We start from the raw sequence: 144,179 nt of genomic DNA, 5'->3' as shown, positions 1-144,179 counted from the left end.
CTGATAAAAATCCATTATTATCTCCTTAGAACAGACCTAACCATGGTGCAAACTACTCTGCATATCATGAGCAGATGTAACTTGAAAAGGCAGGAAGAAAGATGTTGCAGGAAATATTTTTTTTTTACAAAGAGTGAATAAAAAGTAGGTGAGGCAGCAGAGATTCCTGTTCATAGTTTTTCTCTCTTTGTGGGGTGACTTGTTCCATTGCCTCCTGTTATGTTTACTAATGTGCAGCTTAAATAGTCAGTTAAGCTACCTCTCAATTTAGCCAAAGGTTTTAATGTAGGAACATAAGGAGATTACAGGAACAAATTGTCAGGAGAAAAGAAAGCTAAAGACAACGGTTCTGATCCCTAAGCAAATAAGGAAACAAGACTTTCTTTACACAGAGTATCCCATTCTTACCAAATCCAACATAAAAAATTCTGCTAGACTGCCAGTGTTATTTCCTTCTGTGCTATTAATTTTAAAAATGCTGCAAGGCATGAATGTTTTGCAGATACTTGCTTTAAGATACAAATAGTTGTCCAAATGCAAATAGGAAAATACAATATTTTTTTTTCTTGGGAGATGGAAAATCACTTGGAAAATTCTTCTGCACTGTGTCCAAAATATCAGCAAAGCATTTGTGCACTTCAGTGTCCCAAGGCAATGTTCTGAGAATGATGCCAACCAGCATTGATTTCCATTTCGGAAAGATTCCTTTAAAAAAGTGTTTGGGTTTGAACGGCCAAAAGCAGGCATAAATTATTTATTTTCACAACGTTCTCATGCTCATTCTCTGACAACTATCAACATAAAAGCTTTCTCTTTGGTGGGTGGGTATGGGAATGCAGAAAATCACATGTTAGTACAAAAAGGGCGGGGTGTTTATTCTGCCTGTGTGTATTTGCTGACAGTGTCTAGCACTCCCCTGCCCACCCAGGCTGGCACTCCAGCATCCCTTCAGCCCTACACCTGAGAAGGGTGGGCTTCAAGACCATGGCAAGTTCAGCTGGCTCAGAGTTAGACCTGGGATTACCCCTTTGTGACATTAAAATGTCAATAATGTATGCACCAACCTTGCCAAATCTCTCTCTGTCCTCTGCTTAGAAAGCGTTGACTCCACAAAACCTCCTTTTAGGTGCCAAATTCATTTATTTCAATTCCTGTGCTGGAGTCAGCTTCCAAACAGGCTCCACAGCACTTTGCTACAGCTCCAGCTTCCAGCTGGCCAAGATTCGAAGTGCACTAGAAAGGCTCACATGTTCCTGGAGATGAAAAGTTTCTCTTTACTCCATTCACCTGAAAAAATGGCTTTCAAAGCTGTGCTAGGGCTATTTCCAGGAAGGTTCATGTTGATGTGTTTCTGTTATTACTGTGGCAGAGCACATAACATGGCCATAACTGCAGATGGGTAGGGAACTTTAATAAAAAGTATTACTTCCAATGTGGTAGAGATATTATTATGTTTCCAAGACTGCAAGAAACTAAGGTCATGCATCTTTAGAAGTTACCTCTTGTCAGCCAAGACAGAGTAATACACTGCCTATGAGCTCTAGACCATCTCAGAAAACCAAATAAATTTAAATCACTAAATCAGAGTTCATAAAAAAACCTCAGCCTAGGTTGGTTGCTCCTGTGGCTCCCTTACACTCCCTTTCAGTGTTAAACTATAACTCCTGTGAATTTTAACTGAGAAGAATTCAACGTGGCCCTCTGCTGCCAAACTGCCCAGCGAAATTGCTGGAGCACATAGAAATGGCTTTGAAGGCAGCAGGTTTACAAACACATTAAAACTTGGAATATATGGTGCCAAGTTGCTCTGACAGCAATGGTAACTGCAGGATAAAGGGTCAGGCTGATCCCTGTGTCTGCAATGAGTAGGCTGAGAAGTTTCACCCACCACACATGCAGCATGTCCAGGCATTGGAAACCCAGGCAAGCATCACAGAAGAATTTGTTCCACAATCAGTAGAAGGACACTTGAATGCCAACCACAATGGAAAAAAAGCCTAGCAGTCAGCTGAGTGTTTTCTTATGGATGGTGACTGATTAAATATCACCTGAAGGCTTAACATGACTTTTATGACATGACCCCAGAGGCAGGGGAGCCAGAAATCTGTTCTGTAGAGTCAGGCAGCACATTTAGCTCCATCTCTGCTGTGTTTAATCTGTGCCCACGGGCAGGGCAGCAAGCAGTGCCTCTAAGGTGCTATTCCTTCAGGTCTACAGGCTCAGGGAAAGAAACTCAGAGTGTTAAAAATGAAAAAGAGGCATAGAAAAGCTCTGAGCTTCTTTTTTTCATGAGCAACTTTGTATGTTGTCTTCATAACGTAGACAAATGCTACAAAAACCTTGTGTCATTTGTGGGCTCCAGTGGCTCCCAAGTCCTTTTTAGTGAGCAGCTGGTGGAAATCCCAAAATGAGCCCTGAGATTTGCACACTGTGTGTGTGTACTTGTGCACAACCATAAATTAAATCCCCTCTCTGTATTTTCCCCCTACTCAACCCCTTCCTCTTACAGACAGTGATGGTTTCTGTGCAGACTGTGCTTCCCAACAGCTCGATAGTGTCCTTTTAAGTCAGTCCCAGTGTCACAGGGTAGTTTGGGAGACAAACACTGATGTCAGCAACCCTGACAGGTTGCTGTACAAGTCTGTCCAGTGAGCTTGAAATGAAGCAGCACATGAACATAGCCCTTCCTTGGCTGCTTGCTGAAACGTTCAGCTGCTTCGTCAAGAGAGACAGGTGTATCCAGCTGGGACCTGCTGCTTTTGCTCTCACATTAAACAGAAAATGCCTCAGCACTAGATATTGCTTAAGGAAACTTACTGTGGAATATATGCTACTTGCATTTTCTTTCCAGATCTTAATTTACTTGGGGTTTTTTGGGTTTTGCTTCTTTCAGAGAATCTGCTTCGTTTGTATGCACTTATTATTGCTCACCAAAATCTCGGTTTTACAAGGATTATGCGAAGGAAATGCTTTAAATATAAAAAAAGGAGACACATTCCCTTGCTGGTTTTCTCTACATTTTGAGATCTAAGTGTGTCCAAAAGGCTTTTTAAATCAAATCCCAAGCTATGGAGTATTAAGCAGAACACCCTCCCCAGGTACAGTATTTCTTCATAAGAAAAGTTACTCCATCTACCTTCATTCTGTCCGTAACCAAATTTTATTTGTGGCTGTATTATGATTTCATTCCTCTTCTAAAATATTACTTCCTTTGTTCTGCACATAATTAAAATCAAGACAATATTAGAAAACAAGAGGAAGGAACAAAACTTCATTCTCTGTAATAGCTCAGCTATGAGTGTTTGATGTGTGTGAGACTCGGGCAGATAAAGACCCTGAGGGGAGCTGGGTGTTTGCCCAGGAGGGGCTGCTCACCATAGCCAGGGTTTGCAAGGTCACCAGCTCCTGCACTTCTTTTTTTCTGCATCATAAACATCACCAAAAATACTCCCAAAGTTCCTCCCATGGAATTCTTTTGGGCTCTGCTGCAGAGTCAGTGGGAGTCTCCTCACTGCCTTCCACGGATATGGGATCAACACCCAGAGCAGAAGGCAGCTGGGGAAAACCTCCTTCACAGATGCAATTCTGAGTTTGTTTTGGTTTTTTCTTTTCTTGCTATTACCAACCTGTTCCCATTCTCCAGGCAACTCCTTAAAGAGCTCATTACTAGGATGTGGCAGAAGGGAAATGATATGAAGGGAAAGCAGGTGTTTCCAAACAGGAGAATCTGCTTCTTCCCAGAAAATACCCAGAGTGAGCACGGAGATGAGAACTGCCAGTGCTGTAATGGTGTGACAGGGTCTGAATGGCAGAGAATATAATGCAAGTCAACTTCAGTGTGCTGACCAAATACAGCACATGAAAAGAGTAAGGAGAGATACTTCTGAATACTTTTGCAGCTGAACAAGAATTGGATCAGCTTTATTTGAGTATTTCCTTTCTGGCTGCCTTTTGCTTGCAACTTGCAAAGCTGCAGTGATGATACAGTGAACTCAGAGGCAAAATATAATCTAGAAAACATCATTTTCTGGTGGTTTGCTGATGCAGATGGTAGAAAATCTCTCAATTTCTTTTCCTGGGAAACATTTCTGCTGGCTGTAAGACACAAAGATGGTCATGTAATGTTGTAAATAAAAACAAACCAGAAGCAAGTAATCTTTTGTAAAGTTGTAGCTCTCAATATAGGGATTACCTAAATTTTAACCTTGTGTGATTTTCATATGTGGTGATGCTTTTGAAGCTCTGCTGAGGTTACTGTGCAAGAACATAAAAGTATTTATTCTAAATGCTCTCATATGCTTGAAGATGAAAGCTTTGAAGCATAAATCCTTAAGAATACCCCAAAATGAAAGACAAAATGAGTGCAATGTTTATTTTTTCAGAGTTCAGTCTTTTTTTGTTTGGTTACTTTGAGTTTCTTGACTCTGAGCAATTATGACTTATCATTATTTGGACTTCTAACAATGAGAGACGCTTTCCTGACAAGATCTTGCTGACAAAAATTGGCAGCTCTGTGTTGGTAGCTGAGGTTTCCTCTTCTTTTCCTTCTCACTATTTTTCATTATATCTGATGTGGCTTTTGGCTCATGGCTCTCACCAGGCTTTTTAAAAATCACTTCCCTGGAAGTGTTCTAGAAGAGGTTGGATGGATCTCTGAGCATGCTGGTGTGGTGAAGATTCCTTGCCCATGGCAGGGAGTTGGAATGGGATGAGCCTTAAGGCCAACCCAAAGCACTCTGTGATTCTATAATTGATCTCCTCCCAGCTGAATTATGCTCAGACTGAGGGCTGAATTCTAAACTAAACTGGTGAAAACCCAAACCAATTCTGCAGCACATGGTGTGATATGGCTATTTGGTAAGAAGTCATAGATATATTGGTGATGCTGACAGAGAAAATGGGAGCTTGAATGTGAATATGGAAACAAAATTGGGTGGGTGACATCAGCTGCCTTGGACTGGTTTATAAGACAGTCCTAACTAAATGTGTGAAGCAGCAAATTCTCCAGTAATCATGAAATCAATCAGATGGGGCAGGGAGAGAAATGGAAGGCTTTTCCACCAGGTAGTTTAGATTTGCTTGGGCATGGGATTCTTTACAGCCATCAGCACCGACTGGAAGTGTAAAGCAAAGCCTTGAAAGAAAACCTGTGATTTATGATAAAAAGAAATAAATCACTCCCTGTTTCTAGCAGCAGAAATGTGAGCATCTGTGTTTTCAGCAGCCTTCTGTCTCATTTCTTCATCTTTCCCTCTGAACAAAGTCCTGACTGACACTGGGGGATACAATGCTCCTCCTGTCTAGGAATCTCTCTGGCTGACTGCTATGAATTCTGAGTATCATGAATAGGATCCCCAGAGGCTTGGTCTCCCCAGGGCTGGATGAAATAGATTTGAAACTCCAATGCTAAAATAATGCTGAGAAGAGGTGTGTGTCTCTGCAACCATCGTTCAAGCAAACCCTTCTTTAGCTCACAGGCTGTTTCCTCTGTATTTCTGTCCAAAAGGAAAGAAAAGATCATTAAAGGTTCCATGAACTCATGAAGGTTCAGAGCTGAGCACGTGGCATTTGGAGTTTCTTCCAGATGTTTCAGTGAAAATCAGATGCTGATTCGCAGTCTGTTGCTCGTGGCTGAGTTTGTTAGGATGCAGACTTCCACAGCCTCCTTTTAAAGTTCTATGTCCTGAATTATCCTCCAAAAAGCCAGATGCCAGAATTCTTGCCTAAAGCTTTAAGGAATAGATGCAGAAGGTGACAGAATTGTGGGCCAGCTCTCCTGCACTTTCTGAAGGTCACCCTGCCTTGCCAGGTGCACTTTGAAGATACTTTGCCAAACATAGCGTGTGATCTTTCTAATTCTGCATGGGTTTTGTGTGCATATCTACACTTTTTGGATAGCACTTGGGAAAGGCAGGAACATCACTTTTGCTCCTGTTTTAAATGACAGCTCAGGCTGCAGGCTTTAGGAAGTACTCAATCTTAGTCCTTTAATCCTCCTTGAATGCTGCTGCACTGCTGCTTTACTCACAGTAGGTTCTGGGGTTTGTGTGGGTGTGGGAAGTGAGGAGAGTCACTGTGGCAAATGAAGTATCCTAAATTGTAGCTATTACAGAGTATTAAGTAATTGCCCTTGGAAAGAAGTGATAGTAGAAAATAATAGCATATTCATTTTGTTGTTGAAAATGGGCTGTCTAAGCAGATATCTGAAAATCCCAGTTAAATTCAATCTTGATGCTCGCAGCAGATAAGTATAATGAAGATTCTAAGAGATTTTCTTTCATACATATGAATAAAATAATTACTATGCAGCATATCTAAGTAGTTGACACCATCAGAAAGTCTACCCTTGAAAAACAAGAAAGGAAGAAAATGTCCTTTCTTTTGTAATGACAAAGAAAGTATTGACTATGTATGTGGCACATCTTGGACGTCACTAGCTGTAAGATGTATTTCTTTATAAACATGACAGCTCTACTGAGCATGGTACAGAACCTCCCCACTCCTGCACAAACACAGCTAACTTCTCTCTTTGAGAACATGCTGAATGCCGTGTCTTTTAACGTGACACTGCGCCATTGCTCCCTCCTGCAACAACCACACACACTTCCACTGGGCTTTGAAATGATGCAGCATGTGTACCCACCCACTGCATATTCTTTTATCCAGTTTTGTACTGGAAGTTTTGCCTCTGGTGCTTCAGTGACAGTGGTATTTCTCACTGTCAGGGAAATCTGTCCGTGCCCCCCGACACGTCAAAAGCTGGTAGAAATACAGTGATGCAAATTAGAGTAGTTCAGGTGACTACAAATGTTGAGCAGCTACTCTTCATTAATTAAATTGACTTGCAGCTCATTACTGGAGATGTAGGACAAAATTAGTAAACTTCCCTTTGCGTGTTTCTCTCTCAGGTTGCAAGGCAATAAAGTGAACTTGACTTCTGAGGCAAGGCTCCTGCCAGGGTTACTTACAGACAAGATGAGGTGAAAACATAATGTTTACTAATATGCTTATTCTAGGCTGAGAAATTAGATTTTATACCTAATGCTCTCCATTTTACATTTGACATGAACAATAATATTTGGCAAATAATTCTGAGGTTCCAGTTGAGGAAACACATTTTGATTAAAGACTCAGAAATGCATGAAAGCATAAAACCAGACATAATCTTCTTTTTTGTCTTGTGATTCTCATTATGAATCCAGTGGCTTTCCAACATCCAACTCCTTCTTTGCATTCCTTTCCCTCCCCTGTTTTGTACCTCAGAGGAAATAATTTGAAAACAATATCTTGTTAAATTACTGGAATTAGTTTACCTGAAAATATCTGATGATAATGTCATCAAAACTGTGTGTTCTGAGCACGTTTTAGTTACAGGTAAACTCCCTGCTCTTTCCTCATGACAGATGTACCAACACCAGCTTTGTAATGCTCAGTCAGAGATATTTTCTAATAAATTCTCTTATCTTCCAAGTTTGCTACTGGCTTTGCTGGAAATCTAGATGGAGAAAACAGGGACAGATGAGGCACACACAGATTGTGAACCTGTGACTGGAAAAATTGCACTGATCTTAGGTTCAGGTCCTTAAATGAGAGCAACTATAGCACCTATCAAAGGCTCATAAAGAGAGGGGGGAAAGTCGGGGTTGGAGAAAAAGGGAGGAGGAGAGCAGATCAGATTTAGATGTGATCCACTCTCCTTGTAGATTTGTCCATCTTCAAAGTTGTACAGCCAATGAAGAATAATTATCACTTATTAATTTTGCATTATCTTAGCAATTGCAACTCATTAACAGCATATGTCACAAGGCTTCTCTGAGATGAAAAGGAAAAAAATTCTCTTGACTGCAGTGCCAGAGGAAATATCTCTTTTCAGCACCTGAGCATTGATCTCAAGGAAAAAACTCCAAGACACGCATGTTGCACGGGAGTGAAAAGGTGCCAGAACTTCCAGGGTATTTTTTGGTCTCATCAGCTGTGCCTGGGACTAAACATTACACACATCTTCAGCAGCATCTCTGCAAAAACTCTTTTAGAAGAAGCTGAACTTTATTTGCCTAATTTTTGAGAATTATCCCTTCAAATTAGTGATGCTACAAATTTTGTTCAAAACTAAAATGACAGCTATATCAGAGGAATATCTCTTTCTTCTTTATATGAATATTTTACAAGAACTAAATAGACCCCAACTTACAAACAAATACTGAGTGGGAAAACCAAGGAAGGGTTTCAGTAGTGCTCCTTTACAGGAGAACCAATGGCTATTTATTATTGACATTTGACTGAGCTGCAAAAAGAGAACCCCTAACTTTTGGCAGTTGCTCTCTTAAAAAAATTTTGCAAATATTGCCTCTAAGAGTTAAACATGCCTGAAGCCCAAAATGGCAGTGGGGCTGAAGGCAGGCAGTTATCCTAAAGCCAGAGCTCATAAGTCACTGAGGAAGCTGTACCAAGAAACCAGAGGAATGAAGCTTGGTATTAGTTTCTAAGTAACAGAACAAAAACTGTATAGTTAAATTTGCTTTAAATGCTCTACAGATCTTTCCAAAGGTCTGCAATTAATGCCCAAATGATAATTTTGCAAACACTTTCAAACTGTGTAAAAATCCTTCATCATATAAAGCAAACTTTAACTCATGCTTTCCCTCTCCTACTCAGTCCAAACAGAAAGCTGCTACTGCAGAGTACAGTAACAGAACATCAGAATCTGAAGAAAGCCACAGCTCTGCTATGATAAAGAACTGCTTACAAACATTTATCTACCAAAAAAGCATCTGCAATTCCAGACCACAGTGAAGAATTTACCACAAACCAGGAATTAGCCATATCTGCTGAAGTGAAATAAAAGTATTACCCACCATCAGGGCACTCATTCACACAGTTTCCATCTACAATTCATCATTACCCAAAGGCACAGCCCCTGTAAATCCAGCCCCAGACTACCTAGTACTAGTACAGAAAATAGTTTGCACCCAAGCACAGGAAACATGCTGCATGACGAAGGAGAACAAAACGCCTGCTGACATGAAGTTATTAAGCACATCTCTGTCCAACACGGGCACAGAAATCCCCCCAAAGCCAGCAGCCCTAGTTCAGCACAGGACATAGAGCCAGCACTCCCCTGCAACACCCGAACACAAAGCAAACAAACCCCACGGCCCCGGGCACTGCAAACCCACCCCATCCCTCCACTTCGCTCCGAAACAAGCACAAAAACCAGCCTGCAGCCCTGCCGCTGCCCCCGGGCTGGAGGCTGTGTCTGGCAGCAGGAGCTGCAAAGCCCCGGCGAGCCCGGGGAGCGGAGCCTGCTGCAATCTGCCGGCACTTACTGCATTGCTTTTCGCGGAGCCGCTCTCCCCGGGCACACAGGGCTCGGCCGGCCCCAGCCCGGGGCTCTCTGCTCAGCGCAATTCAGCTCCGAAGTCTCTGCATGTGCGGGGAATTGCCCGCGCTCGGTGCTGGGGGGTTCTGGCCGCAGTGGCTGCTCACCCTATCCATTGCCTCTGGTGTATGCTAAGTAAGCAATCCCCCGGGTCTTCATGAGGAAGGGATGAAGAGTCACGGCTTTGGAGAGCAGATAAGGTGTTCTGCCCAGAGCCTCTGTGCTTCCTCGGCATTTTAAAGGCAAAGGGGCTGGGGATGCTTCATCTCGCTTTACAGGTCTGGATCGCGCAAGTTGTCGTATTCTGCAACTTACAGCGGAATTCTCAGCCGAACACTAATTTATATGTTTCAGAGAGAGCTCAAGTTAACAATAGAAAGCCAATGCATTTTTAAACGTTGAGGAATGCACTCTGTCAATTGAACTAAATCTTCTGCTTTTCAGAAGTACAAGTGAAGGGGAGGGGTTTCCTGGCTCTGAAATGCGCTCTACCAGCCCTGCTGGATACCGTCAAAAAGTAGAAGCCTAAAACTTCAGGGATTAACATCTCGGATTTAACAGGCTCCATAGTCCTGAAGGAGGGACTGTCACCCTTTGTCTGCAGAGTGTCTGTCACTTATGGGGGCTCCTGCATGCAGATGGGGCAGAATTAATGAGCAGTAATTATAAAAAGGCAGAATGACCCAGAGCCACAGTGCCACTAATTTCTCGTTAGGGACCCTCATTTTTTCTGCGCTGTACTGAGATGTTTGGCTCAGTGCCTTTGGGAAGCCATGGGGGAATGGCACTGGCTCTCCCCATAACCAGCTGGAGTGAGCGGATTTGTGAAGCTGAACCAACGCCTGCTCCAAGCCTGACCTTCAAGGGGTTCTCAGGAGAAAAGCCCCATTTTGGGGCGTGCTTACCTGTTACCCAGGCCTCCTGCAAATGCTAATTGTGCCTAACCATGTGTGGCAAACCTGTGAAAACAAATGCATTGCAGTCCTGCAGGCAAAAATGGGGATGTTTTTTCCACATAGGCACCCCCAACAGATAACCCAGCAATCATTAATAAACATTTCCCAAGACCAGGTGCTCTGTAAGGTGTGGATTCACTCATCCCCCAGGGCTCTTGGGAAGGGGAGATTTTCTCTGCCACTGACGGGGGCATTAAGATATCAGGGGAAGAGCAGCAGCTTTTTGTCGGTGAGGGAAGGTTTTGACCCCCTTAGCAAAGGCTTTGAGCATCCCCAGGGGCTGATTATCCTTTCAGATAACTCAGGGAAATCCCAGCAACCAAAACAGTGTGGCTAATAAATTTTTCAGGATTATTAATTGGATTCTTTAGAAAAAGGGCAGCCAAGGACAGGCATCTAGAAAGAGCCCATTTCCCCTTTGAAAAGTGCTTTATTAACTGGACTTCAGTTTCTTCTGGAATTCCTATATAAATGTAGCTTTCTATGATACCTGTCAGCATCATTGGTCCTGTACCTATTGTTTTCTGTGCTATAATTTCTGCCTGTGAAAATGCCAAAAATACTCAGTCTTCCTGGCTGACAGATGTTGCTGGAAAGGTGCTGCTTTGCACTTTCACAAAAATAACACCTAGGAGGAGAGAGGAAACCAGCACATAACAGTGTCAGCTCCAGTGGATTCCTACGAAATGAGGAGACAATTCTATAGTAGCAAAACTGACTTTTTTTTCTCACTCTTGTTATCACAACCGTGTTTAGCACCTCAAGGTAACAAATTTGTTGAGTCATAGAAAGGAAAACCCAACAAAGCTGCCTTGAATGTTAAGTTTGTTTTGTATAGTAATTATGCATGATGTGAGCATCTTTACTTTTAAAATGCAGACAAGGCACAGTCCCTGTCCCTGGGAGTGTCAAGTCAGACAAAATGATGCAGATGTAACAACCAGGATTGCCAGGTGACAGCCTTGTAAGCAAGGCAGGAAAACCTGGATGGATCTGGGAGCTGCAGTATTGGTAGCACAAACAATTACCTCACACTGAAGGTTCTCAGCCTTTACAGGACCCTGTAGAAATGTGCTCCAATTTTCCTCTTTATTCCTGCCTCACCCTTTTGGAGTATATTGATCCTTCCAGTAAGTTCATTTACTTTCCTTGGTTGGGGACAAGCTATGATGGATTTCTTTAAAGTATGAGTTGGACAAAAATAATCAAGTCAGCCCTGTAATTAGGTGTGGACCTTCTCAACATTCCAGGAAACACCAGCCCTGGCCACGGGCAGATAAGGAGTTATTCTAACAAGCATAATAATCTCATGTTCTGGAGCTGTGGTGAGGGAAGGAATAGAGATTCCAGTGGATCATTTTCCTTTGGTTTTCTGGGCTCCTTGCCTCAGTTCAGTAATGCAGGAACTCTGCTGTGCTAACACATCACTTCACTTTCTGTTGGTAACAGTATTTTAAACCCTGAAAACAAAGAACCAGGCAGCTGATTTATTGGAGAGAGGCACAAAGCATGACAGCAAGGACTCAAAGCCTCCAGGAGACATTGAAAACCTAAAACAACCATTGTGCCCTCACCCAGAAACCCCCAAAACAAAAAGAAACACAAAACTCTCTTTGCAGTCATTTCAGTAAAAAGCAAATATGGTGTAAAATAACTCTCCCATTTAAGGACAGACCAATAAATAGCCTGGAAGTGTGGGGCTGTCAGGTTGTTGATGTGTAGGGAGGTACCAGTGACTAAGAAGCAGTGTTGCACAAGATGATTTAACTGAGGAGCTTCTGCAAGCCAGCTGGAGAGTATATTGTATTTGCAAACTGCAATAAAGGAGAATTGAATTTTAACCTTCCTGCTAGAGAAATATAAAGGTCTATAATTGACTCTGGGTGTGTAATATTGAAGAGAGCCATATAGTGCAGAGTGCTCGTCCCTGAGAAAAACAAACCAGTTCAGGTACAAATTTATGTTTGTTGTAAATTTATTTATTTATTTGTCACAAACATAGAAACATTTATATAGTAACAGTATAGCTGTGTCAAGAACAGGCTCTGTACACTTAAAAAGATTGAGAGCAGTCTGAATTAGTGCTACAGGTTAATTGTGGCTGCATGGAATAGCCCTGGGAATATCCTGGGATAACTTGGTGTGGTTCCTGTACAGGAGAGGGAAGAGCATGGCCTGCAGAGAGTGTCTGCAGGAAGATCAGCTTGCCTCTCTTCTTTCAGCTGGGCAAGAGAAAAATGGGGGGAAAGACACTGAGCAAAGGCTGCTCAAGTCTCTTGAGCCTTCAGAGGACTCCGAGAGCACAACTTCAGGTTACAAAAAGCCAAGGGTGTTCTGTGCCTCCTTCCAAAGTTAGGCAAAAGATCACCCTTTTTCCTCAGATATTTAAATGAACTGCAATTCAAATTTGAGTTATTCTCTTGCTGCCTCATCTTTCAGCTGGCTCCATGGTCAGCTGCTCACTGCAACCTATAGAAATCAAGGACTAGAATAAGGAGTTCTTACTGCACATCTCATGACAGTAATTAGAGGGAAATCTGCCTGATATTGTGTCCTAGAAGAAAAATAGTAATGAAAAATAGACATTTGCACATTAAGGGTTAGGACAATATTAATTTCTTTCATGTGTGGAACCAGATTTGGATCCACACTGAATTAACTTGTCCCAGTTAAATTGTGTTTAATGTGTGAGAAGGACACCATTTCCTACCTTTAGTGCTGATGATCTGTATTTTATTAATGCAGAATAATTTAACCTAAGATGAAGGATAAACACCATAATTTTCAACATAAGCATTTAGCTACAAATGAATAATTTAGGAATCTACTTATTTCAGATGAATTGTCCTGAATATGTCTACATAGTCAGACCCTGTAAAAGAGAAAGAATGGGAGTTGTGCTTGCCTCCTCTAGCAGGACATTCCCAAATCTTTCTTAAACTGATTTCATTGTATTCCACTTGAGATATTACAGTTCTTGAAGACAAGGAGAAAAAGGAACTGAGTATTTAGCCAGCAAAGCATCTCATTTGAATTAGAGACATGCTTTCTAATTTAATGGGACACTTAAGTGTGGGCATCAATATCTTAATTAGCTTATACTTTTCTCTTAAATTAGCACATTCCACACTCTTCTATCGTCTGTTTCAGCTTTTCTTCTTTAGTTTCTCTGGGTGCTCTTACTCTTACTGTACAAATAAAATGCATTATTTGATCCACAACTTTTCATCCCTCATTTTTTTCAGTTAAACCCATGAATTCACCTTTACTCTCCTTACTCTTTCTATACAGTTGTTCTCCTTGAGGTCAAGAATTAGGAGAAATCTCCTGTCACACAAATCCAGTTATGTCCCCAGTAAAACTATAAGTGGGATCATGGAATTTGAGCCTGATCTAATGGAATATTTAAGATCTATTTACAGAAATTGTAGTCTCTGTGCCCAAAATTGCATTTGATCCTTCACAGTTGATGAGAGGGCTGGCCCAGCCCTAAAAAATCCTTCAGTTTGGTGAAGGTATGTGCTGGAGAGGATGTGCTCTGGAGCCATGAGAAGCTGTGGGTTTGTATTTCAGGATGAGAGGCAAAAGAGCAGAATGTTACTGAGGACAGCAGATGATGTGAACAGAGAGGTATGCAGACAGCCCTGACTGTCCATGAGATCAGAGAGTGTCTTCTCTCCAAACACATTCTGCATTTGCCACTGGAATTCTTGAGGAGCTGCCTCTGGAGGCTCAAGTGTTCATTCTGGAGGTGGTTTTCACTTGGAAAGAGGCGCTGGCAGGCTGAAGGGTGGGCAGGTTGGATTCTGCCCGCACCACATGGGGAGGAGAGCTTGGGGCAGTTGGAGCTATGAGAGCCCTGAACAGCAGCTGAGGAGAGGGCTGGGGTGGGGAGAGGGTGGTTTAGCCCTTGGATATGCTGAAATAAAAAGGGAAGTCAGACCTGGAGTGTGTGAACAAACCCCAGCTACCCCAGACTATGTCAGGACAGAGGTTGGAAATTCACAGTTCTGATTCAGGTCATGGGATGAAACCAGGACAGGCCACTGGTCCCTTCTTGCTCCTCTGTAATATTCACTGCACAGCAGGCAGAGAAAATGAAGATTCTTTCCCATTTGAACAGTATTAATTCTACCTATCAAGCTTCCTTTGGTAATGAAAATTCTGAATAATAAAATTATTTTATGTACCCAGTCCCCAAAAGCCTCCAAGAGAATAAAAATTGAATGGGATCATGGGGGAAATATTTTTTTTCCTCTTTCTCCTGTGTCTTTAGGGAAATGTATGATCTGATGAGCTCCTTATCTGTGCATCTTTATTCTTATTCTCCCCAGAGCTGAAGTCAAACATTCAAAAGCCTGGGTCAAAAGAATTGCAATAGCAGAGAAAGCAATCTGGCTGAAAATGAAGGATTTAGGAAAATGGGGTTTTTATGCAGCCAGCTTCTACAAAGAGAAAGGCAAGTGCAGTGCCTGTGCTGTCCCATTAATGTTCTCCTGACTTAATTTAGTCAGGAGCTGGGATGAGAGAGGAGTTCAGCTCTGTGGGTCCATAAAGCTCTCTGAAGCTGTCTGACATGGCTGATGCTTGTCTTGTGCCAGTAATGCTTTGAAGAACCTACTAAGAAATATTTATATGTGTGTATATCATATATACATATGTAATATAAGTACAGTATTATATAATTATAATATTATATTTTTTAATACATGTATAATATGTGAGTTACATTAATGGCCATGTTGATCCAGGGCAGAACTGGGCTGCCCCTGCCTTTTCAGTCTGTGTGGTGGGGCTGGGAGCACTGAGCAGGGAGTTAATGAGCCCTCCTGAAAGCAGAGAGCTCCTGCTGCTTTGCAAAAACTGTGCTCAGTCTCTCAGTGGAACAGCCCAAATGAGTGTGGCTCCTGCTCTGGGAGGTTGGTGACCTGGGACTTGATGTTACAGTGATGGGAAGGACTCATCTCTCATCTCAGATGGTGTCTGTGGGCAGACACTGACTATTAGAGTTTGTTTCTACACGTGAATTTTAGCTTATTAGCTAATGCCTGAATGCATCAAGTAGTTAATACTTGGGTGTGAATCTGTTTTTAATGCTTTGCATTAAGCAACAACTTAAAACCTGTGACTTAGGATGTCTAGGGAGCAAAACTAAATCAAAAAATAATTACAGCAAGTTAGACCTTCTTAGGAGATGGGAAGAATCTCACACCAAAACCAGGTTATTAAAGGATGCATGATAAGACTGTGGGTAATGGGCTCATACATTATGTGAGGCTCCCTTCAAGTGTTTGCCATTGTCCAGGGCACATATCCCTCAGAACAGCATGCAGGTAAAAAATGCATCATATCTGGAATGTGTAAGTCATAGATGAGGAATAACAGCTATGAACAACCTCATTCAGCTGGGCATAATTTTCAGATTATGTTGCTGTTACTCAGCATCACAAGACATTTATGACCAGGAGAATCAAAATGAAAATATGGACTTGGAACACAAACCAGTTCATCATGCCAAATGCAAGCTGTTTGTTTTTTGGATTTTTTTCTAGAGAGCAAATTCCTGCCATGGATGCTTTGGGGTTTCTGTGCAGGAAGCAGGCATCTTGATGCAGTTCAGAGAACTGCAAGGAAAATGCCATCAAACAGAAACCTTCCAGTATTTCCCTTTGGGAAATATCTAAATATCTAAAAACCTAGGATCCAAATGGAGAAAAACCATAAACCCCAAACTGACTGGCTGTTCTGGAATGCCCTTCAGTGGATGGGATGCTCCTCTGGAAGTGGAATGAGGCCAGGAACTGCCCTTGAGTTAGTGAGCTGAGAGGTGATGAGCTTTGGGTGGGACGTGGCTCTGCTTTGCTGTCATAGTCCTGTTTCTTCTGCAGAGCATTTTTTTTTTGTCCTCTAAAAGGCTGCACTTAATGCTCCCAGCTTTTTTTCATTAGACAAAATAATTTTCCAGGCTCATCCTCTGTGATTTCCAAGGGGTGCAGTAAAACAGAATGCCAAGCCCAATTTAGATAAGAACTATTATCTCTGAGGTTTTCTAGCTGATGTGCTTGGTGAGATACCTAAATTACACCTGTGGGCTTATTATCCAGCCACAGCACAAACCCCACTGTGGGCCTGAGATGAAGCTGCATGAATAGGATTTATATTTCACTCTTGTACCCATTATGTGTTAGTCTGTTCTGTAAGTCAGTGCTTGATTTTGCACAAATGATCAGCTCTGATTAGAGCTGCAGAGGAAGAGCAAAGTTACCTCTGTGTCTTGATTTACCTACTACCTGTGTCTCCTTATAAAACATCACAGCCTTAAAAATTACCAGGCAGTGCAGGGGAAAGCTGCATGAAGGTAATGAGGAGTTTTCTGAGAAATGCAGCTCATTCATTAGGACTTCCTTCATTGCACTGTCACAGGAAAAGATGCAAGGAAAGTTTCAGTTATTAGTTCAAATAAAATCAGCTCAGCTTGGGAACAAAATAAATCAACCTCAGGCCTCAGGCATATGACAAACAGCAATTCCAGTTGAGACCTCCATTTCTTTCTGACAAGACCGTCAAACATTATTAAAAAATCATGAACACAATTTTTTTCTGTAAACAAAGAACACTTCATTATAATATCTGCCAGCTGATCTTCTATGCCAGCATATATCAGCAATGAAAATTAAATGCCTTCTCTTGAAAAATGAAAAAGAAAATAAAATTACTGAATGTAGGGGTTTTTATATACTTAGAAAGTCCTGGTTATATTGACTGTATATTTATTCTGTTGTAACCATCTTTTTTAATCAAAATACTTCTCCATCTCTCTTTTTTGCTTTAGCAAAAAGCTCCACTCCAGTAAAATTGAGCTCAATTATAACAGTTCATTACAGCAAACAAAAAACTCAGCTCCCCAGAGAAAAATAACATTAAGAATGACGAGTTGTTTGCTGTTTTATGACCAAGTGTCTGTGAATGGCTCAGTACTGAACAAATTTCTTCTAATTTTTGCTTATATTGGAATTATCTGTCCTTTACTAAAATAGCTTTTAGATCTCTGCCACAAGTTGAAAGAGCAGAAAACAAACCTAGGTCTCAGCCTTGTTATTGTAACACAATTTTTTTTAGGCTTTTGAACTTTCAGTTTTTCAGTGACTGGCAACTTTTTTCCACATTTGAAAATATAAGCGATGTTTGTTCCCTAATTAGTGCTGCTAAATATTTCAGTATAATGAGAAGACAGAGTCCAGAAAATCTGAGTCCTATCTCAGTTGGTGTGAGCCTGTCTGCACCACGGTAGCCATTCCAATGTGACTGATGGAAATCTTCATGGGAATCCCTTCATGGACTTTCCCATTCACTATTCAGCTAAAAGGGAATCAGAGCTTGTTCTGACCTTTCTGGAGGAGCCTACTTCAGGATGAGTAGCACCCACACTGATGGATTTTTTTCATCATCTGCCAAGGAAAAGAGAATTAATTTCTCTCAATGAGTCCTATTGTCTAGGATAATCTGAAGACATAGGACTGACTTAAAGGCATCCCAAAATCTGTTTCCACATCTATCCCAAATGTTTTTCAAGAGAAAGCCTTTGAAGGCTGGAGGAGGACTTTCCCCTGCCATAGCATCAGCGCACAGGAATGGTCTGAAGCTCTGTAAGTGCCGCAGTTCTCATCCATCTCTTTTGTACCAAGACAGCCCAGTTCATCAAACACCTGAGGCTTCCTGCTCTACCAGAGCCAGGGCCCAGTGCTGGACCTCCTGGGGGCCAGAGGATGAGCAAGCCCTGGCTGTGTGGGAGCCAAACTCCATCCCTTCTGCCCCAGGAGAGTCGGGCTGCATCCCTCCAAAGCTGCCGTGCTCACACATCCACACCATGTCTCACACTCACCCACTCGCTCCCAGGGGATTAACACTGACATTCCTCTTGGAAACAACGTGTTCTCCAGAAGTTCATGACTGGGATGTGTGGCTGGTTACAAATACCAGCGTGCTGAATGCTTTTCCTGCCTTGCAAAGGAACATTTCCTCACCCTGCAATGGGATACTGCATTTGGTCTAGCTGTTGGATGCTTTGTCTGGGTGGATTTTGTAGTGGCTCCAAAAGTTTCTTACAAAGTGCCAAAAACTCCTGCTGTTGCAATTGCACCTCAGTGCTAAATTTGGAGAAAAGTGCTACCCTTGCACTAAGCATGAAGAGAGCCCCAGGCATTAGTGGAAGCTGACTCCAGATGGATCCAGGCTGCTCAAGGAAGGCTTTCTCCAGGTGTCACCCTGTTAGCAGAGTCAGGGCTTCCAAAGACACACAAGGTTTTAATTCAGTGTTGTGTGGACCTGGGCAGCTGGAATCAAAGACAGTTGGTGCAGCCTTTTCTCCTCTTTCATTCACACTGCAGCTTCCTGTGGCATCATATCAGAGATGTTCACCATACAAGCTGGCTGGCAAATGACAGCTGATAAATATGACATACACACTGATTGAAGCTAAACTTTTTCCAGGAAAATGGAAATAGATTTGTAAGTTGTTTTTCTTCTTCCAGGAATTTATGCTCATTTCCTTAGGTTTTAGGTCTTAATTGTAACTAAAAGAAGTGGGGAATTAGGCAAACAAATAAGATGCAGTGTTTTCTGTTTTCAGTGCATTGCTCTACCCACAAACAGTTATTTTAGGAAGTCTTGAAAAATATTTTCCATTTTCTCTCAGGAGTTCCCACAGTTTTTAAAAGGAATGCAAACAAATTAACAAACCTCAGGCTATATTGCAAAAAACATTCTTTGTATAAAATGGTTTATAAAAAGAAGTGGTATGAAAATATGAGTTAGAGGGGAGGAGAAAAGAAAGATAAGGAAACAGATGTGTTGGAAAACTAGAAAATATTAAACAAAGGGACAATTTTAGCAAGTGAATGTACAAAGCATGAAAGATGTGGTTGCTAGGAATTTTTGGAAGGAAGATACTTGTTCATACAATACCTCAGGTGGCAACTCACCTACTCCCTCACCTCCCTATTCATGTGAATAGCTGAGAAAACCCACAAAGGAGAGCAAATTCAGCAGTCAGAGACTGCAGCACAGAAACCTTTCCCACTGCTGACCTAACCTGTAAATCTGAGAATTGTTAGGATAACATCCTAGATAGCTAATCCTAACTCCTGTGGTTTGGAGAACCAGGGGAATTAAGTGTACTGCTTTCATGAAGAGTTTATGTGCTTCAGCCTGTGCATGTGGAGATTATTTATAGAGTTAAGTCCAAGAAAGCTGTTTAGTCTGGGAGAAGATGGAAACCAATGGGCAACAAAACAGCGATCGAGACATGATACCTGGGGTAAACAACTTCAAGGGAGTTAAAATAACAATAATTCAACAATCAGCTGGGAAAATGCTGTTTTCCAGGCCCCAGGCAGTTCCACAGCTGGCTTGCCAAGTCTGAGAGCCTGGAGATCAAAAAGAATATGAATCTTAAAAGGATTGTGTTGGAACAGGAAAGGCAGGAGCGAGCAGCTGCCTGGGGATGAGAGGAAGAGTCTGAAAAAGGAAGAGAATGCAGCTGAACCCAAAGGTGCAGGTAACTGAACAGACAGAGAAAATGTGGGCTGAAACCTCACTCCTGCAGAGAACTTATCTCAGCAGCAGGAGGAAGTGAGTCCTTGCACACCTGGTCACACAGTAACCAGAAATTCCTGATTACCACAGGGACTTGCACTGATTACCTGGGGTTTGATGGAGTTTGGTTTTCAGTGCAAGTTTAGTCCAAACTAAAACTGGACTTTGCAGCTGAAATTCCCTTGTAGTTTGGAATTCACCTTTTTGTGCCAATACTTCACTGAGCAAGCAAGACTGTTCTTTCCAAATGGTGGGGAAATTTCTTGTCTGCTGAAAAGGATCTGTAGAGTGCCAATATCTTTGTTCATCAAGGAATGTTCATCAGCCACCACGTGTTGGCTGAGGTGCAGTAATAACTGGTGCTTCTATCCATTATTGGAAATACAAAAGTCTTCAAGATCCACTTTAATTAAGTAAGTAAAGTAATATATTTCATTGAAACTGTCTAGGAAGTGAGTGCCTTTAAGTTGAACTTCTCTGGATAACACATTTGGTTTGAACACGATTGTGACACACTTTGTTTTCTCCTCCCTTTTCCTCTTTTTCTTTCTTTCCTTCCTCTAACACTGCTCCTGGGCCATACAGGCCAGCACAGGGCACACTCAGCCCTTTGGTAAATTGTGATCATCCACATGCAGCACTTCCCTGAAGTCAGTGTCACATCTCCAAATTAATCTCCTGGCAATTATATTCAGAAACAATAAGGTTTTCTACCGAAAACAAAAGCCTGTTGAGACAACAGCATGTAAGTACAAGCACTGTCTGTGTGGGATGAGAGTTTATGCTTGGAATGACTCTTTCATCTTTGAAGCCTTGAAAACCTTAATAAATATTTTGGAAGCTGTTTCCCTGACTGGGGTTTGTTTGGGAATTTTTTGAAATCCCATTGTGCCTGCCTCCCACCCCATCCCACAGATTTGTGTTGTCTGTCTGCTATGGCTCGTCAGCCAAGCTTCAGGCTCCATGGATTGTCATTATCTTTGTGTTTCAATGAGCTGCCCACCACATGCTACAAAAATATTTGCTGTAAAACAATAATAACAGCTCATCCGAGTGGTATTCACTTAAGTATTGGGTTATTGCTTTTGAATTTGGAATTTCTCGTTCAGATCTTCAGAAATTTTCTCAGAGGAAATTCCTCTGAAGTAAACAGCCATAGCCCACAGCAGAACTGGAGCTACCAGACAGTAACTTCCATGTTATGCTGCTAAACTGTGTCAAATGATCAGCATGTTCTATTGAATAGTAAATGAATATTGAAATGAAATTTTGACAAAAGGAACAATATATAGTCCAGGAGACAGCCAGGACAGTCTACTTCTATGGGTTTTTTTCCCTCACTAAACACAGTACCTTGATAAGTACGAAACAAAAATTTCATTTTGACCTCTAATTTTGCTGCAGGACAGAGGGAAGGCTGTCCTGTGGAAGGATCTCCCATGAAATTCTGAAATATCTTTTCACACAGTTATCTAATAATACACACAGTCACTGAATATCAAGGTAAAACTCTATTTGCTCTGTCTCCTACAGTCATTCTCAAAGAAGGTACTCACAGAAAGCAATTGCTTTCATCCACTTACACTATTTTGACAATCTGGCTCCTTGTTTTATCCCCAATTTGTTCTAACATGATCCACAGGATAGAAACACAGTGTCTCTGTATCTGCCCCTGCCTTGTCCTCTCCAGGCACATATTTCAGTAATCTTGTGTGATAAGTAAATAAATCCAACAATGTATATTATTACTTCTTGCTGTTCTGTGTCCACTAGCCAACATTACTTCATAACCCACTGAGTTTATTAGGGGATTTTTAGAAGGCATTTCTGGAAATGCTGGTCAGATGTAATTCCACTGGAATGAAAAAAAATATTTTTTGTCTTTGTGCAGCTGTGTATCAAAGCCAAATTCTCTTCTGGGTAGACATTATTTCTTTCTTCTTCCAGATAAGACAGTGATAAAACAGTACCACTATCTGTGCATTCCTCATATTTAGGGATCACTGGTTCAGCAAGCTCTTACTAACAGCCTGATATTTGTCTCCAAGAAGCATATGAGAGGTGACATAACCAGTGCCAGAATTTACTTTTGTGGATCCAAAACTCTTTCATTACAAATTTGAATTAGTGATCAGTGACAAATCTTGGCACTGGGACTGTATTTCCCTTTGCATCTTAGTTCTTTTATTTGCCTTGTATTCATCCTTTGCACCAAGGCTACAAAAATGGATGTAACATTATCTTTGGGCAATTTGGTTTTCTCAGAACTCCTGGAGCTCCAAAGGAGCTGATCCTGCAGGCCTCCTTGTTCACACAGTGAGGGACCTGGAGTCTGTCCAGTGCTTCCATGAACTCCAATTCAATCCTGCTGCTGTCCACAGGTGAGTGTGAACTTTGGGAGAGCCACACCCCAGCCTCTCATGGTCCAGTTTGGCTTTTCATCCTTACATTTTATTTTAATGCAAGCATTTTATGGCATGGATCCTGCAGGCACTCGTGCTAACCTGCTTTAAAACTGGTCTATGAAATCTTCTTAGTTAGCCCTTTAAAATGACAAATCCATGCAATTTTCTGGGACCTGATTCTTTACTTAAGCATTTACACCTCGTGTTCAGAGTAACCCCCATTCCAGTGCTCATGGACTAACAAACAGTCCAGCCTGCACAATGAAATCTGGGCATTCATTTACATCTGTATGGCACTTGTGTAATGTAAATAACCTCCCATGACCCTTGGGTGAATGCTGGAGTTTATGTAATTACCAACAAAAATTATCCTGCCCATAAAACGAGTGAACTGTCTATAAATCCTTGATGTCAGGGCTAGCATTCTGAAATGTAAGTTATATATAGAAGGAATATAACATGCAGAAGAAATTACTCTTGCCAGAAAAAAGATTGATTCGTTGAGTTCTATTTAGCTTTTAATTTATAACAAACTAGCCTAATCTCAGTTTCCTTAGCTTCTGTTAAAATATTAAATAACATTATTATATCAAATACATCCCCTGTGACATTAAAGGAAATGGAAAGCTTATGCACACATTAATTGCATTCCAAAATGTGGCATAAACCTTAATAAACCTAATTTAAAGAACCTGAGAACAATGACATTTATGCTTTAATTAGAGCAAAGGAAAGCTGTGCTGCACAATTTTACAAAAACAATTTTTCTTGTGGGACTTGGCCTTTCTGGCAAGGTGCACATTTCCTGCCACGTGTCAGACTTCTTCCAGAGGCAAGCCTTGCTTGCTGGAGATGGACACTGCCCCACTAAACACAGCAAGAACAAGCACTGTGAGAGCCAAGCAGACACTATAGGCAACCTTGAAGCAAGGGTTTCTCCAAACCAGGTTGGTCTGTCCCAGGAAAATGAATTTATTTCCCTTTAAGGAGGACACATTAAATGGCCAGATATGCACCAAACCCAACAATAACAGTTTAAGATGATGAATGGTTTTTTAATGATCCCTATCACTCTGGTATTCTAATTACAGCACATATGTTTAAAATGGAAAACATCCAAATCTGCAAAAAAAACCCATTTGACATGAGATTAAAAAAAAAAATCCAAAATCAGATAGATAAATAGATCTGATTTACTTTAGAGGTATTCAGAAACTGTTACAAAAACCAGATTGGTCATAAGACTCTAAGTTGTTACCATATGCATCTCACAGGCTCTGTGTTATGTTCCTTATGCTGGCAAACTGACTAATGAGTTCAAGGCTGCTCCCCAGACAAGAACATGACAATTTGTGTGCTGTGCATTACAGCACTTTGTGCTCTGCAGCAGAATGAAACATAAATTTTGTGGAAGAATTTAGATGTTCTTTCACAATCTGCTCTGGTAAAAAGGAAATTGTGCAGTAGCTTAATATATATTTAAAACTGAGAATCTCACTGAATGCAGATGAATGATGTAATACATATACTGCACTTGTATTTAATTTTATTTTACTTTTTTTAATCTTTTACTGCCATTGCCACAATCTCAGCATCTCATTATTGTTCAGGTCTTCATGATTTAATTTCTGTGGACCCTTTGTCTGTTATCTCAGGAATGTCTGCTGTCTCTCTGCAGAGGTTGGAGGCACTTGGGACAAGCAGAGCAGCCAGGTAAACCTGTTGAAAATAACAGCAATTTAATTGTTTACTCTGAAACCTAAAGGCACTAATTAAAAATGCCAATACTGTCAACAATTCAATAACACTATCAATTCCAAATACAGGCATTTGGGAAGTATTCTTTTCAAAAAGCTGATCATAAAATAAAATTGCAGTTCCTTAGGGCATTGTAGCATCTCCAGGACTTTCCTTGGTATCAGTTTAAAACCCCTAACTTTTAGATGAGGGGCTAGTGTGGCAACAATGCATTCAAGTCCAGAAAGCTGTCATGACTTGCTTCGTTTAACAGGACAGAAGTATTTGATGTTGACTTTTGAAATTAATGATTTTGATAGGACTGAAGTCAAATTTGTGAAGTAGAATTTGTGAGTCAAAAATGCTTCCACCTTTTTGCAAAAAGCTATTTTTTGGGGAGGAAAAAAGAAAAAAAAAGGCAGAGTGTTCCAAAGGAATACTTTGATGAAACTGCAGATTCTGGAAAAAGCTGCTGCATTGAAGAAATGTCATCAACCTCTATCTTGGGGCTCATTCAGGTAATTTAATGGATACAAAAGCTAACACTTGTAATCAAGAACGACTAGTGATACATTTTTTAAAGGGAAATTAATTTTGGAAAACACTAGAACTCTAACACTGCAGGACGTCTGTGGCATCACGCCAAGTACTTGATATTAGCTGCTAATTGGCACTCAAATTCTCATTCTTTATGTGGGCATGGAAGCCTAAAAAGTGATGAACCCAGAGTAGCTCTATGCAGGACTGGATGCTAAAGGAGTCTCTTAAAACCATGCCTATAAATGGTCACACCTGGCTAGCAAGAGGCACATGTCTAACATCCAAATCCTGGTAGAACAGAAGCTCAGAGTTCATTAATCTTAGACTGTACCAGCCCCAGGCATTAGCAGAAAGCCCAGGTGGGCAGGGAACATGTTCCTGTGCTCCTTGGGATGAAAATGATGATGCTGATGAGCTTGGCAATGGATGTCAGGTGATTTGGGAGCAAAGCTCCAACCCCATGTGATCCCGTGGTGGGGGAAAGACAGGAATTTTCTGAGTGTTATTGCTGCTGCCTGGCAGTGAAGGCAGGAATAAATGAGCAGTTACTAATGAGTTCTCCTCTATTTAAATCCTGTGACATGACCCACAGCATCCCGCTGAAGAATTAAAAAACACTGAATCATGCCTTTGAATTGTGGATACCTAAAATTTCATTTGACTGTGGCAGAGTTTTGTTTCTGAAGATACAATATAAAAAACCAGAAAATTTAAAGTTAATCTATAGATAAAAATGAGGGGTACATATAGTGTGAGTGCCAGAAAAATCATGGGTATTTAAAGAAGTTCTTTTTCTTCTGTGTGACCTCTGTGGTGTTGCAGCACAACTCAGCAGAGCTGGCTTTGCATGTGCAACAAGTGATGCTCAGATGATTAGTAACACAACCTGACCTTGAATTCCATCACCCACAGACTGGTAATCATACAGCTTATTTCTATTTTGCCATTGCTTTGGGCAGGAGAAAATTAAAGGATTTAATTTGTGAATACCTTAACAGCAGGGCTAATCTGATTCCATATGGTAGTAATAGAAGTTCATTTCTTTTTTTTTAAATATTTGAAAAATGTCTGAGAACAGCACTTGATATTAGTCATGGCAGTAGGAAAACATTGTGTCAATATTTTTTCCATGGGAAATTCTGCAAGAAAAGAGGCATTTTGCAGATTCTGGTCTTTAGGACACATTCCTGCAATTCACTCACCTGTGCTCAGGGGTAAGGCAGTGAGAGGTACAGCTAATACCCCAAACACATACTGAAGAATGTTTTCATTGGGAATGAGACACAGAGTATTCAGTGCAGTTTTTAATGGCTGTCTTCCATCTCAGGAGGAGATTCTCAAAGACCTGATTTGCTCAGGCCTTTTGAAGATCATAAATTCAGTAAGGTGTCTGAGGATCAATGGGGGGAGGGGGCAGAACTTACCCAGTCCACATATTGGCCTTGGAAAATGTCTAAACCCACTTTCTCATTCCCAGACCTTGCCCATTCCAGAGGTGACTCTAGCCACGTGCCTCTGCACATTCAGCAGCTTTCAGGCACTCAGATAATGACTGGGAAGTCTCACTGTTCTCTGTGGAAATATTCTGTTTCAGGCAACAGGAGCAACAGAAGGAAACATCAGACTGATGCTGAGCATGATTAAATGTGAATTTAGACCAGGACCAGAACCATCCCAGCTGGAAGCACGTTCCTGTGATCCCACATTATTGTTTATGCCCTGACTAACCCCATTTCACAGCTCCCCCTGCACCTGCTGCTCAGTGCTCTGCTCTGTCTCCATCCTGCACAGTCACTGCCATGGACTCTGCCCATGGAATTGGAACAAGGGGGGAAACCTGTAGTCCTGTCCAGACAGACAGAGCTGCAGAGCCTCAACATCCTCCCTCCTGGGGCTTGGGAATTAGCATAATCTCTGTGCTCCTCTGTAGCTCCGATGCACCAAGGGCATTTCTGGGAAATCCTGCTCTCTGATTTTGCCTCTCACCACCGTTCAATACTCTAATTGATAGATGGGAACTTTGAGGTGAAGCACAACGTGCTTAGAATGGGAAATCCCTGACAAAACCTGTAAACCTCACATTACAAAAGGGTAGCTCAGGCTCTGAGGAATCAGGCCCCAGCCCACCATTCTTCTGATCTTTTTGGCTTTGTCTTTCTGCCTCACACCAATGGGCAGAATAAAACACACCATGAAAGAGGCAGTATGAAAAAACAGTGTCCTGCTTACCCCTTACCAACACAGCTTTAAAGCCATGTGCTTTCCAACCTAGCTGTGAGCATGCAGCCCTGCAGTGAAATCCATGTGCACTCAGGGAAAAATGTTGCTCTGGAGCGACAGTAAGCGGCTCTTCCAGAAGTGTGAATTGTCCCACGAGACAAACAGGAGAAGCCCAACATACCCTCATCACATTCCATTCTGAAATATGGAGACGACTGAGAAACAGCTTACTGCTTTTTATTCTTGTTTTCTACTTTTTATTCTTGTTTTCTTAGACTAGGATGAGTGGGAAAAGAAGGTGCTGATTTTCCAGCTTCCAAACGCCCAAAATTAATTTGCCTAATATTGTCTGAGAGCCTTATCCTCAAAAGAAGGCTTGTGATATTGTGGCTGTGAACACTGACATTGTGAATTCAGATGAGATGAACAGTGTAAAAATGTATTTCAGGCTCTGGATACCCAGGATATTTAGTGACAAGTTTTTTCACTATTTTGTCCAGTTCAATGCACGCACCCCAGGCACTTCTATTCCAGAGTCTTTTCTTCATAAGCATTCATCTCAGTTGCCTTGCAGTGCTATTTGCACTGTACTATTACTTCCTACCCCAAAAGATGCAGCTCCCAAACAGGAATCTGTGTGCCAACTCTGTCACTCCACTGTTTAAAATCCTGACACTCAGCCTCCTGTTTGAGGGGAATCAATACATGATCTGGCCTGGATGGATAGAAATTAATCGATGTGACATTTTACAATAAATTCAGAGCACTGGGCTAATGCTCAGAGTGCATTTATTTTGCAAATGCAACCCCCTACTGCATGAATTCTTGTAGTTGCAGTTTGCTGGAAGCTGCAAGAGTACAGCAGAGGGAAGTATAGCTCAGTATTTGCTTTGTCTCTGCCTTCTCAATTGTTGCAGAGTTAGTGGACATTGTCAGAAACAAAATGCTGCATCTTTGGTCTGATCAGTTTTTATATGCTGGCAGCTGTTTATAATGTAAGTATGTACTGACACAATCTTATTTCTATATATTAGCAGATACGGTAGAAGACTTTTATTATTTCATGGTGATCTGGAAGAATAGATAGGAAAGAAAAATGATTTATGGCTATATATCCAGCTATTCAAGATAGTTGTTCCTCCTTAATGCAACTGCAAGAACTATAAAGCATATGGTAAGGGATGCTCCATCACTTTTAAAGAACACTTTAGCTAATGCAGAAATTAATTATGCTGCATTCCATAACTCAGGGATTAGATTTTTGAACATAATTAAGCGTGTACTACCTGGTCTTTGAGACACAGGTACACGTGTTCATTTTGTCTGTTTCAGAAATAAAATAGCAAGTAGCAAGCTACCAAAAGTATTTTGTGCAAGCTCTTTAAATAAAAGGGTCTGCTGAAAATTTGCATAATATCTTACTTGTGAAATGTAAAAGCTGTAATAAATCGTAATTCAATTTATAAGACAATTAAATGCATGTGTTTCTGTTGTTTTTTATGGTTCTTGGAAATCATTATCTTGTGTGGCTGGAGAAAAAGGGGCTAAAGAAAACAGAGAAGAATTAGAATAGAATTAGCATTAGGACAGAGGGAAAATATCAGACAGTCACTTCCTTCACATATTTGTTTTTTCTAGCTGTCCTGAGCTCAACTGAAATAGCACAGCATGCTCCACATTCCTCAGAATTTCTTATTTTCGTTAGGACAGAGGTTCCTTTCTGTGTCTCATGGGACTCAGATGGTTTTGCTGCAATTAACTGTGAGAGATTTTCTGCCATTGTAGTCTCTTTGCAGCTTATGATACTCATTAAATCTCTCTGATGACACAAAGAAAACCCTGTAAAGATGATAGAATGTTGTTGGTAAAACTTACTGAAACACTCATCATAAATTATCATTTCAAACAAGGCAAGGTGTCCCATAAGTTAGCAGCAGTATTTTTCTAATGTACCATGTTCTTAAAGTATGTTTTTCAAACAGCCTTCATAAATGTAAATGTGTCCTAGTCCTACCAGTGGTTTTATTGTATGTCAGAGCATATCAATCTTTTGTTGGTTACAATTAGGTCAAGTCTAGAAATATTAAAAAACTAGAAATCACAAACCAAGAAATGAAAAAATGCAAAAACTTTTTCAAGACGTGTAGTGTGGATGTTGCATTACTTGAACCTTTAGACTTTACTACATTTGCAGACTTTGCAATAGAGCAGATGGGGCAGCAGGAATCTGGGAAAATGGGAGTTTGGTCCCACACTGAGCACTGAGAGAAAAAGGCCCTTTTCCCTGCAAAAGCACAGATCTGGTTTTATCTCTCATTTTTACTAAATTGACTGATCTTTTACTCCAGCTGGGATTACAGCACTAGTGACTAAGGTGATGTCACACAAAACTGTTGAAGAAAAAGCCTTCACCTCATTGAAGCTACTAGTGACGTTCATGTTTTTGTTTCTGCAGAATTTAGTTTCTTATTTCTGAAGGTCAGAAGAGACAAAGATGTTCAAGACTCTCTACTGATGTGAACTCCATTTCTGTGTCTCCAATCCAACAGGTCTCCATGCTTTAAATCATTATATCCTGATTAAAGTATACCAGCAACACATCCCTTCAGAAGAAAAAGATTTTAGTTCAACATAAGATATATGGCATTTGGGGGAAAAAGGCTTGACTTGCATAGTTCTGATCTCAGTTGCTGATTCAGTGCTGTTTCTGGGATCTATCTTTTTGCTCGTGTCCTGGGCTAGGTAAGTAGACCAGTATTCTCTATGCCATTTTGGTTTTTCACTAATTTGCTTTACAGAATGGTTTCAGGGATATAATTAGGTAAGCAGTGTGAAAAGTGTATTCCCAGCTGCTTTTTGGTCAGTTCTGCCTGAGGTAACCACCAACAGCCTCTCTCAGCTTAATGATGCCTACTGTTGGCAGTGCTTCTGCCAGAGAGTGGGGTTAATGTCAGGAAATAAAATAAAATCTGCTTAGTAAACACTGCAAAGAAAACAGGTTATGTGTTAATGTGCTTGCACCAGCTATTACTCTCTGAGGCTTCATTTTCAAGTTTTGTTGTTTAAATTTTCGTTGTTCATACATGGGTAAATTTCTACAAATTTGAAGAATCTCAAAATGATAGAGATGAATTTAAGAGATAAAAGATGTCTGTCAGGTGTTTGGCTCCTAGTCCATACTTCCACTAGCATTGGAACACTTGTCTGATCACAGCTGAATTTCTTAGGTAAGAGACACCTGCCACACACATTTCACTTTTAGAAGGGTTTCTCTAATACTCAATGTCATTTTCCCTAAAGGAAAAACCACTGCAGAATTTAACAGCAATAGCTGTAGAGAACATCATAGAAATTACATTTCTATACCTGCAGGACTGAATAGAGATTAATATAACTTACACATTCCTATTGAGGTATTTTACTGCATTTTATAGGAAGAATACAATTTTCTCTTAAATTATATGGGATAGTTTAAAGAACAAGGTTGTAATTTCCTTAACAAATGCTTTTAAGACCTTCCTATGATAGTTCATGTTTTAAATTTCATCATTGTCTCTATAGCTTATTTAGGCAAGTGTGGTCACCCATACGTGACGAAACAAATTAAAAAGGGCACATAATGTTCCAGTTTCACGTACTTGGGTGGATGGGGTTGCTTTAATATACATATATCATACTCTTCCAAGCTATCAAAGACCTTTGGATGAATTGGGTGCAATATATTAACTCAATTACAATGGAAACACAGATCAAAGAATGTAGCTGGGAGGTCTTATTAAAGTATGAGACTTCATTAAAATGTCACTGGTTTTGATTATACTGGATTAAAGTGTCTGAAATTTCACTTAACTTCTTCATGTCCCCAGAAAAGAAAATTCTGCTGGGTAACCGTGGGTTCACAGTTTCAGAACCTGTTTGGCAGTGTTGTTATTAAAGTGGGCTTTTCATAAATTGGTAAAAAACACCAAAGATCTTTTTATTCATTTCTGACCCTGAATATAAAATCTCATTTGCTTCAATTTATTTCCTTTTTCATTTCTGATTTTTGTTTCTGACTTTTACTCCATCTTGGAAAGACTTCAGTTTTTCAAAGGAAATAATAATAAAACCCTCCTGTTTTCCTCTGTTTAAAAGAAATAAAGCCATTTAGAAATTACTAGTTTATATCATAGGATGACCACATAGAAAGACACAAACTGGCAGAGCAGTGCCGAGCCTTCCAAGGAAAGGAGTTAATGGGGAGCAGTTTCTGTGTGCTGCAGTGCTCAGCTGATCTATTTCTGCCTCTCCAGCCAAGAAACAGAATACACATGAATGCTGAGCACTGCTATCAGTGGTAATAGCCCTTTAAATTGGAAACAATCATTGTAAAGACACCTAACCGACATTCTCTGGTACATAATAACAAGATTGAGATAAAAAACACTTTTCTTAATTCTTTTATTTTCCTGTTGCCACACATGATGTCAACTCTTGGTTGTAATTTTATTAAAATGGTGATGCACCCCTGTTGTGACGCAGGAACGGTGAAAAGTTGCATATTGCTATCTTGCACATCCATCATATTTTGTGTTTGATATTGATACAGCCCTGCTTAATCTCTCTGCAAGTGCCAGGGTAGCGTCCAGCTCTGTCTTTGCTTTTGTTGTGAGGAGCCCCATTCCAAGGGATTTAGGCTTTCAAGGTACATAGCTCAGCATGGACTTCACAAAACATGAATTCATTCTGTAACTAAATTGATTTCTTGCTTTGCTGTGTACATGTTCCTTAAATTACAGTGCAAGTAAAACCCAGAGCGTGCAATTCCAGCACAAGTAGAACACAATTTTACGAGCAGCAGTTGCCGGTGTTATGGATCTCCCCACAGATCTGGAAAGGCTCGGGCAGCAAGGAAGTAGTGTATTACAGATAAACAGAGACTAATTCCATTCATTTATGGATTGTTTCAGGGATTCTGAAAGGCTCTGCTAATACTGGCTATTAAGATAGAGAAGATGGGGAGGAGAGAAAATCAATTCATTTCTCAATCTAAGTGAACAAAGAATTGCGTGTGAAACTGAACAGAGCGTGTCAACAAAGCTCACACCAAACAAAATAAGAAAAGCAGCTTTATTTTGCATAATTGTGTCTGAATCACTGAAGATTTGACAGAACCTGTTCCATCTTAAGCCCCAAAGTCTTATTTAGGCAGAGCACAATATCAAATACCCAGTAATGTGTTTTTTCTGGGCTAATCTGACATCTCACAGGATATCAGGCAAGGGGACAGCACAGGCAGCTGAGTGGTTTCCTTGGTTTATATTCAGTCTTTGTAGGACTTATTCCATCTGTCTGCTGAAAGCTATGACAGTGCTCTGTCAGATCTCTCCAGTTTTTTAGGGTGGCTTCCTTATCTCTAAAATAGGAACGAAATAAGAAATATTAGTGAGAGAGAGATAAGGTTTAACCTCTGAACACTTGTAAAGGTCTTCAGAGGACACTTCAGAAGTGCCTAATGCTATAAATTCTGGCTTTATAAGGTTTTTTACTATCATTAGAGTTTTAGGAACTTGACCTTTAACCTTTGTGCACATATGAAACCTGACATAATGGAGGCTCATGGAAAAGCTTTCATGACCAGCATTACCTGTGCAATCTGAACCCCAGACTTTGCAGAAACCTGAAGGAATTGAGCTGTGACTCTGCAGCAGGGTAAGTCACTCCAAATTTTGCCTTCCTCCTAAAAGGTAAGGGTCTAAAAAAACTGTGACCAAGATTTCCTCAAATCACAATGTTTTATCTGAACAGAAATAAGTTGCATTTACAAAATTGCTGATATTAAGAGTCTAGTATTAGCAGGGTAAATGCCTTGAGATAAGAATTAAGATTGCCTGCTGAGCATCCAAAACTCTACAGCATCAGCAGGCACTAAAGCAGCGAGATGCTTGGAAAAAACGCTCCACATCTGATAGGGAAAAGCACAATAAATCAAAGATAGAGCAAACTTTCTAGATAACCAGGGAGCATTTAGTGCCATTCTGATTGAACTCCTCCACAGGAAATGAGTCAACACAGCCTCCATGCTTTCCCTGCCTTTCTGCCAATTTACATCTTAATGGATAAACTGGTTCAGGTTACTCATTTGGCAAAGCAAGGGATTGATTTGCAACTTTTCATCTTGACTGCTCCCATCAACTTCTGCAGGGCTGTTCAGGGCAACTGAGCATAGCCATGGGCAGGCATTTAAAGATTAACAGGCTTTTGCAGCATTCCAGGGGGATGACAAAGCCATCAAAATTCATTATTTTTTCCCCCAGTATTTCACATACATTACACGTGACTGCTGCAGCGGTTTTTCAGAAATCTTGCAGTTTAATTCTGGGATAGAAGGGGTTTTTCCCCTTGAAGACCCAAGTTATGGGATTATGAGAAGAATCTCCAATTCCACTGAAAGTGCATTTTTTGTCCTTGTGTTTGCAATGCAAAGCCTTGAAATGTGAGCTGAGTTACAAAGGACCAGTTGTTCAGTTATCACTACTTAGAGTGAAAGCAAGTGCAGCGTGAGCCAAAGCAAGGTTTTTAGAGGAATATGGTACCATTCATACACTCCACCTAGAGGGGCACAGAATGTCTGAATTCCTGGATACTTTTGCAAACTTCTTGAGCGTGAACTCATGGGGCTCTGTCGCCCTTCCATCTTCAAGGTGACCTTGTCATCTCAGGGGAAAAGGGATGTCATTATCTGGGGACAACACGGATGGTGGGAACATCGTTCTGCTGCATCCGCTCAGTTTTGGGTGGTGGTGACCTGCACCTCGATCTTCCCCTTAAGTTTAGGAGGGCATGGACAGCACCCCAACCTCCTCCAGCAATTTAAGGGTGACACAGCGCACCCCGACCTTCCCACTTGGTGCTGTAGGTCATGGACAGCACCCCAACCTCCTCCCTCAATTTAAGGGTGACACGGAGCACCCCAACGTTCCCGCTCAGTGCCAGAGGACATGGACAGTGCCCCAGTCTCCTCTCTCAATTTAAGGGTGACACAGAGCACCCCAACCTTCCAGGAGTGCCGGAGGTCATGGACAGCGCCCCAACCTCCTCCCTCAATTTAAGGGTGACACAGAGCACCCCAGTTTCCCCCTCAGTGCCGGAGGTCAGCGCCCGTTCCCCGCTGGTTTTGGGGCCCTTGGGCCGCACCCACGCCCGGCCCCGCGCCCCCCGCCCGCGGGCTGCGCTGGCTGCCCCCCGCTCCGGGAAGTTCGCGCCCCGGGGCCACGGGTTCGAGCCCCGAGGGGGGCGGCCGGTCCGGGGCCGTGTCGGGGGCGGTTCCCGCGGGTTCTTGCGGGGGGTCCCGGCCGGGCAGCGGCGACCGCGGGCCCAGCGCACATGTGCGGCCGCCCGGCACATGCTCACTGAGCGCGGCGCATGAGCAGAGGCGGCGCGGGGCCATCGGACATCTTGGGCCGCCCCGCACGGAGCGGGCAGCGCCGCCGGTCCCGGGGCGGGAGCAGCCGCCGCCCCCGCGCCGCCCGGCCCGCCCGCCCTGGCGCCGGCTGCCTGCCCCTCCCGCGCTTCCCCCGGGCTGCTCTGAGCATCCCTCCGCCCCTCTTGCATTTGTCTTAATTCTTCTCAGAGACAAGATGGCAACGCCGGCGGCGGTAAACCCTCCCGGTGAGTAGCTGCCGTCTCGCCCCAAGTGGCCCCGCCGCACAACACGCCCCCGCCGCCCGCTCCCCCCGCCCGGCCCGGCGCGGTCCCCGCAGCCCCGGGGCGGTCCCGCCGCTCCTCCCGCCGCCCCCGCGGGGCTCCGGGCCGGGCAGAGCCGGGCCAGCGGAGCCGGGAGCCCGTGGGGGTTCCTCGGGACACGCCGCCCCTGTGGCCCCGGCTGCGGGCGCGGTGCAGCCCTGCAGACGTGAACAGTGGTGCATAAGCATTCGCGGGAATCAGAGCAGCGGGGACGGGCAGCGCCGCGCCGTGCGGAGCCGTGCCTGCCCTGCATCAGTAGGAACATTGGCTTTCCCTGCCTCCAGCTTGTCAGCTTCCTTGTCGGCTCGTGAAGCCGAAACGGTGCTGAAACTGACCAAGGGCACCTCGGCATGTGCCCCGTGTTTGTTTTCTTTCCAAAGGATGCAGTAAATATTTGCTGTTAGTACTAGGGTTATTGACAAAAGAAATTTACAAACATTTTCCCATTCAGTTTCTTCGTGAGGGAATTCCCCGACGTTTTGTTGTGTGTCTGTGAGATGTTACATATATTATGTTCAGTGCCCGATGGAATAAAGTGAGTTTGGATGAAAGGCCAGAGTTGCGTTTTCGAGATGGACTTGGGTTTGCTTAGTGTGGATCAACAAGTATCCGACACTAAAAATAATTGGGATGATGGATCTTGCACTGGGCTCAGTACTAAGGAAGAATATTGCTATTAAAGATCAATTTCAGTTTTACTTGTTTTAATATGTGCTTGCATAGTGTCATGTTTTGTAGAGTCAGGTTGAGTTCTGACAATTAAAGGCTTGCTTGAGTAAATGCCAACTAATATTTAAAGCTTGTTCATTAGATTAAACCCTGCTGTAGTTGGTAGTGTAGTTGTCATGCTGAAAGTAAATATTATGATATAAACAATGAATTTGGTTCAATAAGTGCCAGTACAGTAAGCAGAAACTGATATTTGTCAGTCAGAGTAGGTTTTAATATCAGAATTCCGCATATTAAATGAAAATTAGTATTTAAGGGAAGGTTATGAAATTAATACTGTTTAGCTTTCAGGGTACTATGTTGTGCATTATAACAGAGAGTTTCACTGAGTGCACTCACTGAAGTCAATTTTGCAGACAGAGGAGGATACAAACAGCATCTTTTGACTTGGGTTTGGTTTGATTTGCCATCCTCCTGTCTGCTTTCCAAGCTACTCACTGAAGGAGCAGCCCTGTCCGCTTAGAGGCCAGTGCTGAAACTGCTGAGTTACAGCAGAGCCCGGTGCCCCTTTGGCACCAACCCTTCCCACTTTGTGTACCCCACCTGCCTGAGGCTGAACCCACTAAAAGATGTGGTTGCAGGAGGTACAGCATGCATGGACTGCTCCTGAGTGGGTTTTCACCATTGTTCTCCCGTGGCCACTTGGTGAATTGAGGGATTGCAATGGGATTGTTGAGGAAACATAAAGAAAAGAGGAAGGAAGGGCCAAGTGTGTTGCCTGTGTGCATCTCTGTGCGTGTGACACGGTGAAAGTTGACCTGCAGCGTGGTCCTCAAGCTCTCTGAAGCACAGATTGCTGGTCCATGGGAAGGATGAGGAAAGGTGTTTCCTGAAGGGAACCAAGATCCCCTTCTGCAAGGCTGAGGTTACAGAGCATCGTTCTGCTCCTGTCTGGGCAGCTGGAGTGGGTCTGAGCTGAAATCCAAACTCGCTGCCTGCGAATGATCCTCCCACGTTTTCTGAGCATGAGAGGTGTTGTTATCAGACACCGGGGCGAAGCCAAAGTGGGGAGCTGTGAGGAAAGGGGACCCTCAATCTGTAGCATAGTGCTGCCTTTGCTCCACCACGGACAGCAGAAGATCGAGCTGTGTGAAATACCTGCACTTGTTTGTCGCTGTTCTTTTTTTTTTAGAAATAAGTAACTGCAAAGGAATGCAGAGAATCAGTCAAAATCTGTAGTGAAATGATTTTAATCCTGTTGTTTTCTCTTGGGGACAGATCCTCAGCTGGAGTAAGATGAAAGTAGCCCTATTAGTATTAGAGGAGCTGTGCCACCTTGTGCCAGTTAACTTTCTAATCTGCAATGTTAGGGGAGCACAATAGAGGATTAACTTGTTAAGCATCTTTAATGATGATTAGAAATTACAATATGATTAAATTTTTATTAAGCAATTGTCTGGGGTTCTAATAACAGTTGGTAATTTAGGCAGGACATTAACTTGCAGCTACCACAATACAAATACATGTGGTTTTAGTCATATTCTAGATAGTGCAGTGGGGATTAGCAGAGAGAGAAAAGCTGGGTGTTCTCCAACCATGTGAAAGTCTTTCAGTTTGGGATCATCTGCTGCAGACCCATGCAATCCTCTGTGGCAGCATCTTCTCTCTTGTGTTAGATGCAGATTTATCCTTTTTCCTACTGATCTCTTTTTCATGGAGAGTTTCAGTTAGGGCAGTCCATAGAAGTGGGAGCAGTTTGCATCCTTCCCCTCCTGAGGCTCAGAGGAACTGCAGTGTCAGGGACCAAATTTGTGGTGGCAGTAAGGCCACCTCTGTGGGCTCCCTGGGCTGTGTTAGGTGTACACTGATGGTTCTTTTTGGTGAAGGTGCACAGCTGCAGCTGGGCATCACCCTGGCACGGCTGAGGGGCTGTGTGGGAGAAGCTGCTTCCTCTTGCTGCAGGCTCAGCCTTGGAACGGGTCTGGCTGGGAGTGCTGGGCTGGGTTCTCGTACTCCGGGTGACAAACTGAAGTGTGAAACAATACAGGTGTGTGGGAAGCTCATCTGCATTGGCACAAAGCATCACAGTTAATTTATTTCCTCCTGAAATAAGATTGGCATATTAAATGGGATTTAAGAACAAAAAAACTGTGGAGGTGTTACAAGCATTTTGTATATTACTGCTTGCAGCAAAGTAACTTAGTGCCTTGTCTGTTTTAAATGTGTTATTTTTGGAATGCAAACTTTGTCCGTAACTGTTGCCACTTTGGGTTCAGATTTTACTTGAGTGCAACACATGAAGTGGTGATTCTTGTATTAGCCAGGGTGGGATGAAAACATAAAACTCTTCATGAGTTTAGGCATTTTTTTCCTGAGACATCAGCTGGTTTTGGGGTGATGAGTTCCAGTCTGCCTCAGTCTGATGGGTGAGCAGCAGCTTTTTGCTGGGGTCAGGTGATGAGAAATGAACTGAAAGGCATCCTTTCATTTCTTCCCACTGAGGTACCCCTGAATGGAAGGTAGTACACACAGATGTAGTGCCAAAATGCCATGAATTCAAAAGTCAAGTCAGGAGAAATCATGAGATTTTGCAGTTTATCTAGAGTTACTTTAGAGGGAAGATCCCACAGGATGCATTTTTGGTGATGTTTTAGAATTTTATAAATCCTTAGGGTTGTATTTTTATATTTAATTGGAAAAAAAAAAGTAACTGAGTTGTTAATGTAATCCGTAAAGCTCCTTTTGGTGATTTCTTTTTAAGCAGAGAGCCCCAAATATAAAGGCATAGAGAACATGTCCTCCAAAGGGCATCTACTAGAAATGTGTAGAGAGAGATGTTGTGATATGAGAGAAAGGAATTGCTGGGGCTTAGGACATTGCTGCAAACACAGCAGCTCGTGAGGGGTACTTTCAGCCCATAGCTAATCCAAAATATAAAAAATTGGCATTTTAGCCTAGAGAAATGTTATTAAATAAGCTCACTTTACTTTCAGTTTGTAATGAGTTAACAGCAGATTTTATGCCTTATTCTTGAAAACTTGTAAGCCCTGCATTTAGGCTCTTGGTGTAGGTAAGTGCATTGGGTTCTGGGAGGTGGTTTTGGGGTTTATGTGTTTGTTTGACTTGGGAGTTGGGTGGACAGAAATCATTCTTCTATTTGAACTAGATATTCTGAGAATCAAATAATTTGTTACCCAGTCCTGCATTTGGGCTGAAGTTACTAAGACATTAAGTGCCGTGGAAGAATTTTTTTGATGCTGCCCAGTTGATATTCCCCAAAGGAACTGGCTGTCTGACAGTCTGGCTGTTCTGTTCTTTAGATTTCAAACAGCTTTGAAATTGATGATGAAAAAAAAGAATCTACTTCAGTGTTTTAGATTTCAAAATCCTTCAACTCAAAGCCCAAAAGTGTTTTATTGCTGCTGCTCTGCCCTTCACTACAACACAGACTATCCAGCAAACTAAAAATTTAACAGCATCCTGGGGAGTAAATGGAGTGTTGTAGTGATGGAGGTTATAATGAGCTCTGATGTTTCTGGTATGCAAAAAAATAGTCATCATTCTAGGATAAAGTTAAAAAAAAGTGTTTCAAAATTAGAATACTTGTTAGCTAATGGGAGGTTTACATTGCAGATCTTTTTCTTCTTGTGTTTTCATAGCTCTGGTACTGCAGAATTGGTCCTTAATTCAGTCAAACTGTGGTATGAGATGCCAGTGCCTCTTGAATTGTTCTGTGATAATGTTTTGTCCTTCAGGACTGTGTACTGAACAGTAACTGGCATTGAAGAAATGCCATTATTTTTATATTTCTAATATATAGGTATAGGGCATACAAAAGATTTCATCTCTTCTATCACAAAATAGTTATTTAAAATTTGCATATGTAGCTTGTGGTTAGTTCCAAATATTCTTTTCAATAGAATAATGTTTTCCTATTCCTCTAATAAAAATGCAAAACAAAAGAGATATTGCTGATTTCTGTAATACCATATGGGGTTGCTGATATTTCTTAGCAGTAAGGAAAATTGCAGTAGAGATTAGGTAGAAAAGAAAAAAAAATAGCCTTTTCAAAATAGTCAAGGCAAAATAACCCTGTTGATGTAGTGATTATTGTTATTAAGAGGACAGAAATTGGGCTGTCATTATGAAGATGTATTCAGAGATTATGCTTAAATGGTTGTGAAGATCAGATATGTGTGTCGCTCAGAGTAATTTTGGGGGGCTTACTGCTTCAGAACTGACAAGCAGGAATGGAAAATGTGTTAATTCAGTGCTACCTGCAGAAATTACAATGTTATTAAAATTTGCAGCAGGAAAGAGAAAGAAAAAGAGGGGTCTTGAGTTTAAGAGATGGGAATTTAGATCGCTGCTCTTGGTGTAGATCTCTGGCAGATTTTCCAGTCTGTCAATAGCAAAGTGTCTTTGGCTGGCCAGCAGTGTTTAGAGATGGATGAATCAGCTCAGGATGAGCTGTTCTGTCTGGCCAGCTCTGGGGAGAGCAGAGATGTGTGCAGATACCAACCCCAGCTGCCTCTGGCTGGAGGGCTGTGCTCAATAAAGGTTATGTGGGAAAGAAATCAAAGTCACAGGTGCTCCTTCACCATTCTGCGACTTATTTCATGCAAAACATTGCATTTGCTGGAGGACACGGGCAAAAATGTGACATTCCAGAGATCGTGGGTGGGTGCTTGCTCTAGAAACCATTGGTACAGTTTACTTCTTGCTAACAGTGTTTTCTTTGTTCAGCTCTACAGCATTTCCTGTCACCCCATCTGTATCAATCATTCTGTCAAGGAGGAAAAGAAAAATTTTATGAGGCTGCATTTGTACATTTTATTTGCCTTCTGATTATAACTCAAGTAAGATAGATGCAAAGAAAGAACTTGAGAAAAATAATCCTTCATCATCTTCCATTGTTTCAAATAAAAATCCACATGAAAATGAATAGATGGAATAAACCCCCATGGACCGTGCACTTTCTGTCTGTTCTGGGAAGAACTACTTTGTCACAAAATGTTACAGGATTTTGGCAAGATCTGGCCTTTAATGTGCAGAAATTACGTGGTTTGAAAATGCAGGATGAAACGGAGAATGACAATTTTTTAGCAAGAGCTGATTCAGAGTTTATTTTGGATAGTCAAAATTTCAAATGGATCTCAGTTTTATTGTTGGCATGGATTAGTGGCCGTAGTCATGCAATGTGTGATGAATTAGAAGCTGTTTTCAAGATAGATGTAATTTCCTTTTTTTTGTACCCAGAGCACGCTGGTCTTCCTTGAGCAGAGCCATCTGCACAGGGAGAAAGAGAAATCCTTTCTCTTTGGATACTCAACGTATTGATGAATGTTTCTAAACTTTCTGCTTCCTTTTTTGTGAGCGTTTGTTTCCATTTTGCTTATCTTTGGTATTTCTCTCCTGTGGTCTCCATCCTGCTTTTCACACTTAGGTGTCTCTACCTTTCTCACAACTCCTGTATTTTCTCTGTGCTGAGCTTTGTATTGACTTCTCAGCGTTGTTGAAATGTAAATGAATCCTGGCATTGTGCTGGTGCTACTCCCAAGTCTTTCAACAGCTTATGAATTCAGATTTGTTCTGTGGGGAGCATCTGAAGTCCCCCTTAGAGAAAAGTGGTACTTTTTCTGTGCTGCCTCCCTGCAGCCCAGCAGGTACTGGGAGGTGTAATCAGCTGTGTCAAATTAGGAGCCTCTATTAGCTTGCATCTGCCCTGGATGGATGTTGTTGTTTTGTTCAAGGACAGCTCATAGTATTAATTTCAAATGCTTAGATGTGGGCTGCTGCAGGTTTTTCTCATCTAAATGTCAACTGCATGTGACAAGTAGAATAATATAAAATAATTGTAATTTTTTCTCTAATCAAGCAAAAGGGGTGTTGAATTGTTTAATTACTGGCTTTGCCAGCATGCAGATGGAAAGGCTTTTCAGGTAAGTCGCTCATACAAAATGCCTAAAATGGATAGTAATTAACAACTGGCTCTTCATTGGTATGTTAATTATGCTGCCATTTGTCCTGGTGCCTGTCGTTCTTTAAATGTTCAGTTACACTGAAGTGAAGCGTTCACTTCCTGGCAAACACAGAATGTATCAGAACAGTTTGACTCTCAGATATATGCAAATATTTTATGGGAAGAGGCATGCCAGTAAATCACTGAGCTGCAAAGAACAAAAACACTGCATATTTGTATTCCTCAGAGGTAAAAGCAAAGGAACCTGCGTGTCTGAGGAACCTGCAGGCCTGATTTTGAAAAATTATCTCTAATGCTTAGCCAGTACTAACCCAGAGCATAATTCCATGCAAGCAGGTAGTTTTAGGAACTTGTTACTGCTGGCTGTTTCTATTAGTGAAGCTAGGTTGGCATCTGGGTGCTGTTAAATGTCCTTGAAATGCATATATTTTAAAACTGTATTGCTTGTAATATCTGGATGGAAAATTTGAACTGAACTGGAAGTGCTTTTAGAACTTGGGATAGAGCTAATTATTTTGAATGCAAGAAGAGTTAAAATAACTTGTGCAGTTGTCTCAGATTTTATTCAGTTTACTGTTAAATTCTTTTGAGAACAGAGATTGCCTCCTGCTTTCTGGGCTGTGCTTTGCAGAGTGCATCCCCAATGTCCACATCCTATTGCAATAAGTAAAAACAGGCTGTGTCTGGTATGTCTGCAAGTCATCAGTGGAGTCCTGAAGAGGGCCAGGCTGCTGAAGTTACATGGCAAGTTTGCTGTGCCCAGCCACTGAGTATGAGGCTGGTATTTTAATTTGCTGAGCTTCTGCCACATGGAGAATGGTTAATCAGCCCAGCACCCAGTGACCCTCACACATGGCAGAAGTCAGCCCCTGAAATGAGGTGCTGATTGTAACAGTAGCTGTGGGAAGTGGATTATAGCCATAAAATCAGCTATTAAAAGGTACTAGCTACTGTGTGTCCTCTGCATCATGTTCCATCCCTTCATGGACAAAAAACTGTCTTGCTGTTAGTACTGCCAGGCCATGGCTGAGCTGCATTTCCACTGTGGTGTGTCCAGTGAAGTTGCCAGCAAAGTTCTAGCTCAGTTTTGAGCCCAGCTTTAAATACTTAAAGTAGTGATAGCTAGAAAAGCTGAGTTTGCAGTGATAAATTCTTGTGTTCCTCGTCACTGAGAGGTGGCTCATTTAGCATCAGTCCATGGAGGTTGCTCTCTGCTTGGTCTGTTGACTACTCCTGTGAGTCACATTTATGTCACAGTATATGGGTACCAGTATTTTCCTTGGATTTAATTAATTTTTTTTTAAGCATCTTAAAGAGATACCCTGGCCCCCTGCATCTAGATGTCTCACCCTGAAAATGTTTTGCACTTTCTGTAATAAGTAGTGGTTTGAGCAATAGAAAAAAAAAAAGACTTTATAATGAAAACTTCCTTTTATTATAATGAGATTATTGGAGCTATGTCAGGATTTCAGTGTTTCAGAGATAAGAGTTCCTCTGCTAAGATTTTATGTTTTCATCTAAAATATTTCTGGTTTAAGGGAAAAAAAGAAAAAGTAGATTTATTTGGTCTGCAATAAGGTTTGTGGGAACAGCAGTTGCAGTGTTTTTTTGCTTACTCTAGTGAAGGTTTGAAATAGGCATTTTCATTGTTGAAATGGAAGTAAATGAACAATCATTATGAAAAGCATAGGAGCCTTTTCAGGCCCTCTTATGAGGACTGGAAAATTATCCTGATTTTCAAGCTGCATGTCCCACAAAGGGGACAGTGGACTGCTGGAATTAAAAATGTCTTAAGTGAACGTAACAATCTTCCCCAAAAGCAAAGTGTTGAAGCTTAGAGAATCCAAATTTCCTGGTTTTCTGAAACAAGTTTGTAAAAATCTGCAATGTGTCTGTGGATTCTCTGCCATCTGTGAGTTAGGGTTGGTCCAGGTGAAACTATTTCTCTGGAACTGGATTCTCACTAACAACAAAACGTTCTAGATCAGACTACATGGAACCCCTACCAAAAATAGCCCGTTAGAGACACTTTAAAATTAAGCATAAAATTTTTATTATGGATACTTAGAGAATAAGACAGCAATAGGGAATTTTCTTCCTTCTTTGTTGTTGATGATCACTGTGAAGTAGTTGGGTGTATATGAGTCTTTGGGCTCATTGTAGTTTATTCATACTTGAGACTTGATTCTTGAATGAGCACAGATGTTGGGTTGTTTTTCTTCTAAGTAAACTTGAGTGTTCCTGGACTTTCTGTACTCTCTGATCTGTTTCTGATACACTCAGTGAACATGTGCCTTTCTGAGATGTATTAGTCTTTTGCTTAAATATATCTTGGAACTCTTTAACTTTTCAGACAAGCTAACATTATACATTTCCTAAGTGTTTCCTGACTCAAGACTTAATCATATTTTGTTTTAGTGTTGTTCTTCTGCTGCAGAATTCTTTGGTTCTGAACTGTAAATGGGACTGAGGTGAGGATTATAATGGTCTGTAATGTTCTAGGGGAAGCTAGAACCAAGTCTCAATATCTTTGCCCTCCTAAGTGTTCCCTTTTGTCACCTGTGTTTCTCCCTCCAGGTTCCATGCATATTTTAAAAAAGGAGGCACATAAATATATAAATAATGTTTGAGGTTAGGCAGCTGTAGGGTGAAACGAAATCTTAGTGCTGGTGTACAGTAGCTGAATTAAAAGGTGTGTGGTTTTACTTGTTGGCATTTTGGTTGAGTACTATCAGCTGGAGATGTGTGAGTGGGTGGAAAGAACAGTAACGTGGAGTTCATACTGAATTATGTTTTGCTGGAGGAAAGGCATTCATTAGTCTCATAGCTGGCACATGCCTCTTCATTCCTTCTCTAAAGTAGTATCTGACGACTTTGATGAAAAGGTTGATATGACATTAAGGAATTGGTTCTGCCTCATCTACTGATGTGCAAAAGCCTTTCTGCCCTCGGCAGAGCTGAGTGGGACACGGGCAGCATGCCAATCCTCACTTTGCTCTAGGAAGGGCACGCATTCAGGGTTTGAGGAGCCTTGGCTCCATCTCCGAGTTTTACATGTGGAGGTTAATGATGGTGGATCCAAGCTCAGCTCTGAGTTCATCATGTCTCCACCCACGCCCCTCTCTGGGTTTTCAGGATGGTCCTAAGGACAAATTACTCTTTCGTCATTGCTAAATTTAAAATGAATGTGGTAATTAGGAATAAGAATTTCAGAGACCAGTAAACTGTCGCTGTGCAGGAAGATTCCTGGCTGCTGCACCCTGGCTGCACATTTCTCGTGTATCACTGCCTGTCTCATGTCTGAGAATCGACCAGGGCAGGAAGGCAGGCTCATGGTACAGCCCTGGACAGGGTTCAAATTCACTACAGGCCTTCTACTCAATCACTGACAAATAACATTCACGTGCCACAATAAAGTCATCTGACTGTTGTTTTCATTTCTCTTACCACCGGTTTGCAAGTCCTGCATAATTTGAGATGCTTTTTTCATATGTATCACTTGTAAAAATGACATATTTGTAAGATGCCTATGCTGGGACAAGCAGAGAATGTGTTTCATTGTGATGTACTAATTGATAATGTTTTATTAATAGACTTTTATTTCAACCACATTTATGTTGGATTAGCGAAAAATTCTCCTTCATTTGGGAAGAAACAGAGAGAGAGAAAAAGGAAAATATACAGCTTCTTTCTCTCTGGAAACAGCAGTTATTATTTATTCCAGGCACATGAATAACCATTAATTTGTATTTTCTTTACAGAGTAGGTAGAATATTTGGCTAATGTGCTTTTTAAGTGTCTTGGCAGAATATATACATGATAGATAGTTATTTCAGTGCTGAACTAGCAACAATCCACTGGTTTAAAGTATCAATACAGGATTTACAACTTGCTTCGTGTTGTCTTATGGCTGCTTTTGACACTTAAATTTGCCTTTGAAAATGCATTTGTTTATTCTTATCCAGTTACTGTTTGTATTAAGATTGAGAGCAAAATGTACATTGCTTCATACACCAAAGAGATGATCAAACTATATGAAAAACACAGTGGCACTGAGTGAAAATTATGAGATAGTTTTCAAGTGTTCATTGTGCATTTGCAAGTTAAATTTAAAAGTAGGAAAATGTATTATATGGGGGTATTTTGTTAGTGGGTTAATTCAAACTGCTCTTTAAATCAAATCAGTGAGCTGTCCCTGGAAGTAAATACCTATTCAAAAATGAAATCATGATTCTTTCTAATGTTGAAATGTAAGGATAAAGTGTTTGTAGTGATTTCTTGGTAAATGCATGTGGCTGCCACTGGTTGTTTGCTTTGTTGTGTAGAGTCCCTGTAGTAGATGGAACCTGATTGCCAGGTTTGGAATTCAGAATAATCTTGTGTGTCCTGTGTACTTGCCTGTGCTGCTCTTCAGTCAGCAAATAGCAAAGCTAAAACCTTACTTTGGTCAATATTTACAGACAAACAATCAGCTTGTTTTTTGACAAACATCCAGTTTGTTTACCGTGAGGGTTTTTTCAGTATCATTCTTCACTTCTGCATTTGATATATGCACAGAACTGTCTGTATGCTTTTGGGAACAAGTGCCTTGTAATGGATGTCAAATCATGTTTAATGTGAACATGGGGACACAGAAAAATAATGCTTTGTTGTTTTATGCTGTTTTTTATTGTTTAGTGGTTCACTGGTAGAATATCCAGCAAATCTTGTATTCTGTAATTCTGAAAAAACAAGTAAGAGCATGGCTATTACTGCTGATCACGTCAGAAAGTCTAGCACAGCCTGCCTGGAAAACAGCATTTCTCTTATGTTAAAACTGGTAATTTTAAAAAGAGAGCATGAGATTCAGTTTTATAAAATATGTTCAAGAAGTAGCTCTGGGAAGAAGTTAAGCAGAAAAAAAGTTCCAAAATTCGTAAGAAATTTTTGGGAGCATAGGAAACGTAAAGTAACACTAAGGAATATTCTGCAGCAAAGCTTTGTAGTATTTTGTATTTTTAACATGCCTATGAAGGTTTCCTTTATGCCATAGCTGTGGGGTGTACCATTTGGAATATTTGTAGGAATGAAAAATTCTAGAAGCTAACAACAACAACAACAGCAGCCAAAAGCTTGTGAATTTCTATTTTTATTTTTTATTTGCAGACATGAAAGATATAATACATGAAATTACCTAAAAGGACAAATGTTCTAAAAAACATTTAGTGAAGTGATGAGGCAGTGAAAAGTAGAAAAATCACTAAGACCTTTATTTGAAATATTGTGGGTTTTTGCTTGCAGAAAAATTCAGGATTTGGGAAACTAATCCGCAAAGAGGAGAATAACTGCTGATGTGGGCTGGTGTATGAGATTAGTTAAGACATCAGAAGATGTTCTGTCCTTGTTGGAGGTTGAACTGAACACATCCAGATTGGTGACAGGTACCAGATGAACACTGTGGGAACACTGGTGCACTCTTTTCAGGTGGCTTTTCGAGATCCAGTTCAGTTTGAATCTGGAATTTTCTTAGCCCTAGCCCTCTTCCATGGTCAGAAGGCTGGACTACAGTGTTTTGTAAACTGAGCGAGGAGAAATATTGAGAAATAATGAGAAATAATGGCTGTTCACTTGTACACCCTGTTTGAGTCATGTTTTTTGATCCTTCTTGCTACAATGGGAAAGTGAGGTTGGCTGTTTACTTCAGTCTTTAGAGAAAAAAAAAAAAAAGAAATTTTAAAATCAGAAAAATCTCCTTTGACTTAGAGGAATTTTAGGCATAAAATGAACTGAGTATTTACAATGTTCAGGCTCAGGCTGAGTTTCTGAAAGGATTTAATGTGAAGTTTTTCCCCTGCAGTTTTTAGGCAGAGAATGTTGTATTAGAAATCGTGAGAAAAAAAGAAGTACTAAACCACACCCTAATTTTAGAATGTGTTTTTGATATACAGATATTCTTTTTAAGGTGTTTTACATAAAAATTCTTATTCTTAGTAATGAATTGGGGTGTGAAAACACCTGAAAGGCCAATTAATTATCATAGCATCAAATAAGCATCATTTGCTTGTTGATCAGGCAGAACTGAAGTCATTAGTGCTATCAATAGAATGCTGTTTAATGAAAACAATAGCATTCTGATTACCCAACAGTGCCCAAGGACACTGTAAATTTACTGATAATTAAGTATTTGGTAACCCAAGTTGCTGTTCTGAATGAAATTTAAAATTAACAGACCCTTCTGAGGCACACTTAAAAATCTTAGCAATAAATAATAAAGGCATTTGAAGGACACGAGTCAGTAATTTTCAATGGCTAATTTAAATCAGAGTGGCCCACATTTGCACCTTTGTTGCTGGGCTGTGTTGCTCCCAAGCTTTCTGCTGCTGATGGGGAGTGAATGTCTCAGACTGTCAAACTCCATCCCACCAAACCCAGCACCGCTGCTCTGGGGGTGCCCAGGAGCTGCCCTGCCAGCCCCACTGTGGCCACTTCCTCAGAAGGAGGATGTACAAAGCCTTCGTGGTCTTCCTCACCACCCACCAGGGTGACTGCAGAGATTCCTGCTGGTGATCCCCCCATGCTCTGTTTTGGGTAGGGACAGGATCACACTTCTGGTTTGGCCTGGCTCCATGCATTTTCAAATTTCTGCATTTAGAATAAATTATACAACTGCTTGCACCTGTGAACTTAGAGCGGTGCTCAGTGAAAATGAGTTAAAAGAATATTTTTATGAAATGATTATAAGAGGAGAGCAAGAATTTATTAATTCACTTGAACGTTTCTGCTCATTATTCAAGAAATATGTTGTCCAATTTCTTTGAAAGTGAACCAAAAGTTATAGTCATAAATACTGCCTGTCATGCTCATGAGATCTGATAGCTGATTTCTTCTATAATTAACAGAAAATACGGACAAGTGATGTTGGCAATGAGTTTTATGTGAATTCTGTGCATTTCTGGTTAGAGGAAAAAATGAAATAGTTGAGAGAAGACATTGGATTTCTGGGAAAGCTAGGCTGCCCCTGATCTGCATTTAGTTAAAATCCATTTTGGTGAATGTTCTGGACAGATTTATTCCCAATTAGCTTTATTTCTTTGCATTTATACAGCAATTGACTATGTTTTATGTAGCTGATAGGAGTTTAGAGGGCTGTCATCTTGTTATGATGTAAACTCTGGAGAGCCACAGTATTGATCTGTTTTTTTCTTATGCATACCATTGCAAGTATTTTAATAGAAGCTTCAAAATAATTTCCACAAATTAGCAGTTGAACTTGTACATGAACAAAATAGATTTGTGATCAGGCACTTAAAATGCTTGAAATCTAAACCAGCTTCTATTGCTGGAAAATAATTGCGAGATAGATAGTAAGAAGCAAGACTGCTTGATAGAAGATTGTGGAAATATTATTTTAAAATAAATAGTTTGAAGATAAATGAACAAAAATGAAGCCTCAAATGATGATATAGTGCAGATAAACTACTGAGTAGTTTCTGCTGTTATTATTTCTTTATCATAAAACAGTTACATAGGAATTTATAAAAGGAAATTTGCTTGCAAGTATTTTTTGCAGCGATGGTATAAAACTAATAATGAGTGATCCAGAGCAAGGGCTTACAATGGAAAATGCTTGGTTTTATTGTTAGTGAAATAAAGTAACAGCAGTAATGGGCTAATTTCCTATCTTTTTTACCTTTGTAGAAGAAACACACTTAAGAAATGCTACTTCTGCTGTTCCTGATGGGAAAACATGCTGTCTTGTCCTGAAAGTAAAATTTTTCAAGCCCAGTATATCATTTCTAGCACTGACCAAAAGCAGGTGCTTGAAGGAGTATAAAATCAGAGTAAGCATGTGTGGTGCTTCCCTGGCTACCATCCCACCCTCCAGCCAGCCCGTGCTGTTTGTTTCATAGATGTCAGTGAATTTCTTTTCCACAGTTTTGGACAGGCTCTACATAAAACCTATATAATATAATTTTTTTGGCATCCACAGATGCCCGTTGTAGGGAGTTTGGGGCACCCAGAGCTAGTTGTGATTGGTCAGGAAAGCTTGGCAAAAACAGTAAGGGTGTGGGAAAGTAAGAAAGATGAGAAGGGGGAAATTTTAGATAGTGTGACAGTGGCTGAAACACTTTGAGGAGTGCACTGGCTTGGGGTGATACCCAAGATGGGGCAAGCAATGCAGTGGCAGAAGGAAACCAGGCTTAACTCTTCTGGTGTGTATATTTATATATTATTTGTATATTTATATATTTGTATATTTATATATTTGTATATTTATATATACATTTTACATATTATGTATTTATATGTGTGTACATACATCTATCTCTGTGTGTATATATATATATGTTTGTATGTACGTATGTAAGTATATATATGTGGTCATGAGAGAGGCCAGCAGAAATGGGCTGCTGTGCAAGGCAGGAGATGAGGAGTGGTTGGATGAGAGGGCTTTTCTTTCTGTGTAGACAGAAGCCCATTCTCAATAAATCTTAAGAATGTAGAGGCAGATATGGCAAAACACATCCATAACTGAAATCACAGTAAAGCTGATAGTGTGACAGTGTGGGTTATTTTTTTTTTTTTAACTTGCACTTGCCAAGTGGGTAACTCTCAAATTGTTCTCTTTGCTTATTTACTAAGCAACAAATTTTACCAGGCCCTTCTAACAATTAGTGATAATCATGTGGACTGGGCTGTATGCAGGTGTTTTGCCTGATTCAGGATTGTTGTGCCTGGCTTTAGTGTAGCTTTAGCTGGTCTTGCAGCTTCCACTTTACCTCCTGATGTTTTACTGGATGAAATACAGCAAGTGTTCTATTTTAAAAAGGGAAAAAATTGTCCTGTACATGAATTTCTAATTGAGTGCCAACCAAAACAAGATAAATGAAACAGACTTGTTAAACGAAGAATTAATGGACTGAGCGTGATCTGTGTCTGAGAAACTTGAAAGAAAGTCCTTAGAGTTTATTATTTTTCCTCATGTTTGTTTGCCCAGGTTGGGTGTGTGCTTGCACAGTTTGAGTTCATTAATGGGTCAGCAGTGGGCAGTTGTACATAACAGAACAGCCATATATGCTGTTTGCTACGTCTGATGCTCAGTAAAAAGTATGGAAAATAACACTGAATGTTACCTTCTGTTTCTTGCACATAACTTATAATTATGCAGTTACTTTTGGCAAATACAAAATGTCAGAGAAGGAGGGAGCATCACCATTCATTTCAAATGGAAATGATGCATAGTTTGGGGAGCCTTGTTTTTTTTTGGCGATTTGCTTGGCACTTTTGCCACATGTCAGTAAGATCAGCCAAAATAATGTCAATAAAACCAGGGCACATTAATGCAGGGACAATTAAGTGTGGAATCATGTTGTATGATTGCATTATCATGTGTGTAGCTGCTGAAGACCAGATAGGGTCACATTCAGACACCTTAAATGGTCCTGCTGCTGTTGTCTGCTGTTTTACTGTGACCCTTCATATAAGCTAAGCCTCTCATCTTTTAATGATGTTTACATCAGTCCTGAAGCAACCTTTCCAAGTCAGATTTTCATCCTCTCTGTAAACTGGTCTTTTGCAGTAGCTGCCCTACTTCCCTGCCCAATTTGCATGTGCACTTTCCCACTTGTAACTATTTATATCCGAGACATTTGCCAAGTGTTGGAGGCTCAGGTTGTGTTATCAGTTTGAGTCTACCTCAGGTCCTTGGGTTTGCTTCTGGCTCACTCCTTCATGCAGTTCCAGACTCTGGATGTAAGAAGTGCTTTTCCTCTAATGTGTCAGTCCATCATAATCATGGTGGAGACCTGGGTGCTCTTCTGCCTGAGTTAGAGCCCCACATCTGCAAGGGGAAGGATTATCACGTTTTAGAGGCAGGCCAGGTGCTTAGGTTCAGGTCAGTTTTCACCTTCATTCTGCACTGCAGATACAGGCCTTGTTTTAATTCTGAAAGGGTTTCTTGTTTTTCCAAGGCTAGAGACATGCTTTCAGAACAGGAGCCATTAAGGCTTCTTTTTTAACCTTTGCTCCCTGTTCTGAATTTCAGCAACCTCTTTTGAGGTAAATGGACATAGTTTGGCAGGACTTGTCAGCAGTTGGATGCATTGGCTTATTAAAGAGAGTACAAGGAATAGTTCACCTTAGTCAGAGGCTGAATAGGTCAAGAAGAGATAACACAAAATTATGAATAAGAAGTGGAAAAATAGCCAGGGGAAAATGCAGGGGCATAAGGTGCAATGTCATTTGTCAGGAAGATAGGAGGAATGAAGAAGCAGCTACCTTTTCCCTTCTTCCCAGCCTAACTTTAAGTAGCCAAGTGCATCTTCTGTCTGTTGCTTCAAGTTCAATTTTTAGTCTGTAACATCTTCTGCAGTGGGTGCAGAGGTGTGACTCCTGTCCTCTTCTGGATTGTGCTAATTGATTCTGAGTTTATTCAATTATATGGGTTGTGTTGGTCATTTAGGCTGTGAATATGAATGTGGTCCACATCCTTCCCTTATTTCACAATGTCTCTGTAAATTTTTGTGCCTTGACCGCAGGGTAGATATGGATGAATGGAATTACCAACATGACTGGAATGAATAAGGTAATTAACATGAAAATTGGAAATTACAATAAGAGGTGCTGTCAAAATAACATTCAAAACCAGCTAGTAATATATAAAATGATTTTTTTGTTTCATCATAAGATCATAAGATTGATGTTTCCACAGTGGGGTTTTTGGGTACTGTGGTTCATGCATGGCATATCTGATTTTGGATGCTTCAGAGGATCCTACTGCTCATCCTGCAGTAATTGGTCTCAAATTGTCCCTCAAGCTGAGCACTTGCAGCAAGAATTCCCCTAAAGTAGACCAAAAGTCTCTTTTGTCACAGTTTACTTCCAATTCTTTGTCTGCATCCTGCCTTCTTTTGCACATCCAGGTGGTGTTGTTGAGCCGTGGGGCACACAGAAAGGTGTGGATTGCAGTGAGATCCCAGGACATCCCACATGGATGGCTTGTGTGAACACTGCAGTCAAGTGTGGAGGTACCATAGAGGGTTTCACCTCTTTGAATTCAGAACTTGCTCTTCCAGTCTGCTTAGGTGTGTCCCTGACCCTGCATCTCCTGCAGAGTCACAGCAGAGAGGGCAGGGAGAGAGGTAAATGGATTTGGCCTCTGGAACACCAGTCAGGTCACTCTCTTAAATACCTGGTCCCAGTCTCTGCTGAACAGACAGTGCTCCTTCAACTGAACAGCTCAATCTCATCATCCCCCCCCCTCCCCTTCGAGTGTGCTTAACATTCACCTGTGATTCAGGCAGAGGATAAAGCTCTGATCTTCATTTTGAAAAAGAGAACGTTTCTCTAGTAACTGCTCACCATATGCCCTAATTTATCTTCAAGATTAGGGGTGGGCCCCCCTCACACCCCAAAGCACAGGGCATTGTGGTAGAGGGGAAAGTATTTAGTTAATAAGGATTTTTATATTATTCCTGTCTCAGTAGCTCTTTCCAGAACCTAAATGGTTAAAGTAGAAAATGTTAGTAATTTTGCTGCAAATAAATTGATCAGTATGCAAGACGGTTGTCACCGGCTGAATCATGGTCCACAGTTAAGGTAAACAGATCTGTGATGACATTTTCTGAGCAGAATACCAATGCTGCTACATTTCTTCCCAGAGGTTTCTGACTCTTCTTATATGCGGATAAAATTTCTCTCCAAGAAGGTTTTGTTCACAGAAACGAAATAGCATCTTTGTAAGAGTCTTCCTTAAAGGTGGGATTTCTTGTATTTTGTGATTTATTTGTAATCGTAATTCTGTCAAGAGCATGGCAAGGAATGTTTTTGCTTTTCTGCATATCCTCTCTGTACAGTAGATGTTTTTGATGTGGAGTCTATTTAAAGTGTCTGGCAATGGATTGCAAGTAAAACAGTATTAACAGAGTTATCAGGAACAATGAAAATGGGGGTTTTTTTAATATTCTTTGAGAGTGAGCTCTGTTTTATAATCTCTGTGGTTAATACGTAAAAGCAATGACTAAATATACAGCTAGATTTTTAGCATTAGTGTTTCTGTGAAATATTTTTGACTACATGATGGCTCCGTATTTTTGTTGGCATATTCTAAAGTAAGAGCTACGATAGAGTTTGTTCTTAAATGTCTCTGTGCTAGGCAGAAAATCCCCCTTGCAATTGACTGCAATCAAAACCATTTAGCTGAGATGCATCTAACTCCCGTATGACTTCAGGGTGATGAAAAATACAGTTTCTAAAGAAGTTTTTGAAATCTGCTTTCTGAGAATATTTAAGAGAACATTTTGAAATCACTGCGTACGATGCTGTTGATGGGATTGGGAGCATTCATAATTCTGTGTTTAGCCTTAGATCCACATTTACTTGGAGTGATTGACATCTCAGCCATTCTGTGGATTAGTGGCTGGAAATCTGTCACATTTGTATTGATAAAAGTAGAAATTTCCTCTTGTTTAGTCAGATGTTGGTATCTGACTTTAGTCATGTTTTTTACAGTAGATGCTGAAGGATAAAGGAGCCCTTTGGAGAGCATGCTCAGTGGTACCTGGCACAGAATAGCAAACCTGGAGCTGGTCCTCACAGCTAATGTAAGGGATTCAAAGTCTCTGGGAGTCAGCAGAACCATTTCTCCAGTAGATTTGGGTTTAAACCTGGCCCTGTCTATGCTGTATTTAGGCAAGGGGAGTACAGCTGAAAACAGTGTCATTAACAGGACCTTTTGTAAGACAGACTTAGGAAGTCTTGTCATGCACAGCATTTCAGATCTCCCCAGCAGGATGCACAGCTGTGGTTTGTGGAGAGGAGCAGAGCAGGGACCACCATCTCCAGAGCTGAGTGATGCTCCCTGTAAGGACACCTGGCCAAGAGCTGCCCTGCTCTGGGGGATACCTCAGCAAGTCACAAATCTGTGTCAGAGACAAGACAGAGCTGCATTTCTTGCAGTGGATCTGGGGTGGGGCTCAAGATTTAAAGTTTGGGCTTGAGAGCTGTGGTTTAATGATTCCCTAGAGAAGAGAAGTCCAGGTTCATCCTGGCATGCTGCACTTTTCAATAATTCTTGCTCTGACTGAGGTTCTTGTGCACTTTCATGGTATCCTTGTGCAGCATTTAGCTTGCTCTTTGTGCTTTGCTTTGTGAAGTGCATATCTATGTATATATCTTTTGCAGATCTATGTAAGAGCTTGAGACAAATGTGGATTGTTGGGGGGATAAATCCCTGTATTTTATCCCAGTATTTTAATGTGCATTTGCAGGTTATCTTTTATTTTAGGAACATCTGTGAATATTTTGGGGTCAACCTAAATGCAGCACTGAAGTAAAGTGTAATGTCCAGACTTTGAATGTTCAGCAGTGAAATTAAGTCTGGACAGAAATGGAGGGACTAATTCTGCTTTTACATTGTTCCTGGATTAATGTGGCTCCTCAGGGATCCCCAAGATGAACATCAATATTAGTGGCAGGATCTGGCCTGCTCCCAGACATGACAGTGATAAGACAAGAGCTGTTAAGTGTTGTCCAGCTGGAGGAATGTTCACTAAAGATTGCCAGTGTTGTGCTGGGTTTTGTTTTAATAACATTTCTGTGTTCTTTGGCAGATCTCTAGGAACTCTGTAACCTCCAAATGAAATACTGCACGCATTTTTTCAGAAAAAAAATTATTTCTCTTTGACACTAAGAAACACCTTTTAAAGATTATAAAGCAATTTGTTCAGAACTCTGCCTTGATGGTTACTGATGATTTTCATGAATGTTCAGTTTGACCTTGTTTCACTTCCTGAGAATTATGTTTGTGCTTTAATTTTGGGTAGAGTAAGCAACACTTGTTTTATTTCCATTGGCAGAAGGGAAGTCCACTCTTTGAAAATTCAATCTCAGAAAGAGAACGCCTTGTTTCCCAACACTTGTTGCTGCTGAAGCATTTCTGTGAGCAGCAGTGTTAGTGTGTATCTGGACATGGGTTTAGACAAGCCTGAAAACATGATCTTTATGATTGTTGAGTCAGCATGTCTTTTTTGTTGTTTTTGCTTGGTTGGTTTTTATCTATATCTGTAACCAACTTGATGCTGCAGGTCTGGGCTTCCATACTAATTTATGCTCCAACAGAGTGACTGGCACTGCCCTAAATTTATGTGACTGTAAAGAATTGTGAGCTACTCATAAGACTTTCTCATGTTATTTTTTTCTTTTGGTCTGTGTCTGATGCAGGCTCCCTTTTTTTAATTTTGTTTATGCTAATAGGCTCCTTGGAATGCTTCTCTACCACAGTATTTCTATCTGAGACTCCAGTTTACGAGTGCCATTTTTTCTTCTTGCTCTTGTTTTCTTTCCAGGGCAAACATAGGTAACTTCACAGATTGTTTAGTCAGAGAAGCAGCTGATTGTTCCATCAGATTTTGCTTTTGGCTCTGCATTCCCAGGTTGGCCCTTGTTTTTGAGATAACATGTCAACATTTTTACTTTTCTCACCAGGCATATTTTATAAATGCAAAAATATCATCAAGATCTGCTTCTTTTTTATATTCACATGCATGAGTAGAGCTGAAAGTAATTTGGGAAGCGCTTCAGATCCATTTCTTCTTCTGTCCATATGTTCCTGCAGCCTTCAGCTCTTGGGAGTTAAGTTCTTAGAGCCACGATCTATTGTTTACATTTCTGCACAGCCATCAAACTTAGAGCTCCTGACACCCAGCTGGCTGCAGCTGAGCCCTGAGATCACTTTGTCACCTGTGTCCCTGGAGTCCTCCTGTAGTGCTCTGGTGTCACTGTTGGTACACCAAGGTAATGTGTGGGGAGCTCCACTGCTGCTCTGCCTGGCTCAGGTTCAGGGTGTTCCATGCTCCATGGTGCTGTTCCCTTGGAGCTTGAAAGAGACCAAAGCCTCTCGGTTTCTCCATCAGCAGAACTCTAAATTCTGTTGTTTCAGGAGAGAGAGCCTGGAAAGCTGACTGCTTTTCTCAGCAGCGTGTGTGCACCTCAAGCACCTCATGCGAGCTGCAGTAGCTCACGCCATGGGTGATGTGTCTGACATGGGAAGCTCTGAAAAGGAAGGGTAAATTGGGTGTCCTACACACTGATACATGTGCAGATCTGTCACAACTTCCCCACACTCCTGCAGAATAGAAAATCTTGTGATTTGAAGGGCCTGAGAGGGCCTGAGCCTTTCCTCCCTTTTAGCTGAGCTTTCATGTGTCTGAGTGTCAATGCGTCCCCTGATGAATTTTTTCTTCTTTTTCATATCTTGGAAATGGAAATTTTTCAAGACCTCCTTCTAGAGTACAATGAGCTTGGTGTCATTCTCCCAGGACTGTGAAGGAAGGCTGATTTGTCTAAGGAGTTACTTTCTGTATTGCACTGTCTTTGATGTGCAGTTATCAGGATATCTACACAGTAATTCTTTAGCTTATACCATGATAGGCACATGATCTGTTTGTTGTAGAATGTTTTCTTTCATATGTTTTTGGACACTTGACACAACTCAGCCTCTAGTTTGGCCAATCCTTCTACCTTTTTTTCCCTCTTTATAAAAAGTTCTGTTTGTCCTTCCTACTTGAATCTTGATAGCTGCCCTTGCCTCTTATATTTTCATACATGTAAGGCTGAAAATAAGTGCAGAAAAACATCTGCCTATTCAGAACCACCTAAACTGGACGATGATCACAACTATCTGTCTAGGTCTCCCTGACTTGTCAGGGGTGAGAGCAAGGGCTCTACAGAAAGAGGTTGGCTCAACCTGTTTTGGATGCACCTCTAAGCATGGAATGCATAAAGGAGAGCAGGGGGACTTTGTTTCCTTTTTTTGGTGAGCTGTAAAGTTACCTTAAGCAATTAGTTTTGGCTTTTAGATGTAACCCTTGGTGTGTTTTTTCATCATCTTTGGTTTAGATTGAGGGAAATGAGGTCACAAGAGTTTCTCATCACAGTACAGTATTGTTCTTACTCTTAAAATATTGCTCAGAGATCATCTGAAATTGTCTTACAACTTAAAAAAAATCTGATCTCCTTGATGATCTAGCCTGAAATGTGTTTCTTAGTGACAGGGACACTTTGCAGGTAGATTTATTATGGTTTTTACCATCTGCTTTAATAAATGAGTGAGCAGAGCATTTCAGAATGACCTTCGGCTCTACCTGCAAGGGATGAGTTTGAATGTTCTGAGTGAATTATGGGCATTAGACAGCTAAGGGTACTTACTCTGGAAATAGTGATTTACCAGTTGTTTGCATGCTGATGCTTTTATTTGTCTGGAGATATGCTAATGTGCATAAATGTTGTGTTTCCACATAGCTGCAGCTTTAGCCACTGTGGAACTTTCTATGGTGTGTGGGCATAGGCAGCAGTCTCATTGTTTGGCCTTGCAGACTTTGTTAAAAAATATTGGATTGCTCTGTTGCTTTTTAGTTGAAAAGGAGTTAATAAAAGTAAATGTACTAGAAGAAATCCATGAAATCAGTGAACAGATAAAATGTTATTATTTGAAATGCATAATGTTGTATAATGGATGTGTATAAAGTGTGGCAGAGATGGAAGTGCTCTCCAGACATAATGAAAGAACATGGATTCCTGTTTCCATAATTGAAGTTATTTCAGACTTATCTGTTGGGGAAAAAATAGCAGGATTTTTTAAACAGATTTGCTTTCCATTAGTAATTATATTTAGCTGTAGCTCTAGATACCTTGCCAATTTTTCTTTTTAAGTTGGAAGGAAGATGCATTTTCTTTCAAGATAATTAAATGTTTTGACTGTAGATTTTTCCTCCAGAGTGAACAAAGTATATGTGCATTAGAAAAAAAGTTTTAATTGCTCATATAGTTTATAAGAGTTATACAGAGGAAAAACATTCTTAATCCCATGCTTAATAATGGGATAGAAGAAAAGGGTATAAATATGTTATATTCAACTTTTCTTTTTTGAGGTGTAATGAACTGTTATTAATAGACTTTAGAAGTATTTGCCATTAGCAGTCTGAAAGCCATTGCATAAGGTGAGCTTTGCAGTTTCTTACATCAGAGTTTTGATGTGGCTATAGCTCGAGCCCTGGCAGAAGGATGGATATCAGCCTGGATTTTGGGCTCAGTTCCCCTCTGCAAGACACCACACAGAAATGCAGGAAGTCTTTGAACTCTTCCAACTTCAGTCTGGCCCTCTGAATGCCTCCAGAATATAAATAATAAAAACCAGTATCACCTGATAATTCATGTGTGTTCTCAACTCTTGGCCTCTCTGGCAAACTGAGTTTTTGAACTTTTATTTTTCTTGGTACTCTGGTACCATGATCCGCAGCTTCATTTGCCTTGGGGATTCAGCTCTGCATTTCTGTACAAGGCACTTTAACTGTTGTAGAAGATTGTTGGCCTTCACCTGACAGCCTCTTTGAGACTGAGAATGAGAACCATTAGGTCAGTGGAATTACAGAGATACCTACCTGCAGTTCTCTCTGTCTCCCAGGCACTATGATGTCTGTTGACCTGGCTGGGCTTTTTGTAGAGGATCTGTGAATCTGCTGGGTTTTAGTAGGACAGCTTTACTTTGCCTTAGAAATAAAAAGGAAAGCGTTCTCTTTGTTTTGGGAAGGGCCTGTGTCTAATGTTATCAGCAGAGGTTTCTGGTTCAAGGTAATGGATTAAGGGATTTCCCCCCCTCTTCCCTACCTGTGCCTTACAGAAATGGCATCAGATATTCCTGGCTCGGTGGCCCTGCCTGTGGCTCCCATGGCGAGTGGACAAGTGAGGATGGCAGGATCCATGCCTTCCAGAGGAGGAAAGCGTCGCTCTGGGTAAGCCATCTCCTTTTTTTCAGGTCTGAAACTGGAATTTTCTTGTATTACAAAACTCAAAATGCACCTGAATACATGTGTGTGTTTGTTATGTAATGTTATATTTATGTAAGCTGCATTATGACATTAGTCAGTGATGTTTTGTTTTTCTCTTCAATGCATCTGTTCTTCCTGCAAGATCAAACTTCTGATAAGCATATGGCTTGTTGTTTGGCTTGCTTCAAAAGATTTTCAGGTTTGGCAAAGCATCCAGAAAGGAGTTTGGATCCTGTGGCTATTGTAGATGTAATGAATGCATGTTGCCTATATCTGTTTAATGTCACAGTGATTTATCAAGTGAAAAAAGGTAGCAAGATTGCACATGAGGACCTACTCAACTTTATCTGAAGGTTACACTTGGAAGCTCTTAAAGAGAGACCTGTTAAAGATGTTTTCTTTATAGTTCCAGGTACAGAAATAGCATAAGAGCTCACCCTTCAGAGACTGTGGACAGTGATTTTCTAGGTCTCGCTGGAAGCAGCACAGTCTTCTTCTGGGAGAAGGGCCTGAATCAAATTCAGCCCTTACACAAGCTTGAGGGCTCTGCTAAAGAAGATTTGTTTTATCTAGCATCAGAGGCTGATGTGGTGTCAGGGTCATTGCCCACATGGGATTGCTATGTGGCAACTCTTAGTAACTCTCTGTGTTAGAAGGAAAGTGTAGCAAGAGCTTGAGAAGAACAGAAAACTACTCTCTAGTGTTAACTACTCCCTCCCGTTTTTATCAAAGGTTGGTCGCAAATAGTAATGGTCTTTGGATGATGCTTTCTCAGAGATAACCGATCTGAGAGTCTCCTCAAAAGAGATTGATTAGTCTTATGTTTAGTCCTAAATTAGGCAGTGGTGGGGCTTAACAGGATCAACAGTGTGAGTGAAATCTTCACTGGCAAACACCTAAGGAGGACATTATTCCTTGCAAGAGCTGCTCTAGGGATTGTTCATCAAGGTATGTCGCCAGTTCTGTGTGTCTGCTGCAGTAACAGTGCTGGAGTCTCAATCTTGGAGTGAATTAACAAAGGGGAAGGCTGACCTTGCCTCAAATGCAGAGTGAGATTGGTATGATGTGAACACTCTGGATGGTTGTTCTGAGGGATGTTCCTTCGGACAGAACAGTTTGAATATCTCCCCCCACTGAGTGCCCTTCTCATACTGAGCTAACTGTATGAAATTGGTTTGAGAAACTCCTAAAATTTCTTTGACAGGCATCACATTTTTATTTTCAAGCTGCTCAATGAGAAAACCTTTTTAAACTTGCACTCAAAAGAAAAGACAAAGCATTAACATCTTTTCATTGCTACCTAACATAGATAAGGTTTTGTACTTGAGTTGCAGGATATTTGATCTCTTTTTAGATCATAAACCATGTCAGCTCTGAATATCAGTTTGCAATTTACTGTTGCCAAGGTTTGATGCTGCTGACTGTGAAATATTCTGATATTAAATACAGATTTGATATTAATTGAAATACTTTAACTGTTGCATTTTAAGTATTGTCATCTCTTTGTGAGAAGGTGGGGGGGTGGGAGGAACATAAAATCAACTTATTTTATATGTCTTCAACATGTTAATTCAGTGAGTAAACTAGAATAGATTCACTTTTATACCTGGATCGTGTTATTTCATCTGTGTACCGTAGCTCTGAACTAATTGCCTTTCTCCAAGCCTGAGCTGAGAGTGCTTTTTTTTTAATTATTTTTATAAATTTTTTTAATGTTCACTCTGTGTATGTTCAGACCTTGAGGGAAAGAATGCCTGCTGTGTCTAATTCCTCTGAGCTTCTCTCTGAACAAAGTTGCAACTGACACTTGGTCCTTTCACTGCTGTTCTGGTGATACATCTTTGTACGCCTCAGTCCTTGGGCATTTTAGGAGTGTTCTGTGTCAAACATAAGGGAGTGGAGCTAGCATACACAGCCAGCTTTCCCAGTTTTGGTTATCTCTGAAAATTGTTTCTTTTTTCATAATTGCTGAGGCAAGCTGGCAGAATAATTGCTGTGTGGACTTGAATGTAGATCAGTTTAAACTCATTGGCTGTCCAGAAAGTGTTTCTGCCATGTCGGCATTTGGCTTCATTGACAGCTTGGAAAAATATTGTTCCTTTTTATAAATTATACCAACACCTTCATGGAAAAAAGTGACAGCATAAGATAATGCACTGCAGTGGTCAATTACTGTCTTAGATTAATGCAGTTCTTTATTTAATGTGGTTTTAATTCAGGCTTTGCTGTATGAGAGGATAAGGGGCTCTTTCATCTTCCTGGGCTATGTGTACTTGGGCAGGGAGGGTTGGGGTTTTTGGATGAGCTGGTTTCAGTTGCATTGGTTTTGTTTTGGTTCACAGTGTAGTCTTGCCTTTTCTCTGAACCAGAACTATCAAATTCTGGGGAAAAGGGACCTCACTCCACCATTCTACCCCTCAATATTGTGCTCAATAAAAGGCTGTAATACAGATCCCCATTTGCTTCTCATATGCATTTGCTCCTGCCTGCCCTCTTCCTATGCTGTGTAATCATGGCAAGCATCTTTTGACATTTCTTGGGAATTTTACATAGTAATGTTGCTGCAGTGTTGAAATCCTCTTGCATGTCAATTTTTTTAACCTGTGCAGGTCCATCTTGTTGGAGGGTTGGAGGCGTTTTGGTTTGTAAGTTTGTTTGGTTTTTTTTTTAAATTATTCTAATTGAGAATAATTAATTTTTGAAAGTATTTTTATTACTGTATTTATGGTAGCCACACATCTTCTAAGGAAAATACATTTTAATAAGTACCTCATGCATCAGGCCTTTTCACGATTGATGTGAACAGTATGAAAGAGGAAAACAAGATTTATGCTGTCTCTTCAAAACAAAAGAGCATAGTGCAGCTCTTTTTTAAAGCCTCTTTTTAATGGGAATTTTAAATGAAGATAAAAGATAGTCTTTCTGAATCTTCTGAAATGATGTCATTTGTCTTCTGGGAGGCTGCTTCTACTGTTTTGCTAATGTGCAGTATATTCTATCTAAACAGAAGATCTTATCTGTCAGGGTATGAGGAGCTTGATGGAATATTATTTTTACGTGTTCTGCTGTGTTCTACTAAAGGTTACAACTGATTCACTGCCTTTCCTTCTGCCTTGCTGTAAAGCACAGTGGATCAGGCAGGACACTGGAATCAATGACTTTATATCTGAGGGTTTTTTTTAATGTTTCAAAGAGTTTTTTGCACAGTGAAATTAGGAAACGTGTTATTAACATAGATGGAACGGAGATACATTTGCTGTTGCATTTTTTTAAAGTATTGATATTTTAAATGAAATTTATGTTCAATTTCTATATGAAATAAAGGGTTTGGGTAGTTTAACAAAGCAAAGGCATTATTTAAAGACTTTGGTTCAGACTGATGTTATACCCTATGCATTCAGATTCTGCTGTGATGAGCCCACTGTGAATGTGGGAGGTGTTACCTGAGGATATGAACCCATCAAGAATCTCCTAAAGGAAGGAGCTGATATCCAACCATCTAAATAAATAGGTGTGTTAGTTGCCCTCACTCCCTCAGAGGTGGTGATACAGTGCAGGCAGCAGGATCAAGCCTTAAACTGTTATCATCATCTCCAATTCTCTGCGTTCTATTCCAGTAATAATAAACTAGATTAAATGCAGTACAGCTAATATTTGATTTTTGGGCAAAACCCATCCCTTAGCGCTCAGCTGGAGTATTTATCTGGAAGCTAAATAAATCATAGAATCATCTCCACCAAGGCACGTGATCTCAGTGTACTGGAGAGGAAGGAAAAGAGTAACAAAAGTAATCTGTCCCAGATTAAAGCAGTGTCTCATCAAATCCCTGAAGAAAAGGCTTTCCCCCACAGGTGTAATTTTTTCTGCAGCCCTTTTCCCCTAGTTTGAAACTGGGTGTTTCTCTCAGATGTGTTTCAGCTGCCAGTGAAACCCAGGTAAGGGTGTGATGCTTTTGTAAGTGGCTTCAGGTAGAGCCATCCCAGTGCTGCCCTCCACTTTGAAACAGCTCTCCTTAACCTTGACTTCTGCATTTCCAGTGCAGGCAGAAACATTCCAGTTCCTATAAATGGGAAGGTTTTTCTGGAATGTCCCATGATTGCATATGGAGAGGAGGCAGGTAGGTGAGAGGAGACCCCATGTGTAAGTGGCAAATTTCTGGGAGTGCTGCGAGTGAATCAAGGGGGACTCAGGCTGCTGGTGCCAGCCCCGAAGGGGTGCCACGTTTGGGGTGCCACGTTTGGGGTGCCACGTTCGGGGTGCCACGTTTGGGGTGCCAGCAGCAGCTGGGTCCTGGCTTAGCTGTATCCCTGTGATGCAGAGCTGAGGCCAGCGGCCACTGGGGGTCGGTGCTGTTCTGCAGGAGGCAGCTGAGGGATCACGGACCTCGGAGCCGGATTTGGTGCTAATTAGGTGAGCAAAGATGTAATTTACAGTGAAAACGGCGATTGCATCAAAGCTAAGCGAGTTAAATACACAGCTTTTCTTAAAGCTCTTTGGGGAAAATGGTTTTCTCTTTGCTTCCTCCAGAAATGAATAATCACTGTTACCATCTGGAAAATATTATTGTAACTTTTCTAGTGCCATGTCCAATTCCTGTGCTGACTTGCTGCCCTCGTTCCAGTTGTACAGAGGCTGCTGTGACTCAGACACATCTTTTATGGGCCAGTCTGTTTTGGTTGTCAGAGTTTAAGAAGGAAGAATTTAAAGGAATTTAGGAGAGCAGTGCCTGACTGGCACTTCCCTATGCTGATGTAGTTTTAGAGACTGTTTTTGCATCTTTTGTTCCCACACTCTGGGCATACAAATCTCAATTTGTCCTTGGTAGGAGTCCTTTTAAGGCTGAGATAAATATCATTGTCACTTTGAAGGTTTTTTGCCCTTAGTAGGAGTTATACCTGTTAATATGAACAGTGTTAGAGACATGGAATCTGTAGTTGTATGAAGTTTTACTACACTGAAAGGCTGGAAAGCTTGGAGTGGTAAAGAAATCTGAGAAAATGTTTGCAAAACAAAACTATAATTTCCTGTCTACACAAATTAAGAGTGATTGATCAAGGTCTGTATACTATACTAACATATTTTTTATTAAAATAAATAAACTAATATCATTGTTTATTATAGTTTTATATCAGCTTGACTGTCTACTATAATGGCAGAGTTACATCCTTATATTTGGGGATATAAATATTTATCCACCTCTTTTTAGAGGTACAGAAATGTCTAAAATGCTTTTAAAATTATATTATTGTATAACTGTAGTGATAATATCTATGATACACTCACACTGCCTAATACAGGAATCTAATTTAGATGTCTAAATTAGAAAGATCATCTTCCTAGTCTGTCTGTGTAAGAAGTGAAGAAAGAGGTTTCTGCTTTTTGTGGTTCCCTGGAGGAGCCAAACTAGCAGGCTGGGATTTGGCCCAAGGAAGAACTCAGCTCTTCCACAGCCTTGAGAAGGTCTGGGACATAAATCAGCTGATGAGCTGCTCCTGGGTCTGGAGGGGATGAGCAAGACTGGAATCCTCAGTCCTTAACACAAATCTAACAACACTGAGAACAGCTGGCTTGAATGTTCATGCCACCATTGCCAACGCCTTGATTGCTGATTTGGAAATCTTGCTTTTACAGAATGGACTTTGATGATGAAGATGGGGAAGGGCCCAGCAAATTTTCAAGGTGAGCATTTACAAAAGAGTTGACCAAATCACTCATTTCTTTCAGTGGGGAAAGACAGCTGTCTCATTACTGATGTTTGAAAATCAATATAAATACAGGTGAAGAACTTGCCAACAACTCGACCCACATATTAGTTACTCTTTTTATCAGCTCCCTCTGAAAATCAGGCATTCTGGCAGAAACCTGCCTAATGGAGTTATTGGCTTATAAGGCTGACAGCCTGTGTGTCACTATTTCACTCTGCAGCTATATCAAATGAGAAAACTTGTGATTTTTAGCTTATTATTTCAACTGTTTTAGATGGACTTCAGTTATTTGACATTGCTGAAGTTGTCTTTTGGCCACTGAAAATGAAATTTCATTTCTAATTTATTTCAGATGTTAATTGCTTTTTAAGACAATTTGACAGATCATAGAGGTGGATTGGTTTTTTTAAACTTAGTGAGCTTTACCTTATGTACCATTAGGTGCAACTGAATAATAAAAATGTAAAAAAAAATGTTAATTGACATGGAATATTCAAAGCTAGAAATAAACAGTAAAGCCTCATTGCCATTTTTTCACTTTTCCTTTTTTTTCCTGGTCACACTGTTTGCATTTTTTCATTAGAAACCAAGCAGCTGTAGTGAGGGCTGTAGCTACTTTGAGGCCTTTGGGTAACTGCTGATTATCCAAATTGTAATTGCAGCTCTGTAGCAGCAGCCATGTTGAAGCACAGCTGTCACTGTGGGGTTTAACAGGGTCATTCCAGTCTGAAAGGGAAGTGTGCTGAAGATCCATTGGGACACCATGCCATCATTTACTGGACAGGACCAGCTCTTGTTTGTTTAATTTCATTTACAGTTAAAATTGGTGATTTGAGGGTTTGGTCCTAATATTTGCTAGAAGACACATGTTAAGGGAGCAAGATTTGTGAGGAATGGCACCTGATCTGTGCCTGCACAAGCACCAGGGTTTCTGGGCACACTGATACATGTGTTGGTCCTTCCCTACTCTGGCTTTGGCCTTTCAAAATTTGGTGGTGGGTTGAGCCAATAATTCCATTGCTTTTAATGGAGATGAATGCTGTGCTCTGCTTAGACTCAGTTGATTTTAGGTGTCAGATCAAAATCTGATATTTAAGTCTTAAATGCTGTATAGACCCCAGATTGTTCTGTTTTTAGAGAGCACACAACAACCATGCAGAGACACCCAGGGCTACATTCAGACATCCTCTTCTAGTTCTTCCCTTCTCCAGATTGCTCACATGACTTTTAGCTTGTTTCAGTCAAAATTATTTAGTTATCAGAGAGCTGCTGTTTAAATGTTGAAGCTAACCCATCTGGCTTTGACTGGAGTGCCTGAAGGAGCCTGTGCAGAGCTCAGCTGGGAGGCTGGAAGGGAATAACCCGTAGTTGGAGGCAATAACACCCTGAGCCCAGCCAGGCAGAGAAGGATGAGTGGCCAAGGCCCAGGCTGGTGGGAGCACAGGAGCAGTGGTGTTAGCACAGTGCTCCCTGGCAGTGACACACTCAGCTTCTCAGGGCTTCCAGCTCAGCTCAGGTATCCCTGCATGACACCTCATCTCACACAGAGCATGTGCTTCCCCTGTAATGCGCCCATTCCTCATTCAATTGGTCTTTTTGCTGAAAATTACTCAGTCTCAGTCTGTTCTCTGGGCAGGGTCAAGGGGAATAAAGTGGTGTTGTCACATGAATGTTCTGAGGATGCTGGTGTTGGACACAGCATAAAGAAATGCAGCTCAAGATTTGCTTTAGCTTTGTCTTCGCTGTTTGAATGAGGAACTGGCATAGGTGGATTCCTTAAAATTAGTTTTAATTCATTTCAGGCAGAAATAAAGTAAAATTTCATTATTGATTTGTTAGAAGAGGAAAGCATGCTTATTTAGGCTGTCTTACTTTTTTAGCTGATACATGGGTCCTTCCTAGGCTGTCTGTTGTAACAAATTACATCATTTTGGAAAGGTGTAATTCTAATACAAAATCTCATTTAACTGTTCCTGAGCAGTTATAGTCTTCACTTCTAGAAAAGCCTATACCTTGTTTTTGTGTTTTCCAACACATACATTTTGTGTTTTGGAACTAGCACTTTCGTTTCAAACAAATGAGTCTTTCCATAGCTACGCTAGCAAAATCCAATTTCAAATGATGGGTGCATTTTTAGGAAAGAGAAAGAGGAGCAGCATGTCATTTTTTACTGAAATGTCACATTGCTGCCTGTCTTTGGGACAATGCTTCAGAAACAGTGAAGGTTTAGTCCCACAGGACAAAAGTCCCATTGGTCTGGATTTCCTCCATAAAGGTGCTGCTCAAACACCACACATACCTGCCTGGGATCCAACTTCTGTTGATTTGAGTAGGAATGAGGTACCTGTTTACTTCTAGGGAATTGAGCCAGTTTAAATTTCACTTCTGTTTACCCAGCAGTTTCGCCTGCCTGCCTTTTGCCAGCCTCCACGACAGTCAGTGCAGCGTCTGTGCCTACAGAACTTTTTCCTGAAGGCTCCCTTACATAAGGCATTGCCCTTCAGCCTTGTCTCTGCCCTCCTGTGTTATCTGTAGACCATCAGTGCCCTCTGCTGAATGGAGGGAGCTGTGGTTGCAAGCTGGAACAGATACAGCCCGCTCACTAACAGCACAGCAATGAATATTTCATGGCCTGCTGTAGATAAAAGCTCACTGGTGTTTTCTGTACTGGTGCTGCTTGTTAAGTTTCCCAAGAAATCAGTGTATGTCAAAGTGTTTGCTTAAATCCACCGAAATGTGTCTTCTGTTTTTTTAAATATACAAATGAAGTTTCTGGATTGGCATGGCTTGGATCAGGCCCTGTGTTTTCTTTGCTGTATCATTCTCATTTCCTTGTTTTTCTTGCTGTTATTTGTAATGGTTTGCAGTTGTGAATTTTTTTGCTTTCTGCTGTGTGTTGGCTATCACACAATGCATAACCCCTGTTGATTGATGCACTATCTTTTGTTTCTAGGTATGATGGTGATCAAATCACTGGTGATAAGGAAAAGTTTGCAAGGTAGGCGTGTCCTGTAGAGCTCTTCTGCTGAGAGAAAAGAGGGGGATGTTCGTGTCCAAAAAGTCTCAGTACGTGTGCCTTAGCTTAGAGAGATGGTTATTCTGTTTTAGGTGTGATGATGATCAAAGTAGTGCTGACACAGAAGGGAAAGGTAGGAAAAAGAGTAGTGAAATATGGTTTGCCCCCATTTTTCTTTTATATGATGCTGTTCATACTGATCTTTTGGCTGTTCCAAAACTGCTTGAAGTCAGAAATACAAACCCATAGTGGTTTTAGATTGGCTCCCCTGTATCCCAAAATTTAATGTCCCTTTGGAATTTCTGTATAAACACAAAGCTAGAAATGACAGAATTAGGACATCGTTCTGTACAAGTTTGTGAATGCCAGGGTTCCTAGGACACACACTTTGGAAGAGCAGCACAGCCCCTCTCTTTCTTTTAAGGCTTTACATTTGAACTAACTTCAGGAAACTTTTGGGGGTATTGTCTGCTTGAACATTTCCACAGCCAGTAGATTAACTTCTAACTTTTAAGATCATAAATGAAATGGACTACTGGGATACTCCTTTTCTCTCAGGAAGTTTTACAGTCTCTTTGTTTAGTCTCTATAATGGTTGTTGTCCAGAAGTACTAAAATACTTGAGTGCTAGACAATGTATTATGTACTTACAAGTGTGAAATGTATGTTGAATCTGTCTGTTCTTTGTCTCTCTCTCTTTTTTCCTTAACCACCGCTTCTGTGAAAATGCTGAACTTAGAGCAAGCTCCCATCGTGTAAAAATGCTTTTATCTTCCCTGTGTCCATATTTATCTGCATGTACCAGCTGGCATGTACACATGTGTGCTCTGTGTACATGTGCACTGTCACACCAGCTGTGTGTATGACCCAGCTCCCCCTCTTCCCTCCTACATCTGTGCAGACCCACACAAGGGCTGTTCCTCAGCCAGCTGAAGTGAAAAGTTCACTATTACAGTGTCCTGGACAGTGACCTCAGGCCAGGCTTGGCTGCAATTTACTGAGCAGCCATGGGCTGTCATAGCTGGATTTTCTGCATATCACACAGTAAGCATAGGAATAATAATTCTGCATGTAGCCCTAACAAGTGTTGTTTCTGCAGACTGTGCCTCATGCATGTAACACCTGTATGTGCAGGGGCAGGATACCCAAAGCAGGGCAAGCCCTTGCATTCCTCTATTTCAGGAAGCAGCATACAATTCTTCCCTGCATTTTAAGAAAAGGCTTAATTTGTAAAGTATCCCAAAAGTGTGCCAAGCCTAGCTTCTGCTTTCATGGTCAGTCTTCATAGCAGTCAGCTCCAAAGGATGTTGCAGTTTCTTTTAATGTTGTGTTATCACATCAGTCAATGCTGGTGGACTCTCCAAGTGATCACCTCTCACATCTTGTTGGATCAGCCAGCGATCCCACAAGACAATGCCATGCACAGCTCATTGAAATCAGTGGAAGATGCTGCTTTGACAACTGAAGCATCATCTACCTGTCGTGTACTTGTATTTAGCTGCCACCTGACAGGTACAGTATGAGAAGAATAAGTGCTGGGCACTGAAGCACTCTAGGTCCATTTGGACCATTTCAGATGTATATATTGGTGTGATTCCTTAATGCTGATGAAGCCATGGTGATTTCCAGAATGGGAAAACTGAGATGTTTATTACTGAAAGATTCTGGTGGGCATCCATTTTGGGATTTCTCAAATTTGACTCACCACCTCAGCCATATGATGCCTCTAAAGGATGAGAACATTGCAGCCTAGCCCAACTTGGGGCAGCATCAAGTACTGTCATTGTTGCTTCCCTGCTGTGCTAAATTGTCCCTGAACATAAATTCCGGTCTATGTCTGACAAACCAGATGTTTACTTGCTGTCTTTCGTACTTATTTTATTTATTTATTGGGATTTTTTTTTTTTTTTTTGGTATGTACTGTTATCCCATATATGGTCCCAGTGCTGCAGTATGATCCTGCAGGCATGTAGTGACTCCCTGCAGGGGTGTTCCAAACAGCATTGTTTTGGGATCTGTGCTGTCACTGAGTGGGCTTTTGTCATAAGTCAGTGCTGACATTTCCTGCTGACCTGACCCAGTTGTTAGTGAGGGGTTTCCTCTAAAGGACACCTTTTATGAGAAGCTGAGAGATGCATCACAGCAAGTCTGGGAGTTTGACTGGAGTTGGCAGTTGTTAGCTCCTCACATATTTCTACTTCATTTTTGTCCTTAAACCAAAGGAGATTTAACTGGTGAAGAGATTAAGGCCACAAGCCAATAAATAGAAATACAGGTTCTTTTCACAGCTATGGGCAAATCATATTTATCTGTCTGTGGCCTGGATTTTCTGTCTGTAAATGGAAGGATAACAGAGGTTTGGCTTTGTAAAGCACTTTGCTCTCCTGGAGGGCAAACACCAAAACAAGTGCGAAGCATTATGATTCATTACCTCCAGTTAAGATTCTTCCACTGCTCACGTCTCTCTCCTGTTGCTTTGGTGTTTCTTTAAATGCTCAGGGAGAATCACAGTGAGATTGAGAGGCGCAGGAGGAACAAGATGACCCAGTACATCACCGAGCTGTCGGACATGGTGCCCACGTGCAGCGCCCTGGCTCGCAAGCCCGACAAGCTGACCATTCTTCGCATGGCTGTTTCCCACATGAAATCCATGAGGGGCACTGGAAACAAATCTACTGATGGAGCTTACAAGCCTTCCTTTCTTACAGAACAGGTAGAATTTACAAAAATGCTGGTTTTCCCTGGTTTTTTTGGTGTTAAAAGGTGTGAGGAAGTGCTGAGAGTAGAGCCTTAGCTTGGTCCTTTGCTGTAGTGTAGCGGCTGGTACCAGTCACGTATCCAAGGTGTGAATGCAGACAGTTTTTTGTGACTGTTTGGACTTGATCTTAATACTATGAGAGATCTTTTTTTGGAGAAGCAAATTGGCATTCTTACCATTGAGATTTGTCCATCTGAAAAACAAGTCACTCACTGCCTCGCAGAAAGGAATTTTTCACCTCAGGATCTGGGTTCTTCCCATCCTAACAGAGATTCTCTAAAATAAGTAAAAATGAGTCTGGAAAGACCTGCCTTTCTCTCTGGGGATTAGAGGAAGGCTGAAAACATCATTTAGTCTTAATGCTGGAGTTCCCAGCAGCTGAACTGGGCAGAGATGAATCCCATCTCTGCTGGCTGAGGTATTTCTTGGTTACATTTTTGATGGAAGAAGGAAGATGCACCCAGTGCTTGAAGGAAAACTCTGTTTACTGAGCACATTGAAATTCCTACCACCTCCATTGTTTTTGAAGTCCTGTGGGTGTAGTGTTCATTTTTGTGGTCTGAAGTGATTTAAGCACTTACGCATGGAAGTTATGGAGGCTGGAGGTAATACTTCTTTCTCTTAGATAAACAGCAGCTGCTGCTGACCCCTCAGTGCTCACAACTGCTTATTCCAGCTCTCCTGGAGTGTGTTTCTAGAGGGACTGTGCCATTCTGCTGGTGGCACACCCTAGTCACTTCTCATTGCAATTTTTTTCTTTTCTTAAATCTTGCAGAATTACAGAGTTTGCTTTCATCTTTTTTGATAAAGTGCAAAACGGATTATACTATCCTCAGTATAGTGTGGCCAGCTGTGCTATGAAGTTTTTTGTTTAGTCAGTAGCTCAGGATCAATGTGCTTTCTCTATAACAAAACAGCAGAAGTTGACAATCTGTTGAGTGTTTCTTGAGATGAGTTATCCATTTCTTAGTAGTTACCCAGATTTTTATCCTCACCTTTTCAGATAATGCCTACCACTGGCACACTAACCCTGCTGAGCTGTCCCACCTGGAATGGGACTCCGTGTTTGAGTTCAGGTGCAGGATCTTAACAAGCTGTGGTGGTCACTGGAGCCACCAAAGGCTGTTCTGGCTTCTTTGCAGGAATTGGAGTGGTGGTTGTCATCCTTTGCCATGAGAGCTTTTCAGGTTCTGTTAAAGAAATTGAGTATTTCTGGGTGAGGCTGAGTCTTCATGCTCACAGGCTGGAAAACCTCCAGAACCTTCTTGTATAGTGGCTCAGGGCCCTTAATGGAAGAAGGGGCTGGGGATTCTTTCCTCATTCCCATTACACTTTCTGCCTTTTATCTGGCGACTGTTTAATTTACAAACAGAGCTGATCCTGAGCAGGGCCAGGGAGAACTAGAAATTCTTATTGCTTTCTTTCCAACTAAATTATTCAGAGCTTTTAATTAAGGGATGAGTTTGCCATGAGTTAGAGCTGTTCATTTCCTCTGTTTGTAGTATGAAATATCTTTTTATTTTTTAATGTTAGATGCCTGTCACAGATTATACCGTGCATATTGGTTGTTTATTTTCTTTAAGTGCATGGAGATCACCAGAGGAAAGGCAATAACAGAAAATGAAACATTGTTTGTTATTGAGATGGGCAATTTATGCCTTGCTGCAAGTTTGGTTGTATTGTTACATCAGTGAAAATTTCTGTCTCAGTTTTCATCAGCTACTGAGATCACAAGAAAACAATAATCTCTGACAGTGACAAACATTATATTTAATTCCCTTTCCTTGCTGGCATTCTTATCAAATCCTTTCTTTGGAAGGAACTGAAACACCTTATCCTGGAGGCTGCAGATGGGTTCCTGTTTGTAGTTGCAGCTGAGACGGGCAGAGTGATCTACGTGTCAGACTCGGTGACTCCGGTGCTGAACCAGCCGCAGTCCGAGTGGTTCGGCAGCACTCTGTACGAGCAGGTTCATCCAGATGACGTGGAAAAGCTGCGAGAGCAACTGTGTACATCTGAAAACTCCATGACAGGTCAGAAATGGCTGATGTGTGCTTCTGGGTGTTCAGGATCCCTGGAGAGCTTTTCCTGACATTCACAGTGCCGGGTGTAAAAATCTGGTTAAAGTGAAACTCGGCCAGATTCAACTGTGTTTTCTTGCAGGCAGTAATGTAAATCTTCTTTTCAGTGACTGCATTTTGCTTCCTATTCATTGACTTCAGTCAAACCACCTTCATGTAGCTCTGCATTCAAACTCTCGTTTGGAATCTGGGTTGTTCTCAGGCTTGGTCTGGAAATCTAGACTGTTTTCATTTCATCCACAATGAACTTGTGACTTCTTTACGAGTATGTGTTTCTTTAGGGCAGTGTTTAATATGAAGTCAAAAATCATACTTCAGACTTTTCTGTTTTCATACAAGTTCCTTGTGGCTTGCTAAGTGGAATCTTGAAGGGAAAAAATCCAGTGTTTGGCAACTGAAAATATACTGTATTTTAATCATGAGGCTCCTGTCCAGTAGTGTAAGTTACCTGAAAGTTGATTACCTATCATGTTGCATGTAAAACTGAACCATATTCATATCTACAACTCTGTCTTTTACAGTTATTCATGCTCAAAGCTTCCAATAGGAAACTACCTTGTCTTTAATAGGATAAGTGTATGGTAGAGCTGTGAGAATTAGCTAAATCCTGTTGTAACTCAAACTTGGAAAGGAGGAAATATAACTTCTCTTTTTATTCTTCACGTATTATGTTTATAGCTGAAGGAAAAAAGGTAGGGGATAATAGTCAAAAGAACTCTGATCCTTGCAGAAGTCACATAATTTCTCTTTGCTTTAGTAGTTAAGATTTTTGACCTGGTTTGCTGGAAGTTTTGTTGTGTTTCATAACTCAAAGGACGGCGATCCAGTTTTGAGTGAACCTGCACACTGTTTACAGCTTCCATGTCAAAACAGTGCCAAATTCATGATTTCCTGTGGTTTGAATGTGATGTGGTTTTGGCAGAGCTTTCGTGTATTCAAATGTGAAGCTCAAAGCAAAATTCTGTGGTAAAACTCCAGATGGATAGAAACCAAGTGAACAGTTAGGGGAACCTGTGCAGGGCAAAACAGCTGAGTTTCATACCACAAGACTTGCAAAAGGGCACAACCTCTGTTTTTATTATGTAGCCTGTAATACATTTTAACATACATACCATCTTGTCCAAGAAGCAATTACTCCAGAGCCTCAGTGAACAGTCATGTTTTGACTTCCAAAAGTACTCAGTTGTGGGACTTAACCTGCTCAAACTAGAGCTGGACTAGACAAATGCAGAGCACTTCTGAAAACCCAACTCTGTATTTTTTCCAGCCTTAGCTCTGGGCTTTTCTTCTGCACTGGATTGATCTGTAGCCAGTGGAAAGAGAAGTTCAATAGTATTTATAGAGCTAAATCTTTTCCCTTCCTGAGTCTTTTGGAGTTGTCAGATTGACACAGAAGGCCTGTAAATCTGGTGTACATGGACAGCTGAACATTTGCCCAGCATGAGGAAAGCAGGGTCGCCTGCTCAGCTTTTTGAGTACTTTTGTTTTAAAGGTGTGGCTGGAGAAGTACAGTAATTTTGTTTACAAGTACTTCTGTCAGTTTGTGGAGCATACAAACCGCCAGAAAGTTCTAGATTTATTATTTTAAACTTGTATTTCCTCCACTCCACAGAGAAGCAGTCTTCTATAAGGACTGTCAGTTTATAATTTGTTTATAAACAGCAGGCACCATCACTCTTGCTCCTTTGAGACACCTTTCTAGGAGGAAGGTGATTCTAGAGTGCATTCAGCCAGGTAACACTTCCCTTGAGGTAGAACAGGCCATATTGAGAGCAGCAGCTTTGTAACAAGTACTGAATGAAATCTTGCAGTGACCTGAAATAATGTGTGTCTTAGTGACTTTTTAAAAGATGTCAAGGAGGCAAATGCATTTCCTCTGATTTGGTGTTTATTAAACCAAGTTTTCCTTGGCTTTCCAAAGGCATGTTTCATGCAGAACAAAGGGCAGTGTAGAGCTTGGAAGTGATGGAAACCATAAGGCAATCAGCTGCATCTAGAGTGTTTTTTGCTCAGAGTGAAATTCACTTCAGGCCGTAGGAACATCCTCATCTTGTAGTGACGTCTGGCTGTTGAGCACAGGATCTGCTTAGGGAAAAGATTTTCAAGTGAAAGTTATGATTTTTAATTTTGCTCTCTTTCTCATTTTCTCAGGGTCCATTTTCTCAATGCCCCTTCAGCCCTTGAGCTGGGAAGGCAGTGACAGCATTTTGACTCAGGACAAACTTCACTTGCAGATCCGAGCAGTGTCCTTTGGTTGTAATTGTCTTGTTACAAGTGCTGATCATTAGTGTGGTGTTGCTGGGATTTTCCCAGCACCTCTTAGCAGTCCTGCTACCCAGAGATGCTGTTCCAGACCCTGAGAACTTGGGAGGCTGCCACTGCCAATGGGGAGGGACAGAGAACAAGCCAGTGGAGGAAGCAGGCTCCCGCTCACATTTCTGCCCCCAGGAATAAGGCTGGGACTGGGGCTGTGCTCACATGAGCATTTCTTTGGCAGTCACACAGCTTATGCAATCCTCACCTCATTTCACCCTCTCCTCCTTTGGCATTTCTGTGGTACTTATACATATGAGTCACATCAAGGGGGTTGACCTGCTGAAAGCTAAACTAAGCTAAAACCCCTTGGTGTTGGTAGAGACAACTCTTTGGCCCACCTGATTGTGGGGTTTCTCAAACTCTTCTGAGTGCTAGCACTGTAAAATATGCTAGGAGCTGTAAAATATGTGTCAATTGAAGTGTCTGTTAACCATGGCCTCAACCACATGGTGTGTTTGGGGAGTTAATTGCTTGCTCTTCCTTGAAATCTTAGGATATGGGGAAGGATGGATAGTTTATATTTAATTCTGTGTCCTTGGAGACTTTATTCCCTGGAAATGGAACAATTGTCTGCTTGTTTATTGTGCATTAATTGCTAACACATTGTAGCAACAGGAAAGCTGAACTGTGAAGTGTATGAACAGTTAGAAATTATCTAGAAAAGAGCAGCTGAGCCGTGATGATGGCAAAAAATTGAGCTCCCAAGAAGTTTTTATGTGTGCCATGTGCATGATTAATCAGAATGGGGCAGATATTCAGAGTGATAATTCATTTTCCCTCTTTGTTCTTGAAAATCTGCAGATGTCAAAATGAATCACTTCAAATATGGATGAAGATCAGATCCCATGGGAGGATCCATTAGCAAAGACCTCTTTGTGCTCAGAGTGCACTGGTGGAACTTGGGGCATGTTGGGTTCAGGTGTAGGGTCAGTCCCAGTGCAAGTGAGACAGCAAATCTCTAATGGTACAGGGAGCAGACAGAACTTAGATTTAAGTGTAGAGCAAAGCCACTTTTGAAGAATCCTTCTGCTACATTAACTTTCAAAAAATGACTGAGCAAGTATTGTAGTAGACTGTCCTTCTGTTAAAATGCAGCGTTCCAGGGCACTTTGCAGGACTGATTTCCACAAATCTAATTCTCCATAAGTACTTCATGAAAGAATAGAGTGATGAACACAGGCACCTCTCTATGGCTGCCTGGAAATATTCTCAGTGATTCCACAATGTGTCTGAGATGTGCTGTAAGATTCCTGTTCCTGCACCCAGCATCTCCAGTGGTGCAAATGGGAAACACCCAGGGTTGTTACCTTCAATCCTGGGCTGCAGGCAGCACAGCACATGGAAACCAGCTATAGCATCCCCCTTCAGCCCCACCCTCTGTGCCTAGATGAGGCAAGGAGCAGCATTTGCCATCCCACCCGTGACACAAAGGCTCCTCAGAACACTTGGGTTCCCCAGGAATCCTTGCAAACTGTTCCAGCTGAACAGTTAAGGGGTGCTGAAAGTGCAGAGCAGTGAAAATTATGAGAACCAGAACCTCTACAGCTTTCATTTTCAAGTGATTTAAAAATGACTAAGTCACTTCACTTGCTAGCTGACAAAGATTACTTGAGGTTACTTCTGGACAGAACTTGTATGCCAAGTTTAGTCTTGGCAAGATCTTTTATTGCCATATTTTTTAAGTGCGACAAAGTGGAACTTTATGATGGAAATGGTGACTGACCACAGCAAAAGTTGAGCTGATAGGCATCCCTTGAGAAGAGAAAAGCATTGTGTGACAGTTTTCTGTGTATATTATGGAAGCATCACTCCATGCTATACAAGCATAGATTTCAAGCGGGGAACCTGTCTCACAGAGCCTTCTAATAGCCTGTTGTCTTGCAGTGATGATTTCAGCTTAGGCAGTTTTCTCTCCAGCTGCAAACCCTTGTTAGCAGGCAGTTTGTAGACACAGCCACAAAATCCAGATGTTGCAGATAGAGTCAAATTGTAAAAATGAGAAAACTGTTCAGCTCAAAAGAGGGAAGGGCCAGAGACCAGAGGCTCGCCAGTGGAGGGGCAGAGTAAGGCATTCCCCAGCACTGAACAGATGATAAATAACCATGGGAAAGAGAAAACTGGGGATAACTTTTCTCCTCAACACATAATCTTCCTGAAAATCAGCACAGGGTTTTTTTGTGCTATGAGCTGCCTTATCCTGCCATGTCTGTTTTCCAGCTCTGATTTCTGCATGATCTTTCTTAGAAGGAAGAGGATGGTTCTCATATTGACAGCCAGCCAAGTGAATGCAAATGTGTTTTGAACTCTGACTTTCCATGAGTTATTTAGAACTCCAGCTGATACAGAGAAGAGCTGGATGAGACTCCTGTTTGGCTTTACATATAAAATTCTCCAAAGAAATTCAAAGACTGAGTTGAGCCATGACAAGAAACACAGTCCTGGCAAATACAATCCTATTCTGCCTTAAATGTCATCATCAGTAGTAGTAAAACTCATGTTTAATGGAAAAGTAATATATTATCAAAACAATGTATGGGTTGAGTCCTGCACTCTATTGGCAAACCACTGTATTACTTTCTCCATATAAAATTAGATCACCCTATTTATTAAAAAAAAACACCCAAAAAAAAGGGGTAAAAGTGTCCGTTGCAGGTATTTGTGCCAAAAGTTCTATACCAAAAATATATTGTCAGAAGGTCTGTCTTTTGTAGACATGAAGATACTTATCAAAGATTGATACTTTTCTACTCAGAGCTCTTAACACTCCCTGGGCAAAACAATGAAAAGAAATAAGAAATCCCTTTTTTCAGGGAAGCTTATTTTTGCTGAGACAGTTGACTAAACAAGAAGCTGTTGTAGAGCTCCTTTGGGACTTTGTTCTGTAGCCTTTGGTTCTGAAGAGCACATTTGTCAGAGGTTTATGCATCAGAAAGGTACTCTCCATGTGAAGGGCTGTTTCAACTGACAGCACTTGATTTCTTTATTTTTTTTTTCCTTCTGTCTGTGAGCTCTTTTAAGTACATGAACCCTAAAGAACCATCTGTCTGTGAAACGTGCCCAGCCCAGCAGATTAGGAAGTCAGAGAACAGAGAATTAAAACCAGATCCCTGCATTTTTGATTTTAACATCTTAGTACGTGGTGACTGACCTAGTAAGACTGTTGCCTCTGGGCAGGTAGGGATCGAGTTGTATAATATTTTGTTTATAGAGAGTTAATAGCTAGTTGTGCTTTTTATCTCAGGATGCAACAGAGGTTTTCACTGAATGTCCATGAAGCAACACAACCTGTAGAATAAAGACAAGCAGGCACCCAGTAAACAACACACAGCAAAGCTGGTGGGATGGGGAGGAGAGAAAATTTCCATAGACATGATATGTCCTGAATTCTTTTATGTCTCTGCAGAACTGTCCAAGACTTGACTCAGTTTTTTATGGGATTTTCCACCCACCCACACATACCCACACAGCCCCCACTTTATTCCTTGGAGGGGTGGAGGCTGGAGACAGCTGTATCAGGGTTATTGTACCTGCAATGGAAGGTAACAGAGATTTCTGAAAATAGATGCTTCGACAGTGTTGTTGCCCTGAAAAAGAAGGAACAATTGTTGAAACATACTGCCATGTATAGAATGTATATGAGGAATTGATGTGAGCAGCATATTTTGGGTTCCAGTCTGTTTTTACTGTAGAGAAAGCCCATTTTGGCAAGGCATCTTTTTGTCTTTTAAGTGTGAAATCTGGAAAGAGATTTGCCTTGTTGTTGACAACTACCAAATCATCATGTGATACCTGTTTTTCAGTAGAGTTATGTGGTCCCACTGGCATTGCTGAAAGTGAAGAGGATGTTTCAGATGTGAGACTTTCCATCCACACCAGCCCATTGCTGTGCTGTTGTTCCAGAGAAAAAGACCTGCCCATATTTTTGTGGACTGCTTGTTCTCATAGCTGGAAGGTCACAGTGCCAGCCAGAGATGGCCTTAGAACTTGGGCAGTGCCAAGCATAGGAATTTGTGGATTTTCAGCTTCAGTCTGTTTAGCCTGCAGGATTTTTACATGCAGGATGGAGGAAATGAATGTCCTGCTTCTTCCATCCCCGTTCTGTTTGCAAGTAAATGAATTAGGGCAGGAAACAAGGAACCTGTGACTGTAGGGCATCCTGGAGTGCCATTCCTGCCCTTTGGCACCCTAGGGAGTAACACAGCAATAAGAGGAAACAGTCTGCTCTCCAAAATTTGGTTCTTTCAAATGATCATATTTTAAATGTATGGTACATTTAATCTCTCAAACATTCCAAGATAATTTTGTTTTCCTTTGGTCTTTAGGACTGTTTTGGGGGGGGAATCCCAAATGTTGGGAGAAGCCAACTATGTATAAAGCAGTTCAAAAGCAACTCTTACACAAACACAGTGACCCAGGGGTCTCCCTGCTGCTGACACATTCCATTTGGGTTGATGGTACTGGAAGAAAAACCAGTGATAATAAATTGCATTTTTAAAAAATTACTTTGGTAATTATAATGGTGGTTTGAAGAGGTCAGTACATGCTTTTACCAAAACAAGGAAACAACTTTAGCCTAGTACTCCTGAGACAAACTTACTACACCTGATTAGCATTAGGGAATGCTTTTAGGGTGAATTTTCAGGTGTTTGGACATGCACATGCAAGTGGGTTTTGTGGTTGCTGTTTCTATTCATTCTTCACCTTGAATTTCCTACTTGGAAACTGCTGCATTCTTGGGTCTGTTATCACAGATGTTGGACTGGATCACTTTCACTTGCTGGGTTTCAAGGGTGGTGGGTACTTCTTTAATGTTCAATATTTGTTCAGCCTCCTCTGTTTTGTTAAACACAATGAGATATATGGAGTTAGTAGGGTTTTCCCCCCTTTCAAAAATACTGGAGTTTTACAAATAGCTGGAAACTTCCTTGGTTAACACATTGGCAATAAAACAGTCCAAGTGTGCCTGGAGGGTTTTGGCACTGGCAAACTTGCAACCCTCTCAGATTCCTCAGTGCTTTGATGGCAGCAGATGCTGGGAGAATGCAGCTTTAACATCTGCCTTGTGGAACAGGAGCTTTGACTCTTGTGTTGTCTCAGTGAAGTCAATACAAGGCACTGAAATATTTTATTATTGCTGTTGAGCTGTAGTAGCAGCCTAGGGAGGTGTGGGGAGGACGTGCCTTGTGTGTAGGAATATTCCACCCATAAAATTTGTTTGTCCTGTGCTGCTGTCATCTCCCCATGCTTAGCTGAGGCAGCAAAGACAGCACTTCATGGTCTTTGGTCCTGCCCTGGCCTCCCACCAGCTTGCTGAGACCACAGCTCCCACTGGCTCCTCTCTGATGCCCTGCTTGGAGCTGTGTGGAGGGAAAAGCTTCCCGTGTGGCAGCTCACAACAGAGTGGGAGCATGGTCCATGGGCAGAGTTCTTTAGTTTGATCTGTTTTATTGCAGTCCCTGGGATGTGAACTTACATCTTCAAACATTCTTCTTTCTATTTTCCTAGTGTGGGGAATTTTGCTTTTGATTTTTAAGCATCTGGAATCTTCAAAAAAAGAATTTAAAGTTATAATGGATGTTTTGCCACACACACTTTATTTTAATTGAGCTAAAGAAGTAGCATTTGAAAGCAACCAGCCAGCATCCTTGAGCCTTTCTCTCCTCCCTCTCTTTCCCTTCTCATGTGTTTAAATTTAATTCTGTCCACAGCAATGTATCTTACAAGGTCATCTTGTGGTCATTATTTCCTCTAATGAACTATTCCATGGTGTGTCACCACAGCCAGATTTCAGACAATACTAGTATTTACTAACAAATCATAAATCCCAGTTCCTTGAGTTTGATACTGAAGTACAACTAATAAAGAATGCCAGGAGCTGAAGCTTTTTTGGCAAAAGGGCTTTTCAGTAAAGCTTCTTGTTGAGCATCCAAGTGAAGCAAATAGGTTCGTTTAGAAGCTACTTGCAACGATTGTGTATTGATTTATTCTGCAGCTGTGAATGGTAAAAGAATAAATTACGTATTCCAGTGTTTTTTTGGATAGCTGTTCTGTCCTGGGAGTATCTGCTGATGGTGCTTTGGAGTTTCTGGGGTTTCCAACCCTTTTACTAGAAAGTCCAGCTGTCTTTTGAGGAGCTGTTTGTACAGGTGTTACTGTGATAGTTTACTCCTGCTCAGTCTTTCCTTCAGGTACATCTGAGATTTATCACAGAAGGGCTACCCTGACTGCCCAAATCATGGAGCCATGAACTTTGTCATAGGTACTTGTTTTGAGGATGAAAACACCTGCAGAGATCACAGATAGGTGCTGTGTATTTATGTCTACAGATCTGCATGGGCTTCAGTAAGCTATGTTACCTAATATTCTGAATGTGCCCCATGCTTTCAGTAACCGCTCTTGAGAGTTCAAAATACATTTGGTTAAAGTGTTTTATGGCTTGGTTTTTTGAGGGTTTTTTTTTTTTGTGTCATAACTTAACTTTCACCATATGCTTTGAATTATTTGCTCCAGTTTCAAGTCCAGTTTTTCCAGGTCCATCAGCAAAGAAACTTGCATGTGATCTGTAACACTATCCCTTCAGATAGTCCCTGAAAATTAACTGAATAGCAAGGCTCAAAAGCCCACATAGTTTCCTTTTTAATTTAATTAAAATGATGCATATTTGCCCAACACTGAGGAGAATGACATGATGCAGACTGGCTAGTCAAACATGAAGGCAGGCACAGCAGGGACCTTTCAGCCTCGTGAGCTTTTGTAATAACAAGTTGTATTAAGCAAACAACTGTGTAACATGAGGGGTTTCTTATTGAAAAACAAGAGGGGGTGAGAAAGCTTTTCAATTTCCCCCTTGTGGGTCACTGTCTCCAGTTGGTAAGTAGGGACCAGACAGATATTTAAAAATAGGTGCATTTCAGTTGCATTACTTATTTTTTATTTTTTTAAACTTTGCTGTTGATTGGTTCAACTCTTCATTCTATTGTAGGAATGTCATAACTTGACTCTAATGCTTATACAACGCCTTTTGCAATTAGATGATGTAAACCTTAACACATTTAGAGAGGTTCAAGTAATCCCCCTGAGAAGCTAGGCAGTGAGGAGAGTGAGCTTTGATGGTTTATATTTATAACCATGGAATAGTTTTGCTTGGAAAGGACCTTGAAGTCTCATTCCACGCTCCCCCCCTGCCGTGGGCAGGGAACCTTCCACTAGACCCGATTTCTCAGAGCTCCATCCAGCACTTCCAGGGAAGGGGCATTCCCAGCTTCTCTGGGCTTTGCCACACTTAGAGTGAAGAATTTCTTCCTCATGTCCAATCTAAACCTGCCTTTCTTTAGCTTAAGGCTATTTGTCACTGTCCTTTTACTCCATGCCCTTGTAGAAAATCTCTCTCCATCTGTCTTGGAGGCTCCCTTTAGGTACTGGAAGGGACTCTAAGGTCACCCCAGAGCCTTCTCTTCTGCAGGCTGGACAATCCAGATCTCCCAGCCTCTCTTCATAGCAAAGGTGCTCCTGCCCTCTGAGCATCTTTGTGGCCTTTGGGCTAATTGTTTCAGGTTTTATACTGTTATACCCTACTACTGTGTGTAAATTGGACATTCAGCCTGTAGTCTTCTCTTGGAAGCATAAATTTAAGCTGATTGTGCCCTGTTAAGCATACAGGTGTCATGATATTTTTATGGACTTACTGAGAATCACTGTGCATTATATTGTTGAATATTTTTATCTACAGCTACAGGATTTTGGGAACTCTTGTCAGCCATGTGAGCCTGGACCCTGTTCCTAGATGTACCTGTGCTGCTGACTGACTGCAGGCAGGAGAAATCATTCCTTTGGGTTCAGTGTCCTCACCTTTAAAATAACAGTAAAGGTGTCAAAGTCCTCTGGAAGCTGCTGTGATGTCTGCTAACAGCAAATCCGTGCTCCGAGCCAGTTACCTATTTTGTATGTCAGTACATTTATTTATCAGTGCATTGCACTGTAGTGGTGTGTGCAGTGGGGCAGGGCTGTGGGGCTGCTTCCTGCTGCAGGATAAAACAAGCACATGAAGCCAGGGAAGCCCCAGCCTGGGGCATCTAAAGCAGTCTCATAACATTTGGGTGGAATGCAGTGCCAGCTTTGGAGCAAGAGCCAAAGAGCAAGAGTAACTGCATTTTATCCCTGTCAACCCACAGGTTTCTTGGTTGGTGTGTGTGCAGTATGATCACAGCTGGGAAGTCCTGTGTGGTCCCTGATGTAGTTCCAGGCTGTGTGAGCTGACTGATTTTACAGTTCTGCTGTATTCTCCAGGGATATTTGTACAGCAACGTCCCCTTGGCTTCTTTCTCGTGGAGAATTTACCAGGCACAAAATCCTGTGTGGCAGAGGAGGGGTGTGAGTGTTGTGCTGCTGTACAGCAGGCTGGTAGGGTGGAATCCCAGGTGGGCAGGTCCCATCCTCTGCAGAGTCAGGCCAGCTGGGAAGCAAGAGTGAGAAGTATTGGTGGAGAGACCTTATTTCCACCTGCAGTGCTTCTTGGGCCTTGAAGCTTCTGAAAGGATCATAATTTTAATATCATGGAAGAGTTAGATTGCATCAACCATCTCCACGTGTCCATTTTTGTCATTGTCACCCCAGCTCACCCCTGCCATGTCCTCAGTCTCCTGTAAGCCAGGGTTGGAGTGGTGACTCTGGTCCATAAAGGCTGTGGGTCCAGTAAGGGATGACCTGTGCTACCAGACACCTTCCAGGCAGAACCAGGGGAGACAGGCTGAGAACAGACCATTCACTCTCTGACAGATGTGAAGGAGCAATGTTACAGTAAACAGCAGTTCAGTGGGTATTGCCTTGGGAGCTGCACTGTGACCTTGATGTGAGCAAGAGAGGCAGGCTCCAAAAATCAGCACAGGTTCTGAGTGCACTGGGTAACTGATGCCAGTCTGGTGCTTCTGCCCTTAGTTTGTAATTTTAAGTCAGGATGGTGTTAAGTACACCTGTGCTTTGAGTATTGATGCTGTTCCTGTTGCTCATGGGTTTGCTTTCCTCTCGGTGAGGGGGTAGGGGGATGCACTTTTTGTCAGTACAGTTTTATTAGGATTGCATTGTTTGGTGTGTATCTGATATGGGTATGTGTGTGGTAGGTAAGTCTTTGCTTTTATGTAAATAATACACCCCTGAGTGCAAAAAAAGGGCTGTCCATGTTTTGGGTTTTTTAAAATTTGTGTACTGTTCTATTTGTATATTGCCATCTTCTTCTGGTTTATGCAAATGTTAGTTCCTGGAAGGAGAGTCTTCAAATGCTGTGTTTGCAAGGCAGTTGTGATTCTTAATGTGTTCTGTAATTTTTTTAATATTGAAATCCACAGGGTGGATATATATTTATTACACTTAATAGAGCTTAAAGCACTTGCTGAGCTGCACTAAACATGAGATAAAATTGTATCCCTTACAGTTGTGAGGCATGCATTTTAATTTATTTTTTTTAATTGTTGAATTAATGCAGAAGTATTGCTCTGGCATAAGCTTATCAAGAGTCATTTAATATAAGTTGATCAAATTCAGGCTCTTTAGTCTTATTGGAGATGTTGTGTTTATGCATTTGTAATGCATCTGTTGTTTTGAAGAAGAGCTCTGTCAGCTGAGCACCTCAGTTGTGTAAAGCTGAATGCTCAGCTGTAGTCAGTGCATATGTGTAAACTGATAAATGGCAGGTTCAAGAAGAGTTTCACCTTGTCTTCTTTTACTTGACTGTTTATCTCAAACAGTGACCTGGATCTTGATTCTCTACAAACTGTAGAGCAGTCAAAGATTTTTAAGCTGATCTTTTTTGCTAATTTCTAAGGACTGAATGTACTAATCCAGAACATCACCACGGAAATCCTTTGTTCTCTGACCCTACAGTTTGAGGGTGAGCTTACATTTGGAGCTGTGTTCAGCAGCAACAGTACCTTGACCATCACTTTGTTTTTATTTTTAATTATTTCCTCTTGTTTTCCTCCATCCTGGTCTTGCTTTTACTGGTTTTATAGTAAGATAAAGATGTTTTAGTTTTTATAAGAATTTTTGGGTGCAGTATTCCAATGTTCTGTTTGTCTTCCTTGAGAAGCCTGTGGAGTATTTTTGATGAACACAAAGTCATCTTTTGTTATCTTGTCCAACCCAAACTTGGTTTATCCTTTATTTTATTTTTCCTGGAAAGAAATATGTGTACTATCGGTGGCTGAGAATAATTATGAAATATCTAACTTCTTCTTTGTAAGACAAGACATTATCAGCTAAAAGGTAAAACTTGCTGGCTTGCTGAAGGTACTGAGGTCAAGGTGAGAGTCCATATTTTAATTCAGACTGTTTCCCTATCACATCCATGATTCTGTGCAAGACTCATCTGCTGATGAGTTAGAGGGAAATGGAAAATTGTATCATGTGCTTTGCCAACAGTATTTCTGTGCACATGAGGCCAAACCAAATTTCTTTTGAGATCCATGAGCTGGGTTTGCTGCAGACTGGATGTGGGCACTGTATGGTTGTTTTAGACCAAACCATTTCAACTTGCACTGAAATTTTTGCAGAAGGATGTGCTTGTGTAACAACCCTTCTTTCTAGTTACAGACTGCAGCATTCTTAGAGACTGGGAATCCAGTAGAGGAAAAATCATCTGGGGTAGGATTAGGTGCTGAAGTTTATGGAGTTTTGAATTAAAAAAAAAAAAAAAAAAAAAAAAAAAAAAAAACAAACAAAAAACCCAACCAAACCTGAAAAATGTAAAAAGAACAGACTGTATTTGATTGCCAGGATATAAACTCTAAACATAAACATGGAGGAAAATTTTCTAACAGGCTGGTGCTATGGTGTGAAAGTGAATTTGAGCCAAATTCCCAGATTTGAAACCCCATGAACTTCAGTAGACCCAGGCCAATCCTTGGCTTAGGTTCATCTCAAAACTTTGCAAGCACAGAACACACGTTTGAGCGTTCTCAGTGGGACTTGGAGAACCAGAAGGGGAAGGTTTGTGCATAATGCAGTCACTGTTTGCACAGGCAGGAGACACATCAGTGCCAACGTGAGCCTTTGCCCCTTGATCGTCATGAGAATGTTTTTAGAGCATCTTTGAAAAACACCCCGCAGGAAATGTTTCTGGCACGTGTCCTCAGTACTTGAATCTGTTCTCTCTGTACTGGGAAGAGCTTTATGTGGCTTCTCTAATTCTACCCAAATAATGAACTTGCCCATTGTCCTCAGCTCGTGTGCCTGTGTGCCAGCCCTTTCCTGTCACAGCAGCTGACATCAGGTTCCTGGATCACACTCCTGCTTGGAGGACAACTGGTTTATTACAAGTTGAAGCAATACTGCCTTCTGGATGGGGACTGTAGTGGGGAGATGTCAGCAAATTACCAGCTATACCCAGACCAGCCAGAGAGATTTATGTGCCCATTTTAATCAGCATTGTGCTCATTTGTTTGCTTTCTCCTTCTCAGCAGAGCAAACTCTGGTTTCCTCTGAGTTTTGCAGCTGCTGTAAAGGGCAATAAGACAGCAGTGTCAGTCACAGCAGTACTCCTGCACTTGCTGCATCCCAGGGTTGTGTCTGGAGCTGGAGAGGGGAAAAGTTTAACATGAAAATGAGCTACATGCAATTAACAGTTTATGGGGAAGCTCGTAAAGGATCCAGCTGGTGGTGGCACTGGGCTGTTAAATGGCTTTTCTGAAGAAACTAGAATGAGAAATTTAAAAAAAATGCACACATGCACTGTTCAGTTAACAGAAGTTGTCAGAATATTCTGGAATATTTCTTATTAATAAGAATATAATTTCCAAGTTCAGCATCAGATGTGCTTTGTGTTTGTCCCATGGAGAAATCTAAATAAGCATTTATCCCTGGAACAAACAGGGATAGGAATGCTTGTGATTCTGTGACAGAGCTATCATCAGGACATGCCAGCTGAGCTGCCAGTGTGACTAAGGTGCAATTTATGTCAGTTTGCTTAATTTAGTCTATTAATCTATAATTAATTATAATTCTATATATTGATATTTAGCTATGATTAAGCTATAATTCTTCCTCTTTTTGATATCATTTGATCATGAGATTCTAATGACAAATGAGACACAAACTGCTTGTTCCATTTCAGAATCTGTAGTGTATTGTTAGAGCTCTGCAAGGTTGACATATGCATGCTGGACTATTGCAACAAGCTGCAGAGAGAGCTTTGTCATCATATCAGTACAGCAAACATTTCTCTGACTCACATATCCCCTGCAGTGATTTTGTAAGCCAGGGCAAAATTTAGAACTCTATTTGTTATCTGGTACATATTTCAAAGACATTGCCAAACAAAAAGCTAAATTTAAAAACTCTGGCTTTTGTTGTTGGGGGTTCCAGACATGCCAAAGGAACACGTGTCAGCAATTTTAGACTTAGTGGCCACGTAATTGTGAAATATCTGAAATATCATCTTCTTTTTTTTTTTTTTGCTATAGATGCTCTTGGATGACAAAACCAGAGAAATTTCTATTAGCTGTTCGAGTTACATTCACCATCAGTGCTTTTTTGTATTGGAATGAAAAAAGAAAGTGCACAGCAGACAACTTTTCTTTTTTTTGCATGTATGACAAATTATTTTGCCCTAAGAGAATGTTGCTTTTTGTGGTTCGATTTGACTGGCTTGTTGACATGGACAGCCAATGATCCTGCACATATATCTGTCTTTATGTGCTTTATTGTATAATGCCTTCATTTGTGAATGAGTTTGCCTCCTGCCTGATGATATTTTATTTCTCTAAATTGGCTGATTAGTCGGTGGGATGGGGAAACAGACTGTGACTGTGGCTCTAGAAAATGTGACAGACTGTCCAGTGCAGGGGAGGGAAGTGTGTTAAACTTCAGATCCATCCTGCATCGTGGGGTCAGCACAGCTGAGCTGGGAGATTGGTGTGATTTCTTCCCAGCTCCCACCTGAATCATAGACCAGGATTAATACATAGACCAGGATTAGTACATAGCCCAGTGCTTTAAACTGAATCACCTTTAGGAGTTGTTCCCCAGGCTTGCTGACTTCTTAACCATCTGAGATATACCTTGGAGTTAACCCCAAGTGAGGTCTGACCTTCTGTTGGCAGGGTGGCTTTCCTCCAGAAGGAGTTACCTGGAGTATGCCTTAATACTGAAATACTGCTGCCTAGTTCCTTGTATTAAAACTATTATGTAATGATGTTGTTCCTATTCATGGATGGAAGTAAATATTTAGAGGTAGAGTAATTCTGAACTTAGTGTTTGGCAGTAAGTTTATTTCAGAACTTCATTTTTGGACAGAGACTTTTAGGTCAGTCTGGTGAGGGAGACTTTGACTGTATTCTGTATGTTTTCTTCAATTCAGTACAGAGTAGGTGCTTTGTATTGTGTAAACCTGGCTGCTTCCACCAGAGTGAAGGCTTAGGCTTGTATAGTTTCAGTTCCTGAAAGATACCCACCTTAAACATGTGGGTTTGTTTGTGGCCATGTGCTGGTGGCTGTCATCTGATGCCTGGCAGCTGTTCCACTGCATTTCTCTGGCCCACTGTCACTTCTGTGGCTGCATCCAGCCCCTGAGCCTTGTGGACTGGTCCAGTGATTCATTTCTAGTCTGTGCTAGGTTTTGTAGTCATCTCTTAGCACTTGAGCTGTAGATGTGAGAATCCATTCTGTTAGTTCTTTGGTGATAAGCAGGAGGGTTCTGCATGGTACTCAAATCCCTGATCTGAACCTCTCTGTAGTAATCAATCTTCTGGTTTAAATAAAAAAAATTTTCAGTTAACCCCTTCATATTTGGCATGCATTCCCTCCCTCCTGTCCTCTCTTGAGTTGACTTTGTGGCTGTTGTCCCTGTGCCAGGCTGTGCCTGTGGTGTGTGATTCTGAGGGTTGTGGGGAGCAGGGTCTGGCCCTGGACCTTGCACAGGCTTGTGTTGCTGTGTAGTGAATTAGATCATCTCACTGATCTAATTAAAATAAACTTTAGAAATGCTCTTGGCATGTCAGTTTTTAACAACTTACAAGGGGCTCCAGCACAAGGACTGTTGTGACAAATCCTGTATCTCATCATCAAGGAGAAAAGTTTGGTCTTTTGTGCATCTCACCATCCTGACAGCTGTGACTGAGGTGGTGCTGTGGTGAGAGTGTTCTGGACAGGCACAAGCACAGGGAAAGAGGAGCAGCTCTCAGGGGACTGATAAATGTTGCTTTATCCAGAGTTCTGGTGAAGAGTGGAGCAAGCAGATCAAGTCAAAAGCTATGCCTGCTGTCATTGCCTGGTTTGCCTCCAGACATTTGACTCTGCCCTGGAAGTTGGTCTTGGGCCAGCTGAGAAAAAAGCCATCACTCCTGTGGCTCAGAGTCAGCTTTGCTGAAATCTTTGGTTAAACCAGCACATGACTGATCCTCCCCTGTGAGAAAAGGATCAAGATTTTTTTGTTGGTATTTTTTTCCCCCAACTGGGCTAATGGCATTCAGCTCATGAATTTCTTGTTATCTTAGTTTCTAGTAAATGGAATTAAATTTATATACTGAACACCAGTTGCTCTCCCTGGCATTTCTAGGACGAATCCTGGACTTGAAGACAGGGACAGTAAAGAAAGAAGGCCAGCAGTCCTCCATGAGAATGTGCATGGGATCCAGGCGCTCCTTCATTTGCAGGATGAGGTATGCATTTACCCTGTGTTCCATCAGGGTGCCAGTCCTATCTCAGCTTAGACTTCAGACATTTTGTTGCACTAATTTGGCCTTGATTACAAACTAAAGCTGTAATGACACACTGCCATGAAGTATTTCTAGAATACTTGCTTTAGGAACTGGAGTGGAACTGAAATTAGTCTTCCTCAAGGACAGAACACCAGAACAGCTCCTCATTTCTGTGGTAGTTATTCTTCTGAGTGTGGAGTGGAGCTTCCTTTTTCCAGAGAACTTCATGACAGCTTCACCCCTGGAATTTCAGCCCTTCTTTTCTAGTAAAGTTACTCAAATTGATACCTTGGGAACAAAGCTTTCGCAAGTGTTATGAACACCCAGCTCTGTGTATTTTTTCAGCAAACCAAGAATATTAAAAGAATCTTAAAGATAAACAAGAATTCAGTTGCAAACCTTCCAGCTATGTAGGAATTAGCCTAAGCCTGGTATGAATTAAGCAGATGTCAGCTGGCTGATGCTAGATAAATGAGTAATTGTTAGAGGGTTTTTGATTTGCAATTTTCCAACTTCTCCTGCATTGTTTGGGCTTCTTTAAAGAGATTTGTCTGCCCACTGCTTTTTTTGGGGGGGCTTGAGAGCACTTCTCTTGTTTTAGTGCTAACAAGCTAAAATGCCTGTTGCCATTGCAATAAATTTTTCTCTGTGGTTAGGAGGGGAAAGTACATAATTGTGTCTGTAGGCTATGTCCAGTATAAATGGTGATAACAGCACTGCAAAATTCATTACAGAATGAAAGACACAAAGCACAGTATTTGACTGAGAACACTGCTTTTTCATCCTCCCAAGATGCACATCATGTTAGGAGGACTTGTTTGTGTAAAGAAAACCAGGCCTAGTGTCCTGTTTGCAGTTGTTCCTCAGCTTGCAAAACAGTTCAGATTGCAGTCATTTCCTAGCACCCTGATTCTGTAAACTCCAGTGCATGAGAGGGATTTTACTCATGCCCTAACCCCCCCTGTTTTTGTATTTCTAAATCTCATTTTAGTTGTTCACTTCTGCTCCTTGGCAGTGACTGATAAGAAAAAAAAAAAAAAGGAATAAAAAGAAAATCTTCTGGGAAGAATGGGCCTCAGATAATGTGAACCTTCCTTGTGGTTTCTTCTTTCATTGTTGTTATTATTTTTCCATTAAAAATGAACTGCTTTTACCCTTCAAACTATTTACTCAGCTTCAGATGGATTGTTGAAATTTTACAGTTAGGCATACTTATAAATATCACAAAATACACATGAACAAGTGTTAAACAAAGTTACTTGACAGTGTAAATAGTTTGATCTTGCAGTCATTATCTTAATGTCTACAGACATTGTAGCTGGTGTATGGCAGTGGAATTCTTCTGTCCAGGGAAGCTACAGGAACACTGAGATTGCTTTGTGTGGATATCTGGGGTTCTGACATATTTTCTGTAGTTTTCACCCCTGGTTTATGGCTTTTTGAAGTGTGTCTATTCTTTAGCCACCCTTGGGATATCAATTTCAGTCTTTATACTGGGGGAGCGAGGAAGGGAATATTTTTCTAGTCACTTTTATTTTTTCAAAAATAAAGAAGATTTTTATAGCACATCTAAAAAGCTCAGCCTGTGAAAGCAGCATGTCCTACATAAACATGAATATGCAACTTTTTGCCAGGAACAAGTATCTATTATTGTCTTCTTATATGTGTAATAAGGATCTCAAAATGCATTTTTATCGCGTGTATTTATATTCATTTTTGAGCTCTTTAAAATCTTAATTTACTTTTAGGTGTGGAAATGCTCCTCTGGATCATTTACCTCTGAACAGAATAACCACCATGAGAAAAAGATACAGGTACTATGACTTCATTTCCCACAAAGCAGCTGTAGTTGCCCTAAGCCCTCTCATTTGCCACTGGGTTAATGCCCACTCCAGGAGTGTTACCTCCACACACTGGATGCTTTTGCAAACAAAATCTCTTGCATGTGTCATTCAGATGCTTTGTCTTACACCAGCTCCAGCTCTGAATCAATCTTCTCAGAGAAATTTCTCAGTTTCTCAGAGAAATATTACAAAAACAGGTACAGCTTGAATAGCAGCATGACAGAGGTGGCAGTACAGAACCCTAGGTTGATTCTTGGGTGTTTCCAGCATAATTTACAAATACTGGTAAATCATTAGTAGCCACAGTTTGAAAGCATAAAGCTGTTCTGCATGTCAGTGTGATGTTTTTGTGTTCCTTTTTCATTCAGGAATGGCCTGGGCCCGGTGAAAGAAGGTGAAGCACAGTATGCTGTTGTCCATTGCACTGGCTATATCAAGGCTTGGCCACCAGCAGGTTTGTATCCCTTGTGGAAGACTGTGTACCAAACTGTCCTAAGGAAAATGACAGGGCAGGTTAGCCTGAAAACCTGGCTCAGGTTTCCTTGCAGCTAGAAAAACAGGAGGAGTTTTAATGGGGTAGCTGATTAAAGCTCACCTTGAGAAGCTTTTGATAAGAAGAAATCAGCTGTTGTACTCACTCAAGGCATCCCCATTTTCCATGTGACACCCTTCTCAATTTCATTGCCACAGAGGACCTGTAGAAATTGCCAGTAATGCAGGATTCCACAAACTGGGGCCAAAAGTTTTCAACTTATGTTGATAAACCAATATAAAAATGGTCTTGTTTTGAGAAGGTGGACACAAGGGATTGTGTACCTCTAGAAAACAGCAGTTAATGCTTTTATACATAAGTACTGAATTGCAAGCACCTATGTATGAAAATGTGTAATTTCACTTAGACACATGGAAACTCTCAGTAATGGTGTTACTTGAGAATGTTCAGTATTTGTGATAAATTCTGTTTTGAGGCTGTTTTTCTGGGAATCAAGTCTTGGCGTACCGCTTTGATCTGTGGAAAAAAACATTTACCTGCTGGAACTCAGTATTACCTATGGGAATATTTACCTTTGAAAAATTCCAAGAGGAGACAGTGGAGCTCATCCAGACCTCATGATGAGTGGGGTTACCTGACCTTGGCGTTTGCAGCAGTTGAAGAGGTTGTTTGCGATGTGACAGCGCCTGCTGGCATGAATCAAAGGATCAAACCAGGAGCTGTCCTGCCCTTTTGTGGTTGTACACCACGGCCATAAATCACATTGATCCAGGGATTATGAGTCCTAAGAGGTGGTTTGTACCAAATGTGTGCAGACAGCAGCGTGCAGATCTGAACTTCTTGTTGGTTGTTTGCTGAAATGAGGTTTCGGAAGCAGAGGAAAACTGTCCCTCTTGTTGCTAATGGGATTTAATAGGAGTCAAGATGCTCCAATTTTGCTTCTCTCTCAAAAGCATGAGAGCACAGTGTCTGTGGAGTGCTCTGAAAATAGATGTTTTTTTCTGTTTTGTTTTCTTCTACAAAAAGATTTACTTTTCTCTTGGTAATTCTAAATGCAATTGAATTCGACCTTGATCTACAGGGTGTCTCCTCAAGAAGGTGTAGGTCAAAAAGGATTTTTTTAGCCTGAATGAGAATCTTGCCACATGTTATGGGATGTTTAAAGAGATCTGACTCTTCAGGGGTGTGTGTTGCTTATACAGAACTACAGATGCATGAACTCATGTCAGCACTAGGTCCTGATGTTGGCAGTGTGTGCCCTTCAGCCACCAGTTCTGCAGGACAGCACCTTGGGATTAAAAGGATCTTCTGGGTCTGGAGTGCCCAAGGCCAGGTATCAGTCACATTGCAAATCCCAGTTGGCATTAGTGAGGTCTTTTCTCCAGCTCTACTCTTCCAAAACCTTGCTGCTTATTACTTCATGAGAAGTTTTAATTTCACTGAAGGTCAAATGGGAGTTTTCGTGCCCAGTGCCTCTGTGTCTTTCCAGTGTTCTGGTGTGTTTCCAGAAGGAGGTTATATCCTGTCAGCCTGGACTTTGCAGATACAATCCAGGCCACCTCTACTTTCCATTCTCAGAGTGCATTCTCTTTATCCTTGTGGCTTTTTCTCAAAATGTAGGTCACTGGCACTACACATTCTTATTTCAGATGAGATTGTAGTGATGGATAGCACAAACAATATTTCCTGTCTTGCCTGGCACTGTAGGATACAGCATCCTTCTCTTTTGTATGGTGCATCCTGCAGGCATCCTAAGACATCTGATATAAATTTATAGTCTTCCAGGTTGCCTTTTTCTCACTTGTCAGCTGCAAATCTTGCTTTGAATTGTGTGATGTTTCAATTAGTAATATCTAGTTCCATCCTATTTCTGTTGGTTTAGCTTATGACTGTTACTGTTCCCCAAGTGCATGCTTATGCATTTAGTAATGCTGGATTTAATCCCATTTCTATTACTCCACTCCTCAAAATCACATGGTGCTCCTTATGATATCCCAGTGCTCCTCCATAATGCTAATGCCTCCAAACTAATCCTAAGGGATGTTTTTGATTTTGACAGCCTTATGTGGAATTTCATTGGTCTTTTATGTTACCATCCAAATTGTTACTTCTGTTAGTCATGTCTGGGTGCCTTTTCTAGGGCACACAGAATTGAATCAGGGCCTTTTTCATCAGTGTTTATTTGCCTTCCCAGTCTTCCCCACTTTTTATTGGTGATTGCCATGTATCCATTGACTTTCAAAGTCAGTGGGAATATCCATGGGCTGGATTGTTCCCCTATATGTTTGAGTGAATAAGTGACAACATCACTGCATTTGTTCTCATTTCCTGTGGTAATCCAACCATAATCTGCAAAGCAAATGAGATAACTACAGCAGCAATGGAATTTGCCAAGCCTTCTCTACCCTGTAATAAAATTACTTTGTTGAAATCAGCAAGCCCTGCATGGTCTCTGGGTTCTTGGGAATAAATGGGCTTGTGCTAAATCACAGCTGTTTAAAAATTCAGTGATCAAAAAGATAATTTTCACTTATTTTTCAGCTGCCAAGTGGACACCAGTATAAACTCCAGATCCTTTTCTTTCACAGCATTCAGTGTGGCACGTGCATTATATAGCTGATGTACAATATGAAGTGTACTTTCACAAGCTAAAGAAGTAATATTATCAAATGCCTTTAATCTGTACTTAGTCTTATTTGCTTAGCACTTGGTATTTTCTCTTTCTGTGTTGAATTGCATTGTCTCTGGCCAGTGTTCAGTTTTTTTTAGTCCCACACTGAATAAATCAGTGTTGATACAGAAGCATCAAGAGAAGAACTGCTTTGTGATCATTATTAGTGGGATAGGTTATTTGACAGTGCTTGTGCAGGGAGGAGTCTGTGCAAATCTGGAGTAATTTGAGTACTTCAAACAGGTGAAAATGAGTAAGCTACAGACAGCTGGTGGTGTAATTTAGGGCTGGGTTTGTTGTGTTATGGCTCAGGTCTGTGTTCAACATGAAAACACTGGCACATCCAGCCTGCCTTTGTGGGTTTTCTCACTTGTGTGGAGCAGCAAGGCTCATGTACTGGCAGGCTGTCTGCAGCCCCTTCTTCACTGAGAAAGGGGAGAGGAAACAGAGGCAGCATCCTGCCTCAGCCTCCATTCGGGCTGTGTGTTAATGGTCTCTTCATTTTTCTCCATTGCACCTAAAAAGACAGGTAAGAGTAAGATCAAGTGCAAAACCAGGCATGTGGTACCTACACACTTCCATCCCCATGGGTTATAGGCTGGCCTCAAGAAGTGAGATGTAAACTTGGTGTGGAAGTGAAAGGAAAAAGGAGTCAGATATCTCAGATGGATGTTCCAGCCAGTCATGGTGTATGCTTGGTTAAATGATGGGAGTGTGGGGTTGGGTTATTTTGAATGAGCTGAAAGGACCCCTGGTTTGAGGCTGGCTGAGCAGCAACCCCAGCCTTTGTCCCTCTGTTCCCAGAGAAGCAGCTCAGATGGGACTTGTGATCCTCAGCCTAGACAGTGCTTCAAGTTCATAGCCAGTCATAAAACTGAGAAGTGCTGACCTTCTCAGGGGTTTTTTTTCCTGTTTTCAACTTAAGCAAGATTTTATTTTCTTCTTTTTTTCCCCTCTGTATACCTCATTCCTGGAAGGAAATGAGTCTTCTGTGGTTCCATATGATATTTTCCTAATAGGTTTGTTTTGCTTTCTCTTTATGGCATAAGATTTGGTAGAGAGAGAAGATAAAGTCTGTCAGGATGTTGGTAGTTTTCTGTAAATCAAAGCCAGGATATGCACAAAAGCACATAGTGAAGCAAAGAGACAGATACATGTTTTGAAACTTCAAATAAAGAGTCACAGAATAGTGTTAAATTCAGATAATGTTGAAATCCATTTTTTTTCTCTTTAGTTAAAAAAGAAACATTTCAGTCTTCCAAGTCAGACTTACGGTAACATCTTAACCACAGCATGCCAAGGCTGTTAGGTTATTTTAAAGTTTTGGCCAGAATCTGGACGTTTGTGCAAAGTACTCCCTCTTCCAATACAAAACAAAATAGTTGGTTGAATATTCCTTGCAGTGCTGTCATTTTTAAGGCTTTATTTATTTTTTTAAAGAGTAGTTAATTTAGTTTTTATTGGGATTTTTCACAAGATTTTTATCCTTGGTATGCTATCCACAGCCTTTTTTGTGAAAGCCTTTTTCCATTGTTTTCCATTAGAGATAAAGTCACACAGTGTAGTTCTTTCCCTGGCAAGTAACTATCAGAACTGCATCTAATGAAGACAGTCATTATCAGGGGATTGCTAGTGACCACTGGACACTTAAATTCCATCTTTTTAAAGAATTATAAATAATTTCTTTCTTAGTGCATTGGAATAAAACCATAAATCCACCAGTGCTGTTCTGTGTCTCGCAGAAGATGTGGGGCAGAAGGGTAGAGAAAGCAAGCAGAAAATGAATATACAGAAAGCAGAATGAATATACAGAAAGCAGAATATACTTTTCTGTTGTTAGAGCCAACTGGAAGCTCATTGGGAAAACGAAAAAAGTTCCTTATGTCCACACCAACACATGCTGTTGCCCTGTGGGAAACTGTTTGCTGGTATAGAGGACGCTTGGAAATTTAATATAACCTCTGATGGCACAGCATTCTATTTGTGATGCTCACTTGCAGCTTAGCTGTGCCAGTTATTGATGTGAACTCAGGCAAGCACAGCACTGTATTTATTATTTGAGAGGGGTGTATATTTGGTGTTGAGAAATAAGCCCTCTCCCAGGGTTGCACATAAAGAATGTGAATAACTGAAGGATGTTTATTTTGTTGATGCCCCCTAAAGGTCAGTTCCATGTCTGCTTTCCTCCAAGATCTTACAATATTTTTTAGAGATAATGATGGTACTTGGTGGTGCTAAGGAGCAATATTGCATTGTGTTAAGAGCTGGACAAACTGGTAGAAAGTGCAGTGCACATCTTCATTTATCTGTGCATACTGGAGTGTGTTCAATAGGAAATGTGCAAAAGCAAAAGTAAATCTCATCTACAAATAAAGACAGCCAGAGTTGAATCTTTGAAAATATCAGCAGAAGAATAAAGAAAATAATTTCTCTCTGTGGAATGCTGCCAGTAATAGCACCTACATTGCAGAGAAGCGGAAAATCTTTTTGTCCTCTTTTTTCTCTAGGCACTTTGGGAAGGGGTTGACAATTCCCTGGGTCATGTATTGATTAATTCCAGCCAGATTGATTTTTATTCATAGAGTGTCTTGTGGCATAACCCAACTAAGACATTTTCCATTTTGCTATACAGATCAAATGTAATCCATCTTGGGCAAAAGGGGAAAAAAAGGATGAAAATTAGAACAACAGCCTCCCTTTGTCAACAGAGTGACATCAGTAATAATGTTTCTTAGCTAGGTTTCTTAGCTAGGTTTGGAGGTTGTTTATGTTACTTGGATTTTATTTGAGCAGTAGCAAGCATGGACCAAGTTTCTGAAAAGGAAATCACTCTTGAAAGCTACAGAGAAAAAAAAGATTATGCAAAGTGGAAGCTGTCCAGCTGTATCTTTGCTGTCCTTTGCAATACTCTGTGCCACTGAGGAAATGATTGGAAAAAGCTTTTGAGGTCAGGGGAATATAACGTGTCCTTCTTAAATGAAAAACACCGTTTGAAAGGGATCTTTTGGTTAAGGTTATCCAACTGGAATGCTTAGAGTTATGTCCTTAAAACAGCACTTGTAAGATGAGATAATAATGCTCCTCCTTTGTAAAGTTCCCCTTGATAAAATTCTAGTTATCAGTGGGGGGCTGAAAATAATGTTGTGCACCCCAGTTTGTGAAATTATTTCAGAACAAGTTTCAGTATATTATACAAAAACGTGGGGGTGTTTTCCTTCATACTTGGTGTATTTTATTCTATTGTATAGTTCAGTGAAGACAAAAAATACCTGGAAAATGCTGTTTGGAAGGTGATTGTCAGATAAGATTCAACTGTTTGGATACAAAATAACATCCTGAGGGATCATTCCAGTTCATTCAGCAGCATTTGTAGTCATTTTTCAGAGGTGTCATTTATGAAAGTGGTGTGCTGTCATCCTCTGGACTGTCCAAAGATTGGCTTACACTGGGGATTATAAATTTCAAAAATAAAATTGTTTCAGAAATGGTAGCTGCTTTGCAATTATTTTCGTTAATGCTTTGAAGTGCCTCTTAAATGATTCACTGCCTGTTATGACTGAATTCCTTGAAAATCCTTGTGAAAGAGTTTACAGAACACTTAAAATAGGTCAGTGGTGTCACTCCTGGAGGACGTTTTTTCAAGTGTTTTATACGAACTTGGTATCTCAGTGCTGGAGTTGGGAAATAGCCTTAGCTCAAGGCTTAGCCAGCAAGCAAGTAAACAGTGCTAATCTGAATGTTCCTATTTGTGAAACACTGAGATGGAAAATAGTACACATGTATGTTTTGAAGCTATTCCTGTGTTTATAGTAGTTACTCCTGTTACACAGCTGGAAGGAGCAGTGTTAGCAAAGCATCCACATTTTTTTCAGTCTTTCAACGTAACGACACAGGTTTAGTCCATTATAGAAAAAAGTAAAACCAGCTGTTCAATATGAGGACAGAATTAGTGATTAATTTAGGCTGTGCCTTGTTTTTAAGGCTCATTATAAAATATTATTCACAAAGAAAACCGGACATAGTGTGCCTTCACTGACCACGTGAAGTGACCCCATGGTTCCATAACATGCTGGTGGAGCAGCACTCATGGAAATGTTACTGTCCATCTTGGTGTATAATGGAATTTTAGTATCTGCTGTGGGTAGTGTGTACACATGTGAGGTATGTAGCATTGAGCACAACTGAGAGGCATCATCTGATCTGAACCCAGAAATAATGACTGAATCATAGAGAAGAAAACAAGGTTATTTTTTAAGATTTAGAGCATCTAGGAAAGTACAGAGCAAGGACAGCAGCATCTCTTTTTATCCCAATTTCCTAATTATAACAGTATTTGTTATTGTTTACTCCAGGAATGACAATACCAGAAGAAGATGCTGATGTGGGACAAGGTAGTAAATACTGCCTTGTGGCGATAGGAAGGCTTCAGGTAATTGTCTTTCCGTATACAAACTATTTCTGAAAGCATGATCATCGTTCTGCTGTGGTTGTTAAAGATTTGCACACTGTTTCGCTACTAGACTGTAACTTTTAACATGCTTCCAGTTTATAAAGTGCCTTGGTGTCTGTGCAGTCAGTGACTTGTCTAGAACCTGCCAGCAGAGCAAAATGAAACTGTGATTTTGGTGCTGGATATGTGTGCTTAGTCCAGTGACCGCAGCAGGGATGCTCCTGAAGATGAGTGTGCACAGACCTGCCGTTCTTCAGGGTGTGTAGGGCTGGGGTGTTGGAGGTGGTGAGGAACGTGGCAGTGCAGGTGCTGCAGGTGGTGGGTTAAAGTGACCCCCAGAGCCAGTCAGATGCTCCCTGCCATTCTCCCAGTCATTCACTCTCTGACTAATCAACTACTTGAAAAACTGTGATTGCAGGAGTTATCCTGAACATGGTAAAGGTAAAGCAGTCAAGAGGCACTCCAGAAATCATAGCTTTATTCTCAGCATGTATTTTGTTATGCATTCAGATGAGATGTGAGCTGAAGGAACTGGGAAAATTACATTTCCCTTCCTTTTTGTTGAGAGGGTTGCAGTTGTTGTAGGGCATTTCCTCCTTTGTGCATTGCTGAGCAGAGTTCAGAGCTCTGAGCTAAAGCAGCCATGGTGAATCTCCTTCCCCACAGCAGGGAGGACAGTTTTTATCTTCCTTTTCTGGGATTTCTGCCATGGGTGATCATGTTTGAGCCTCTTGCAGGATCCCCTGTGCTCACTGCCATCTGCTAGGGCGGGATCACTCCTCCTGACAAGGTGGAATGACCCTTGAACAGGGGCCAGACCCATCTTACCTGAGATGAACAGCCTGCAGGTGTTAGCACATCTGCAGAGTGGCTCTCCATGGCCATGGCAGAGCTGCACAAGTACTGCAGGATGGGTTTCAGGTTAATCATGCTTTCATAACCAAGAGTAATATATTCCACTAATGGAAAGAAGGAAGTTATGGGGCTTCATGTGTTACAACTTCCAAAGAAAAAATGATTTCCAAGTAACGTCAAAACATCTGTTACGTTAGAGGAGCCGTTGTGGTATGTGAGGGCAGGCAGGAGGAAGCTCTGTGGTGGGTTAAGTCAGAAAGGAGTCAGGGTGCACAAATTAAAAACTCTTGTTCTCTAACAGCAAGTTGAAGTCTTGCATACAGTTAACTGGCTAATCAGCTCTGAGCTAGCAAAAAAAAAGAGATTTTGCTCATTTTGCATTGCTAGCAGAGATAGCTCTGGAAGTTGTAAAAAAATCAGTTTGTACCTCCAGTGGGAAAGAATGGATATGAAGTGGCCTGATAGCACAGATTTCAGAGTGAAAAATAGAATGGATATGAAGTGGCCTGATAGCACAGATTTCAGACAGAGAGCTGAAAACAGCTCTCTCTAGTGAGATTTGAGAAATATGTAGAGAACTGTGTTTTTCCTTATGAGCAGCCACTTGCTGGTCTGATATCCCCTACTCAGCCTCTAGAGGACTTGGTTCAGGTTCTGTAGGTGTTTCAGGTGAGGTTCACATCACGTGAAGCAGGAGTGTTTAGTCTGAGCAGTTCTGTTGGTTAGATAACAGGTTGGTGTCCTATCCTCAGATGAGTTGACTGCATTGTCCTCTGCAAGTCATTCTTTTTTGGTTGACAGAGAGAGGAGCCATGATGGCTGATGTGCTGCAAAGTGAGATTAATCCAGCTGGACTTTGATCCTCAGTATATCTCCCCTTCCTGGGGACTTCTGGTGTGTTTGTTTCTCTGCTGTGCTGTTAAGCCTCGATAGATGCCGTGGGGTGAGATATTTGCCCTGCAAACTGGACTAAAGCTGTTCTCTCATTTATCTGTGCTGCTGTTTCATTTTACTTCCTTCAGCTGGTAGCAGTCTGCCAGCAGATTCTGCCCTTTAGCTGTGGCTCTGGTGAGTGCTGTGACTCTCTTGGCCCTAGGTGACCAGCTCTCCTGTGTGCATGGACATGAACGGCATGTCGGTCCCTACGGAGTTCCTGTCCCGGCACAACTCCGACGGAGTCATCACCTTTGTGGACCCAAGGTGCATCAGTGTCATTGGCTACCAGCCCCAGGTCTGTGGCCACTGGGAATGTGGGGAATGGGTGGGGCCAATGCAGAAAATGCCATTTGCAAACATGAAGTAGTTGATAATTCGTACATCGGGCACCGAATGCTGTTCGTTTTTCTTTGCTGTCCACGTCTCTGTGTGGGGTATCTGTTTATACCTCTAGATCTGATTAGAATTCTAACAGCAGAGTGCTCTGAACCTTGCACAGCTTTCCAATGAAGACATTTCCGTGATAGAAAGTTAACAGTGCTTGGAGAGAGTTTTAGTCCTGTAGACCTTTGATTCTGCCAATCTCTTGAACAGTAAGCAAACATAATTTACAGCATCTATTTTCCTTTAGGCTACATCTGCTCCTCTGAACAGGAGGCTAGTACAGAACTGAGTAGAATAGTAAATGAACCACAACTCTCCCTCAGATAACTCCCAGCAGTTGCAATTTAAAGGCAAAAGTAGTTCCTTGTTCATTTGTTCATTGATTTTTTTTTATTTTAAATTGCTTTATAATGAGTGTTTTTACAAAAATTAATGCCATAAAATGAGCAGTAGTAGCAGATATCAGTCTTTTCAAGACACCATTTCACAGATAATAGAAAAAAACTTTTGTGTAAAAACGTGGGGCATGATGCCTACAAACCTTGTTTTTGTGGTTCATCCCAGATTAACTGAGTAGTCTCATTAAATGTGATAGATCTTGTGTTTGCAAAAATGACTTGGAGGTCTACATGTGGATTTCTGTTGTAGTTTGGGTTTTCTACAAAGCTTTATGTTTTATTCTAGGATCTTCTGGGGAAAGATATTTTAGAATTCTGCCATCCTGAAGACCAAAGCCATTTGCGAGAGAGCTTCCAACAGGTGCTGTGTCCTCCTCCTTTTGTTCCACACTTTATTATTTTGTTATTATTTTGTCCACAGAGTAGTTTTTATTTCTTCTTATGCAGGAGAAGAAGTGGCAAGATACAAAACAATTTGTTGGTCAGTTATCAATTGGTTAAGCGGCATAATTAATGGTAGGATGGGTTGAGAGTATTTTCAGAAATAAATCTTGTAGTTATATATTTGGTTTTTTGCTGCACAGGGTGAATTGTTTTGGAGATGCCTGTGATCCTCCTGTGTTAAGTGGTAACCAAAATGATTTACCTTCCAAGATAGGCTGTTGTCTTGGAAGTAGTTACATCCCTCTGTGATGTTGGATTGTTTGTAACTGAGTTCTCTGCTAGCATAGATTATTTGCTTTTTCATGTATCTTAATGGAGTTACACCACTTTACATCAACATGTAATATGGCCCTTTTTCTCTGTTAGAAATTGAAATATGCAGGGAAGTAACAAAAAAAAATACAACATACAGGAAGAGTTACTGGTTTGGATTCATTTTGCCATGGGCCACATTTACATCAGCTGAATCAGTGACATTTATTCCATTGCAGAGCTTGCTGTTTCAGCTTGGTCTGGGACCTGCATTAGCAAGGCTTTATCCAAGCTGTCTCCTTACTGCTGGGCTTTTCAGTGCCTTTCCTGCTGCACCAGAACACCCAGCACAGGATGTTTAACCTATTGCTGAGGCCCAGTTGATCTCAGTGGTTCCAGATTTTCTAACAACAGCCAATAGCTCAACCAAGTTGTGTTGATCCATCTTGCGTTGGATGCTGAGATGTATTTTCAGCTGTGAAACGTGGATATGAAGTGACTTCTAAGTAATTTGTATAGCCAACTGTTTGTTTAGGGATGGCATGCACAGACAGAGCCTCTGGGGGAAAAACAACTAAATGCTGTGTCCCTAGAACAGATTGTGAAATGGAGGTTATGGTCTCTGCAGAAGTGTTGGAGATGGTGTAAGATATTCGTCCTCCTGAGCTGTTTCTCACCATCCCCCCTTCAGCAGGGTCTATCAGCCCCATGGCCAAGTGTGCTTCCAGTTCCTTGCACACACTGAGTGCAAACAGCAGCCTTATTAAATCCAAGATGTTGATTCACTGACTGTGAGAGTTCAGTGCTTTAAACTTGTCACCACACCCAGATCTCCTCTGCCCCGGCTTGGCTGGGGATGTGATGCTGCAGGCGTCACCAGGAGTCCGTCACCAGGAGTCAGCTCTTCTCTCCTGCCTGCCCTCCTCCCCACTTTCCTGCTGCCTTCATGCTGGCATTGCTGGGAGGGCTGAGGCCCTAATTCCTTTTGCATGGAATTTCCAGTTTTGGGCTGGTTCAGCTCCCTGAACTGCTGCTGATGGCATCAGCGGCACAGGAGCAGTGAGAACACATATGCTGCTTTTCAGCGGTGCCCAAATGATTGATTCCGCTCATCTGTCCAAGGGACAGTGACAGAGAGCTGCTGGATAATGGCCTGTCGAGCATCCTCTGCAGGGAATCCATGCAGGGATTGCCTGGGTCTCAGCAGGGCTGGCTGATGAACACTGCAGCTAATGACCTGGTCCTCCCCGTGTTCGCTGCCAGGGAGATCAGGCTGTGGCGGGCTGCCAGTGTGTCCCTGAACTCGCTGCTGGGCACTCCCCTGTCACCACTCACTGCTAGGCATGTGCAGAAGGGGTTTGCTGCATCAGGGACCTACATGGTTTGCTTAAGGTCATACAGAAGGACAGCAGGAAAAAATGCAATTAGAAGTGAAAGTTCCTGCTCGCTCAGTCTATGTCCTGTCTATGAAAATTGTGTTGTTTCCTTAGCAGGCAATGCCTTCTTGGGTGTGTTTTTGTTCAGTACAGTAGCAGTGTGATTGGGGCTGTTATTCCCATCCTGCAATAAAAGACTGAAGTAAACAGTTAAGCTTTCCACCAGGTGGTTTTTATTTCTGAAGAATATAAGAAAGTAAAGTTTAATCATTAGCTTTGAAATTTTTTTGTGCTGGTTTGTTTGTGTGCTCTGTCTTAAGACAGTTCAGGATTTTCCCACCAGCAATCTCTCTGCTTTATATATTATTACAGAATTACTGTTTGCTTAATCAGGGTTTCAGGGTAATAGATCATTGCTGTTTATTATTGTTAGTTTGGACTTAGAAATCTCTTAATTAAAAAGGTAACTGTGATTTCAAATAAACTCTTTTTTCTTTTCTTCCTAAAACCTGAAAACTTGACACTTCTTATTTGCTGACAGTATCAGAACCAGGCTGGTGCATAACAGAGGAGGGAGGCAGGGTGGGTTTTGCAATTTTTGGTCAACTGCCAGTATCTATCTCAGAGCTTTATTTCCTTGGAAAGATAAATTCATTCATCAGGGTGGGAAAAATCAGGCCAGAATAAGATAGTCTCAAGGCTAAGACAAACAAATACAGGTTAATATCAAAGGGTCCAGTATACCAGTTAGATACCCAGTAGAAAACCCCGTCAGATTGCACACTCTACACCAGCTCTGTGGTTTCTGCCCTGGGTGTGGTGGTAGAAAATTGCTGATAAAAGAATGTTGCTCAGTGAGCTTAGAAAAACCCTGTAAAAGCATTAAAAAAACCCAGCAAAACCGACCAAAAGTCATTTACTTCAATATGATTTTGAACTTTCCTGGGCTTTGCTGAAGCTTGTTTTGTCTTCTATTTGCATTGTCCTCTATTTGCATTCTTTCCATTTAGTCCCATATCCAGTTGATTAATTTGAAGTGCAACCTCTGAAAAAAGCAGGATTGGAACATTTTTCTTAATCTACTTGCTTGTCAATGAAGACAGAAGGTGAATAGTGGGAGTTCTACTTTTAGAGAATACAGGCTGCAGATAGCTAATAAAAAGTAGATTCCAGATGTTAATGATTAAGAATCCACAAGATGTGGCATTTATTTGCAGTAGACCTTCCCTTTCCTTCCTTGAGGCAACCCTGAGATAGCCTGGTGGAAAAGCTGTAAAATATAAACAGAGATAGGCCAGGTAAGTGCCAGCTGAATGACTTAAAACCATGAAAGTTTTCTTCTGGCTAAACCCCACATTGTTGGCTAACTTGTGAAATGCAGTTGCAGGGCCAATGTGAGAAGATTGCTTTGAATGTACTTTAGTTGGCTGCTTCTTAATCCTCACTTGGTGCCCTACTGTTGACTTGAACAAAACTTCAGTTACCAAACCCAGACATCTAAATTCTTGGTTAAAAACACATCTGCAAGCAAGGAATTAATACTGTTAAAATGGACAGTGGCTTATCAGTGTTCTCTCCATTCAAACACTGGCTCACTCTTTATAGCCAGCAGAAAGTGATTCTTGTTATCAATTTGCCATCCCAGACAGTCTTTGAATATGTTTGGGATGGAGGAGAACCAACCCCCGGTGGTTTCTAGAAAAACAACAAATGAACACCACTGTGTTTAAACATTGTCCTGAATTTTGCTGCTGATTTATCACATATTTTAATTGTATAACTAGGTATCCAAGCAGAAAAGCAATCAACCCCAAAATGGCTTTTCTTGTAAGCTTTTGTTTAGCTGCAGTGATTGGTTTATGGTTTACAGATAAACATTTAAAAGATCCTCAGTTTGGTTTCTGTCAATCTCTCAGTAAGTGTTTCACATTAAAACATTCTTAAAATGTCTGTGTTGGGATAACAGCACAACCTGATGATTGTCCCGAGTCTGTATTCTTTTTCTAAGCAGGCTTGAAATTGGCATTTTACATGACAAAGCATGAGGATTTCATCCTGGAGGAGATAGCTGTAAACATGGATGGGATTTTGCGTGTTCTCTCCAAATTAAAAATTCCTCTGTTGTCCCCGTAGCTTTCTGGAATTCAAGTTTAAAATGCACCAGTTGCTGCTGTTGACTGTTCATTTGCACAGCAGACAGCAATCTCCTGTTATTAACCTTTCCAAATGGCTTTGCAGGTGGTGAAGCTGAAAGGTCAAGTCCTGTCGGTGATGTATCGGTTCCGCACCAAGAACCGGGAGTGGATGCTGATCAGGACCAGCAGCTTCACGTTTCAGAACCCTTATTCTGATGAGATTGAATACATCATCTGCACCAACACTAATGTCAAGTATGTGCTTTTCTGGGTGCTCCCCTCCCTGGGTTTGAAGGAATTGTAACCATTCTTTTTCCCTGTAAAGCGCATCTCAATTTTTTAAGCAGATACTTTTTGTTTCTCTCAAACAGTGCAGGCTGTAACAGGGTTTTGCTGCATCAGGAGATCTCCCAGTGTAGCTGTTTCTCTGTGTCATTATCCTGTGATGCTTCCAGGGCCTGGCTGCACTGGGGGGAAACGTCACTTATCTGTTATGTCATTAGACAAGGCCATTGATCTCAGTCCAGGCTGCCTTGAACTAATGCAGAGCTTCCAGCAGCACTGCAGCTGCTGCCTGATACTGGAGGGAGGTTGGCCTGACTCCTGAGCCAAGAGAAAATTCCATGTCCATGTTCATACCAATCTGTACTTCTGCGCTCTTCTGCTTCAGCTGTGTCTATTTTACGACCTAATGAAGCTGGCAGAATTATTTCCTAGTTGGTTTGATTGGGAAGGATTCCTGATAGTTTAGATTTGATAGAATATCCGCAAATATGGGGGTGATCCAACTCCTTATCTTGAGAGGAAAATGAAATCATCCTGTCTTGGAATTAATATTTTCAAAAATCTTTCATTTGGCCTCCTAGGAGGAGGTCACACTCAGAGTATGGTGGAGGTTGATCTCTGTGGACTGAGCAGAGATGCCTTTGGAGCCTGCTGAGTTCTCAGCCAGTAACTGCAGAACCTAATCTGGCCTTGATTGCTTTATATTGTGAGGTCTTTTTAATAAATGTTTCTTCTTTCCAATATAAACTTAATCTATTCTTAAAACTAACTTTGCTTCTGGTCTGACCAGAGATTTTTTTTGCCAAGTCTTTAGCTGGGAGGAAATTACTGGGTTCAAGCCCTCGGCCTGTTAGAGCATGTATCGGAAATGCTGAACGAGCAGTCTGCTGCTGGAGGTGCCTGCTGAGAGCTCCACTGCAAAACCAAACCCCTGGGGCTTTGGCACTGGAGTTTGCAAGTGCCTCTGGGCACTCCTTGTCTTGTTTCTTTGGCCTTGGCACATACCTGGATTGGCAGGGCTGTGCATTCACGCAGGTGAAACCCAGCATCGCAATTGTTTTCTTCTTTTTGTTTTTCTGCATACCCAAAATGTTGGGCTTTAACTGAATAGTTAAGCTCATTGAAAACAGGCAAATGTGTCTTGAAATCAGACAGCTTGTCTGCACTGTGCATCAAAATAGCTGTTTCCACATTTTTACTGTCCCATAATACTTTTTCAAATAATTTGTATATGCAAAAACAGGCCTGCAAAGTAAAAAACATCTTCTGAGGTTTGTCCCAGGCTGGCTTAATTGTGCTTTGTTCCCAAGAGGCCACAAATGAAAAAGTGGGGCTGGAGGCTTATGTTGTGTTGACTCTGGGAATGCTTTTTCTGAACTGCACTGTACAGTTCAGCTTGGCACCACAGCCCTCCCTGTGATGAATAGGACTGTGCCAGCTCCTGGCTCTGCTTCCATCCCTCTTGCTAGGTTTGAATAACAACCCAGAAATGCTGACCTAATATGGAAGTTGCCTGCTGCTACTTTGACAGGGGATGTTCCCTCTTTCTTGTCATGTTGAAAATGTTCTGAAATGGGCAAGATACAGCCCATTATAATCCTGCTTTTCAATAGTAGAAAGAATGCATTATTCAGACTGGTTTTGGTTTTCCCCTTATTCTCTCCCAGTTCTCAGATTTCCAAAGAGGACTTACTGTAAAGTACAGCAGTTCCTGCCTGTTTCTGGCTTCTTCCCCCCCTCCCCACATTTGGGGTCATGTTTTGACTTCTGATTTCCTAGCTGCCCTGAAGAGTTGTACATCACGGTGTAGCTGGTGATTTCCAGCTGCTCATTGAGCTGCTGCTGGGACTGGGGGTTTGGCACCAGCCCTGCTGTGTGTGGCCATCCTCACGTGTTCCTGGAAGGTGCTCTGGGTCCTGGAAGGTGCTTCCCACGGAGACCAGGCAGGGATGCCTTGCTCTGCCCAGCTGAAGACACAGAGTCAGATCCTATCACTGTGGTAACGTAGGCAGCCCCATAAAAAACGGGCTTGAAGTAGTTAAATTCAGCATGAAATCATAAAGACAATGTAGCCAAAAAAAGTGTGTTTAAATCAGTTTTTAACTGAGGACAGTTTAAAGCCACAGTACATACATCTCTGTGTGTCTGTTAATGGAATAGCTCAACTGGCCAGTGAACAGCATTTTCCCAAAAGACTGTAGAGGGCAGTGATGATTCCAGTTGTGCAGAGATTCATTGATTTTTACTGTTATTTGTTGGTTTGGTTGTTCTGTTTCTTTTTTTAATTTTTTTAATTTTTTCTTTTTGTTTCCTTTTTAAAAATAAAGATGCTCCTTTGGAGCTTCACACAGTGAAATGTCCAAACTTGCTTTTGGTACAGAAGGATAAGGAAATAATTAGGTTCAAATGTTCACTTAGTTCTTTGCAAAAAAAAAAAAAAGAAAAGAAAACTTCTCTCAGTTTCACTTGGGTGTAGTCATCCAAGAGAAACTTCCTGGAGAAATGAAGCATTTAACATTTCACATTTGTGCTGTGTTGGGCTGTGAAGAAGAGTCCCCTGTTTGACCACATCTTCCTGTGCAGTTGGGACTGTTTGATTTCCAAAAAGAAAAAAATAATTGTTATCAGTATTTATTTATTATACAGACAGAGCAGTGTTTGAATCAAATAATGTTGTGGTGACAGGTTATATAAAGATCTTATATGTGTGTGTGTATAGAGATATAGATATGTTTATACATCAAAATAAAAGAGATGTATTTTTGTGGCCTGCGTGGAATATCTGATGTTTCATTTTTGGAAGCCACAAGTCCTGTGCTGCACTGTGTGAATTTATGAGTCCTGTGGTTGCCCTGAGTCTTGAGATTTGTTGTGTTGGAGTGAGCTGGCCCAGGTTGCTGCTGGCAGCAGCCTGCTGGATGAATCAGCCTGTGGGAGAGATGCTTTCTGCTCTGGCTTCTCCTTGGCCAAAATACTGAAGAGATCAGCTATGCTGATAAAATTGCAGTTGGTGGTAGTGGTGGCAATGACTTTCTCGTGCTCTTGTGTCATCTGTGGTCTGTCTGACACTGCTGTTAGACAGACCCTTTCCCAGGGCTGAGTTGAAGCTCTAGGCTGAAAGAGGGAAATACTGAGAATTTCTGAAAGAGGATTTTACAACCACAGCCCTCTGCTTTTGTCCAAACCAGACACAGGAAACACGTGTGCCTGTATTACATAAAAATAGCTTGGTAGGGATGCAGGATTGTTGTTTCTCTCCCACCAAAGAGCCTGTTAATTTTAAAGTTGAAATCTTTTTTGTTTACTCTGATGCCTGGAAAGGGAACCAGTAACTTCAATTTTCATAGAGAGAGGTTAACATCCTCTCGAATGTCAAGAGAGCTTCCACACTGTCTTCCTTTTTCCTCCATGTGTATGTACTAAAGTAACTTTGAAGTAACTATCAAAGCCTTCAGATTTGCTGAGCCATTCTTGTCCAAGCCAAGGGCTTTCCCAGTTTCATACTGAACCTGTGGGTCAGTACAGACAGAATCCACTGTTGACCCAGTCAATGCCTCACTTGCTATGTTGGGCAAATTGTAGAGCCAAGAAATTAATTCATTTACTCCTTGAACCCCTGAAACTGAAAGTGAAACCAAGGACAATTTTTGGCTTCAAAGTTAGAGGGCAGCTTCGAGTTTTGCCCAGACTGATGATAATGCCTTGTTCTGTTTCATTTTTGCTGTCCAGCAGTGGGTGACTGAAGGGACCTGCCTGTGTTGGCTGTCAGAGGGGCTGGTGGGATGGCAGCGTCTGAAGCAGCCACAGCAGCAGCACTGAGCTCTCCCTGGTCAGCTGCTGCGTGAATTGCTGTGCATTTCTTCCAGGTTTCCAGCACCATTTAAACTATTTATGCAGTAGCAGCCAACAACAACAGAAGATGCTACCCTGGCTTTGCATTTCAATCTTAATTAAGTGCAGCATAGCTTGCACAGGGTTCAGTAAAGGTACACACAACTATTTGGTTTTTATAGGAAATGGATTTTGGGAGGTTGTTCCCAAAGTTCAGTGCTGTTAGCACAATGTGGTGTTTATATTGTAGTGCAGCTTAATGAGTATTAGAGATGAAAGATAGAGAGGGGAGAAGGAGCACTAAGTTAGAGAAGTGCCTACAAAACAAATAACGAGTGAGTGTGCTGTTTGGTTTGGCTCATTTGTATGTATATGGCTGAATCAAGAAAACATTCTTTATAAGGAACAGAGGAGAGCCTAATGTGCTGTTTATTGACACATGCACCGAGTCAGTGGTAATAAAAACAAATGGAAGAGTGTAATTAGCTCTCACGTTAACGACGGGGTTTAATGGGTGTTTATTGTCCACGGGGTGGTTTTTAGAAACTTCCCCATAGATTCCCCACGATTCAATTGCCTCCCGTAGTTCTGTTGGAAAAGTTTGCATTTTCTGCTTGTGAACAAAGAATGCCTTTGCATTCCAGGGGTAATTTTTAGGAATTTTCTGTTTGCTGAAATAATAGGGAAAATCCGTGGCTCTCGAATGGCTTGGAGGACTGCCCTTTTCTGCATGTTACTGCTAGGACAAAAGTCATTCCCTGGATTATGTTCTCACACTGCAAGGCTTGCAGAAGGCTTTTGGCCACTTACTCTGACCTGCTGTTTGTTGCAGGACACAGATTTTTGCCATGGAGCATAAAAACTGACCAAAGTGTCTCCTGGAAAAGCTTCAAGGGATAGCAAAATGTGTTGCTTACTTCAGTAGCTTGTTTGAGGGATTCCTCATGTTTCCACCAGTTTGTGTCTAATTTGTCATTTGATTTGTCTGCAAGTTTGTCTCTCAGTCCCTTGGCATTTGAATCTATTTCAAAATTTAAAAGATTTGGATGAAAACGTAAAATTTCAACCTGTGGCTAAAAATACATTGTAATTTTCCAGAATTTCAAATCCGTGATCTTGCTGTTTTGCCAAATCTCATCTATTCCTGCCTGCCCAAGTATGATCTTTCTGGGGAAGGACACACATGCTGTGTAATTCTCATTTTTTTGGGTGCTTTTTCCTTCAGAAGGAAGCCAAAAACTTACAGAAACTGTGAGCACTGTCAAGGATCATTTAGAAGTATCAAATCCAAGTATTTTGTCAGTTTCAGTCCAATCCTATGTAGTCTCTGAGCTCTAGCATAATTGTGGGGGTTCATTTCTTCTTTGCTAACTGTGCCAGGAGCCTCACAAAGATGAGTGTTCTACCTGTGCATCTCCAGGCCAGAAGTTTTCTTGCTTGTTCTGAGCAAGCAACACAAAGCAAGTGTTAATCAGAGGTGGAAAACATCTGGATAACTTCCAGCTGCTGAGGTGTTCTGTCATCAGGCATCTTCCTGGAGAGCAAGCTTACTGTTTCCTTCAGCAGGCTCAGAGAGGGGGTCTTCATGTGTTCATCATCTTAATTCATCAATGAGTTAAGAATAGTGAATTTTTAAATCCTTTAGAAGGAGATTGTGTTCCATCCTCCATTACTCACCCACCTACATTGCAGTGCTATCAGAGCAAAACTCTCCCTGTGCCCTGTTGCATTCCTGTGGTGCAAGTTTTCTCCATGAGAAAGCTGAAAAAACAGATGGATCTCATAGGAAAGGATTTAGTGAATCAACTGAGACACATTTCACTGGGAGTGTGAAATAGGAGACCGTGACTATTCCTTTTTGTATCTTAATTGGTTTTTGTAAGAAAGTAATTTTGTCTCCCTTGCAGACAACTTCAGCAACAGCAAGCAGAACTCGAAGTACATCAAAGAGATGGGCTGTCATCCTATGACTTATCTCAGGTGAAATTTCTCAGATTTTCCTTTTTGTGCCTCTGATCATTTAAGATGTAAAACAACAGCACATTTCAGCAAAACTAAAAGTACATTTTGACTATCCCTGAATTCCTTTTTGTCAAGTACAGTAGAGGGAATCACCTTCTTCTCTGTATCTCAACAGGTGCCTGTTCCAAGTATACCAGCTAATGTTCATGAGGGTGGAAAGTCTGTGGAAAAGCCTGATGCTATCTTCTCCCAAGAGAGAGATCCTAGATTTGCTGAGATGTTTGCTGGAATAACTGCTTGTAAGTGAATGTCCCTGATGTTTAATTTATAATGCTGTGATAAGCTTGGTTACATGGTGTAGAGCACAGCTTCAAGAGAATGAAGAGAAGGTGCTGTGTGGCAGAGAATTTTCTGTGCAGCATCAGCCTTTGGGACATTTCCTAGCATTTGTCATTAGTTGGTGTTTCCCCTAAAGATGATGGAGTGAATTCAAAGAAGGAAGGATGGCTTTAGTGTCACCAGAGCTGCCTGGTTTTGATTCTCTTTTCATTTCACAGGGACACCTTAGGCAGTGCTCCTAGATATTAAATTTACTGAGCAAAGCATTCCATTTCTAAGTGTGTATTTTCTTTCCTAAACAGCATAGGTAAATTCATTTCTCTAACTAGGCACATATTTCTCTAAAAAGGGACAAGACAGTTACCATAAAGTCTTAAGATAGGCTGCAGTTTTTTATCAAATCACCAGTTTCTGTATCAATGTTTTCTGAGTCATATGCTACCAGCAATATACTTGTTCTCTGGTCACTTGAGGCATTTCCACTCGTGTTACCTGGTTGTGAGGAGTCCTTGCTCTTTTTCCCACAACTTCTAAAATTTTTAGGAAGTTCTTCTAAGAGTGATAGGAGTCTCAGGAACAATATGTTGTTCTACATTCCTTGGAAATTACTGTGAGGACAGAGTCCCTACAGGTGCCCTCACCAGAGGATTTCCCAGCCCTGTTGTAAGAGGTAACAGCCAATTTGTCAGTCAGACAGATGGAGCTGTCTCAAAGTAGCCCCAGCCTGTGCTGCCTGTTGCCCTAACAGACAGAAACCACTAACACTGGCAGCTGAAGGCACCATCAGAAATATATCTGTAGGAAGCCAGCTTGTTAATGCCATGGCTTGTGGAAGAGCTCATTGATTGTTTGTTGTTCTTAACTGTCCTCACTGAAAAAGAGGAATTTTTACATTTGTTTTAAATAAATCAATGTGCAAGTGTCATGCAGTGCAGGGAGGAAACAACCCACAGGGTTTGACTGCAGGGGTGTTGGAAGGTGACCTCGCTGTTGGTTTCTTATGTCTGGATTGGCTTTTTCAGTTGGAGAAGACATTGTAACTGCAATATATACTTGATACTCTGTCCTCCTGTTGCTTGGACTTCTCTGCTGTTCCTGTTCATCCTTCTCTGTTTGCTTGAACAGCGGAGTCAACAGCTGAGGCCATAAAAGGGGTCCATTAGAAGGTAGCAAGACTCCAACCCTAAACACCAGAATATGTTTTTCTAAGCAAGAACATCTTGCTTTTTGGCTGCCTTACTGGCTCTTTTTCAGGCAGCTCTCAGCTATTTGTGGGGAGGGGTTAGGGTTAAGGGTGTCACAAGCTGTGAGGTAGCTGGGTGGTTATGTTCTTGCAAATGCCGTTTCTCCTTTCATTCTTATCAATTTACAGGCTGTGCTTTTTTTGGGACATTCTCCCTCTCTGAATTTCTCATGGGAGCTGTGATCAAGGTCTCCTGTGAATGATAAAGGATGGTTCCCAGTCAGGGATGAGGTGCCCTGTCCAAAACCAATATTGACAAGCCTGCGTGCTGCCTGCCAGACGTTTGCCTTATGTTGATACCTGATCTTGTTCTGTAAGAACAGGGGCTGACACAGGGAGAGTGCTGCTATTAAAACTTCATTAAAACCCCAGAAGTTGGGAGAGGAAGCCTGGCTTCACCAGTTCATGCAAGTGATTTGAAACATGGGATGATGCAGTTCTTAGAGAGGGGTTCAGTTAAGAGGCAGAAATGTTGGAAATACTGGTCCTGCTGGGGGAAGGGACATCACTGACCAGTGGAGTTTAGAGAGAAACAGGTAAAATTCACCAAAAAAAAAAAAAAAAACCCACCAAAAAAAAAACCCCAACAACAACAAAAAAATCAGTGCTGTACCAAAGGTGAGAGCAGAGAATTGTATGAAAAATCTTGGGTAGGAATACAGCTGGGAGAGATGTGGGCCAGATTCAGAGGGTAAAGAGCATTCAGGGTAACTCAGGAAGGAGAATTAGCTGCTTGCTATTAGTTTAGCTGTTCCCTTTGTCTTGGCCTCATCCTGTGGCACAGACCCTGGTAGCTGCCATGGCAACTCTGCTCCACTTGAGGAATTCCAGTTCATTTGGGGCACTCTCAGTTTTTCTGGTGAGTTGTTCTCAAATATCTAAAGCACCCACAGGATTTTGGCTCTGACTCTTGCAGCTCTGAGAGTTTGGTTTCCCTGCAAAGGGTGGCCTTAGAAAATGGGGCATCGCATGCAGGAATGACATTACTGCAAAAAAAGACAAATTCATCTGTCCTTCTTATCAGAGATATGCCAACCCATTCTCAGTTTCTCCTACTACATGCACAACCTCCTCTACACCTTGTCCCCATTTCTCCCTGTTGTTGTTTTTAAATATGAGAGCACAGTTTTGCAGCCCAGCCTTGGTTTCTGTGCTGGGCAGTAGGTAGCCAGGGAGGAATTTCTACAGATTTCTGCATTACAAAGACAAGCAATGCTAGCTCTAATCAGTGGCATCCACACTCCAAGGCTCCTGTGAGGGAATTTGAGGTGACTTTTTTTTCTTTTGAGAGGCAAGCTTAGGTTCTTGTTAGGAACATAATGTAAGAACAACTTAGGTAACAGAGAAGAGCTGCTGTGTGTTGGAGGCCTTTGGTGAGTCACGCTCAGGAGATCTCTAAAAGCTAGGGAAAGCTAAAAAAAAAATTTAAACACCTAAAAAATGCTTCTGTTACTTGTGAGTTGAGTGGGCCTTTTGTCCGAGAGAGCATCTTGTGAAATGAGTGGGAATCTGAAAAGAGCAAAGGGGAAAATGAGGGGGCAGACTTGATTTCTAGGCCTGTCAAGTACATGGCAACAAATGGGTGCAAAACCATCAGTGAGTTGCAGGGTGTTTTGTACTTGGAGGGGAGATGGAGAAGGTGAATAAAAGGTGGTGTAGCAGACCTTTAAATTTAAGAGAAGTAGTAGTGAGATTTCCCTGAGCTTTGGAATAATCCAGTACCAGAAAATTAAATTAAGGAACCAAATGGTGCTGTTCACCCAGTCTTGTTTCATTCAATTAGAGATTGATCTCCAGTTGACACATTAAGGGTAGACTGTAAAAGTTAATGGCACCTCTTTGTGCAATTTATTCACTACACTCATTTGTCTTCCACCCCTCTGGGGTACTTTCATCCCATTTCATGGCTCCCCATCCCATTTCATGGCTCCCCATCCCATTTCATGGCTCCCCATCCCATTTCCTGGCTCCCCATCCCATTTCCTGGCTCCCCATCCCATTTCATGGCTCCCCATCCCATTTCATGGCTCCCCATCCCATTTCATGGCTCCCCATCCCATTTCATGGCTCCCCATCCCATTTCATGGCTCCCCATCCCATTTCATGGCTCCCCCAAGCCACATGAGGACAGCAGATTCCACAACAGACCTGTGTTTTGCCTTGTCACAGCTCAGGTGTGCAGGTCTTGTGACACTCAGGAGCAAAGTGCCTCCAGCCACCTGGGATGCAGGTGGGGATGCAGGTTGTCACCCCAACACCAGCAGGCAGTGCCACCAGGCATTGAAGCTAATGTGTTCCACTGGGCTTCTTCATGAAGCTTGAAGAAGGGAAGAAAACATACATTGCAATTGTCTTGAAGTGGTTTTTTCCTTCATTATCTCAACCCCTAAATGAATTCTTTTCCTGTGGTTTGTTTTTCTCTTGCAGCAGATAAAAAAATGATGGCCTCTGCATCCACAGCAGGGAACCAGCAGCTTTACTCACAGGGAAGCCCATTTCAGCCAGGACACTCGGGAAAGACTTTCAGGTATTTGGTGCAGATCCTGAACGTGTCAGTTCTGTCTGAGAGGGGGAACTGTTCCCTCTGCAGTACAGTGGAAACAAAACCAACCCAAGGTGCAAGAGCTTCCTTTGCATGAATGAATTTTGCTTTGTGTACACTTCACTGCTGGTGATGTTTCAGCACTTAGGCTGGGCTTACAAGCTGAGATAATTTGGGTATCTCTCTTAAAAATTTTGGCTGGTAAGTAGTTGCTTTTTGCTGTGATATTGTAATTGGAAGAAAGCTAAGGAGCAGCAGCAAATTCTGGAGGGAAATAACTCTGAGAGGTGACAGGACAGGGTCAGAAATCTGAGGAACATTCAACCAAGCTAGAAGGGTGCAGAGATTTGTTTTGCACTTCAGCTGCTCCTGCTGAAGGGCTGCCTTGAAGGGCATTGATGTGGGTATCAAAGGGAACAGAGGGATGCTGCTGCATCCATAGTCCCAGGTGAGGACTGGGACAGGAGCATCAACACTTTTCTAAGGCAGCTTCCAAATACATGTAAGGTGGTGTTCTGGCATGTTCCAAGGCATTTTTGGGTTCTTCTAAGTGTGTGTCATTGCCTACCAGCTGGCAATCCAAGGTCCAGTTGCTTTTGGAGAGTGTGGTAACAGCAATCATATTTACCTTAGTGCCTTGTGATATCACCACTGTCTTACTGAAATTCCATTCTCCTGTTCAAACCAGCCAAGGCTGTGAAAGTGAAGGAGCAGCCACTCAGAACCTGCCAGTTCCTCGAACTGGAAAACATTGGCAAACACTGATTTTATTTAAACCAGTGTGCTCTTAAAGATGTAATTGCTAATAATCTCAGTGAAGAGAAATAAGATCCATGTGAGTGCGTTTTGTGAAATTAAAACCAAGTATAACTTGGGGAGATATGACAGTAAATTAAAATGTCTTTTAATTGGATGTTGTGTATTACTGGGTGGCTGACTTGCCATCTGGGGGTTTGGCTTTTGTTCTCTTCATTTCCTTTGCTAATTCCTGATGTTTAACTGTAGCTTTTTTCCTACTGCTATTCTGTTACCTCAAGTAATGGCTTGCATTTCTGCCGGCATTGCACCTCAGTGCACTGTCCTCTGCTGTATAATCTCCAGCCTGGCCCATTCAGTCCCTGAGCCTGGGCAGCCTCTAAGTGCTGCTCTGCAGAAATCTGCTTTCAAAATGCACTTCCAGATACAGTCCAAGCTCCTTAGGTGATGGGACTTGCCAGTCCAGCTGAGAGGTGTTGGCAGTAGGGCCAGCCCTCCCCAGCAGCTGCTGTGTGCTCCAGCCAGATTTAGATGGACTTTCTGGTCTACATTTCCCTTTGGAGACTCTGTGATAGTACAAAATAAAATAAAAATCAGAAAACTCTCTACAAAGAATTTCTAAACATTCACTGCTTTTGGTCAGTAAGAAATCCAGAATAACAACTCAATGCCAGCCGCGTTTTGCTTGCACTCTGGGAGGGATTCTGTCAGCCTTTTCCAAGGATTCAAATTCCTGCTTTTCTCTCTGCTCAGCCTTGTTTACTTCTTTTCCCAATCTGCATTCTTCTCTCTCTGTAAGATTGTGAAAATAAACAATAGGGATAAAAGGAGAAAAGGACAAGCTGTTTCAGTGGATCCACAAAAGTGGTTTTGTGTGCTGTCTTCATTTCTATTCATTTATATATGACATGTAAAAAATATGTTTTTATATTTAAAAGTACAGTCACAATGTGTAGTTGTGTAGATTCCATTGCTCAAGAATTCCGTGAGAATAAAATGGTGAAGTGAAGCAGTTGCTTCATATAATTTTTCTTATAATTAATTTTTGGGTATTTCTCTGTAGTGAAATTCAGTACGTAGGAAACAGCTAACATACAAAAAAAAAATCCTTAAAAGTACTATTTTTGATTATTATTAGTGTTCCAAAGTTGCTACATGAGTTTAACTTCCTGTCTTGATTGTTCTTTTGCCTGGGTGTATAATTGCCTGATCTTCTTTAGCATCAGTTGGTGAAAAAATGAATGAAAAGCCCTTATTTTTAATATGTAGCACATAATTCTTCATTTCTCAGGCAGGAAACAAATAAGGAAGTGCTTATAAGTATCATAATTTGTGCCCATCTTCATTTAGAATGGCATTTAAGCAAATGCTCCAATCCTGTTGACTTTAAGCACAAATTTGTGATGAAGTACCTGCAGTACTCTCTGCAAGCCAGATTTTTTATGCATCAAATGTTAAACTGGTGTGGGGCTAAGTGTGTGTGCACCATGTGTGGGACTGTATTTATTCTTAGAAGCCCTTTCCAAGAGATTACTGCAGTCTAATTCAAAATAATTTTGCCTGCTGTGTCTGTTAGGGCTGACATTTAGAATGCCAGTATGTTTCACAGTTTTGTGACGCTTCTCAGTCATTTTTCTTACCGAGACAGATTGAATAATTAGCTTTAATGTATTGTCAGTATTTCTTTATCTGGGGTACAATCTGTGCATTGAGACTAGGCCCTACAAATGAGGCTCTGTCTGTTCTGAACCCTTAGTTCATCTGTGGTGCATGTGCCTGGTGTCAACGACATCCAGTCTTCCTCCTCAACAGGCCAGAACCTGACTCAGATATCGCGGCAGCTCAACCAGGGCCAGGTGGCCTGGACGGGAAACCGCCCTCCATTTCCAGGACAGGTACTGACTTCTGGTCCTTTCTTTCCATGGGCATTAAAGATTTGCACTCCCTGTTTTTTTACAGAAGTGTTTGTAAACCCATTGATGACAGAGTAATTAATTTGTGGCAGGGTGAGCAGCTGCCCCATGTGTTACTGCATTGGTTTGGGATGGTGGGCACTGAGGTGGCAGTGGCTGCACTGCCCCAAACCCCACGGGAAGCTCCTTTCCTGCATTTGTTTTACGTGTGCACTGGATGAAGGAAGAAGGACAGATCTTCTGCTGTGGGATTAAGCCTGTGAATTAACTCTTTCCTGGGCCAGACCTTGCACCCAGCAGTGTTACCCGCTGTTATCAGGGTGGGCAGAAGGGACAGGTGCAAATCCAGGCATGGATTGAGAGCAGAGGCTGCTCAGCCTGGTGCCCCTCCATCAGCACTGCCCAGTGTAGCTCACACTGCTGTGTGCTGGAGGAAACAGCACACACCTCCATCAGATGCACTGTGCTTGTCAGTGTTAGCCCAGACATCACCTCTTGTCCTGTGTAACTGTTACAAAATGGTTCAAAACTCTATTAAAAGACAAATAATATTAAGTAAGTTTGATCTTAATAATGCTGCTCCTAATCCCTCTTGAGTTCTCATTGTTTGGCAGGCTGGAATGGCATGTTGGGGTGGTCACTAAATGAATTTCCAATAAGTGAATTGTTTCCACATTAATCACTGATTATTTCCAGCCTTCAGAGTGTCATGGTTCTCTGTCACACCTGGTTAATGAAATCCAGTCACAACATTAACTCATTTCTTCAAATGATATGGAAGGTGCTGAAAATGACTAAAACAAATTACTCATCCCTCTTACTGCACAAATTCTGTCCAAGTCAACTGAGTTTGGATGTGAGTGTAAGGAAATTGGAATTAATTCTTCCATCTTAAATAAAGTGGAGCTAAGCTTTGCAAAAGTGACCTGCCAAGCTCCCACTGCCATTGTGGAAACCTTCAGAAATGTACAATTTCTTAGCTTGGAACTGAACTGAAGACTTAATAGCATCTTCCACATGTTATATGCCTGTTGGGATCTGTTTTCCTCCCCCAGCTCCCCTGCATTTGCCCAAAAAATCATAGAATCATTAAGTTTGGAAAAGACCTTTATGGTCCTCAAGTCCAACCATTAACCCACTGCTGCCAATTTCACCACTAACCCAGATCCCCAGGTGCCACATCCACACATCTTTAAACACCTCCAGGGATGGTGACTCAATCTCTTCCTTGGGCAGCCTCTTCCTGTTCTTGACAGCCCTTTTGGTGAAGGAATTTTTCCTGCTGAGAAGTGATGGGAAGTGGCTCAGTGAGCACTTCTGCCAGCTGCCTCATACCCTTGTGTGGATCCTGCCCAACCCGTGGACTTGTGTGTGTCTGAGTGGTGTAGCAGGTCACTGACCTTTTCCTCTTGGATTGTGGGGGCTTCATTCTGCTCCCTGTCCCTCTGTTCCAGGGAAGAGCAGCTTCCTGTGCATGCACTGATTGCCAGTAGCAGTGCACATCATTAGTGATACCCAGAGATGTAATCACCTTCAATTTCCATTTGTGGGCTTGGTTGGGCAGTGAGTTTTCCTTGGGACTGCTGGATTTACTCATCATGTGGGAAATGGTTTATAGGCAGATTCTGTCTGTGCACCATACATTAGCACATGACTTTGGATGGAACACTTGACTCCCTTTAGTCCCAGTGTACCAGTTGCACATGTCTCAAAGCAGCCTCTGCAGTTTTTAACCATTTGTGTAACATTCTGGGAGATCCTGTGACAGAGCTGTTATGTAGGTGAAATGACAATAAGCTGGATTTTAGTACTTTTGAATTAACTTAGCTGCCCAATTAAAGCAATGTTAGACTGTTTCTTCCCTTCTACCAGGACTTGGTGATTCACACTTCCAAGCCCTTTACAAGGCAAAGTAGCTGCTGCCTGTATTCATAGGCAGGGAGAGAAAGCAGCTCATTAGCTTTGAAACTTCTTTGGCCATTTGGTCCCAAGCACTGGAGACTCTGGTCATCTGAGACCTGCATGTGTCCATGCAGATAACTGATTTCACTGTGGCACTGCAAAACTGGAAAATGAAGATGAATTCTTTATACCTGTTGAGTTTGAGGTTAATCCTCATAGAAGTGGTAAAAGAAATCCTGGTTTTCCAAATAGCTCTGATGCAGAGTACCTGAGAGCTAATCAGCAGGAGGGCTGTAGGTGTTGGTTTCTACTCTGTTGTATTCCTTCTGCAGCAGTAACCTGGCTTGGACAGAAATGAAATACAGCTGAGACAGGAGAAACATGCCTGTTGGCATCCAGAGTTTATTTAGTCTTTGCTTTATGCTGTTAAATGTGATTCTGCTGTGCTGTTCCCCAACAATAAAACTTTTCCCTTCTTTTACACTTTATTCCTCAGCAAATTCCATCTCAGTCTGGCAAGGCTCAGTCATCTCCCTTTGGCATTGGAACAAGTCACACCTACCCAGCTGACCCATCATCTTACAGCCCCCTGTCCAGCCCAGCCACCTCTTCTCCAAGTGGGAATGCCTACTCCAGCTTAGCAAACCGAAGTGCAGGCTTTGGTGAGTCTGAAGTGGTGTAACACAGAAATGCATGTAGAAATTAAACTCTTCAGCATTAACTTCATTAAAATCATCCAGTATTTAATCAGTAAAAATTGGTTTTTATTGTTCTTTTGGTGGGTCAGTTGGGAAGCCCAGGTGGTGAAAGGGTTTTGCTTTCTGCTGCTGAGTAGAAAGAACAGAACTGACCTGTTCTCTCCATGCTCCATCTCCTCCACATCCAACACAGAATATTGTCATTTTATGTTTTGTCAGAATATTGTCATTTTATGGTATGAGGGAACTTTTTTTCTTTTCCCAGTAAATGGTGTCCTGAAAGATTCAAAATTTGTTTATATGACTAGTAACCATCCTCCCAAATTGTGGTCAACTGGTTCAATTTGCTTTCTTTTTTCATTTTTTACCTTCTTCATGTTGGTGTCCTCTTGCATTGAGATTGCACATTGTAGTTTGGCTGAAAATGGGATTTATTTTGTACTCCCAGTGCTACCAATGTAATCAGAGTAGGTGCCATGTTTTGAAATGGTTTTCTTTTCCCATTATGTGCTAATTTGGTGGCTTTCAGACCGTGACCCAGCAGGTAACCCCTTGGTAAGTTTTCTGCGCTCCACCAGAAGAATAATATTCAAGAGTAAAATATATAATGGATTCCATGAAAAATATCACAGGGTGATAACAATGTGCAATCCCAAAAGGCACGGGTGGCAGTGTGCTGATGTGTGCTGTGTGCTCCTGTCCCTGGGGAACAGACCTGGCACAGACCTGTGCCTAGGAAAAGGGCATTGGCATGGAGCTCTTCCCACACAGCTTATTTCTCCCTCCATTTCCATTTCCACCAGGCATTGTACATTTGTTTATGAGACAGCCTTGTATTTCAGGCTTAAGCTACTTGGCAAGAACCCTTTCACTTAATGAGAAACATCTCCTGACCTACATCAGTTTGGGTGCTATTAATAACCCAGCCTTCACGGAGACGAGCGGCTGGCAGGAGCTGCTCTGCTGAAAAGAGGCATCATTTGCTTCACTCACTTAATTTCAATGTGTTGTTCTGGGGGGAAATAAAACAAAACAAACTTGCAGCTTGCTTTTAAAGGGTAACTTAGATGGATTTTATTTTGGCTCTTAAAATGTCTGCAGGGTTTTTCAGTCAGCTGAATTACTGGTTGTGGTAATGTCAGTGAGGGAAGAAGTGTAATCATGTACTTCAGATGTGATAGAAATGCATCACTGCAGCCTGTTTGCTTTCCTGTAAAACCTTCCCTTTATCTGTTTTGCATGGCTTAGCTGGTGGCCAAAGGGATTGGGTTAAATACATGTGTCTGTATTTTCTGAAGTCATGACTGTGAGTAGTGGCTGATTTGACATGATTGAGCCTGGCTATCAAAGACTTGGCATAGCACAGGTGTGGAAGTTTGGCACGGGAAATTTGGCATCCTTGGCAGAGGATGCTGGTGATCAGGAAGAACCAGACATGCACAGCTTGATCCTCTCCTGTGAGAGGGAAACAGGCAAAAATAGCTGGAGCACTCATAGAGAGAAACAACAAGAAAAAACGTTAACAAGAAAAAAGAGGAAGAAATATTTGGAGGAAAAGCATGAGCCTGGTGGCAAGCTTTCTAAAATAGTAGTTCCTAGAAGGAGATACTGTAACTAAGGAATGGGAAATTATCCAAAAATATTATAATTCAGTGGCAGTCTGTAGAAATGCAGGGTAAAATGAGTCCAGCTTAAGTGTAGTCTGTTTCTGTACTCATTAAAAATGTATGTGTAATAGGTAACCAAATTAATGTGTGGCAACATGCTTTTTTCTGATGGACCATTTAGAAGAAATTAATCTCCTTCAGATCATCATTTAAAGTGTATTTTCAATGAAGCCTTGCTGTTCATGTTACTCTGTCAAATGTAAATGGCCTGAGACTTTTAGGAAAGTATCACCATATTGACAGGATAACAATTTGCTATGAACTGCATATTAAATAAATCACTTTGCAGATGTATTACTGGAGGACAGGACAGTCCAGCAATGCCTGTATTTAATCAGCAAGGCTGTTGTCTGTTGATCATACTGTTTCTACATCTGCTTAAAAAAATCCTGGATCTGCTTGCATGCTGCTTAGATGAGTACCAAACTGTGCACTCGCTGCTCCACAAGAATGCAAGTGTTTTGAAGAGAAATAGCATTCAGATGGTGAAGTTTGAAATGAAATGAAAAATAGTCCTTATTGATTAAAAAATGATGGGGGATACTTTAAAATTGTCTTGCAGTGCCTGGCTCACCATGGCACTGTGCATTTTGCCCTGGGCAGTTCATGGCTGTGCAGCCATGGCCCTGAGCTTTGCTCTGGGGCTGAAACTCCCTCCAGCTTCCTCCTGGCAGGGCTGGTGTCACCCAGGGCGTTTCTCCAAGGCTCCTTTGCAAATCCAGCCCTGAGGGGTGCTGCCCCAGAGCAGGCAGATGTTTTGGAGGAGCTGCTCTCTGACATGTGCCTTTTCTTTCCCTGCAGCTGAAGGTGGCCAGAGCAGCGGGCAGTTCCAGGGCAGACCGTCCGAGGTGTGGTCGCAGTGGCAGAGCCAGCACCACAACCAGCAGAGCGGCGACCAGCACTCGCACCCGCAGCCCAACCAGACAGAGGTGTTCCAGGTGAGCTGGGGTCCCTCTGAGCACCTCCCAGCTCCGAGGTAGAGCCCTGGCCCTCGAGGGTCAGGTGCAGCAGGGCCTGGAGCCCTCCCCTGCTGCTGCGTGCTGCCCTCAGTACTGAGGTGGTTTGGGTTTCTGCCACCCAGCAGCGTCTTTGCTGATGCAGAATGCTGTTTCTCCTTCTCTTTGCACCCTATACTTAGGGCTTCCATCTTTTGCAGAGAACCCATGAAGTATTCCCAAGTGGAGTGTCATTCTTATCCTGGTGCTGACCTCTCACATCTCAAGTTCAGTTAGATATCAATGTCATTCTCTTTGACAATTCAAGCAGGAAAGGAGTCTGATAATGCACAGAATATATTTTTTAAGGTTAAACCCAGTCAGATATCAGATAGGTGGTAAACAATCATTTTCAGCTATCTAATTAACTATAATTGTGAGTCTTGACTACAGATAGCAAAGTCCTATTTTAGACTAGGACTTCATAAGTTGACTAGTTACATATCTCTCCTTGTATAACTGGTTTTTAAATTAGATTAAGAAGACAGTTTACAAGAAAACAATGCAGATAAATGCAGGAAAGACAGTTCAAGCCCCAAGCAAGGTTTAGACGTGGGGTGTCTCCTTGTCTTTTGGAAAGTAAATTCACCTCCAGGACTGGGCCCGTGTGCAAGAATGCTGCAGAAGAGCTGTGAGCATGGGAATATTCCTGTGTGGATGAACCATTGCTTTCACACAAGATCAAACAGCAGCACTTCATCTGGAATAACTGCATGTCTGCGTGCTCTTAGCCCAGGGCCCAGGCAGGATTGGTCTGCTGCATCTCTTTGTGTTAGCAAAGGTTAATTGCTCTCCAAGAGGATATTCAGGGTAATTCCAGTGGAGCTGGTGGCAGATGGTTTGATGGCAGCAGAGATGGGGGTCCAAGCAGTGTTTTGCTTAACAGATTTCTTATGAAGTTAGTGGCAAGGAAGACCGTGGGATAAAAGGAGAGCTGGGCTCATCTGCAGAGCTCCTGAAGGTGAGCATGTGTTTGGAGGGAATTAGGATAATAGCTGGATGGGATAAGAAACTTGGATGAGTTTAAAGGCCTCCAAGATTTGCTTGGATTGTGCCCAAAGCCAGCCCTAGGTCAGCTGGGCTTAAGGAGAGAGGCAGACTCAGAGGGAGACCTTGCTGGATCTGTGTCTGAGGAGACTTGGCCACAGAGGCCCCAGCAGCAGAAATGCCTTCAGAGATGGAAATGGAGACAGGAGGGAGCAGCTACAGCTTCCATTTGGCTGGGAGAGAATGAGGGGAAAACATCAAATAAGTCCAAATTTTGGTCAGAAGATGAAGGCTGACCCTGGCAGCTCAGACACTGCCAGTTGTGTTCACAGTCTCTCTCACCACATTGGCAAGGATGCTGTGAAGATTTTGGATGGATTTTAATCAATCTTTGTTTTGGAGGAACTTCCCAGTATGCAGCAGCAGCTCTCAGCTCTTTCACAGAGCAGATCTCGTGAGCTTTCTTACTTGTTTTTTGGTTTTGTTTTGTTGTGAGGATGAGCCATCCCTGGCAAGACTTGGTGTTGTGGTAAGAGTTTATTATTGTAAGGACTGAGAGGAAAGGCAAGCGTAAACTCTGGTTTTCCCAGCAAGGGATATCTTTGCCCTGTGGCTTCAGTCTCCAGCTGAGAGGAAAGGTTGAGTGTTTTTTGAAGCCTCCTGCAGAGACCTCACTTGGCTCAAGGCACGTGAGAGCAATTAGTACGAAATCCTATTTCTCCTGAGAAGTTCCTGCTATTTCCTCTGCCTCTGTACACCCATGAAGGCTGCTTGGGCACCTTGCTAGCTGGGTGATGTTAGTCTGGGGTGTTCCACAGAGCAGTGTTCACCTAGAGAGTGCTGGTAGGAAGTGAGACCTTGCCAAGCCCATCCTGACACAGGTGGAGCTCCAGTGTGTGAGATGTTGTACACTCCCCATGCAGTGAAACCAGGGAGTTTGCTTCTTTCCCTATGTAGCTCCCATTCCAAGGGGAGCTGTTTCAGTCTGGGAGGAGTAGGCAGCTCAAATGTATTTTATTTCAGAGGAGCAAAACTTCTGCCTTGCTTAAGTCCCACCTCTTGTTCAGGTCAAAAGTAGCACATAAACCTTAGCCCAGCCCTCTGCACAGGTCTGGTTTTCACCTTATTTATCTGAACTTGGCCTTTTCTGGTTTTACACTGAGAAGATGAACAGGAAACAGTTTGTGTCTGGATAATGTGTTGGCAAGTGAGACTTCACTTTGATTTTTCCTTATCGTGCAGGACATGCTGCCGATGCCTGGGGATCCAACACAGGGTACTGGCAATTACAACATTGAAGATTTTGCTGACCTGGGCATGTTCCCACCGTTTTCCGAGTAGCTTGCGAAGCAGAAATGGAAGTTCTTCTTCTCCAAGGCCATTTCAGTGTAATTCTGGCGCTGCTTTTTCTGTGTTGCATTTCTGTAGAAGCTACTAAACCAGAAGACACATTTCTCACGTTTCAGATAGTGGTGTAGGGCTTGCTCTCTCTTCCTTGGGGTGCATCAGTGCCAACAGAGGAGCTCCAGCACTTGTTAGTGTTCATTGACAGCTCCATTGGTTTTTTTTTATATATTTTATTGTCATCTACCTCAGAGATAAAAATTTTTCTTGTTTTAAAAAAAAAAAATCTCTGAGTCTCAAACATTTGAATGTGAATGATGCATAATATTTCCTTTGAATGGTAATTTTTCAATAGATAACAAAGTAACAAAGACTAACAGAGAAAAGGTAAGGTCATGTCTCGTTGCAGTGCCTACCGCTCAGTTTCGATGCCTTGCTTTAAGCTTAAGTTTCTGGAAGCAGACACAATATTCTGTTTTGTTTGATTCTTGTAGGTTTTAGGTCACTTTGAATGTTGAGATTAAGCAACATAATGTAGGCCTCTCTCACCAGAAGATTCAGCTCTGCCTTTTCTAACTTAAACTTGAATGTGTGTACATTTTGGTACTTTATGTATATCTTGTGCTGTATGAAGTGATTTCCTGTACTGGTTTCTTTTGCCTTTACAAAGGGTCCATTCTGGAGTGTACTGAAAAGGTTGATGATGTATGTGAAGGGTTTGAATATCGTGGGAGTCTCCATCACTTCACATAGGTGTTCTTACTTTTAATTCAGGTGGTTCTCTATTCAGAACAAACATTTACTTACATAAGCTATTAGTCTGGTTTTGCACTGAATTGAGGCCTATAACCTTGTACATTTCTCACTGGCTGCTTTAATTATTATTGTTCTTGCTTTCCCAAAAATATTGCCTCTTAAAAAATGACTGTAAACACATTGAGATTGCGTTTTCTATATTAGCTGCATTTCCTTTCTGTGAAGTACTTTTTATACTGTGAAACCTCACATTTTAACAGTGGAAGGTGGTGGCCTGTTACTAGGAAATTGTTTGAGCTCATTTGCTACAAGCAGTGAGATGGTTTTGTAGTGTATAATTTTTTTAAAGTGAGTTGGTAATAGATATTGACTGGACTATTGTCCACTGCATACACAGTGATAACTTGAATTTTTGCTTGGATTCCCAAGCAAATGCTTCTGCTAACCCTGTTCTGTTAAAAATGGGATTTTCAGCATACTAGGTTTGTTGAGGACTCTTGGCTGCTCTGAATGCTGTATGCTTTTCCACTGAGGTAAGTTAATCACCTTCCTCTTGGGCGAGTCACCTGCCATACATCTTCATGAGAGATGTGGTAGGAATCTTTTTGTTCAGTATTTCATATGCATGATGAGCTACAGAGGCTGGATTGTAAGGGTTTTATCCTGATCATTTCTTCTGAGATGGGAGGAGAAAGAATCACTCACAAAGCCCCAAGTTCCTGCATGCAGGTTGTTCATAGCCTCTGAGGTTGGGTGCAGAGGAGGAAGGGGCAGCTTCCCTCAGCTTTGGGACACTCAGGGGCCATCACAGTCCTTGAAAGAGCATCCCCAGGGCATAGCCCCCATCCAGAAGATCTCAGGGTGTGCAGCCATTCTTAGACTTTACAGGATTAAGCTCTGCCTTCTCACAGCCCCTCTCGAATTCTGGGGTGTCTCTGAGTGGGGACAGGGTGCACATCCCCACAGTCCATGTTTTTGGGGTGAGATCCTGGGGAGCAGGCAGGCCCTGCCCCACAGCCCACTCTGGCCAGGCAGGGTTCAGGGCTGGCACTGATGGGGCTGTGCCCATCTGACACTGCTGTCCCAGCCTTCTCCCAGATCAGCATGTCGTGTTCAGTAGCCAGGAAGAGTCCTCCTTTCTATTTCTCTCACTAAATCTGGGACCAATCTCTTACCCTATGTGCAACTGGGGCTAGAGAGTCTTTTTTTTTTTAGGGCAGTTTTGTATATCTCTAGATGAGGTACTGGAGAGGCTTCGATCTCCTGGTCTGCACTTGCCTCACCAAATCACACTGAGAACAAACAAAATTCTTCCTATCCTTCCCCAGAGATCTGGAAAATACCATCTTAGGTGAGCAAGCCATGTGCTTCTGCACTTTGCTTTTAAATTCATGGATGTTTATTCTCTTGGAGCCATCCCCCTTTTCCCTCGTGCTGCTCAAATGAATGACTGCTCGTGGAGTTGGAGAGGCAAAGGAAGTTCTGCTGCCTCAGAGTGAAGTTCAGTGGTGTCTCTAAGAGGTGCCTGGATGCTGCACCAGCGAGTGAGGTGCTCAGTGTCTGTGCAGGGTTTTGAGAGGGGCTGCTTATGAGGGAGGGAGCAGTAGGGGAACAGTTTGTGTCTCTCCACAGAAGATGCTTGACATGAACAATGTCAGTTCTTCTGAAATTTTTATAAATTTTTCCATAAAGTGAATAATGAATTCAGCAAAAAAGTGCTATTCCTGTGTTTTATTTTACCCAACAAACTGCTCTGAGTATATTTATAGTTTATTTTACTTCCTGAATTCAATTTAAAAATAAGGTTTTTAAAGTCATTTTCTTTCTCCTGACATCAGCAAGGATAACTTCCTCAGTGTGTTGTGGGTTTTTTACTACTGAAGCAGGCTTCCCGTGTACAGATTTTGGTTGTGCAGTTCCAAGTGCACTGTTAGAAGAAATTTAAGCACATCTCTCCTTTTCTTGGTTTTTTTTTTTTTTAAGTCAGTACACCTGAGGGATTAGAGCATGGGCTGCTGCTCACCTTGTGGGCTCCTCCTGCCTTCCTGGCTGGGGAAGGTGGTGGCTGCTCTGTTCAGGGCAGTGTGGACAGTGCCAGGTTTGGGTTTTCCCTGTCAGCTGCTTCTGTTGTGCCATCCTGAGCCAGTGCTTTACTCCTGGCATTTCCACCCTTGCCCTGCTCCTCTGCCATTCCTGGCCACCCCATCTCCCCCAGCCCGGGTGGGATGTGTTGGACTGCCATTCCCAGCCAGCGAGGAGAGAGCAATCCACGAGTTTGGCAATTTGGTGCTTCTGAGGCAGCAGCTGCTGCAGGAGAGGCTTTGCTGCAGGAGAGGCTTTGCTTGTGCTGCAGGGCTGTGCCCTGGCCCCGCTGTGTCCTGCCTGCTCCTCCCAAGCAGCCCCCCAGGCGCTGTGGCTGACAGAGCTGTGTAGCCTTGGCTGTGCTGTATCTTGTGTTTCCTTACTTAGCTTTTCCTATAGCTGCAGTTATCAGGTGCATTGGGAATGCTGATGTTTTTATTACGTGCTGTCGGTGTAGCTTTGTTGGCACTTTGGCTTCCAATTTCCAGAATTTCATAGGTGGTGGATTTCTCAGTTCTTTTGTGGATTTTTTTCTAAGCTGGAAATAAAGCTGCGATTTCTGATTGAACTGTTGCAAACACTGTTTCTTGAAACTGAATCTTTTGGGTTTTAAACTCATGAAGCAGGAAACTGCAAATAGTGATGCTCTGGGTGAGTTATTTCAAGGAGCAGACATGTAGAGTGAGACAGTTTTAGATACTAAAATATTTATATTCATTTATTCAGACGAACAATCCAAGGCTCCATCACATTACTTGTACAAGTGCTACTGGCAGTACCTACAGTGATGCTTTAACCAGATAGTTCCATTTGTAGCTTTGTTGCCTTTTCTTTTGAAGTACAGTATGAAACTGTAAATACTTCTTGCAGAACTGCCTTTTTAACTCTTAATTACTTTTGGCACAGTGTTAAATAGTGTTGGATTTACCCAATTGCTATGACATATATTTTTATACATAGGTGTACTCTTTTTTCAAGAATAATACAGCCATTTTGTCATTAATGCCTTATTGGTGTCATACTGCTGTTGCTCTTTGTTTGCAAGGTATCGAGTGGACTAATTTCTAGTTCAGATATTTTCACTTTTCCTGGCAGTGCTCAAGTTTGGCTTCAGGTGATCTTTGCCAGAGCCCCATTTTTCACAGTTGTTAACTGTGAGAAGAAGAGAATGTGGGCTTGGGCTTGTTGCTGTTAATGGAGCAAAGAAAAGGTGATGGCATCTAATGCCTTTGAAAGGTCAGACTTTTCCTACTCTTAACCAGAGTGCATTTCACGAAACCGATGACTGTGGGCACTGATTACTTTGTGTAGATTAATGGTCTTTAAAAAAGAAAGGGAAAGGAAATAAAAAAAAAGGAAACAACTCCAAAAATGGGCTTCTGTCATTGTTAGACACTTGGTTACGTATCTGTTTAAACTCTTCATATTGATGTGAAATTGTGCTGTGGATAAAGTGTATTTTGTACTTCTGAATGTTCTATATTTATGACTAACAAGTACAGAATCAGTTGTGTGTATGTATAACTAATAATTGCCTTTTTAAATTTCATTAAAATAAAAATGTCATGAGCTGTTATTAATTCCTGTCTTTCTGTAAATAAGTAAAATGTGCTGTTGGGAATTGTCAAGTAAGAAATATCCCTGAATTATAAGATCCATGCCAAAAATCAGAAGATGAGGCATTGATCTTTGTCTTTGAAATCTCCTCCAGTGCTGTGTGGTTGGGGACAGGATGTTCCTCTTTTATCTGTCTTGTAAAAGCTGTCCAGAGGGAGCAGGAGAGGAGTGATAGTTTAAGAGCTCAACTTTTAAAAGTGTTCCAGAAAAACATTAATTAACAGCCTGTTCTGCTGATGACGCTGAGGTGTGTGAATTGGTGGCTGTATTGTAGAGGATTTCATTAGAGCAGAATTGGTTTAGAGCTAATTCATGGTCTGGGGCAGTATTTATTCACTCCCTGGGGTGGTTTCCTTGTCTACCTTTTGGTCTCATTGTTCAAAGTTAAAATACTTGTATCCTTGCCACAAACATTCTGGTGACCTTTTCTGATTGCCTATGTAAGGCACATTTCCCTTTCACTGTGGGTCTTCATTGCATTTATATTGTTATTTCTTTGTCTACTTGATGCTTTGTGAGCAGGACTTACCATGCTCATGAATCCAAAAAGCTGGTGACTGTGCCATGGCAGGAGCTGGGGACACTGTGCTCCAGGGCCTGCATTCCTGGCATGGGGTAGGTGGTGTTTCCACAGCTCATACTCCATTTTTAGGGCTCTGCTGGGACCTGGCAGGGAACTGGGGCACTGGGATGGGATTTAATCAGATGCAGCCACCAGCCCCCCCCACCCTGCTGGGCTCTGCTCACTGTGTGCTCATCCCAGAGACACAGGTTGCTCAGTGAAAATGGGCCATTCGTGCTGTTTTGCTGTGAAAATTGAGTTTTCAATGAGGTGCTGTTCTCCTGGCGTTTGCTCAGGTGCTGGTGAGCATCTTTGGTGAATGGGCATGTGCCAGAGCTTGAGCCCCATTTGGAAGTGCAGCCACTTTCATCCTGGCAGCTCTTTGCTGCTTTTCCGGTGCAGTTTAATAGGCTTGGAGTTGCTTTTGAAGAACACTATCCAAACAGAAAGGCACACACAGAAGGGGTGTTGCACCCATGCCAAGCAGGGTTCAGTGTGGTTGGGCTGTTCTAAGATCCCTCCTAGCACTCCTTTCATGTGGGTCATCATTAGCTGTGCTCTCACGTGCTAAATCAAGTGCACTTCTGGGCACTGTGGTGGGAGTGCTGGGCACAGCTGGGTGTGGGAGTGCTGGCAGGTACTGATTTTGGTGTGGAATCTGGGTTTGGAGATGCTGGGTGTGGAATGGAGCCATGTGTTTTGTCTCAGCAGGACACTGTGGTAGAAATCCATCCAGGCTGCATGCAGGGATGAAATGCAGCTAAGGCTCACTGTGTTCTACACTCACCATCTTTGCCTCTATCAGCTGGCACTAATGAATCATAACAACAGGTCAAGTCTTCATTATGATGATAGAAATACATTTTTCTTTATTTTTCCATGGGAGCTATTTCTTAGCCTTATTTCTATCAAAATACCATCATGGTTCAGGAGGTATTACTACTCATGCAATTTTCCCAGTTCCTCTCTAAGTCGAATATAACAGGGGCAGATACAGGATGAATTCTTCCATCCTTTTTTACCAAGTTTCAGCATATTCCTGGTTGGAAATACTTGGCAGCATCTTTCTTCAAACTTCATGGTCTGCTCCACATAAAATGAAATAGAATCACTTGAGCTGTATTAATGGATTTGGGATCATATCCAGGGGTTGCTAGGGCATCTTTTCATTAGCTCTGGAAAAAATTATCTTCTAATTATAGACTGGCACTAAATACTGATATACAAAATGTGCCATTTGGGACCCAGTTGAAAAAAATGTCACTGCTAGGCTCACCCTGGACAATGCAGAAGTGCATTGCCATGGCTTTTGCAGACCAGAGTGTAAGGGCTGTACACACACCACTGCAAGGGACAGAGGACAGCCCCACTGCAGCTTTGGAGCTTTCCCCAGTACACACACCCCCAACACTTTGGTGTCTTGCTGCTTATTAAAAATAGCAAGCACTTCTTTTCAGTTAGGAAGGTGAAATTTTAAATACTTGGAACATTTTTGAAAACAAGAAGCAGTGCAAGGCTGAACCGCTTTGGTGCACTCTGTCATCCCAAACATGCTTTGGGTGGCTCTCACAGCCTCCCCCAGGTGCTGCCCATCCCTGGCTGTGCTGTGGCTGATGACCCTTCCCTTGGAGCTCAGTGCAGTTCTGTGTGTGGCCCTGATGGGAAGCGGCTTCAGTCTACAAAATAAAATCACAGGATAGTTATTTTCCATCTAGCACTGGAATTACTGGCCTGACAGACCCATTGCCACTGAGGAGCAAGGATTTTGTTTCCTTTGTTGTCTGATGCCTCCGATTTGCTAAATGAACACACAAGAGAAGACACAGCCCTGGCACCTGTAAACACAACCCACTGCCTTCCCTGCAGGGCATGTAGAGGGGGCAAAGGCTGGGTAATAATTCTGCCCACTCAGTGAAGAAATTTGTCCAGTGGAATTGTCTCAGAAGCAATCCTCCCCTCTCCTCAGCACCTCCTGGATGTGATGGACCAGGGATACCAAAGCCTGACTCACAGAGGTATTGTAAATGCTGTGGGATTCCTTCCTTCATGCAAATCACACTCAAACAAATGTTACATTGTTTCTGGCTCACATAATTCAGAGCAAAAGTCATCAGGAGGCAGCACTGTACAGTGCTGCTGCTGAATTAAATTTGTATTTCATTTTTAAGTGGGACTGATAATGGATGTCTCCCATCCTTCATCCTGCTGCTGTCTTCTCCAGCCACCAGAGAAGTGCAGAGTACTCTGAAAATTTGGAGCTGGTTGAGGTAATTCAGGCTGGTCCCTGGATGTGAGGGACAGAGGGAGTCAGCTTGCTCCAGCATGCTCTGCTCTGGGAAATGGGAGTGACGTGGAGCTCACCTGTGTAAGAGGTACCTGGAAACACCAGCTTGTCACCTCCCCACAGTGTCCCCTTGGCAGAGCTTGCAGAGGTGGGATTGCATCCCTGGGCCTCCTCCCAGTGCTCTCCAGTGTGTGACTGCTCAGCCCACAGAGCTCCTGCTCAGCTTCTGTTCCTAAATGGAAAAAATGATGCTATAGTGAAAGAAAGTCTGGGTTTGGACAGTGATTTTGGGCAGTGTCAAGGAGTCATGGCCTCTTCAATACCAAGCCCATGTGTCATCGTGGTTGCCCTGTGTAGTCAGGAAAAGTTCCTGCCTGATGATTTATTTGGTGACGTAGGAAGGGATCTTTGTCATTGTACCCGTAAAGCTCAAGCACTGCATGTTTACATCCATCTGATAAGGCACAGAAAACTACCAAGCCCTCTGACTGAGCAATGGTTGGATTTTAATCTATGAAATCCTGAAAGGAGATGGTTGCAGTTCTGTGAAAGATTTGCAGAATTGATGCTTAGGTAACTTGAAATGCTTATCTTTGCATTTGTCTGTTTAAAAACTGCATTTGGTGAGGTTGAGGAAAAAAAGTATTCCGTGAAATTCCTATGAGAAGTTTTAATTATTGAGAAAGTGTAATGCATTGTGCACTTCATTTAAGCCATATTGATCACCCCCTGCACAGAGATGCTTAATCTCATGGAGTTCTGAATTGGAGTTTATTTAGATTCTCCACATATTTTTTGTGACCTCTGTGATTTAAGGTCAGAGACCTCAGCAGGGAATCAATGGAAGTTGTCACTTTAATCATTTTAGTTCTAAAGGTTCATCATAGTTATGTGAATTGACCTAAATTTTCAGATCCTGCTGAGGGAGTGGGGTTCTGCACTAACCTGCCAAGGCTGACCTGGATATATCAGCTGGTAATGAAATACTGGAGCAAACCCACTGAAGCAAGTGTCAATTATATAAATAAGGCTACTAAAAGGCAAAAATCTTAATTCAGTGAAAGGAAGCATTTGATATTTATAGATCACTGTAGATACACAACACTTCATTGCAGAACTGTTCAGTCCTGAAAGCAGATTTCCTTTGACGGGTTTGTAAAATCCCCATTTTGTCCCTTGAACCACCACGTCGGTGAAGGGTGGGTGGATTTTTGTACTAATGTTGATAAGGTGTCCAGGCAATTTTACAAGACTCTCTTTAACACCAAGACTCCAGCACTGAAAAACAGAACTTTATGAGCAGGGATGGGAATATCAGATGACAGATTCCCGTTTTCCTCTTGGTTTGTGCTTGTTCTCCCATCAGAAGCATGTTTCACAGCCATTTAAAACACTGGAGCAACAAGTCCATTAATAGCTCTGACTTCCAGCAGGTTCTAAAATTGGGCTAAAGATACCCTGAAGGCACAAATTTCTTTGCTGTTTTAAGTCTGCCATCCAGAAGAGAAAATGTTTCTCTGAGAAACTAAATGTTGCTTGTCAGATTTGTTGATTCCCTGTCACCTATGAAATTGAGGTAAAAATGGTACTTCTCTCACCTGTGCCCAGAAATGCCACTGGAATGGTTTCCAGCTTCCTCCGTTTCCTTACCAGCCTCGGAGCTGGGCAGTGGAGGAGGAGAAGGTCTGATTGCTGAAGGACACAGGTCACAGCAGGGCTTGGCAGGCACAGCCATGACTGTGCAGGAGGGGCACTTCGGACATCTTCTGTCAGAGAGTTTGTGGGAAAAGGCTGCCAGAGCCCTGCTGTCTCCATCCTTGGCTGGGGAGGTGGTTGGCCTTGGCTGGCCAGGTGTCAAGCTGGGGAGAGCCCTGCTTTCCTAGGAGGTCCATGTGGTGCTGCACATTCAGTGCTCCTGGGATTCAGTGGGGTCAGCTGCAGCCCTCAGCACAGCCACAGTGTCAGAAAAGCACAAAGACCCAGACGTGCTCACTGACCCTGAGCCAGTTAAAAGGTCTGTGTGGCCTCCTCAGGCAGGCAGAGCTGGCCCAGGACTGACCATCCATGGCCGTAAGCCTCGGGCCATGACCACCTCCTCGCTCACTGACTCATCCTTTCCCCATATCCAGACGGTCTGACAAAGTGCTCTGTACCACATCACCTGTCAGACCTGCTGCTCTGAGCTGTTCTCACACCCATCCTTCTTTTAAGAGCAGACCAGTTCTCCTCTAAAATGACTCAAGCTGTTGACAAAAGTCCCCTGAGGTTGCTGACAAAAGCCCAGAGAGAGTCTGTCAGCATTGCCAGTCCCTGAATTCTGCAAGCAACTTTTTATTACAGGCCCTGAGACACTGAGAAAGGAGAAACCATCTTGATGTAGCACAATAGCTCCTGCCTGATTTGAAACATTGTTTTGCTGGAGAATCTCCAATATCCCATCAAATAAAGCCCTTTTTAACAGCAGTCAAGCACAAACACAGCAGTTACCAGACATGACCAGTGGGAGAAGTAAACAAGGAGGATCTTTAATGGGTAAGATCACAATTTAGCTAGCAGCTAAAATGTTCTCCTATAGGATTAATTCCATGATGATCACCCAGAACTGTGGATTGGTGTCCATGCAGTTTGTGGGACAGATGTGAAGGCTACCCTGTATCCTTGATGCTGTGGCAAAAGTATCCTGGATTGAAGGAATTTAAGAAGGAAGGCTGTAAGTTCCGTGGTGTCACAGTGTAGGCCCTAGTTCAGTATAATTGAACTATCAATTACATCAATTTAGGTTTTATTTGATTTTTAACCACCTGAGCTAGAACTAGAGCCAGTCATTCCATGGTACTTAAAATCCTATTGTTGTGCAAGCTCCTATTCAGATGTAATATTTGATAGGCTCATCAGCTTTTTGGAAATTTATGGGTTTTAGCCATTAATATTGCTGAGCTAAAAGTTAGCCCTGCTGCTTGCTGACTTTCTCATTTCACTAAGGATCTGCAAAGCTCTGGGGGTCTCTCCAAGAAGGTTGTGCTCATTGCTGGGAAGAGTGCTCATGGATGCGTGCTCATAGATGATCTCAGCTTGGATCAGGACAGCCTGCACAGGACCAGGTCAGGTGCATCATTTCTGACTCAGGGACTGCCTAAGCCAAACCCACCAGAGGTGAAGATGCAGAAGCATCTCCAGCCCATCCCTCCAGAGGCTTTAGTTGTGTGTTTCTCACTCTGGGTGCCACCTCAGGGCTCTGATCCTCTCCCAAAGATCCCCATGCGGATCTTCAGCACCACGCTCCCAAATGAGGTGTCATTTTGGGACACTGACATGCACAGGGGTTAGATGGCTCTGTACACCAAACCAAACCACTGGTGACCCAAAATTACAACGTGGGAGTTCCTGACTGCTAGGCCCGTGCTCATTCCACTAGACCACACTGCCTCCTGAGAAAATATGTTTTAATGGTATCTGGCCAGCTGTGTAAACATGTCAAGAGACAACCATGTAAAACTGAACTGCTCCCATTAGGCAAGTTATAGTCTATTTTATTTGTAAGCACGAATCCTAAATAGTCTGTTTTATTTGTAAGCACAAATCCTAAATCCCTCCTCTAGGATGATATTTTCACAAACAAAAAGTAAGGAAATGAAAAACAAAAGCATTACAGAAAATGTTGCTGTCTGGGGCTATGGGTGACATGACCAAATTCATTTTCCCTGGAACAGTGAGCCTCTTCCTCTCTACCAGACTCTGCTTTCCAGCCTGGTTCCTGATTTGAGAGCTGGTTTTGGGGACAGATGGGTTGGTGTCCATAAGGCAGGTAGGAAAGGCACCTCTTTTCACATTATGGGATTTCCTCAGCTGATGACCACCCACCTCTGCTTAAAAATATATTGCTGTAAGAATCAAAGCTATCAGTTAATGAATCTGAGCACCCACAATGCTCAGTGTTGTGCCTGTGTTATGACAAGACAAAACTTTCCCTGGTGCAGGACATGGCCAGCCACCCAACAAGTGATCTTTATTCTTTCATTAAAATGCCTCTTTTCTGTCTGTGCATTGCAGGGTGCAGAAGAACAAGGGATGTATTTAGCACTATTGTGACCCATCCTCCCAAATGCAGTTGTAGCAGCATCCAATACAGTGAATTTTTGCTGGGTTTTGTTAGAAAAAACAGAGGATGGGTTGCTATCTACTACCACTGAGAATAAAAAGCAGTGGGTTTGGGTAAGTGAAGTGCCCTAGAACCTGAATGAGCTGATTCCTCTGACAAAATGTTTGTTTGTAGTGGGACTCACATCTTGAGGTGAACACCACTGCTGTACTCACTCCCTTGTTCACTGTTAAGGGCCCTTCTCTTGGCTGTGTAGGTGGCACCAGCATCCCAGGGCTCCAATCCCTTCCCTTTGCTCCAGCATGTGGGCACAGCTGCACCAAAAAAATAGTGACAATTCTCACTTCAGACAGTTTGGTTCTGGTTCTTGTGTTAATGCAGTTGCTAAGTGACAGCATTTCCCTGATCCCACGGCTCCACACTCTGCTCTACAGCACAGGAATGCTTTCACTGCAGGAGCAGCCTCTGGCTCTCAGCTTTGCTCTTCACATATGTATCAGGTTGTTTCTGCAGTGTTTATCAGTAGTACTTTCTCTGTTCCTCTCCAGCAGTTACATGCAGAGCCAGGTTCCCCAGGGAGGTGGACCCATGCAGGGCTGGAGATCCAACACTGTTCCTGTGCCGCTGACTGCACGGTGACAACAGGAGAGAGGAACATTCACCTGCTGTGTCACCTGCAGCAAACTTGTCTGACAGTCTTCAAGGTCCACAGAGGTTTTCTGGGGCTGGAGTCTGAATGACAGCAGTAAGTAGTGAGCCAAGCACTGCAAAAAGCACAGCTCATCTCAGGATGGGGCTCTGAGCATTGATAAGGAATTGTTTTATTCTTTGTTCAAGGGGACCATGTTGGAGCCTGCAATCCCCACTCATGCTATCATGTTGGGCAATGGATAACAGAAATCAAAAGGCACTGTCACAGGGAAAGATATCACAGATGATTCAGAAATTCCAGGTGTTCTAATGAAGCAGGATTGCCTGGTACAGGCAGGAAGAAAGTTTGAGTGTTGGATGTTTAAGAAAACGCCCGGGTTGGCAATGCTGAGAACGGATATTTCTCACAGAGCAAATCATGGGTAGGGAGTTCTCATGACTTATTTCTTATCAGAGTTTCCTGCTGGGACCATTGCTTCCACGATTTCCCCCTTCTTCCTTGCCCTTCCCTTTCCCATCCCCAGCCCTCTCTGGGCTGGATTTCTCTCCAGGGGGTGACCCCACCCGGTGGGTGAGAAAATGCCTCTGTGGATGTGTTGAGTGTGGTACCAGCCCCACATGCAGAGATTTGGAGCTGCCAGCGATAGCAGTGAGGTGGATTAACCTCTTACCTGGCCTCGGTGCACCAGCAGAGGTGTTCTGCTCCCTGGGTGGGCAGCTCTGGGTCTCTCCCACACTCCAGGAGTGAGGATGAGCTGAGCATGGGCGTGGAGCCCCGCATGGAGCTGGGGATCCTGCCAGGCGGACCAGGAGATGCTTCAGCAGCCCTGTCCTGAGCAGGCAGCTGTTGGCAGCTGTGTGAGGCTGCAGGTGAGTCCCTCAGACCTGAGTTTCTCACAGGGGCTCCTCCACTCTCCCTGAGGCTGAGGCTGGAGGAAGAGATGCCTTGTAAGCTGTCCGAGGTGATGGACTGGCTGTGAATTCTGCTGACGAGGACTGTGGTGGAGGAGTTTTGTAGAGGCCCCAGCTCAGGGCAGGATTTTAGCAGGTGTTGAGGTCTCCCTGAGGCCAGTTTCCGGCAGGCTGAAAGCAGCCTTTCAGCATTACCGGTGATGACATTGGATGAGAAAACATTTTTCTTTAAACAGTAGTTTCTTCAAAGCAAGATGTGAAAAGCAAAAAGTTCATCTCAAACTAGAATTTGCTTTTGCACATCCAGAGCAGAGCACCAAAACTAATGAAATCCAGGTGCCTTGGCCAGTCCCAGGAATGGGAAAGGGAGGAAAAACCAACCTCAGCAGCATAAAAATCTACAGTTACAGGGACCTGCTCCAGCACCCAGCATGTTCCAGGCAATAGAAAAGGAAGGACATGTGTTTGTGACATGAAACATGGTGTGTACATGCAGTGGAGGGGACTGGAGCTGCTGCCACAAAATGAAACAGCTTCCAGGGGCTGAACTTCTTCCAGGATTTGCCAGAAGGGAAGGGAGGGTGGTGAGGGCTGCTTCAGGGCACTCAGGTGCACTAAGAAAAGCCCTGATGAGCCCAGAGCCTGGCCTAAAGGCTAACTGTTGCAAAAGTCGTGTAGGTGTTCGAGTCCTTCCTGGATGGGGACAGACATTAGGAGCTGAGCTGTGACAAGCTGTGTTACACAACCATCAAACCAGTTTGGCCACCCATTGCCCCTCAGTTTGATGTTGTGGTGTCAGTATGTAAGGCAGCACTGGGCTGGCTACACTCCCGTGGTGCGTTCATCCTGTCCTTCCGCGTCATCATTTTGCAGGAAAAACGTTGGGAGTTGAATGCTTGCTGATGGAATTACATGAGCATGGGAGGAATGAGTCTGACACACTTTCTGATGGACCAAGGTCACCATAAAAATGTGTGCACAGGCAAGAATATGTATCTAAAGTAGGTCTGTGTACATGTATAAATGTGTGCACATGTTTGTGTGTATATGGACACTTGAGCTCCACTTGAGCTGGAAATAATTGTGCTACAAATAATTGCTCTGATGGGCAAGAGAAGAAAACTCCCCCTTTCCCTGGGCTCCCACAGCCATCCTAGCTCTGCCAAAGACAATGGCAGGAAGCCAAGGGGAAAGAAAGAGATCGGGGGAGCAGAACCAGGCTGGGCGTCCTCTATTTCACACTGGAAGTACGGAAACTCAGAGGCTTAAGTCTTTTTTCATGAACCTTTCATCTGGACCAAAAGTGCTTGTACAAACCTTGCTCACTAGCTGTGCCCCTGGGCTTACTTACAGGACTGTGGGTTTCATCCAGTCCTGCTGATTTTTCTGGGTGGAGATGAAACACTGGTTTCCTTTCAGGAAAGCTCATCTCTTCCTGGGAATGGTTAAATAGTGCTGACTGCACGTATACCTCCTGGGAAGAATAAGGGAGGAACAAACCCAGCCAGTTCCAGGTTTTGCAAGTGGTGCAGACATTGGAGAATAATCTTTGCTAATGAGGGACTGATAAGCACTTTGTTACATTTATTAATTAAGATGCATGTACTTGACTGCTCCCAAGGTCAGGTATTTCTGCCTTGGTGTCCTCCTTCAGTCCAGAGAAGGATGGCAGATCCAGGCAGTCCCAGGTCTGTGTGTGTGCAGGATCTGCCTCACTCTGATGCTGCCTGCAGGGATGGAAGGCAGCGTTTGGTTTGGGGAGGGCCTGTGCACATCCCTGTGCACATCCCTCTGCCTGTCCCAGCCAACTCCTCACTGCACCATCCTGGGCTCAGCTGGGTTTTGATTAATGATTGATCCAACACCACGCAGGTCATCCAGTTCCTGCTGACTCCTGATGGCACAGAGTCCAGCAGACACATGTGTGTTATTAACACTGCAAGTCCAGCAGAGCAAACAGCTCTTCATCATATATGCTTTCGCCAAGATATTAAAGCACAGTTTCCATTTCCTGGCAATTAACTTCATCTTTACCATTCAAGAACAAGAAGCACTCTGTTTCAGATAGGCAGGTCTGCACTGTTTGGAAGCTTCTAATTCTAAGTGGAAAACCCCAGGAAATTACTTTGATGAAACAATTTTTCTGTCATTTAAACATAAGAAGAAAAAGCATGAAAGGCGGTGCTGCTCAGCTGACTGGGCACAGGGTTGAGTTTCAGATGGCCTGGTACAGTGCTGGGCTGTGCTGTGGACCTTGAGTCAAGGTCCTTGTGTCTCTCCCAGCTCTGGTGTTTGTCTCACATTGTTACCTGTGGGAATTACTAAAGGTGGTGAGGTTAAGAGTGAAACCATCCATCAAATGAGGAGCTATTGGGGAGGAAAAGGAGGCCTGAAAATGACTGCATTTCCTTCTGCTTTGCTGCTGTCCTTCCAGGTACTCAGCAGCATCCTCCAGGTTGGGGATGGGTACATTGGGCTTGGAATAGGCTAGGCAGGGTCCACCGATCACCAGTGGTCCTGGCTATAAAGGAAGAGCCAAGCCCTTAGCTGCAGGTCTGTTGGTAGGGCAGGTCTGGTTTATTCACATAGGTGAGTTGAATTGCAAAGGCTTTGCAGTCAGGACTGTTTTCAATCTGGTGGCTGTGCCCAGAATAACAGGAGCAGGATGTCAGTGGGAGCCTCTAGAGCCACTGCAATACAAATACTGATCAGTGCTTTACAGATAATGTTTCCTGTCTCCAGCTTTTGAGAGAGCCTCTTGGGCCAAGGGACTGGAAATCTTCCTCTCTGTTTTACTGGTTGTGGTCTCCAGTTCAGGCAGGTATAACAGGGAAACCCCTGTTCACTGCTCCACCAGCTCTGGATGTTCTCCAGATGCCATTGGGGAGATCTGGTGGCTCCTGAGAAATAAAATATTCTCACAAAGGCTCACTGGAATGATTACTAGCTGTCCCACACCTTGGGAAGCCAGTGCTATCTTTGGCTCTGCCCTGATGAAGCTAGGTACCGGCTGGATAAGAGCCAGGCCTGGGCTCAATGGCCGGGCAGAGCACGGCAAGGGAGCCAGGAGGAAGGAAATGAAGTCAGCCCTGTGATCCTCACCAGATGCACACTCACACTTTGCTACAAGCTCATTACCCCTGACCATTACCCTGATGTGCTGCCCTGGTCTGCAGCTGCCAAACTTGGCATGGACCCAGCCCGCTGCCAGAGGTCTCTTTTGGGCCAGGGCAGCCCCTTCCCAAGGGTCCCATGTGGAGCAGTGATGGCTGCATGAGTTACACACAGCTATCCCTGCACAGCCAGCCACAGCACAGTGTGGGAGCATGGTGATCCACAGGGACTGGTGTGATCCTGCTCAGGCTTGTCTGGGGCTGATGGATGGCCAAGGCTGAAAATGTTGGGTGGGTAGTGATCACAGAAAATATTTGCATTGTTTATCAGGCCGTGAAAATCATGGGGCTTAAAGGATATATCCATGGAGTACAACCAGCAAGTAGTTGCTTAAGACAGCCTACTGCTGGGACAGGCAAATCATGGCCTCAGGGCAAACTGGGAAGAAGATCCTGTTCCCAGTAGTCTGCTGGCAGCAGCCCTGCCTCTGTCCTGAACTCCTGCAGGACTGAGATGACTGTGGGTCCAGTGCTGGCGCTGTGGCTGAGGAAGGAAGAGGAGAGCTCAGAGAGGCAGCTCCACAGGAGCTTCTGACAGCAGGAGCCGAGGTGAAAGAGCAGGAGCCTGGCCTTTTCATGACTCAGTAGCACTGATTTGTTCGAAGAAGTAGCACTTGGAAGGAGAGGGAGCAGAGCAGATACAGCTGTGGGATAGGAGGCCAAAGGAGAAACAGGCAAGACAAGGGAAGACTACTGCTAGGAGACACATTCAGCCAAGCCAGCTGCTCATATCGTGTTTTGGGGTTTCTTAATTGATTTTTACACTAACAGACAAGCTGATTTTTTTTTTTTGGATGTTTCTCTAGAACTGAGTCATTTCCTGGGGTGGGGGGTTGGGAAGAAAGTAGCATTTTTCTCAAAGTTTTAAAACAGAGTTTTAGCATTTGGATTAAGGATTCTTTCTTTGTTTGGTTGTTCTCTTTTTTCTTCACTGAAACAGTTAAATTTTAAAAAGCATAAAAACAAAAGCCAGTAGTTGACAACCCCTAAATTTGTGCCAGAGTTGCTCTTTGTTCAGATTGTCCATACCAGGTAGTCCAAAGCAGTGTATGGGGTGGAGGGTGAGACTGGCCAAAGCGGCCCAGCTCCAGACTGTCTTGTCATCGTGTTCACCCGCAGAGGTTGATGCTTTTTCCAGCTCCTGCACACGTCACTGGTCTTGGTGCCTGTCTGCTCCCCAGCACAGTGACCTTTCTTCTGGTTTACACATCAAAATGGACTGTTTTGGCAGCAGTTTCCAGCTCAGTGTGAGCCACATGCACTATAGTGGATGTAGGGCAAAGCTGCCTAAAGCCACCAGAGCTTATGCGTTGACCTGGCGAAGCCTAGGGTGAAACACTGGTGAGTCTGTATCTTTTTTTGGCCAGAAAGCTGTAAAGACAATGTGTTAGTTAAATCTTAAATGGATATCTGCACTCAAGGTTATTTGATAGAGTTTGGAGCCTAATTAAAATGTAAGAGGCAAAGGGGCTATCAGACTCAGAGCAGGTTTATTTTTCTTTAAATAAACAGGAGTTAACCAGCTTGAAGGAGAAGTCACACCATCCAGGAAGCTCCGAGCACCAATTTCACTCTGTCCTGTCTTGCCTGTGGACTGGGGACAGGAAAACCATTGGTCAAGGTGAAATGAGCAGCAAAAACTTCCATTGACATCAGTGGGTGGTGGACTCATGGCGTTTTTTGTTTGTTTGGTAAGCATGTCCTATAGTAGCTGGTTCCTGGAATGCTGTGTGCGTGGTCTCTCGGTGGAGAAGGAGGCAAACATT

General features: G+C 42.1%; 1 protein-coding gene across 1 annotated transcript; it reads left to right on the top strand.

Annotated features, from left to right (window-relative positions):
* Positions 1 to 34,364: 34,364 nt before the first annotated feature.
* On the top strand, positions 34,365 to 126,308 carry ARNT2 (aryl hydrocarbon receptor nuclear translocator 2). The gene is made up of 19 exons (XM_084213782.1): positions 34,365 to 34,481; positions 58,865 to 58,976; positions 64,644 to 64,691; positions 70,233 to 70,446; positions 72,311 to 72,524; positions 89,434 to 89,536; positions 91,324 to 91,389; positions 91,788 to 91,873; positions 98,936 to 99,012; positions 100,985 to 101,119; positions 101,893 to 101,967; positions 105,917 to 106,068; positions 111,837 to 111,909; positions 112,067 to 112,190; positions 115,901 to 116,000; positions 118,528 to 118,666; positions 121,083 to 121,248; positions 123,753 to 123,889; positions 126,176 to 126,308. The coding sequence occupies exons 1-19, from the start codon at positions 34,451 to 34,453 to the stop codon at positions 126,272 to 126,274; spliced, it is 2,151 nt and encodes a 716-aa protein (XP_084069908.1). The 5' UTR covers positions 34,365 to 34,450; the 3' UTR covers positions 126,275 to 126,308.
* Positions 126,309 to 144,179: the final 17,871 nt, after the last annotated feature.

This window comes from Fringilla coelebs (assembly GCF_963513975.1).
Source record: "Fringilla coelebs genome assembly, chromosome: 12".
Taxonomy (NCBI): Eukaryota; Metazoa; Chordata; class Aves; order Passeriformes; family Fringillidae; genus Fringilla; species Fringilla coelebs.
The sequence above is the reverse complement of the archived record's forward strand: the minus strand, read 5'-3'. Positions and strand labels throughout refer to the sequence as shown.

Bases quoted from the DNA above. Each gene is read 5' to 3' on its own strand.
- ARNT2 (XM_084213782.1), top strand. From the start codon at position 34,451: ATGGCAACGCCGGCGGCGGTAAACCCTCCCG. The intron at 70,447-72,310 runs GTAGAATTTACA...TTTCTTTGGAAG, and splicing joins CTTCCTTTCTTACAGAACAG to GAACTGAAACACCTTATCCT. The intron at 106,069-111,836 runs GTATGTGCTTTT...TCTCCCTTGCAG, and splicing joins TGCACCAACACTAATGTCAA to ACAACTTCAGCAACAGCAAG.